Source organism: Lepeophtheirus salmonis, chromosome 9 (assembly GCF_016086655.4).
Source record: "Lepeophtheirus salmonis chromosome 9, UVic_Lsal_1.4, whole genome shotgun sequence".
NCBI lineage: Eukaryota > Metazoa > Arthropoda > Copepoda > Siphonostomatoida > Caligidae > Lepeophtheirus > Lepeophtheirus salmonis.
The window spans coordinates 14,866,257-15,009,076 of record NC_052139.2 but is presented as its reverse complement, the minus strand read 5'-3'; the positions used below and the strand labels follow the sequence as shown (position 1 = coordinate 15,009,076).

The following is a 142,820-nucleotide window of genomic DNA, read 5'->3' as shown; positions in this document are numbered from 1 at the left end:
TTATATAGGTTGATGATAATATTATTCATCGTACATCTTAATGTTGAGGCCAAACCCATCCCCGTGTTATGAAATAAAGAACAACACGCCATAGAAGGAGAATATATAGAATAAGTGTGTCTATTTTATATCAACCTTTCATTTTTTTGCTGAAAGAACATGTCTAAGGGAACCATAAATATGCCATTATCAAACGATCTGTATCGTTCATAATGGTGTACATAGACTGTACAAACATACATGAATAGGCACATATAAAAACAAAGTCTGATTGGATTCCTAAAATAATGCTTGAATTGAAGAATTTCAAGCCTTTCCTAACCTCAAATGTAGCATTTCTTCAAGTCGTTGCCTTTATTGTATCTCACAACCTTTCCTTCAAAAAGAAAGAGCAACAAATGCCCAAAATCAGTTGGTAGTTATTAGTGTTGGGGTTTGGTCTGAAAACCGGTCTGATAACATTATATATTTTGTACGACCAAAGAGGCATGACGGTTGTTTACTTATATTCGTTTGTAAACAAAGCGACAGAGAGTGGCACCACCTTGTGGCAAAATAATTCAACTCCCTCAATGATAAAATATTTTAATAAAAAATAACATAAGCATGTTACTCACATAGGGGACGCTATGAAAATTCCTCCGTATATGCGCCACATTTTTAATAACCTGCTACAGACTGTCACACCACCTTGTGGATTACATATATTTGTTTTAGTTTGCTCATGTCCTAGTCATCTTCCCAAATATTTAATTATATTTAATAACTGTTGAGAATTGTGCATAGTTTAACGACAAGAGCTCATTTGAATTGAACCAATCAACGTTATAAACACTGATAAAAGGGGAACCCCCCGAAAAAGCGACAGCTGAAAATCAAAGAAACTAATTTTCTTATGTAAGTGAAGTCACGACGTATGGTTGATTCGTAATTTCAAATAATGTTCTTGATTTCCAGACACTTTTAAACGAAGTGTAAATTTTGAAGTTACCATAGAAAATATGTATAAGCTTGCATATTCATAACAGTGATCAGTACAATATATTAAGCATTTATTAATTGTTAGTGATTCAATGATTGGTTATTATCTATCTATTCGTATATTGATGAGAACAAAGAAGTCATATCCACAATAAATTTAACCCAGTAATCACCTTTTTTTTTTCTCGTTTCTAACTTTTCCAATATCTTACACACCATTGGTTCATCAAGTTTCATTTTATTTTTTTTATTAAGTGAAATTACAATTTGATTGTGTAGCAATTAAGCAAATAGCTTTCAAAAGTGAGTGGGTAATAAAGGTCCAAATGCCAGTAAAAATATGGCAACCAAGAAAAACAAAATATCTACAGACAGAGATGTTTACTCGCCTGTTAATTCATTTGAATGGTCATTATAGGAAGGAATGATTAAATAATGAGAGAGCCATTCCAAGCCAAAATGACCACGGCAGTTAACAGTATATGTTTTTTTATGTAAAAACAAAAGCAAACTTTATCTCAAAAGTAAATTGATTATAATTGTAGTGGATTAAAGTAGATTTTTTGTAGATTATATTTGTGTTCCTTGACAAAATATCGTCAATTTCTATCAATAAATTTTTCTTATTACATCTTTGAAATTGCTGCATATTCCAAAACCAAACATGTCAATGAAATATTGGCGTATATGTATATATGAAGTAAAAAAATATATATTGGTATTTTCTACTTTTCCTGATTAGTGTTAAAGAATGTTTTTATGTTGATGTTGCGCATATATCAGAATTATCTAATTTTTTTACATGATGTTAATAATACTAGAGTAAGAAAAAACTAAAAGTTAGGAATACCCAATATATTTTCCTCAAGAAAAAAAAAAGGCACTCTATACTTTCACCTTCAATAAATCGCTCAACTTTTATTCAATTATTCTAGAAAAATCGGATATTAATTTATCAAAAAAATTAATTCTAAGATTATAAATTATATTACTGTAAAATGAATTACAGAAAATAAAACCCCTCAAACAATAGCTCGAATAAATTTTCAACACAAATATTGAAGAACAATTTAAGGCATGTGGCATGTGGCTCGTAAACTCGTATACTAAATTACACTTTTCTTAAAAAATCAGCTAGGGAATCTAACCAAAAGGCCACTTATTCAAGATTACGTTTAAATTATATTTTTATGTAACTCATCATATGTTGCAACAGTCCCCGCCTCAACATCTATAATTTTTTCTCACTGAGTGAGTTTTGAATTTTGAAAAAAAAATGTCAACTGATAGCAAAAGAATCAATAATTCAGATGATATCATTTCTTTCATTACAAAAATCATGTTTCTTCAAAAAAATTACGTCAACACAACATATATATATATATATGTATATATACGTTTGAACCATCGATAAATCAAAAAGGAGTTTAGAATATTAACAATATCATTTAATTTACATGGATAATTATTAATAACTAGTTTTTTATATTGCAAAATAAATTGAAATAAATAAATAATCATAATTAATATTACCAAGTTTTTTTCAAAATGAACTTCACTCAAGCCCCAAAATGAAATTCCCCACAGTTTGACCATGGCTTTGCCTATCTTGACACTTTCACTGCTTGTATCCATAGACGGACTTTATAAAATTAATTCTAAGGGGAGACAAGAGTTAAAGGTTTTTTAGTGGAGTGGGGGTCATTTTTATTTATTTACATACTAAGTCAATACTAATATATGTGTTCATTTAATAAATCTGATATCAAAATATCTTCCAATCCAATTTTTGAAACAATAATTTTTCTCCAGGGCATTAAAACTTGAATATGAATCAACTGGAACTAATAAGTCCTTTCCCAAGTGTTATATTTTATGAAACTGTTAATATTGAGCGATTTATGTTTAATGATAAATATGGCTTTTTTCAAAAGAAAATTATAAGCTAAATAAATCTAAATTCATTGTATTGCAAATGGAAGGGGGCCTCTGACCACCAATCTATGTCTAGTGTACACATTAATCATATTTTGTCAGGATAATACTGAGAAATGACTTTATGCTTAGTTACTTCAATCCAAAAATATACATTACGAATATTAAAAATATTCGTTATAATATTTCCATGCCTAGAAGTTTGATGCACTTCAGTAATATTTTGATTCCTTTTTCTTTAAAATATATTTGTGATTTATTCTCTTATTTCATACACAGTTTCCCTTATGATTGGTTGTTCAACTACGTGTACATTTGATTATGACACTCCTCATAACAGTAATTTTTATTATTTTACCCACTTGCAAAAAAAATCTAGGACTGAGTTCTGACACTTATTTGATTCGATTCAGAGTTCAGTACAGTATCCGATAGATAGTTCATTGGTTTGGCATCCTATTTTTATTTTTGTTCAACAATATATTACTAACATATGTCATTAGAAAAGTTGGCCTAAATTAAATTTGTTCATTTTCATCAATTAACACCCCTCCTTAGTGTTGATAAATGGGCATCAATGATTTTGTCACTAAGTCGATTTCTTGTCACAAAAAGGAAGAGATGGGAACTTGCGACTTGGCTTGGACTTTAGTCATATTTGGAAGACTTGCTTCTCGATTTCATCAAGTATCAAAGACATGCAACTTGACTTGGATTCGAAAGCTAAGATCCACAAGCTAAGACGAGACTTTATTGGATTTCAGGTAATTATTTAACAAATTTTCTCACAATCTTTTTAATTTTTTCTGAGAGCACCTGATTAAATTAGAATACTTAGAATATATCTTCCCATTATCTCATTTTCATTTCAATTTTTTATTGGACATTATTCCAGTGATATACACTTGGACAGAACCTGGTTTAAATTAAGTGAATTCTATCTCAAAAATTTGCTTTCTCCTCAACTATAAAATTAGAATTCTACACATACTTATGATTTATTATCAATAATTCATATTGAACCAAAAATAAGGTCTTAAAACTATGTATCCTTTCACGTCGTCACCTTTATTTTATCACGCAATCTTTCCTCCAAAATATCAGTTAGTATATAGCCAATTCTTCCTAACTATGGAATTGTTATTCAATCATTATTGGGTATTGTAGCTTAAAAGGAGATAATTCCAATTCAACCAATCAAGTTTTGAATACTGATATATAGAGAGGGGATAGGAAACATTGACAGCTAACAAGAAAATAATCTATACATTTGTATTAGCGAGGTAACGCCGTACTATATAATAATTATTGACTTGAAAGGAACACGAATGAAATCTAAAATAGATGAAAATACTCAAGGACTTAGATTTGCAGTATAAGGACCTTTTCCTAGCTCTTCAAAAAGACAGCATTTACTAAACAAAAACTGCTCGGTTCGGTTAATGTTGGTTAAAAGGACTTCAACCATCTAAACAATATACTTAGCTCCATAAAAACTTTTCCTGTTCCCTCAAAGATACCAATTTTTTTAACAGAATATTGTGATCTATTTTGTCATTTTTAAAGCGCATGTTTGTTGGTCAAGATGATTTGTTGTTTATGTCAAGTCATCTTCTAAGGTAAGAGTGTTTCCTAGTAGTACGTTTTATACCTGAATCATCTCATCTTTTTTAGTTGAAACTTTCAAAGATACTTCTGATTTCATGTAATATAAATTTTCGGCCGTTTGCATACTTTGTAACTTGTCTAACTTATCCTTTGATCATAATAGTTGAAAGTGTTATTCTATGCTATCTTTTAACTTAAATCCTAGGCGGTGTTATAAAATGAACTTACAAGCCCCATAGTATAATTTAAATAACCAAAATATTTTTGATGAGGAATAATCTGTAAAAAAATTTTTTTATATTAACTCGTTTTGGGGCTATGATACTAGACCTTAAATTTGACCTTGTAGATCAAATTTCATCTTTGTAAAATTGGATGTGTTTTAAGTTCTAAATATTGTATACACAAAATATGAAGATATCTAAAGGATAATTTTTAGTTTAGAAAATATTTCGATTTGAATAAGAAATTAAAGGCAGTCAATTAAATAAATATTAGACTTTTTTATAATATTATGATGAAATAAAGGTTTATAATTAGTGTAATTGGGCATTTATCTCATCGACTGCAAAATTTTAGATTTTACAAGGTCAAATTTTAGATCAAAGGTCAAAAATAACTCGTCAAAGACACAACACGAGCTAATATTAAAACTACTTTGGAATTTTAAAAAAATATTTTTATTTTAACCTTTCATAAATACTTTGCTTATACAAATTGAATTGCAGATTCAGAAGACATGAGAAGGTTGCATCAAACAACCATTGATTTGTTGGTTAGTCAATTCATCCCAACAATAAAACTATAATTCAATCATTTTTGTGTAGTGTTCACAGCTGAACAAGCGGTAATTCTAGTTCAACCAATCAACGTTCAGAACACTCATTAGAAGTAATAAGCTGATATCATATACAAATGTATAGATACCCTTTGTTATAATATTAATAAGTAATGTAATAATACAGTATCGAATAAAATACTAAGTAGGATTATAATATTATGAAATATATATATATATATGTTTTTCGTATTAAAAATTGTGGAGAAATAATATGACAATAATAGTCTGGGAGGACTTCAGATATAAATAACAGTTGCCATGATTGACTTATTTGGCTAACTACCAGATGATACAATAAAGATAACGATGTGACTGATGAAGATAATTAATTTATTGCTAAAACATAAGCTTCCGTCTTTTCCTATTTCCTTGACGTCTTCATAAAAATGAGAATTTTATTCGGATTTTGATATTGCCTTTGCAATTTACTTTTGATAGAATGATTTGGGACATTCATAACTACGTTTATGGACATAGATATTTGGTCGGATTGAACGAGAGATGAAAAAACTGCTTCAGTATTGCTATTGCAGGGTGAGTATTACAAAACATCTTTTATATTATTAAAGGCCCAAATTCCTTTGTATCTCTTTGAATAAGTGAATTATGATCACCGTGTCTCCATTTTTTTAAAGGAAAGTTTGCGCGATAAAATAAAGGAAACGATGTGTTATATTTGAAAGAGAATAAATCATGAAATAGCCAGGACCTATGAAGTAAGACGAGGAAATCGACAGCTGACATCAAAGTACAGAAGATATTTTTTGTTTACCTATTTATTACTACAAGAATTTGAATGTTTTGTTCAACTAAGATGGCATTTCTTTATTCTTCACATCATGAGTTTTCTATTTCTATGGACGGAACCAATTCATAAAATTGTAAAAATAAGGTCATATAGGAATGACACAAGAATCACGCAACTTTTCGTTGTTATTGTCCCTCTAAAAGTTAGGAGGCCAATAGGTTTTTACTCCCTTGTCTCGATGCCCATGCCAATGTCACATACAATTTCGGAGGAGTACATTTTGGAAAAGATATACATATGTATATTTGATATAGTTTCATAAATTTAGTTAATAAATATATAAGTAGGTATACATAAAATATGAAGGAAAATATTCCTAGTTCAGATGGAGTAATTGTAATACTATTTATTACCCATAATTAATCAATGCATTTCATATGACAAATTAAAGGAACATTAATATATATAGATGAGGCCTTTTAGAATTAGTTGTTAAATTACCTTTTTTAGGAAAGACATTTCTAATTTTTTCTTTTTTTGTTATTGACTTTTTTATACAAAAGCAATTTTCATATTTTCAAGTAGTGTGAGGCCTAACGTAAGTAATCCGAGTGTAAAGTATGGACTTACAAGGGGTTTCTTCCGGATTCTCGTTTTCGTGGGATTTCTCCTGGGAAATCCTGCATTTAATTATTTCACTGTATAAGTTTAATTTAATTTTCATACTGATATAATAATACACAAAGAATTAGCTATTGTTTTATGCTTCAAGACTTTTAAATTTTTATATATATAATATTTATTTATTTTTTGCTTATAATTTCATCACTGACTATTTAAGCTTTTATAGAGCTTTTTGTACGTGACGTCAATAAAGTGATGTTACCCATTTTGGGAGCCTAAACAACCAGGTTTTATAACATTGAAGCCCATTTTTTACTGAAAATTAAGAAAAATAGTGAGCAATTTGATGTAAAAATACGACAAACAAATAAAACACCTAAACCCTAATGTTGATAAATTTTTTATCCCTCAAATGGCTACTTTTAGGGATATCTTACCCTAAAATGTATTAAAAATATTTTCCCAACAAAGTCTTTTTTATTCTTAAAGCCATTTGATGAGGTTTAAACTGGATATATTGGAAATTTGTCCATTTTATGTATTAAAAATATCAACTTTGAGTACTCAAAATGGAGTCTACTTCAATCATAATGAAATTTATGACGTCTGTGAAAGTGCTCGATTTGGGGTAGGATTACGGAGTTAAAAAAACAACTCGTGGACTATTTGTGAGAAAATTATAAAATGAGAATTGAGAATATACTATATGTAGTAAAAATAAAATCATTTTTTTCATGTATTTTTATCTTAGTGGCAATCAAAAAAGTGACGGTGGGACTCGACGATTTCCATTATTTTATTTACATCTTTAACATCATATTTGACTTTGACTGCGAAACAGCATCCACAGAACAAAAAAATTGTTTGTAATCAGCTCTTCAGGATCAGGACCATAAACACTATTCTCATTTTTAGTAAGGAAAAACTGTACAATATGTTGTATTCTCCCTTTACTGGTGTCTATCTTTGGCACCCGCTCAAACAATACTGAGTCAAACAATCGCAACACAGGCTAAAAGGTTTTTTAATACAAAATATTATCTTTCTAACGCCCTCCAGTGTAAACTGATCGTACTTATACAACGCTAGATACATATTACTAAAGCCATCTATTGAAAAATATTGAATTTTTTACTAAGCCTATTATATGGGGATGACTTGCGAATAATTTATTATTTTTTCCTAAATCAAATCCTTAAATTTTACAGTATTTACTATTTACTAGTGGGATCACATTATTTCCCGGAATCCTGCTTCTAGACCGTTTCTGGGAAAACGAGAGACTCTACTAAATTTTATACCCTTATATTGTATAAAGATGCATACCTCTATGTAAATACGAAGGAAAGCGATGAGAGAAAGTTTGAATAACTTGATTTATCGAGTATTTTCCCTTTCCATTGAATATACATACATCATTACAGCCCACGCATTTTCTCAATTTGAGAATAAAAGTATATTTTCGCAAAAACAAATCGCTTTATGCATGAGTTGAGGCTATAAATAAATCAAATATATGGCACAGCTCAAAAAATATAATATTCTTCATGTTAATATGAAGAGAGAGAGTCGTATTTAAAATGCATTGGCTTTTTTTAGAATTGAATTATTCTTAAGGAACTTGATACTTTAATCAAATCTATGTAGAAATGCTTCTGATACTGGTCAGAACTCTTTCTTTGATTGAAATTATTTACTTAGGAGTATAAATTGTAAAACTATAAAGACTTAATAGTTAGGTCGGAAGATTACAGTAAATAATTAATGAATCCATCATTGAAACACCGTGTTATATATTTAGATTTAACTTTGATTAAATACCCTTTGATTTCAAAATGATACCTATTTAATGTTTAGTTGATCCTTATTTAGACCTGAAGACTACAGTCCCATCCAGTTTAGTACTGCAAAACTTATAAAGTTATGTCCTTGATGACATCATTCAACTTTATTTCTTCTTTATTTAATCAATTCTAGTACTGACAGTTCGAAGGACCGACGGTCTTAAGAATTGGTCCCAATGACTGATAGTACCGTTCCTAAGACTAGACTGAATTGCACCTAAGGAATAAATAAGATAACAAAAATTAATCTAATTTAAAAAAAAGAACAAGAATAAAAATTTCTTTCAAAGAATGGTCCCCTAGGACAAGAACATCTTAAAAGGGGACAGTGTAGATCTTCTTAGCATCCATACGAACTTAGGCCAAAGTACATTATTGTAAATTTGTTTTTGATTTTTATTAAGGTATTTATTTATTTTGCTCATACAGAATTAAAACAATATAAAATGTTGGTAAGAATTGCGTTACTAAAAAAACATACATAAGCATTATAACTTAAAATTAGAGCAGCTAACCAAGACTTAACAACAATACAAATAAGGACTAAATATTTAATAATAAAAAAGATAAAATAACGCAAAAAAACTGTGAAAAATTCCTCAATTTAAAACACTGATCTCTTCATAAAATGTCCATACCGTCGGACGATCCTCTTCAACGTGGAATAGTATCGGAGGGAATCAGAAATACGATACCGAATTACCTCAAGGGCGTAGACACAGGAGTTATCATCCAAGTTTGGGATTTTGAAATAAAAAGCAGATTATCTCGTGGAGGTAGATATAATTATTCATCATGCCTGCAAATATTTTCACACTTGGTTAGCTTTGATATGATGAGAGCCTTGGGACTCAACAAAGCAAAATGCATGGCTTGACTTTCGTGTAACGATTTCTGGATGAAAGACGGAATAAATTTAAAGCTTTAATTGTGGTTTGTCGTTTTCTATGTTCAAGGAATAAGAACTCTTCAAGTATTCCCAGAATTATGTTGTTTGATTGTGTTAGTTGAGAAATGTTTGGTTACCATCATAAATTATTATGTGTTACAAAATTAGGGGATAAACCCACTCTGGAGGATAAAGCAAGAATTTGGGTCCATTATTTTTCACCAATTTCTAAGGATCAACATTGATATTGTACGTAAGAAGACCAGGAAGTCTTTCTTCATCAATCAACATTTTCATTCTTCCACCGAATGGCCGATGGGAACCTATTTCAGAGTCATGACTAGAAAAAAGAATGCCACAAATTGAATTTTATTCCTTAACCTTTGCCCAGCCCGGTGTCAGACATTTCTTACTGCGTAGGTACTAGGCATGTCATAACACTCTCAAGGATAATATACGTAGTATGTAATAGTTATATCACTGAAGTTAGTCATTTTTTCTGGGAGACAGGCGATTTAATAGTTTGATATTAATATGTTTTTACAAGGCGGTCCGTTGAAATCTGAACACTTTCTAATTTATATAATATTAATTTTGTTGAAATTCTATTGTTCATTAATAAATTACATCTTGTGGAAGTTTAAACTTTAATGCGTTCATATTTTAAAGGACCACTTGGTACATAAATTCAATTGATACAGTGTCTGAATTCTTTGTTGGCTCCAAGTTGTAATGCAAATATTTATTCACTTGAAATTTGTCATTATATTTACTTTATACATGGATATGAAATTACAAGGACCAGGCAGCCAATATTAGTATATGAAACTGTTTAATTTAAAAGTAGGTTATATAGACTTATATGATTTACGAGTACTTTTAGTAAATTACTACGCTTTTGTATTTATTAGCCCTCTCCTTTTTTTTTTATATATATGCCTGAGTATATAAACTTAGACTTGCAGTCATTTGGGATTTGAATCGTCCCGGAATAGCTGCCATTGGGACACTGGATCTTATTATTGCTTTAGTTATAATTAATACAATTTTGGTCATGGGCAATATGGATTTTCCTCCTTTCAACTCCTTATCAATTTATAAGGGGATTTTCAAAATTGAGAACCAATGAATGCTGAAGAATATATTTGAATATAATTTGTATCAACAACTATTCCAAACTGGTTCCATAGTTGGTATTGGGTTAAAATAAATCTTTTTTTTAAAGGCTTACATATATTCAATAATTATAATTAAAAACATGTTTGGAGATGTAATATATGAGCTCAAAAAGACCAAATTAGAGATCAAATCGGGCATTTTTCAAAATGCCCAGGCAATCTATAACATTTCCAATAGAGTGGTTAATGGTCATTTTAACTTAATTTATATTGTCAAGAGAAACGATTGTGGGTGATTTGATTATTAAAGAATTCATGGATAAGTAATTTGATCATTAAGGATTTCATTAAAATACAATTTCATTACAATCAATTTGATAACCTAGTTTATTTTCATTGAAATTTATATTGTATTTACACAATCAAACAATTTCATGATAAGAAATGGTCACAACAGACTCCATTTTACTTTTCAAAATATAACTCGGCCAACAGGTTGTGTAGGTGGACAGCTGATCCTTAAGGTGGATCAAAATCTATCGCCACCACTATCCTGAATATTAAGGACCCCTTCAAATATATTTTAATACATCACGACACAAGTAAGCTGCTTGTCCACAAGGGGAATCAAAACCTATCGCCGCCGCTATTCTGAGTATCAAGGACCACTTCTAATATCCTATGATAAACCCCGCCCCATGGTTTGTGCAAGTGAACCACTGGTCGTAATGAATATAAAATGACCACTCTATTGTAAATTTTATAGATTGACCGGGCATTCCGCAAAATGCCCAATTTTCCACATTGCCCAAATATATGACTAAGACTTAATTAACTCAGAAATGTAAGACTTGATCTCGGACTCGAGTTATTCTTTATGAAATCAGCTTGGACTCGAATACGACCTTGCTAAATACAATGATTTTTCTATTATCACTCATTGAAAATACATTCATAAATCAAAAATCATTCAAACTCTCGGCCATGTTAATTCTTCCTTGTTTTTTTTATATTCAAAGCTTTCCTTCATCAATAAGTGCAGAAGAAAAGAAAGCTGTTACAATGAATGTTCATTCCGTTGTATTTCGGAAATAAAAATCATTATAAAAACATCCATATATAGTATTGACTCTTTGGAAATATTCCCAAATATCACATAATATATAATTCAATTTTAATTATACAAACTACCACAATCATATTCTTATGAACAAAAAGTTGAGAGTAGGTATGAAGTTTATCATGGATTAATTGGTTTGAATTAGCATATGTAAATAATACTCATAAATAAGAGCTTCTATAAAAATTTTCCTTCTATACCCATCTATGTACAATGACTAAGGCATACACATACAGTACAATAATAATAATAACATAATTGCCACTTATTTGAACTTAAATATATATATGAAAGGTTGGTTTGAAAAGTGTCCGACCTAAAAAAGATACAAAACATTTTTTTCTGAATTTTTTATTTTCTTTTTTTCAACATTCTTGTAACTCTACAAACTTGGCAGAGTGTCCAAATAGTACTCGGCGCTTTTCTCTTCAAAATAATTGTTCACGAAAGTGATTGCCTCGTCTAAAATGGTGAGTAACTGTCAACAGATGGTAGATACATGTGACTAGCCTTTATTTACGAGTGCTGTCATTTTACATGTTGATGTTGGAAACTTTTCAGACCTCCTTCGTGCAACTACAAATACAAAATAAATCTAGCGGAGACAATGAACAAATACAACACTTTTTGATTTTAGGCTCAATTACTGGGTGTTTTTTTCATGTTCCTTTAATTGGTCAGATAGCTAAGATTAAGTAGAAGTAAACATTATAGTAATAAAATTCCGCCACTTGACCTAGGAATTGTCTTTGAAGTCCAAATGTATCAAGTATGAATGTAAGTATTATCTATGAACGACCGAGTTTCAAACCTACGCACATTGAGTTCAAGAGAATAATTTCTCTCGAGCAACGTCATTCCATAGCTACTTTGACCAGTCTTCATTTCTTCTTGTTTCGTCACACTTCATTTTATTACATTTCGTCCCGTCTTATGCACATTTAAGCCTCATTTTTATTTGGTCATGAAAAAAGGGAACAGCCCCGGATAACTAACCCCTTCATTTCACTCTCTTAGCAATTTAGCCATCATCCTTTCATATCATCATTATTAAGAAGTGCAGCTATTAAATAATAAATAGCCAAAGTCATCAATGAATGTTATGGTTGTTCGTAGCGGTTGTTGGGCAATGTTACATTTGAGTTCGAATCAAAAGTCATTAATAGTTTAGACGACGATAAAATGATAAATATATATATTTCTATGTATAATGGCGAAATCCTTGGTCTCTGACTTACTTTTGTTATAGACACTCAGGCAAAATATTAAAAAAAACTTAATTAAGCAGTATTTTGTATAAACTTTAATAAAAAAGTGATCCTCCAACCATTGAGTTCTGAACGATCACTTTTCTGCTTAATTAAGTTATCAACAACAAAGATTTAGGGGACTAATCAAATATTCACTGTATCTTTACCTAAATCTTTGGGTAGCTCTCAGGATAGATTACACAAAGTATGATACAAATGCCTCCACAGAGACGAGCTTTTCTCTGCTCAAACAGATTTACAAGGGAAGAAGAACATATGGTATTAGGGATGTATCACTGATACATCCCTAATACCTACATCATTAAGTTAAATTAATAACTACGTTCGTATAGATGTTAAAAGATTTTATATTGGGTTTTAAGGTTGCTATTTATTGAAATAGGTGGTAGATGTAGATGGCTCTGAGAGTGAAATAAGAGCCCTAGAATCGGAAAAAAACAATATTTTAATGAAACAAAACAATAATAAAATATTTCATTTTCTCTTTGTCTCGTAATCGCGATGCACAAAACATATGTTGACGGATACAATTAGTCTAGTCATCTATACTAATCAACCAAAGTATGTATGAAGTATATATGTTAAAAGTAAGTCATTTTATATTCTGTCTGTCTTTCAATATGAACACATGAAAAAGAGTCACCGGGTGAGTTGTATATAATGTTTCATGATGTATACCAAACATATTTTGATTTAAAAAATATCAATGTACTCATATCAATGATAGACTGTAGGGGGGATGTGCACTCTGCATATAACATCCAACTGGGTGCGCTGTATGTGGTGCTCCCTGATGTAAATCATATAAATATTTTGATATAATAAATAATTATGTAGTCGTATTAATGAAATAACGCAGGCCTGTGCATTTACAAAAAGAGTACTCTTTTTTCTTCTTTTTTTTTTATGTTTATTGATCTCTTATGTGTATCGTAATGGTTCATACTTCATTAAGTATATCATGTTAAGATTTGAATTAGATATAAACAATGGAATGTTAAAATGAATTTTGTCTGTTTTTAGTTTTAAACACTCTAAAGACTTATTAGTCACTCCACTATATTATTTATTTTTCGCAAACTCTTATCATACTTTCATTGTTGAGGATTTCTTATCTATTATTTTATTAAAGCAAAAAACATCATCAATGACGTTACAAGGGATTGATTTATCTTATTTAAGGACTGATAAGTGGGGCTGTACTGAATGGAACTGAATCACGGTTCTAAATAAGGACTGACACAATACTAGTCACACCCTCCAGATCTCCAGAGCACATTTAAAAATATAACTTAAGAAAAATAATTTAGTATGTGATCCAAATTCTGCAGTTCTAATAAAATATTATTTTAATTATTTATTATTTATCTTTCAGTAGGAAGAAAGAAGCATCGTTATGGTGGACGGCCACAACTCTGTCAATACATCCCCCCGTAATTACGGCCCTGTGTATTACAAAAAAAAAAAAAAAAAATACCCCTTAAAAAGTAATTTTTTTCAATATTTGAAAGAAAAGTTGACAAAAATAAATTATTTTTTCACGTATTTGTCATCTTATTATATAATTTGGTGCCTATAACAGTTTTGAATAATTGAGAAAAGGACCCTCCTCCCTTTATGTTTTTAGAGAATTAAAATAATTTTTTAAACGTCAAATATGAACTTATTTTATATTTGATATTTATCTATGGAACCGACTTAAGAACATAATATTACCTTTGTCTATTAAAATTTGTTTTAATTGTCACAATGAATAGAATTGTAGGCGTGCAGAGAATCTCTGCATTAAAAATATTTCTCCATACTTATCATGAAATACACATTAGTATGTATTAAGTTAAAACTTATTACGATTGCATTCCAAAATAAAAAACCTACAAATTTGTTTGACTAAATGAATATACCTGGAAACTGCACTTCTTATTTACCTAGGTTTGTCTGATTGCTTCATTTCTTCATGATAATATATATTTTATGTAATCATGATCATGCTTGACATATTAAGGATAGCTTATTTTGGGATTTGAATAACAAAATAATCCTTTATTACTTCTGCCAAAGAAGTTGAAGGGAGGTTATGTTTTTGCTCCTAATCAAGAGAATTATGCTAAAAGTTACTCATCGATTATGATCAAACTGAATGCGAAGATTATTATGGTCAGAGTGAAAGACCATTAAATTTTGAGGGACCATGGTGAAAGTTCAAGGTAACACACAACGTAGAAAAATTTATAATCGACCATAATTTTTGAAAAAATTGATTGAGATACATAACTCAATTTGATTTTAGGTGGAGGTTTTGCGCTCTAGCGAGTACAGATTCTAGTTCAGAATGTTTTAACTAACTAAACTATACATAGTATGTAACTTGTAAAATGAGATTGTACATGTTACAATAATTTTAAATTATTATTATTTCAAACTATTCAATTCGATGTTGTTTATAAATTAATGGTGTATTTTTAAGAACTTTTGGGATGAACATTACCAAATGATAAGTACTTATTATGAAGTTCAAATGCCCATTAGTTATATAACTCGTACACGACTAATAAATAAGTAACTTTAATGGAAAAAGCATGGGTACGTGTCTACAAGGCCTTTGCTAAGATTTTTGTTTGGTAAGATGTTGAATTTTTTTCTAAATTTTACGAATGACATACCATTTTTTCAGACTCAAATGCAAAATGTCCTTTTTAAAAAGACATTTCCGGTCTTTTTCCTCTCATTACAGGCCTTTACTTGAACGCTTGTCCAACCGTCCATAACATGCAAATTATTCCGTTGCACATGTTAATACATTGTACATTATGATAATTGGATTTTGCTTTATTTGAGCAAATTTACATCGACAGCAATTATTACCTGCTTATAACTCAACATTGTAATTTATTTATAGTTCTTATCCTTCGACAAAAAATAAAATCAGTTAATTAAAGATTGGTAATTGCCATAACAATATTTTTATGAATTATAACTCCCTCTGAAGCACTTCGATCAAACTTTTCAAACTGTAGGACACGTTATAAAAATTCCTAACCTGCCCTGCAATACATAAATAATCAAATTTTTCCGACTCAAATAATTGGGGAGGGGGGTCACATCCGATGGCTCTGAGTGGATAGCCCTATGTAATTAAAATGGCTTATGTTATAATTCAATAAGGATTCTATGATGAAGATTGCAAAATTTAACAAATAAAAATTATGGAAAATCTCATTAATAATGAAATTATCTATTTATTTATGTAGAGGAGATCTGTTACAATATTTTTTATTGGCTTAATTATTCAGAGCTGGTTTGACATTGTTCCACTAAAATGTAACTTAACATAAGTCTTCTATTCTTGGAATCTTTCCAATGGTTCTCTTGGCACCATCAAATCCTTTCCAAGAGCCACAGACCATTTGATAAAATGAGTTTTCTCTTAATTTAGAGACTGTTAAATTGAACAAAGGTTAAGGGGCTATGTACAGAGTATGTACGCAAATTTTTGACCTTTTTTACAGCCCAATATTTGCATTTGGTACACTTTTCTATCCCTCTCTCCTGATAAAATACGTACTTTAACCGTTATAGCTAGTGTTCGCTAAATCAAAATCTCCCTTCCTAGACGTATACGTAATTTGAACATAGCCTCTAAGAATAAGTATATACGACCAGAGACTGCAGTCCCCAACTAGGAGTGTAATAAAATAACAATATGATTTTAATATTAAAAGCATATATTTATTTATCTTTTCATACAACGCATAGCTGAATAAATATATATTAATTTGGACACTAAATATAAAAACACGAGACATTTTATGATTAAGCAACAAAAAGATTCATTTTTATAATATAATGTCAATTACAACTTTTGTGAGCACACATCTTTTAATAGGCACATGATTTAGTTTCAAATATAAATATAGATTATTTTATTTCAGACAAATATTCAGCTGATCACAACAAGGACTAATAATTATCTAGTGCCAAAATATTATGGGAATTTATCACTTAAAAACAATAAATGCGCTAATCTTCGAATTATATTTTTAAAAGCAATTCTATTTTAAATAAATATATATATATATACGACAAAAAAACAATTAGGTTGATTTTTTAACCCATGGACACTACTTTATTAAACAATTTAAGTCCTAAGGCTAATAAGCAGATAATTTAAATTGGAGGAGGTCCATTCGACCACCTGATAACTGGTTCAAATGATCTCTCAAGATTATTTTGAAGAGTGCAGATGAGATCCTCCTGATTCAAAGGAACAATACTTGAGACCCCAAGGAGAAGGAGCATTATAGCTTGAATAGGCACAGCAGCCCTAACAACTCTTCCTAGGAAAGTATAACTCCTTCTGAGTACACCATTTTCACTATAAATAAAAGAGGGGAAAAATAGAATTACAGGTTTCTTATTCAGATTTTTAATGAACATGCATATAACGAATAGTGCCTGTTCTAAGTGCAAAAAAAAAAATATATATATAAAGAAATAGAAATTAACCTTGGTATTGCATCTCCTTCCTGACTCGAGATTATGGAAGATGAAGATGGTGGGGGCACATTGAAAGAAGATGATGTACTTGATAACAAACCTCTCTGAGTAGAACTTGAGTCTTTCAAATGCAGAAGCTATAAAAGATTTCATTAATTTTGCATTCGAGTTATCTTTAAGAAATTAAAAGGGATTAACTTAAAAAAATCAATTAAGTGCAGTGATAATTGAATGTATCTAATTTAAGGGAGGGGGAATATTTAAGGCTTCAACGCAACAAACCTCATCTGTCAAAGTTGGAACAACGACTAAGTCTTCACAAGAATCTCCCGTCTCATGACCAATTGCTCGAGATAACTTCTTCGAATATACATGACACACATTAATAAGGATACGAAATTTTTGAGAGAGGGTTCTCAGTTTTTCTTTAACACGAATACATATGGATTGTTGTTCTTCGTTTTTGTCTAATTGAATTTGAAGCATATCAGCAGTTTCTCTTAGTGACACGATCCTCGGTTCGCAGCGTTTTAAGTCGTGTAGTAAGTCGTCAAACATTTCTAGCTTAGTCTGCAGAATATCTGAAGGTAGATTTAAATTAATTGGTTCACAAGATTGGATTGAAATGGTTGTTTCATCCAACCACTTAGAAAGGTCATCCACAACTCGATGAAATTCAGCATTCTATAAAAAATTAAAAATACAAAATGAGAACATTCGAAACTTCCTATATATAAATCATCCAAACCTGTAAGAAAGACGTCTGAAGTCTGATTTGCCATAAGATAGCCGCCTCACAGGCTTCATCCCATTGAGCATTTATTACATTTAGGCGGTTTTGAAGCTCAGATGCCTTTTCTTGACTTTTATAATGTGAAATCAGATGTTTTCCTACGACATTGACGGACATCATTAAACTTTTATGAGAATCCATCTCCATTAAAAATTCTCTATGGTCTTGGAAAACATCTTCAAGGTCTTCTACAGAATCTGGTGGTGTTTTAAGGGATCCAAGTGTACTATGAGCCATTTCAATATATTTTTGTAAGCGCCATAAGTCTTGGTCAAGTTGTTTAACATTCCTCCTGGAATAAAATATGTTAAAAAATACATTATTTGATTTTTAAAAAACCGAATTGAGTAAGGACATTTTAAAAGCATAAATAGATTATTGAGCCCAACATCAGGATTAGTGAAAGAAATGACATGCGAGGTAAAAAAGTAAAGTAAAATGAATAGTAATTAAAAGTTAGAAATGAGACACAAAGCGGAGGTTGTTAGTGTGAAGCAATTAATAATAATATTATGATATTAAAAGTTCCAAGATTTCCAAAGCACACCAACAAAGGACTTCCAAGGAGAAGCAATTTCTGCATTTTAATATATGTACCTTCGACATAAAGAACATCTAGATCCAGGACTTGAATCACCAGAATTATTGTCCTGAGGGGACTTATCAATATCACTAGTAGTGTGAGATCGACTTTGATCTCCAGATTCAATTAAACTATAAACGAAAAGCAGCATAGAGCACAAATAATACTAATAATATACAAAATTATTGATCCTCTCTCTTCGTTGATAAATAAAACCTTTTGAAACAACTACATAAGGTGCAGAAAATCTAACAAGTATCTAAATCTCTTCTTATACCCGAAAAAAAGAATAAGAATTGTGATTTATGTAAAAAAAGACAGATAGAAATTGGTGCATTTGTCAAATGAATGAATAACATATTTCAAATGAGAATTCTAAAATTACCTTGCATTTAAAACACGTTTATGCTTCGAATGAGAAATTTCTTCCAATTCTTTCAGTTTCCCTTCCATCTCATTGATTTTTCCTTTCCTGGCGTATTCTTCATCTGTTCCATAATTATTCATAAGAATTTCACTGATATAATTAGAATTATCCAAATAGCCCCTTGACACCCGTAAAAGTCTCTCAGTTATATCATGAACAATGGAAATTTCCTCCGATTTGATGGGGGTAGGTGATTTAAGGTATTTGTATAATAGATCTAACTTTGCTTGAAAGGAAGATAATGATGATTCTAACTCTGACTTTAGCTTTTCTTTAGGAGTTGAAGAATTAAGCTTTTCTTTTACTGCGCTGATAGAGGCCAACTCATTTTCAATTTCTGATGGTGAAAACTCTGCTAAATTAACATTAGAGGAAGATGCAACAAGTAAAGGAGTCTCTAATTCCTGATATTGAGTAGCACCAACTGAAGATCTAGATTTTTGAGAAGCATATAGAGGAAGAATATTTATATCTAATAATTCATGAATCCTTTTCCATAGTTCTAACAGGATTTCACTATATTTCTCGTCCTCTTTTTCATCTTCATATCTCCTTCTCAAAGTTGTAAGGATTTTCTTTAGTTTCTTATTTTTTTCATCTTCAGGAATCTTTGAACTGAATTGTAATTCAGTAACTTGAGCATCTACTCCACGCAAAAAGTTGACTTCTCGGGCCCACTGTGGCTTATTCTCCAAACGAGATTTTTCAACCCAACCATTATTAATGTCCTGATATAGCTTTTTAATATCACCCTTTTTATCCAAACGGCCTTTCCTCGCCATATCACAAAACTTTGTATTGATCTCTCCTAATCTATTTCTATAACTCTCCCAGCCTTTTTGACTAGTTTCATTATCTAAAGTACTTAAGACTTCTTCAAGGCCCTGACAATTTTCCTTGAAATGTTTCCACTCTGCTTCAGTATCACAGATGAAGGGCTTTCGTTGCTCAGCATCAGAACAAAGTCTTGCCCATCTCATACTTAATAATTCTACTGATTCTCGTACAAGATCAACATTGACGTTGAGATCATGACAGCCACTTAATACAACTTCACTGTCATTAAGAATTTGGCTCAGCTCAGGACTCTTTTTCTTAATACTCTTTAAGAAAGTCTGTAAAAAAAATAATAACAATAAAATAAAAGCATCAGGACTATACAGTCTTAAAATACCTCATTTCCTGATAAAGCTTTACGGATTGATTCTTTAGATGAATCCACAAATGGAATACCAGAAACCATAACACGGTCTTGCGCATTAATCCAAACTAACATATCATCCGTTTCTTTCTCCAATTTAGAGATGGCTTCGTTAAGATCCTTCCATTTAGATAAACGTTGAGACCATTGAGCTTGTATTGATGACCACTTATTTGCAAGTTCTAGACTATGACTTTCAAGTCTAGCACGACTGTCTTCAGGTACTTTAGGTAATAATTTTGATGAAACACCTTTGAGCCACTCAACTTCTTTTTGCTTCAACATAAGCTCTTCATCTATTTCGTGTTGAAATCTTGGAACAAGATCAATAATATAAGTTTCTTTTATGGACTTGATACGATCCTCAAATTGAGAGGCCCAGACCATGAACTTTTCAAATTTCTTATTATACAGTTCTATCAATGCCAATTGCTCTTCTAATTTTTGGATCTTGATTGTTATATCATGATGAAGGTCTTCGTACTTTTGTTGATTTAACCATAGTTTTTGTGAAACACACTTAATGTCCTCTGGACTCGCGTATTCCTTGATAGCTGTCTCTATATCTTTCATTTCCTCCATAATTGTTTCGCCTTTCTCTAGATCCAATCTAAGGGTCTGTAAAAGAAATGAAGAGACTTGATAAATTATTTCCCTTCATAGTAACGCAACAAGTGAGTAAAGTATACACAACTACTTCGCTCTCCGTTTTTCCTGCAAACCCTATTCAAGAATGAATGGCATGGCCTGAGAGGAAAAAATATACCGGCGAGTATATGAAAAAGGGTGCGTATTTCCTTGCACCACCTCATCCCCCTGTCTGACAGACATGGGGTGTATTTAGATTTATTTTATATACATATGAGCAGAAATATCATTTTCTTTCTTAAGGTTAAACCTTAGAGTCTATTCGGAATATGGGGGATAAAATTAATATAACAAAAAAAATAAGAAGTAGGAATGTTCCTAATCCCTTATGCCGATTATTTCTTCTTTTTTTTTTTTTTTTTTTTTTTTTGACTCTGCTATTAAATGAGTCATGATTGAGTATTATTTGTATTTTCATGATAATTTTTTTTTTGCACAAATAGAGGGAATAAAAAAAGATCGATCCCCTTTGATCTTAAATAAATAAAACTTCTATTTACCTTGTATTTTTGAATGGCTTCTGGAATTAGATTTGGCGGAGCCAAGGATATTCCTGAGGTATTTTTTTTCAAAAATTGATTCATTTCTGTTGACTTGAGATCGAAATCATTGGACAACTTTTTCACCCGGAGTAAATGATCCTTCCATGTTCTTAGTCCAGCTTTGAGACTTGAAATCCGTTGACGAACTGAATGAAGCTCCGTTTTAAGACCTTTAGATATGTTTGTTTCATATTCCGTAGCTAAATCACCGGAGAGTCTCTTTTGTTGTCGCTCCACTAAGGATTCTCCATACGTTGTTTTCTCCAAAAGATACTAGAGTGGAGTGATATGTGAGTACTTGAATTCAGTATTTGTATAAATAAATAGATTCACAAATTATTACCTCAATTTTTTGAAGGATGTCATCAATTGAATGAATAGGAACATGTTTCAAGTGAAGTCTAGCCTTTTCTCTCTCCATTTGTTTGAGCCATAAGAACAATTCATCGTTTTCAGCTTTGTATTCCTCCCAAGATTTTAGCCTCTCAGAAATGAACTCTGCTCGATTATCAAGACTCTTAATAACATTCTCATGAAGAAGAGAGAGCGGAAGACTCTTTTCGCTTTCAATTTTACTTAAGGATTGATGATGATCCTCCAATAGAGTTTTGTGTACTCCATAGATTCGCTTTCTTTCAAGAAGAGAATCGTAGTTCTTGGGAAGATCTTGATCCAACTCCTTTTCTACTCGTCCAAGATATTTTTTCCACAAATCGAGAGCAGAGTCAATATCATGATTCTCCGAAAGAGCACAAGAGAGTTCTTGATAGCGAGCAAAAGTCTCTTGGAAAACAGATTGCCAAAGCTGAAAATATATATAATGGCAACATATTCTTGACTTTTGAAAAGCTTTTGTACCTTCAGAACTCCTTTGATATCCTCTCTTTCTCCATCAATTCCTGTTGAAACCTTAAGATTATTATTGGTTTCAGCTTCGATTCTTCCAAGTTCTAGAAGATGTTCCCTCAGAGATGCAATCTGTGGTTCAGTAGAGGACGAAGGCATGCTCTGACTCTTAATTTGTTTAGTCTAAGTAAGAAAGAGAATGTGAAATATGAATTTTGAGGGAAAATGTGAGGTTTGTTAGCTTCAAAATACAGACATAACAGTGAATAGAAACATTACCTCTTCCTGGACTTTTTGAATACGAGATTTGGCACTAGAAATAGTACCATTCAATTTTGATGCGTCAGTCACTTGTTGCGCTGCCTCGGTTTGAACAATGGAAAGAGCCGTTTTAAGGAATTCCAATCGATGTATTAGTGATTCGATATCCTTGTTGAAATGTTGCCGTCCAATACTTCCATCTTCCATACCAATCTATGGACATTATGAATATTTATTTATCCATTTTGGGCCGTAAGCCGGCACTTGGAAAACGAATAGTTATATACCTTTTTACAGACAATAGAAGCAAGATCTTTTAGATTCTCAACATGGTTGTTTGTCTCAATTATTTCACTTGATATAATCTATATAAAATTGAAGAAAAAAAAATTAAATATAAATACATATACGAGTGTACTATTTAAAGAATTAATATCCAAGCTCACAAGGGGTCTGTGTTTTGAAATAGTAAGGAGAGAGATAAAATATCATATAACTTCTATAATCCACAAACACGTACTAAAAAAACAAAAAACTACTGCGATGAAAATTTTCATTTTTGCAAAAAACACTCATAACCTAATAATATGTACAAACCCTCTTCTGGTTACAACTGCCATATTACATTATAGGAAATAGCACAGGACTACTCCAAACTAACATATGTATGAGAGCGAGTATAGAAAGAAAGAACAACGGTTTTAACGAAAGTTTATTGTATAATAATAAACAGATTATTATTACCTATGTATATATCTTGGGAGAGGGTTAAAAATAGAATTATGGGACAAACAAGAAGAAGAAAAAGAGGAGAAGACGGTGCATCCCAAAGGCAACAAGATAATATGTACATGAACATCATATGTAACATATATATATCAGAAGCTTCAGTAATGTTTATTTAGCTAGGAAGATAAGCCGGCGGCGACAACTGCTGAAATTTTAGAGGAAGGAAAAAACACAGAAAACGAGGAATAAGCTTTCTCTAATAACTCCTCCTTTGGCATGGACATGTGCGTAAGTAGATCATCAGTACATGTGATGATGAAAGGTTAAGAAGTAGCAAAGGAGATGTAACCAATCATGGTTGGAGCATTTGAAGACAGGAGCACAGAAAACAACTTAAATAGTACCACCATCAGAGAATGGACGTCACTCTTATTTTCCTCAAAATCTACGTCAAAGTCTGCTTTCAGCATGGGGTTGCAAAAAGTAACCCATGGATTTGATGTGTGTCTATAAATGTACTATATATATTTCACTATGTACCTTCTTCATAAATAGTATAATAATTAACAATATGTATAAATGAATCCTAGCGTCGTTGTCGTCTTATTTCCACGTCGGACATCTCTACTTTTTATTTTAGAAATTTCAACTGATCTACTAAATGGATAAGGGGAAATAGTCGGGGGAGAGAGAGACCGCTCATCGTTCTCCTTTTTTTCTATTTCTACAACATCCTAGTGCTGCTTCCCAAGAAAATTGGGTCTGCTTTGATGTAAAGGAAGAAGCAAAGCAGGAACTCTACACATTAATACACACAAAATAAATAATACATAGTAGGCACTTTTTGTCCGTGCTCCTATGAATTGAAAACCTACATACTACTACTCTTCTTTCATTGCATTTAATTCGCATTTGAGAAGAGAAATTGAGAGAGGGTTGGATAGTTAGTTAAGTCATACTTATTGGTCATCATTTTTTATATATATATAACATATTGTAAAAAACCAAGCTGTTCTCATTATAATTCCACTCTTTGCACACGTACATCCATAGCCGTATGACATTACACATATATTATGTACGTATGACGTACATAATATATGTATTGATAGAGATAAGAGAGGAGTATAAATATTAAACATATTATTAATAATAATATGCAAGTTACTAAACGTATGTATAGAAGAGAAACATTTGTTTGAGTCTACTTACATATTATTTGAAAAATCATATGAGCAATCACGACGTGTAGAGTTCCTACTACTACTACGTCGTCGTCGTCGTCATAAATACTCAAATTTTGTTCGTGCAGCAGAGGGTTATTATGATCACGAGACTAAATAACAACAAATAAAGTAAATCCACTTCAAAACCATAGAACCACTTACAGAGTGTTCAAAACTAACAGCATGGACTACCAATAGTTAGTGTTGTTGTGTCAGACTTATTCAGTCCAGTCCAGTCAATACTAGAACTGATTTTAAAAAAAATAAAAAAAAGTTGAGCCAAGGGCTGAACGGGACCAGTCCCCCCTGGTGTTGAAAAAAAATCCAAGAATTACATTTTTTGCCAAAGAAATTCAAAAGTTCACAGCTGTTCACAAAAAATTAATTTTTCTGCAAAAAAAATAATTCAAAAATCCACATAAAAATATATATTATGGAAAAAAATTTCAAATATTAAATTTTCTAGTAAAAAGCAAAACTCCTCAATTTGGGGAGGGGGAAGGGCTACAACCCGTTCAGACTACTCCTTACGGACATCCTTGCTTTGAAATAATGATGTCATGATGAAACTCCAACAGTTAAAATGACATAACTAGTAACTACGTCATTTCAGCTCTTGTAGTAACTATTAAAAGACCGATAAGGGTCGGTTCTAGGACTGCAGCCTATTTAGTTTTTTAGGCCCATCCAACAATAACTACCAATAATAATAAAAATATATGTATTTTAGTATTGAGACTCAGTCCGAGATATAACTATTTTCCGATTAAGAATCAATTGATATTTTCTTGAGCATTCTGAATTCTTTCTTTTAAAAAAAAAAAAAAAAACAGAATCAAGACCAATTTTTTCGTAGACCAAATTTTATAACGAGACCGGTTCAGGGCGAATTGGTTAAAATAATGACAATCTCAGTCCGGTATAAGATTATTTCCATACTGAAATCCAACATAAATGATTATTTATTCATTTTTCATACTTCCTTTACTTAAGTACATACATAAGTTAAGAAGGTTGAATTTTGTCCTATTATAATTGCATAAAGTAACTCAAAGCTCTCAAGTATCACGCATATCCACCCAATGTGGTATTTCTCACACATTTGCAACCTAATCCTAAATCAGGACAGAATAAAATGTGGATTTATAATCACTATGTTCCTAATGGTAGTAAACCAACCGGGCCCAATAATAAAGATGGACTCCGACGTATGCATATGTACATTTTTTTTAATGTTCCTTTAATTAGTTTAATTAAGTATAAGTAACATTGTAACATCTAACCTTGGAATCTTTTTGTGAAATCCATATATATACATAAAGTATTATACATTTCTTTCTCTAGGAATCACCTGGGATTGAACGCAGATTGAGTTCAAGAGAATAATATTTCCCGAGCGCGTTGTCACTGAGCTATGGGGATTCCATCATATGTGCAATAGCATACTTTACTCACGTAGTTAAGAAGAAAATAAGGTTGAGTGACTGAAATTAATTCATATTTCGATCTATTAAAGCATTCACAATTAGTTACAAAACAAAACAAACATAAGCTCTCTGGCGTACGTACAAGTCGAGAAAATGAGACTTGAGTGTGTTTTTCGAATGTCCATTAGCACACTCTTTGAGGGTGGAAAATCCATGACAGAAGTAACCAAGAAGTTGGGTGTCTCCAAAACCACTGTCTACGCCGTCAGCAAAACCGAAACGTATGAGAAGAAGAAGGGATATGTCAAAAAGGCCAAACTGGACCACACCAGTGTCCAGAGAGCTACTAAAAAAGTGGGTGGAAAGAAAGAGCCTTGTGATGAGAGTGGGGAGGCCACTTTTGACACTAGCAATCAAAGAACCCTATTTCCTCTTTTTGCAAAACTCTTAAAGTTATTTTGAACTCTTTTTTAACACTTGATGCCCTGATACCAACCACATTGAATACACCTTTTGGGTGCATGCCGAGGGGAATCCCTGCAGTGTTATTCATCCTAATACCAAGGCCCTAAAAGCCACTGTCAGCCAGCAATGGGACGCTATGACAGATGACTACATCCAGGCCTTCCGCCGCCACCTGTAAGCCATCATTGCTGCTAAGGGCGGCTAGATTAATGGTTAAGAGATCTCAGTCACACATCTATTTATAATTTATAGTATTCATTTTGTTGAAAATTTATCTTGTTGAAGCTTAATATTCAAAGTGTTCAGATTTTAATGGAGCACCCGGTATGTATATTAAATAGATTTTCATTACAGAGCCAAAAAAGAAAAACTAAAAAAGGAGTCGTGAGTACTATAGAAGATAAGGATTTATTTTCTAAGGTACCCACACTACTTCAATGGGCAAACCATAGAGGAGGAAGTTAGAAGTTACTCATAAATAAAATAATAAAGGTTGTTTGTCTCACAGACTAAGGAATTTTTAGAGGAAAAAACAAACAACAAACAAAAGGAGATATTTCAATTGTTTTTGCTGCATCATAAACAATTTTTTCTTACCTCACACCGTTTTAAGTGATCTGCATCAGAGAAAGGTGAAGACTTCTTCTTTCGTCCCCCTTCTTCCAGAGCCTCAAGTTCATTCTCCATGCTTCGAATTTTTCCTTCGGTGCACTTATATTTTTCCCCGTATGACTTTATCTCCATATAAAGGGATTCCCATTTGGTCATTTCAGACTTCAAATCATTTAATACACTACTCCATTCTTGTTGTAAAGAGGGTATTCCATTATTTTGAGAGATAAATGAGTCAGATGACGAAGATTCAAGTTCTTGAACTTCCTTAAGCTTCAAGTTGACAAAGTCTTGCAGTTTCTATTCAGAAGAAGATAAAATATATTGGGTTATTAAATTCAATTTAGTTATTTTCTTTTAATCACACTCAAACCTTAATTTCAGAAAGATGCCTTCTAATTGATCCGGGCGAGCGAGGAACTGAGTCCGGTCCTAATTTATCTGGAGATTGAATAAAATTTAACTTAATTTTTGCACCTTCGAAATCAGAATTCAAATTGCATATTTTTTCCATGGAATCATCAATCGTGGAATCACCATTTTTTTTACAATTTTTTAAGTCGTTGTTAAGAGACTTAACTTGGCTCTCATTGGAAATAATGTTTTTCCTCAACTTATCAATATTCAATTTGCCTGACGCATTCACAGAGTCAATTACATCGTTAAGCATTTTCAATTTCCGACTTTCCTCTGATAGTAAATTGGACAAATCCTATTGTTTAAAAAATGAATAAAATGATTTTGGTATAGAGCATGACTGTACATTAATGAGAATTTAGTAGTATTAACAACTATGTAAACATCTAATATTATTTATATAAATATAATAAGATGAGAAAGAAATACATTTAATTTGTGTGTTAATTAATTCAATTATTTAAAATACATTAAGACGGATGATTTTAAATGATGAAGAGTTAATGGAGTTTAATGGAATAGTGGTGTTAGCTTAGATGGTTCAACAAGACGAACTAAAATAATATTTTGATAATTACCTCAAATTTTAGGAGTCTTACATCCTTCTTCTTTATTTTTTTCAATTCTTGGATTTCTTGACTGTAAGTTCTCATCCGTTGCTCTATTCTCTCCATAGCGGAGCTTAATAACCACTCTTTATTCATCAATGAAAATAAACAATCAATATTCATTTCAGAATTCTTAAGCAAGAGTAACCAATAAGATGGATCTTCTTTTTCTAGTAGTAGCTCTTCAGAATCTTTTAAAATTGCTTCTGCACGCAATTTATTTGAGAATTCTAATTGTATTTTGTTGTAGATCTCTTTCGAGTCATCAATTGAAATTGGAAACTTAAGAGGTTTTGAAATTTTTGATTGAGTATCAATTTCAAGGTTTGAAACGGAGTTGATTTTTGACTCTACTTCAAACCACCTTTTCTCAAATGTTGCCCAAAGCTGCCTTTGCAAATCTTCATCTGAGAGGGAAATTAGAGAATATGCTTCGGAGAGTTTAGAACCAGCTTTAGGAATGAATGCATTATAGGTGCTGAACTGAGAAATCAACGATGGTGTTAATTTAGAACCCTTTGACAAGATTTCTTCGGCAGAGACCAACCAGGGTTGTACAATATTCATCATTTCCTCATAAGATTCCCATAATTGAATAAAGTCCAAGCATTTATGCAAATATATGTCATTCTTGGACTTCAGGGCAAGAGCATCGTCTCCGGTGTTTTGACTATTACTTTCTTTTTGTTTCCAAATACTCTTAATGTGTTGATCAATATCAATTGATAATCTTTGACTCTGTTTAGCAACCTCCCATAAATCTTTGGAAGAGGTGTGAGAAGAGGACAGTTGTGAAAAGGACTCCTTCAATTTTTCCAATTCTTGACCAGAATGATAATCTTTCAAGGATTGAATTGATTCATCAACCAAAAGAAGCTTTGATCTCGCAATTTCTGGAATTAGCAGGTTATTTAACAAATAAATACTTTCATTTCTTAAAACCACAACATCTTCGGATGATTGGAAAAATTCTAACTCCCGAATACCTTCTTCAATATTCTGTTGAATAATTTCAAGGACCAGTAAATCATCAAGAATTACATTGGACTTTTTATCATTCAATTTATCCTTACAATATTGATAATACATTTTATAGTTGTTAACAATATGTGTTTTTTCAACATCAGAACTAGCAGATTTGGACAGAACATCAGCATATGTAGCTTGTTTTGACATATCTAAGGAATCGATTATTTTATTATCTTCAGACCTCAAATCATGCAAAGGAAGTTGAAAGGAAGAAAATTGAGGACCTGTATTTTGAAATTGGTGCAAAATATATCTGATGAGCTCATCTAATTTAATAGAATTAATATTCTCATCAGGGACTTGGTCAGTTATGATTTTTTTTACATCATCATATCTAGAAGAAGGAGAGAGCAATGATAGATCAAATGATATCATAGACTTGATCCCAGACGGTCTTAATTTCACATTCATATCCAAATCGATGACATCATCAGTAAAAGATCGACTATTGGCATGTATACGTTCAGAAATATCTTCTAAATCATTATCATCAAAAACTGCCGATGGAGAAGATGATCTAATAATGTCCTTGATGACAGACATGTCAGCAGATTTCGGTATTCTAACAGAAATTCTTTCATATAGAGAAGGAGGATATCTGTCTTTCATTAAGAAATCATAAAAATTAGAATCTACCGGTGGCTTAGACTTAGACTTCTTACTGGAAGAACCTACATCATCCTTACGAATAAATGATTTCATTTTATCAAAGAAAGATTTTTTCTTATCATGCCTAAAAACGTGAGCATCAGATTCAGTAGAAAACAAAGCACCAGGATCATTTTGACTATTAAAAGAATCTTTATTCTCCAAACTTGATATACCAATCTTAGGCTGAGACAATACATCCACTTTGTCCTTCATGAACAAGTGTTTACTTTTCCTTTTCTTTTTCTGAGATTTCTTCTCGCTTGAATCAATCACTCGTTCCTCATCTTTAGGTATACTATGATCTTCAACTATCTTTTCTGGTTCATTCTCCTGAGAGACTTCACTCGTTACAAAAGATTTGATCTTATCCATGAAGGACCTCTTTTCCTCCGGCATATCAGAAGATGAAGTATAGGTTACCTCAGTTACTTTCTTATATTTCGGATCCATGCCTTCCAATAATTCCTCAACATTTGAGGCATCACTTGTGACTGTAGTAATAGTCTTAGAAGTTCTTCGTGTTGTACTGGGTTCCGACTTGAATAAGCTATCCCAGGATATTTTCATATTCTTAATTTCGTCAGGATTCTTTTTGGCTTTTTCATTAATGTCCTTAATCAATTCATCCAATCGCTCAGGATCATATTCCTCATTGGGATCTTGTTGACTTAAAACAAGTGCTTTAATATCATCAGGAGTTGATGTGGATGATATTGAAGTAAATGAAATTTCTCGAGTAGAGTATGGTCGTCGGGGATAGGAGTCTAGAGAGATCTTGTAATCTTTAAGACCTTCAGGACTTTCTTTCAGCTTTCGCAATATATCCTGAATAATCAAACTCAGTCTTGCAGTGTCAAATCCCTTGAACAAAGTGAATGTGAGAAGGTAGCGTCGGATATCTTCCTCACTGTAATTGGAAGGAATTGAGTTTATCAAAACCTCACTAGAATCAGATAAGGTTCTAGGAGATTCTAAATCACTTGTCTTAATATCTTCTGGAGAGACTTCTTTTGTTGAGATACTAGGTTGATCATTATCTTTTTCTGTAGGAAGAGGAACCTTGGATTTCTTTTTCTTCTTCGAAACTTTGCTTGACTCAGGTTCAGGTAATATCATTGTATCCTTTTCCTCTTCAACTGGAGTTGTAGAAGCACCTTCAGTGGTATCTTTCATGGGCTCAGAAATCAATTCCTTTGGAGCAGACAATGTTGAAGGAATAGTTTCCTCTGGTTTCTCTTCTGAAACAGGTGGAGATTTGTTCTTCTTTATCTGTTTTTGAGATTTCTTCTCACTTGAATCAATCACTGGTTCGTCGTCTGTAAGTATTTTGATATTTTCAACTAACTTTTCAGTTTCTTTTTCGTCAGAGCTGTCACTTGTAACAAAAGATTTGATCTTATCCATGAAGGACCTCTTTTCTTCAGGCATATCAGAAGATGAAGTATAGGTTACCTCAGTTACTTTCTTATATTTCGGATCCATGCCTTCCAATAATTCCTCAACATTTGAGGCATCACTTGTGACTGTAGTAATAGTCTTAGAAGTTCTTCGTGTTGTACTGGGTTCCGACTTGAATAAGCTAGCCCAGGATATTTTCATATTCTTAATTTCGTCAGGATTCTTTTTGGCTTTTTCATTAATGTCCTTAATCAATTCATCCAATCGCTCAGGATCATATTCCTCATTGGGATCTTGTTGACTTAAAACAAGTGCTTTAATATCATCAGGAGTTGATGTGGATGATATTGAAGTAAATGAAATTTCTCGAGTAGAGTATGGTCGTCGGGGATAGGAGTCTAGAGAGATCTTGTAATCTTTAAGACCTTCAGGACTTTCTTTCAGCTTTCGCAATATATCCTGAATAATCAAACTCAGTCTTGCAGTGTCCAAACCCTTCAACATAGTGAATGTGAGAAGGTAGCGTCGGATATCTTCCTCACTGTAATTGGAAGGAATGGAGTTTATCAAAACCTCATTAGAATCAGATAAGGTTCTAGGAGATTCCAAATCACTTGTCTTAATATCTTCTGGAGAGACTTCTTTTGTTGAGATACTAGGTTGATCATTATCTTTTTCTGTAGGAAGAGGAACCTTGGATTTCTTTTTCTTCTTCGAAACTTTGCTTGACTCAGGTTCAGGTAATTTCTTTATATCCTTTTCCTCTTCAACTGGAGTTGAAAGGAGCACCTTCAGTGGTATCTTTCATGGGCTCAGAAATCAATTCCTTTGGAGCAGACAATGTTGAAGGAATAGTTTCCTCTGGTTTCTCTTCTGAAACAGGTGGAGATTTGTTCTTCTTTATCTGTTTCTGAGATTTCTTCTCACTTGAATCAATCACTGGTTCGTCGTCTGTAAGTATTTTGATATTTTCAACTAACTTTTCAGTTTCTTTTTCGTCAGAGCTGTCACTTGTAACAAAAGATTTGATCTTATCCATGAAGGACCTCTTTTCTTCAGGCATATCAGAAGATGAAGTATAGGTTACCTCAGTTACTTTCTTATATTTCGGATCCATGCCTTCCAATAATTCCTCAACATTTGAGGCATCACTTGTGACTGTAGTAATAGTCTTAGAAGTTCTTCGTGTTGTACTGGGTTCCGACTTGAATAAGCTAGCCCAGGATATTTTCATATTCTTAATTTCGTCAGGATTCTTTTTGGCTTTTTCATTAATGTCCTTAATCAATTCATCCAATCGCTCAGGATCATATTCCTCATTGGGATCTTGTTGACTTAAAACAAGTGCTTTAATATCATCAGGAGTTGATGTGGATGATATTGAAGTAAATGAAATTTCTCGAGTAGAGTATGGTCGTCGGGGATAGGAGTCTAGAGAGATCTTGTAATCTTTAAGACCTTCAGGACTTTCTTTCAGCTTTCGCAATATATCCTGAATAATCAAACTCAGTCTTGCAGTGTCAAATCCCTTGAACATAGTGAATGTGAGAAGGTAGCGTCGGATATCTTCCTCACTGTAATTGGAAGGAATGGAGTTTATCAAAACCTCATTAGAATCAGATAAGGTTCTAGGAGATTCCAAATCACTTGTCTTAATATCTTCTGGAGAGACTTCTTTTGTTGAGATACTAGGTTGATCATTATCTTTTTCTGTAGGAAGAGGAACCTTGGATTTCTTTTTCTTCTTCGAAACTTTGCTTGACTCAGGTTCAGGTAATATCATTGTATCCTTTTCCTCTTCAACTGGAGTTGTAGAAGCACCTTCAGTGGTATCTTTCATGGGCTCAGAAATCAATTCCTTTGGAGCAGACAATGTTGAAGGAATAGTTTCCTCTGGTTTCTCTTCTGAAACAGGTGGAGATTTGTTCTTCTTTATCTGTTTTTGAGATTTCTTCTCACTTGAATCAATCACTGGTTCGTCCTCTTTAAGTGTTTTGATATTTTCAACTAACTTTTCAGTTTCTTTTTCGTCAGAGCTGTCACTTGTAACAAAAGATTTGATCTTATCCATGAAGGACCTCTTTTCTTCAGGCATATCAGAAGATGAAGTATAGGTTACCTCAGTTACTTTCTTATATTTCGGATCCATGCCTTCCAATAATTCCTCAACATTTGAGGCATCACTTGTGACTGTAGTAATAGTCTTAGAAGTTCTTCGTGTTGTACTGGGTTCCGACTTGAATAAGCTAGCCCAGGATATTTTCATATTCTTAATTTCGTCAGGATTCTTTTTGGCTTTTTCATTAATGTCCTTAATCAATTCATCCAATCGCTCAGGATCATATTCCTCATTGGGATCTTGTTGACTTAAAACAAGTGCTTTAATATCATCAGGAGTTGATGTGGATGATATTGAAGTAAATGAAATTTCTCGAGTAGAGTATGGTCGTCGGGGATAGGAGTCTAGAGAGATCTTGTAATCTTTAAGACCTTCAGGACTTTCTTTCAGCTTTCGCAATATATCCTGAATAATCAAACTCAGTCTTGCAGTGTCAAATCCCTTGAACATAGTGAATGTGAGAAGGTAGCGTCGGATATCTTCCTCACTGTAATTGGAAGGAATGGAGTTTATCAAAACCTCATTAGAATCAGATAAGGTTCTAGGAGATTCCAAATCACTTGTCTTAATATCTTCTGGAGAGACTTCTTTTGTTGAGATACTAGGTTGATCATTATCTTTTTCTGTAGGAAGAGGAACCTTGGATTTCTTTTTCTTCTTCGAAACTTTGCTTGACTCATGTTCAGGTAATTTCTTTATATCCTTTTCCTCTTCAACTGGAGTTGAAGGAGCACCTTCAGTGGTATCTTTCATGGGCTTAGAAATCAATTCCTTTGGAGCAGACAATGTTGAAGGAATAGTTTCCTCTGGTTTCTCTTCTGAAACAGGTGGAGATTTGTTCTTCTTTATCTGTTTTGAGATTTCTTCTCACTTGAATCAATCACTGGTTCGTCCTCTTTAAGTGTTTTGATATTTTCAACTAACTTTTCAGTTTCTTTTTCGTCAGAGCTGTCACTTGTAACAAAAGATTTGATCTTATCCATGAAGGACCTCTTTTCTTCAGGCATATCAGAAGATGAAGTATAGGTTACCTCAGTTACTTTCTTATATTTCGGATCCATGCCTTCCAATAATTCCTCAACATTTGAGGCATCACTTGTGACTGTAGTAATAGTCTTAGAAGTTCTTCGTGTTGTACTGGGTTCCGACTTGAATAAGCTAGCCCAGGATATTTTCATATTCTTAATTTCGTCAGGATTCTTTTTGGCTTTTTCATTAATGTCCTTAATCAATTCATCCAATCGCTCAGGATCATATTCCTCATTGGGATCTTGTTGACTTAAAACAAGTGCTTTAATATCATCAGGAGTTGATGTGGATGATATTGAAGTAAATGAAATTTCTCGAGTAGAGTATGGTCGTCGGGGATAGGAGTCTAGAGAGATCTTGTAATCTTTAAGACCTTCAGGACTTTCTTTCAGCTTTCGCAATATATCCTGAATAATCAAACTCAGTCTTGCAGTGTCAAATCCCTTGAACATAGTGAATGTGAGAAGGTAGCGTCGGATATCTTCCTCACTGTAATTGGAAGGAATGGAGTTTATCAAAACCTCATTAGAATCAGATAAGGTTCTAGGAGATTCCAAATCACTTGTCTTAATATCTTCTGGAGAGACTTCTTTTGTTGAGATACTAGGTTGATCATTATCTTTTTCTGTAGGAAGAGGAACCTTGGATTTCTTTTTCTTCTTCGAAACTTTGCTTGACTCAGGTTCAGGTAATTTCTTTATATCCTTTTCCTCTTCAACTGGAGTTGAAGGAGCACCTTCAGTGGTATCTTTCATGGGCTTAGAAATCAATTCCTTTGGAGCAGACAATGTTGAAGGAATAGTTTCCTCTGGTTTCTCTTCTGAAACAGGTGGAGATTTGTTCTTCTTTATCTGTTTCTGAGATTTCTTCTCACTTGAATCAATCACTGGTTCGTCCTCTTTAAGTGTTTTGATATTTTCAACTAACTTTTCAGTTTCTTTTTCGTCAAAGCTGTCACTTGTAACAAAAGATTTGATCTTATCCATGAAGGACCTCTTTTCTTCAGGCATATCAGAAGATGAAGTATAGGTTACCTCAGTTACTTTCTTATATTTCGGATCCATGCCTTCCAATAATTCCTCAACATTTGAGGCATCACTTGTGACTGTAGTAATAGTCTTAGAAGTTCTTCGTGTTGTACTGGGTTCCGACTTGAATAAGCTAGCCCAGGATATTTTCATATTCTTAATTTCGTCAGGATTCTTTTTGGCTTTTTCATTAATGTCCTTAATCAATTCATCCAATCGCTCAGGATCATATTCCTCATTGGGATCTTGTTGACTTAAAACAAGTGCTTTAATATCATCAGGAGTTGATGTGGATGATATTGAAGTAAATGAAATTTCTCGAGTAGAGTATGGTCGTCGGGGATAGGAGTCTAGAGAGATCTTGTAATCTTTAAGACCTTCAGGACTTTCTTTCAGCTTTCGCAATATATCCTGAATAATCAAACTCAGTCTTGCAGTGTCAAATCCCTTGAACATAGTGAATGTGAGAAGGTAGCGTCGGATATCTTCCTCACTGTAATTGGAAGGAATGGAGTTTATCAAAACCTCATTAGAATCAGATAAGGTTCTAGGAGATTCCAAATCACTTGTCTTAATATCTTCTGGAGAGACTTCTTTTGTTGAGATACTAGGTTGATCATTATCTTTTTCTGTAGGAAGAGGAACCTTGGATTTCTTTTTCTTCTTCGAAACTTTGCTTGACTCATGTTCAGGTAATTTCTTTATATCCTTTTCCTCTTCAACTGGAGTTGAAGGAGCACCTTCAGTGGTATCTTTCATGGGCTTAGAAATCAATTCCTTTGGAGCAGACAATGTTGAAGGAATAGTTTCCTCTGGTTTCTCTTCTGAAACAGGTGGAGATTTGTTCTTCTTTATCTGTTTCTGAGATTTCTTCTCACTTGAATCAATCACTGGTTCGTCCTCTTTAAGTGTTTTGATATTTTCAACTAACTTTTCAGTTTCTTTTTCGTCAGAGCTGTCACTTGTAACAAAAGATTTGATCTTATCCATGAAGGACCTCTTTTCTTCAGGCATATCAGAAGATGAAGTATAGGTTACCTCAGTTACTTTCTTATATTTCGGATCCATGCCTTCCAATAATTCCTCAACATTTGAGGCATCACTTGTGACTGTAGTAATAGTCTTAGAAGTTCTTCGTGTTGTACTGGGTTCCGACTTGAATAAGCTAGCCCAGGATATTTTCATATTCTTAATTTCGTCAGGATTCTTTTTGGCTTTTTCATTAATGTCCTTAATCAATTCATCCAATCGCTCAGGATCATATTCCTCATTGGGATCTTGTTGACTTAAAACAAGTGCTTTAATATCATCAGGAGTTGATGTGGATGATATTGAAGTAAATGAAATTTCTCGAGTAGAGTATGGTCGTCGGGGATAGGAGTCTAGAGAGATCTTGTAATCTTTAAGACCTTCAGGACTTTCTTTCAGCTTTCGCAATATATCCTGAATAATCAAACTCAGTCTTGCAGTGTCAAATCCCTTGAACATAGTGAATGTGAGAAGGTAGCGTCGGATATCTTCCTCACTGTAATTGGAAGGAATGGAGTTTATCAAAACCTCATTAGAATCAGATAAGGTTCTAGGAGATTCCAAATCACTTGTCTTAATATCTTCTGGAGAGACTTCTTTTGTTGAGATACTAGGTTGATCATTATCTTTTTCTGTAGGAAGAGGAACCTTGGATTTCTTTTTCTTCTTCGAAACTTTGCTTGACTCAGGTTCAGGTAATTTCTTTATATCCTTTTCCTCTTCAACTGGAGTTGAAGGAGCACCTTCAGTGGTATCTTTCATGGGCTTAGAAATCAATTCCTTTGGAGCAGACAATGTTGAAGGAATAGTTTCCTCTGGTTTCTCTTCTGAAACAGGTGGAGATTTGTTCTTCTTTTCTGTTTCTGAGATTTCTTCTCACTTGAATCAATCACTGGTTCGTCCTCTTTAAGTGTTTTGATATTTTCAACTAACTTTTCAGTTTCTTTTTCGTCAGAGCTGTCACTTGTAACAAAAGATTTGATTTTATCCATGAAGGACCTCTTTTCTTCAGGCATATCAGAAGATGAAGTATAGGTTACCTCAGTTACTTTCTTATATTTCGGATCCATGCCTTCCAATAATTCCTCAACATTTGAGGCATCACTTGTGACTGTAGTAATAGTCTTAGAAGTTCTTCGTGTTGTACTGGGTTCCGACTTGAATAAGCTAGCCCAGGATATTTTCATATTCTTAATTTCGTCAGGATTCTTTTTGGCTTTTTCATTAATGTCCTTAATCAATTCATCCAATCGCTCAGGATCATATTCCTCATTGGGATCTTGTTGACTTAAAACAAGTGCTTTAATATCATCAGGAGTTGATGTGGATGATATTGAAGTAAATGAAATTTCTCGAGTAGAGTATGGTCGTCGGGGATAGGAGTCTAGAGAGATCTTGTAATCTTTAAGACCTTCAGGACTTTCTTTCAGCTTTCGCAATATATCCTGAATAATCAAACTCAGTCTTGCAGTGTCAAATCCCTTGAACATAGTGAATGTGAGAAGGTAGCGTCGGATATCTTCCTCACTGTAATTGGAAGGAATGGAGTTTATCAAAACCTCATTAGAATCAGATAAGGTTCTAGGAGATTCCAAATCACTTGTCTTAATATCTTCTGGAGAGACTTCTTTTGTTGAGATACTAGGTTGATCATTATCTTTTTCTGTAGGAAGAGGAACCTTGGATTTCTTTTTCTTCTTCGAAACTTTGCTTGACTCAGGTTCAGGTAATTTCTTTATATCCTTTTCCTCTTCAACTGGAGTTGAAGGAGCACCTTCAGTGGTATCTTTCATGGGCTTAGAAATCAATTCCTTTGGAGCAGACAATGTTGAAGGAATAGTTTCCTCTGGTTTCTCTTCTGAAACAGGTGGAGATTTGTTCTTCTTTATCTCTTTTTCTGAGATTTCTTCTCACTTGAATCAATCACTGGTTCGTCCTCTTTAAGTGTTTTGATATTTTCAACTAACTTTTCAGTTTCTTTTTCGTCAGAGCTGTCACTTGTAACAAAAGCTTTGATTTTATCCATGAAGGACCTCTTTTCTTCAAGCATATCAGAAGATGAAGTATAGGTTACCTCAGTTACTTTCTTATATTTCGGATCCATGCCTTCCAATAATTCCTCAACATTTGAGGCATCACTTGTGACTGTAGTAATAGTCTTAGAAGTTCTTCGTGTTGTACTGGGTTCCGACTTGAATAAGCTAGCCCAGGATATTTTCATATTCTTAATTTCGTCAGGATTCTTTTTGGCTTTTTCATTAATGTCCTTAATCAATTCATCCAATCGCTCAGGATCATATTCCTCATTGGGATCTTGTTGACTTAAAACAAGTGCTTTAATATCATCAGGAGTTGATGTGGATGATATTGAAGTAAATGAAATTTCTCGAGTAGAGTATGGTCGTCGGGGATAGGAGTCTAGAGAGATCTTGTAATCTTTAAGACCTTCAGGACTTTCTTTCAGCTTTCGCAATATATCCTGAATAATCAAACTCAGTCTTGCAGTGTCAAATCCCTTGAACATAGTGAATGTGAGAAGGTAGCGTCGGATATCTTCCTCACTGTAATTGGAAGGAATGGAGTTTATCAAAACCTCATTAGAATCAGATAAGGTTCTAGGAGATTCCAAATCACTTGTCTTAATATCTTCTGGAGAGACTTCTTTTGTTGAGATACTAGGTTGATCATTATCTTTTTCTGTAGGAAGAGGAACCTTGGATTTCTTTTTCTTCTTCGAAACTTTGCTTGACTCAAGTTCAGGTAATTTCTTTATATCCTTTTCCTCTTCAACTGGAGTTGAAGGAGCACCTTCAGTGGTATCTTTCATGGGCTTAGAAATCAATTCCTTTGGAGCAGACAATGTTGAAGGAATAGTTTCCTCTGGTTTCTCTTCTGAAACAGGTGGAGATTTGTTCTTCTTTTTCTTTTTCTGAGATTTCTTCTCACTTGAATCAATCACTGGTTCGTCCTCTTTAAGTGTTTTGATATTTTCAACTAACTTTTCAGTTTCTTTTTCGTCAGAGCTGTCACTTGTAACAAAAGCTTTGATTTTATCCATGAAGGACCTCTTTTCTTCAAGCATATCAGAAGATGAAGTATAGGTTACCTCAGTTACTTTCTTATATTTCGGATCCATGCCTTCCAATAATTCCTCAACATTTGAGGCATCACTTGTGACTGTAGTAATAGTCTTAGAAGTTCTTCGTGTTGTACTGGGTTCCGACTTGAATAAGCTAGCCCAGGATATTTTCATATTCTTAATTTCGTCAGGATTCTTTTTGGCTTTTTCATTAATGTCCTTAATCAATTCATCCAATCGCTCAGGATCATATTCCTCATTGGGATCTTGTTGACTTAAAACAAGTGCTTTAATATCATCAGGAGTTGATGTGGATGATATTGAAGTAAATGAAATTTCTCGAGTAGAGTATGGTCGTCGGGGATAGGAGTCTAGAGAGATCTTGTAATCTTTAAGACCTTCAGGACTTTCTTTCAGCTTTCGCAATATATCCTGAATAATCAAACTCAGTCTTGCAGTGTCAAATCCCTTGAACATAGTGAATGTGAGAAGGTAGCGTCGGATATCTTCCTCACTGTAATTGGAAGGAATGGAGTTTATCAAAACCTCATTAGAATCAGATAAGGTTCTAGGAGATTCCAAATCACTTGTCTTAATATCTTCTGGAGAGACTTCTTTTGTTGAGATACTAGGTTGATCATTATCTTTTTCTGTAGGAAGAGGAACCTTGGATTTCTTTTTCTTCTTCGAAACTTTGCTTGACTCAAGTTCAGGTAATTTCTTTATATCCTTTTCCTCTTCAACTGGAGTTGAAGGAGCACCTTCAGTGGTATCTTTCATGGGCTTAGAAATCAATTCCTTTGGAGCAGACAATGTTGAAGGAATAGTTTCCTCTGGTTTCTCTTCTGAAACAGGTGGAGATTTGTTCTTCTTTTTCTTTTTCTGAGATTTCTTCTCACTTGAATCAATCACTGGTTCGTCCTCTTTAAGTGATTTGATATTTTCAACTAACTTTTCAGTTTCTTTTTCGTCAGAGCTGTCACTTGTAACAAAAGCTTTGATTTTATCCATGAAGGACCTCTTTTCTTCAAGCATATCAGAAGATGAAGTATAGGTTACCTCAGTTACTTTCTTATATTTCGGATCCATGCCTTCCAATAATTCCTCAACATTTGAGGCATCACTTGTGACTGTAGTAATAGTCTTAGAAGTTCTTCGTGTTGTACTGGGTTCCGACTTGAATAAGCTAGCCCAGGATATTTTCATATTCTTAATTTCGTCAGGATTCTTTTTGGCTTTTTCATTAATGTCCTTAATCAATTCATCCAATCGCTCAGGATCATATTCCTCATTGGGATCTTGTTGACTTAAAACAAGTGCTTTAATATCATCAGGAGTTGATGTGGATGATATTGAAGTAAATGAAATTTCTCGAGTAGAGTATGGTCGTCGGGGATAGGAGTCTAGAGAGATCTTGTAATCTTTAAGACCTTCAGGACTTTCTTTCAGCTTTCGCAATATATCCTGAATAATCAAACTCAGTCTTGCAGTGTCAAATCCCTTGAACATAGTGAATGTGAGAAGGTAGCGTCGGATATCTTCCTCACTGTAATTGGAAGGAATGGAGTTTATCAAAACCTCATTAGAATCAGATAAGGTTCTAGGAGATTCCAAATCACTTGTCTTAATATCTTCTGGAGAGACTTCTTTTGTTGAGATACTAGGTTGATCATTATCTTTTTCTGTAGGAAGAGGAACCTTGGATTTCTTTTTCTTCTTCGAAACTTTGCTTGACTCAAGTTCAGGTAATTTCTTTATATCCTTTTCCTCTTCAACTGGAGTTGAAGGAGCACCTTCAGTGGTATCTTTCATGGGCTTAGAAATCAATTCCTTTGGAGCAGACAATGTTGAAGGAATAGTTTCCTCTGGTTTCTCTTCTGAAACAGGTGGAGATTTGTTCTTCTTTTTCTTTTCTGAGATTTCTTCTCACTTGAATCAATCACTGGTTCGTCCTCTTTAAGTGTTTTGATATTTTCAACTAACTTTTCAGTTTCTTTTTCGTCAGAGCTGTCACTTGTAACAAAAGCTTTGATTTTATCCATGAAGGACCTCTTTTCTTCAAGCATATCAGAAGATGAAGTATAGGTTACCTCAGTTACTTTCTTATATTTCGGATCCATGCCTTCCAATAATTCCTCAACATTTGAGGCATCACTTGTGACTGTAGTAATAGTCTTAGAAGTTCTTCGTGTTGTACTGGGTTCCGACTTGAATAAGCTAGCCCAGGATATTTTCATATTCTTAATTTCGTCAGGATTCTTTTTGGCTTTTTCATTAATGTCCTTAATCAATTCATCCAATCGCTCAGGATCATATTCCTCATTGGGATCTTGTTGACTTAAAACAAGTGCTTTAATATCATCAGGAGTTGATGTGGATGATATTGAAGTAAATGAAATTTCTCGAGTAGAGTATGGTCGTCGGGGATAGGAGTCTAGAGAGATCTTGTAATCTTTAAGACCTTCAGGACTTTCTTTCAGCTTTCGCAATATATCCTGAATAATCAAACTCAGTCTTGCAGTGTCAAATCCCTTGAACATAGTGAATGTGAGAAGGTAGCGTCGGATATCTTCCTCACTGTAATTGGAAGGAATGGAGTTTATCAAAACCTCATTAGAATCAGATAAGGTTCTAGGAGATTCCAAATCACTTGTCTTAATATCTTCTGGAGAGACTTCTTTTGTTGAGATACTAGGTTGATCATTATCTTTTTCTGTAGGAAGAGGAACCTTGGATTTCTTTTTCTTCTTCGAAACTTTGCTTGACTCAAGTTCAGGTAATTTCTTTATATCCTTTTCCTCTTCAACTGGAGTTGAAGGAGCACCTTCAGTGGTATCTTTCATGGGCTTAGAAATCAATTCCTTTGGAGCAGACAATGTTGAAGGAATAGTTTCCTCTGGTTTCTCTTCTGAAACAGGTGGAGATTTGTTCTTCTTTTTCTTTTTCTGAGATTTCTTCTCACTTGAATCAATCACTGGTTCGTCCTCTTTAAGTGTTTTGATATTTTCAACTAACTTTTCAGTTTCTTTTTCGTCAGAGCTGTCACTTGTAACAAAAGCTTTGATTTTATCCATGAAGGACCTCTTTTCTTCAAGCATATCAGAAGATAAAGTATAGGTTACCTCAGTTACTTTCTTATATTTCGGATCCATGCCTTCCAATAATTCCTCAACATTTGAGGCATCACTTGTGACTGTAGTAATAGTCTTAGAAGTTCTTCGTGTTGTACTGGGTTCCGACTTGAATAAGCTAGCCCAGGATATTTTCATATTCTTAATTTCGTCAGGATTCTTTTTGGCTTTTTCATTAATGTCCTTAATCAATTCATCCAATCGCTCAGGATCATATTCCTCATTGGGATCTTGTTGACTTAAAACAAGTGCTTTAATATCATCAGGAGTTGATGTGGATGATATTGAAGTAAATGAAATTTCTCGAGTAGAGTATGGTCGTCGGGGATAGGAGTCTAGAGAGATCTTGTAATCTTTAAGACCTTCAGGACTTTCTTTCAGCTTTCGCAATATATCCTGAATAATCAAACTCAGTCTTGCAGTGTCAAATCCCTTGAACATAGTGAATGTGAGAAGGTAGCGTCGGATATCTTCCTCACTGTAATTGGAAGGAATGGAGTTTATCAAAACCTCATTAGAATCAGATAAGGTTCTAGGAGATTCCAAATCACTTGTCTTAATATCTTCTGGAGAGACTTCTTTTGTTGAGATACTAGGTTGATCATTATCTTTTTCTGTAGGAAGAGGAACCTTGGATTTCTTTTTCTTCTTCGAAACTTTGCTTGACTCAAGTTCAGGTAATTTCTTTATATCCTTTTCCTCTTCAACTGGAGTTGAAGGAGCACCTTCAGTGGTATCTTTCATGGGCTTAGAAATCAATTCCTTTGGAGCAGACAATGTTGAAGGAATAGTTTCCTCTGGTTTCTCTTCTGAAACAGGTGGAGATTTGTTCTTCTTTTTCTTTTTCTGAGATTTCTTCTCACTTGAATCAATCACTGGTTCGTCCTCTTTAAGTGATTTGATATTTTCAACTAACTTTTCAGTTTCTTTTTCGTCAGAGCTGTCACTTGTAACAAAAGCTTTGATTTTATCCATGAAGGACCTCTTTTCTTCAAGCATATCAGAAGATGAAGTATAGGTTACCTCAGTTACTTTCTTATATTTCGGATCCATGCCTTCCAATAATTCCTCAACATTTGAGGCATCACTTGTGACTGTAGTAATAGTCTTAGAAGTTCTTCGTGTTGTACTGGGTTCCGACTTGAATAAGCTAGCCCAGGATATTTTCATATTCTTAATTTCGTCAGGATTCTTTTTGGCTTTTTCATTAATGTCCTTAATCAATTCATCCAATCGCTCAGGATCATATTCCTCATTGGGATCTTGTTGACTTAAAACAAGTGCTTTAATATCATCAGGAGTTGATGTGGATGATATTGAAGTAAATGAAATTTCTCGAGTAGAGTATGGTCGTCGGGGATAGGAGTCTAGAGAGATCTTGTAATCTTTAAGACCTTCAGGACTTTCTTTCAGCTTTCGCAATATATCCTGAATAATCAAACTCAGTCTTGCAGTGTCAAATCCCTTGAACATAGTGAATGTGAGAAGGTAGCGTCGGATATCTTCCTCACTGTAATTGGAAGGAATGGAGTTTATCAAAACCTCATTAGAATCAGATAAGGTTCTAGGAGATTCCAAATCACTTGTCTTAATATCTTCTGGAGAGACTTCTTTTGTTGAGATACTAGGTTGATCATTATCTTTTTCTGTAGGAAGAGGAACCTTGGATTTCTTTTTCTTCTTCGAAACTTTGCTTGACTCAAGTTCAGGTAATTTCTTTATATCCTTTTCCTCTTCAACTGGAGTTGAAGGAGCACCTTCAGTGGTATCTTTCATGGGCTTAGAAATCAATTCCTTTGGAGCAGACAATGTTGAAGGAATAGTTTCCTCTGGTTTCTCTTCTGAAACAGGTGGAGATTTGTTCTTCTTTTTCTTTTCTGAGATTTCTTCTCACTTGAATCAATCACTGGTTCGTCCTCTTTAAGTGATTTGATATTTTCAACTAACTTTTCAGTTTCTTTTTCGTCAGAGCTGTCACTTGTAACAAAAGCTTTGATTTTATCCATGAAGGACCTCTTTTCTTCAAGCATATCAGAAGATGAAGTATAGGTTACCTCAGTTACTTTCTTATATTTCGGATCCATGCCTTCCAATAATTCCTCAACATTTGAGGCATCACTTGTGACTGTAGTAATAGTCTTAGAAGTTCTTCGTGTTGTACTGGGTTCCGACTTGAATAAGCTAGCCCAGGATATTTTCATATTCTTAATTTCGTCAGGATTCTTTTTGGCTTTTTCATTAATGTCCTTAATCAATTCATCCAATCGCTCAGGATCATATTCCTCATTGGGATCTTGTTGACTTAAAACAAGTGCTTTAATATCATCAGGAGTTGATGTGGATGATATTGAAGTAAATGAAATTTCTCGAGTAGAGTATGGTCGTCGGGGATAGGAGTCTAGAGAGATCTTGTAATCTTTAAGACCTTCAGGACTTTCTTTCAGCTTTCGCAATATATCCTGAATAATCAAACTCAGTCTTGCAGTGTCAAATCCCTTGAACATAGTGAATGTGAGAAGGTAGCGTCGGATATCTTCCTCACTGTAATTGGAAGGAATGGAGTTTATCAAAACCTCATTAGAATCAGATAAGGTTCTAGGAGATTCCAAATCACTTGTCTTAATATCTTCTGGAGAGACTTCTTTTGTTGAGATACTAGGTTGATCATTATCTTTTTCTGTAGGAAGAGGAACCTTGGATTTCTTTTTCTTCTTCGAAACTTTGCTTGACTCAAGTTCAGGTAATTTCTTTATATCCTTTTCCTCTTCAACTGGAGTTGAAGGAGCACCTTCAGTGGTATCTTTCATGGGCTTAGAAATCAATTCCTTTGGAGCAGACAATGTTGAAGGAATAGTTTCCTCTGGTTTCTCTTCTGAAACAGGTGGAGATTTGTTCTTCTTTTTCTTTTTCTGAGATTTCTTCTCACTTGAATCAATCACTGGTTCGTCCTCTTTAAGTGATTTGATATTTTCAACTAACTTTTCAGTTTCTTTTTCGTCAGAGCTGTCACTTGTAACAAAAGCTTTGATTTTATCCATGAAGGACCTCTTTTCTTCAAGCATATCAGAAGATGAAGTATAGGTTACCTCAGTTACTTTCTTATATTTCGGATCCATGCCTTCCAATAATTCCTCAACATTTGAGGCATCACTTGTGACTGTAGTAATAGTCTTAGAAGTTCTTCGTGTTGTACTGGGTTCCGACTTGAATAAGCTAGCCCAGGATATTTTCATATTCTTAATTTCGTCAGGATTCTTTTTGGCTTTTTCATTAATGTCCTTAATCAATTCATCCAATCGCTCAGGATCATATTCCTCATTGGGATCTTGTTGACTTAAAACAAGTGCTTTAATATCATCAGGAGTTGATGTGGATGATATTGAAGTAAATGAAATTTCTCGAGTAGAGTATGGTCGTCGGGGATAGGAGTCTAGAGAGATCTTGTAATCTTTAAGACCTTCAGGACTTTCTTTCAGCTTTCGCAATATATCCTGAATAATCAAACTCAGTCTTGCAGTGTCAAATCCCTTGAACATAGTGAATGTGAGAAGGTAGCGTCGGATATCTTCCTCACTGTAATTGGAAGGAATGGAGTTTATCAAAACCTCATTAGAATCAGATAAGGTTCTAGGAGATTCCAAATCACTTGTCTTAATATCTTCTGGAGAGACTTCTTTTGTTGAGATACTAGGTTGATCATTATCTTTTTCTGTAGGAAGAGGAACCTTGGATTTCTTTTTCTTCTTCGAAACTTTGCTTGACTCAAGTTCAGGTAATTTCTTTATATCCTTTTCCTCTTCAACTGGAGTTGAAGGAGCACCTTCAGTGGTATCTTTCATGGGCTTAGAAATCAATTCCTTTGGAGCAGACAATGTTGAAGGAATAGTTTCCTCTGGTTTCTCTTCTGAAACAGGTGGAGATTTGTTCTTCTTTTTCTTTTTCTGAGATTTCTTCTCACTTGAATCAATCACTGGTTCGTCCTCTTTAAGTGATTTGATATTTTCAACTAACTTTTCAGTTTCTTTTTCGTCAGAGCTGTCACTTGTAACAAAAGCTTTGATTTTATCCATGAAGGACCTCTTTTCTTCAAGCATATCAGAAGATGAAGTATAGGTTACCTCAGTTACTTTCTTATATTTCGGATCCATGCCTTCCAATAATTCCTCAACATTTGAGGCATCACTTGTGACTGTAGTAATAGTCTTAGAAGTTCTTCGTGTTGTACTGGGTTCCGACTTGAATAAGCTAGCCCAGGATATTTTCATATTCTTAATTTCGTCAGGATTCTTTTTGGCTTTTTCATTAATGTCCTTAATCAATTCATCCAATCGCTCAGGATCATATTCCTCATTGGGATCTTGTTGACTTAAAACAAGTGCTTTAATATCATCAGGAGTTGATGTGGATGATATTGAAGTAAATGAAATTTCTCGAGTAGAGTATGGTCGTCGGGGATAGGAGTCTAGAGAGATCTTGTAATCTTTAAGACCTTCAGGACTTTCTTTCAGCTTTCGCAATATATCCTGAATAATCAAACTCAGTCTTGCAGTGTCAAATCCCTTGAACATAGTGAATGTGAGAAGGTAGCGTCGGATATCTTCCTCACTGTAATTGGAAGGAATGGAGTTTATCAAAACCTCATTAGAATCAGATAAGGTTCTAGGAGATTCCAAATCACTTGTCTTAATATCTTCTGGAGAGACTTCTTTTGTTGAGATACTAGGTTGATCATTATCTTTTTCTGTAGGAAGAGGAACCTTGGATTTCTTTTTCTTCTTCGAAACTTTGCTTGACTCAAGTTCAGGTAATTTCTTTATATCCTTTTCCTCTTCAACTGGAGTTGAAGGAGCACCTTCAGTGGTATCTTTCATGGGCTTAGAAATCAATTCCTTTGGAGCAGACAATGTTGAAGGAATAGTTTCCTCTGGTTTCTCTTCTGAAACAGGTGGAGATTTGTTCTTCTTTTTCTTTTTCTGAGATTTCTTCTCACTTGAATCAATCACTGGTTCGTCCTCTTTAAGTGATTTGATATTTTCAACTAACTTTTCAGTTTCTTTTTCGTCAGAGCTGTCACTTGTAACAAAAGCTTTGATTTTATCCATGAAGGACCTCTTTTCTTCAAGCATATCAGAAGATGAAGTATAGGTTACCTCAGTTACTTTCTTATATTTCGGATCCATGCCTTCCAATAATTCCTCAACATTTGAGGCATCACTTGTGACTGTAGTAATAGTCTTAGAAGTTCTTCGTGTTGTACTGGGTTCCGACTTGAATAAGCTAGCCCAGGATATTTTCATATTCTTAATTTCGTCAGGATTCTTTTTGGCTTTTTCATTAATGTCCTTAATCAATTCATCCAATCGCTCAGGATCATATTCCTCATTGGGATCTTGTTGACTTAAAACAAGTGCTTTAATATCATCAGGAGTTGATGTGGATGATATTGAAGTAAATGAAATTTCTCGAGTAGAGTATGGTCGTCGGGGATAGGAGTCTAGAGAGATCTTGTAATCTTTAAGACCTTCAGGACTTTCTTTCAGCTTTCGCAATATATCCTGAATAATCAAACTCAGTCTTGCAGTGTCAAATCCCTTGAACATAGTGAATGTGAGAAGGTAGCGTCGGATATCTTCCTCACTGTAATTGGAAGGAATGGAGTTTATCAAAACCTCATTAGAATCAGATAAGGTTCTAGGAGATTCCAAATCACTTGTCTTAATATCTTCTGGAGAGACTTCTTTTGTTGAGATACTAGGTTGATCATTATCTTTTTCTGTAGGAAGAGGAACCTTGGATTTCTTTTTCTTCTTCGAAACTTTGCTTGACTCAAGTTCAGGTAATTTCTTTATATCCTTTTCCTCTTCAACTGGAGTTGAAGGAGCACCTTCAGTGGTATCTTTCATGGGCTTAGAAATCAATTCCTTTGGAGCAGACAATGTTGAAGGAATAGTTTCCTCTGGTTTCTCTTCTGAAACAGGTGGAGATTTGTTCTTCTTTTTCTTTTTCTGAGATTTCTTCTCACTTGAATCAATCACTGGTTCGTCCTCTTTAAGTGTTTTGATATTTTCAACTAACTTTTCAGTTTCTTTTTCGTCAAAGCTGTCACTTGTAACAAAAGATTTGATTTTATCCATGAAGGACCTCTTTTCTTCAGGCATATCAGAAGATGAAGTATAGGTTACCTCAGTTACTTTCTTATATTTCGGATCCATGCCTTCCAATAATTCCTCAACATTTGAGGCATCACTTGTGACTGTAGTAATAGTCTTAGAAGTTCTTCGTGTTGTACTGGGTTCCGACTTGAATAAGCTAGCCCAGGATATTTTCATATTCTTAATTTCGTCAGGATTCTTTTTGGCTTTTTCATTAATGTCCTTAATCAATTCATCCAATCGCTCAGGATCATATTCCTCATTGGGATCTTGTTGACTTAAAACAAGTGCTTTAATATCATCAGGAGTTGATGTGGATGATATTGAAGTAAATGAAATTTCTCGAGTAGAGTATGGTCGTCGGGGATAGGAGTCTAGAGAGATCTTGTAATCTTTAAGACCTTCAGGACTTTCTTTCAGCTTTCGCAATATATCCTGAATAATCAAACTCAGTCTTGCAGTGTCAAATCCCTTGAACATAGTGAATGTGAGAAGGTAGCGTCGGATATCTTCCTCACTGTAATTGGAAGGAATGGAGTTTATCAAAACCTCATTAGAATCAGATAAGGTTCTAGGAGATTCCAAATCACTTGTCTTAATATCTTCTGGAGAGACTTCTTTTGTTGAGATACTAGGTTGATCATTATCTTTTTCTGTAGGAAGAGGAACCTTGGATTTCTTTTTCTTCTTCGAAACTTTGCTTGACTCAAGTTCAGGTAATTTCTTTATATCCTTTTCCTCTTCAACTGGAGTTGAAGGAGCACCTTCAGTGGTATCTTTCATGGGCTTAGAAATCAATTCCTTTGGAGCAGACAATGTTGAAGGAATAGTTTCCTCTGGTTTCTCTTCTGAAACAGGTGGAGATTTGTTCTTCTTTTTCTTTTTCTGAGATTTCTTCTCACTTGAATCAATCACTGGTTCGTCCTCTTTAAGTGATTTGATATTTTCAACTAACTTTTCAGTTTCTTTTTCGTCAGAGCTGTCACTTGTAACAAAAGCTTTGATTTTATCCATGAAGGACCTCTTTTCTTCAAGCATATCAGAAGATGAAGTATAGGTTACCTCAGTTACTTTCTTATATTTCGGATCCATGCCTTCCAATAATTCCTCAACATTTGAGGCATCACTTGTGACTGTAGTAATAGTCTTAGAAGTTCTTCGTGTTGTACTGGGTTCCGACTTGAATAAGCTAGCCCAGGATATTTTCATATTCTTAATTTCGTCAGGATTCTTTTTGGCTTTTTCATTAATGTCCTTAATCAATTCATCCAATCGCTCAGGATCATATTCCTCATTGGGATCTTGTTGACTTAAAACAAGTGCTTTAATATCATCAGGAGTTGATGTGGATGATATTGAAGTAAATGAAATTTCTCGAGTAGAGTATGGTCGTCGGGGATAGGAGTCTAGAGAGATCTTGTAATCTTTAAGACCTTCAGGACTTTCTTTCAGCTTTCGCAATATATCCTGAATAATCAAACTCAGTCTTGCAGTGTCAAATCCCTTGAACATAGTGAATGTGAGAAGGTAGCGTCGGATATCTTCCTCACTGTAATTGGAAGGAATGGAGTTTATCAAAACCTCATTAGAATCAGATAAGGTTCTAGGAGATTCCAAATCACTTGTCTTAATATCTTCTGGAGAGACTTCTTTTGTTGAGATACTAGGTTGATCATTATCTTTTTCTGTAGGAAGAGGAACCTTGGATTTCTTTTTCTTCTTCGAAACTTTGCTTGACTCAAGTTCAGGTAATTTCTTTATATCCTTTTCCTCTTCAACTGGAGTTGAAGGAGCACCTTCAGTGGTATCTTTCATGGGCTTAGAAATCAATTCCTTTGGAGCAGACAATGTTGAAGGAATAGTTTCCTCTGGTTTCTCTTCTGAAACAGGTGGAGATTTGTTCTTCTTTTTCTTTTTCTGAGATTTCTTCTCACTTGAATCAATCACTGGTTCGTCCTCTTTAAGTGATTTGATATTTTCAACTAACTTTTCAGTTTCTTTTTCGTCAGAGCTGTCACTTGTAACAAAAGCTTTGATTTTATCCATGAAGGACCTCTTTTCTTCAAGCATATCAGAAGATGAAGTATAGGTTACCTCAGTTACTTTCTTATATTTCGGATCCATGCCTTCCAATAATTCCTCAACATTTGAGGCATCACTTGTGACTGTAGTAATAGTCTTAGAAGTTCTTCGTGTTGTACTGGGTTCCGACTTGAATAAGCTAGCCCAGGATATTTTCATATTCTTAATTTCGTCAGGATTCTTTTTGGCTTTTTCATTAATGTCCTTAATCAATTCATCCAATCGCTCAGGATCATATTCCTCATTGGGATCTTGTTGACTTAAAACAAGTGCTTTAATATCATCAGGAGTTGATGTGGATGATATTGAAGTAAATGAAATTTCTCGAGTAGAGTATGGTCGTCGGGGATAGGAGTCTAGAGAGATCTTGTAATCTTTAAGACCTTCAGGACTTTCTTTCAGCTTTCGCAATATATCCTGAATAATCAAACTCAGTCTTGCAGTGTCAAATCCCTTGAACATAGTGAATGTGAGAAGGTAGCGTCGGATATCTTCCTCACTGTAATTGGAAGGAATGGAGTTTATCAAAACCTCATTAGAATCAGATAAGGTTCTAGGAGATTCCAAATCACTTGTCTTAATATCTTCTGGAGAGACTTCTTTTGTTGAGATACTAGGTTGATCATTATCTTTTTCTGTAGGAAGAGGAACCTTGGATTTCTTTTTCTTCTTCGAAACTTTGCTTGACTCAAGTTCAGGTAATTTCTTTATATCCTTTTCCTCTTCAACTGGAGTTGAAGGAGCACCTTCAGTGGTATCTTTCATGGGCTTAGAAATCAATTCCTTTGGAGCAGACAATGTTGAAGGAATAGTTTCCTCTGGTTTCTCTTCTGAAACAGGTGGAGATTTGTTCTTCTTTTTCTTTTTCTGAGATTTCTTCTCACTTGAATCAATCACTGGTTCGTCCTCTTTAAGTGTTTTGATATTTTCAACTAACTTTTCATTGTTTTTCGTCAGAGCTGTCACTTGTAACAAAAGCTTTGATTTTATCCATGAAGGACCTCTTTTCTTCAAGCATATCAGAAGATGAAGTATAGGTTACCTCAGTTACTTTCTTATATTTCGGATCCATGCCTTCCAATAATTCCTCAACATTTGAGGCATCACTTGTGACTGTAGTAATAGTCTTAGAAGTTCTTCGTGTTGTACTGGGTTCCGACTTGAATAAGCTAGCCCAGGATATTTTCATATTCTTAATTTCGTCAGGATTCTTTTTGGCTTTTTCATTAATGTCCTTAATCAATTCATCCAATCGCTCAGGATCATATTCCTCATTGGGATCTTGTTGACTTAAAACAAGTGCTTTAATATCATCAGGAGTTGATGTGGATGATATTGAAGTAAATGAAATTTCTCGAGTAGAGTATGGTCGTCGGGGATAGGAGTCTAGAGAGATCTTGTAATCTTTAAGACCTTCAGGACTTTCTTTCAGCTTTCGCAATATATCCTGAATAATCAAACTCAGTCTTGCAGTGTCAAATCCCTTGAACATAGTGAATGTGAGAAGGTAGCGTCGGATATCTTCCTCACTGTAATTGGAAGGAATGGAGTTTATCAAAACCTCATTAGAATCAGATAAGGTTCTAGGAGATTCCAAATCACTTGTCTTAATATCTTCTGGAGAGACTTCTTTTGTTGAGATACTAGGTTGATCATTATCTTTTTCTGTAGGAAGAGGAACCTTGGATTTCTTTTTCTTCTTCGAAACTTTGCTTGACTCAAGTTCAGGTAATTTCTTTATATCCTTTTCCTCTTCAACTGGAGTTGAAGGAGCACCTTCAGTGGTATCTTTCATGGGCTTAGAAATCAATTCCTTTGGAGCAGACAATGTTGAAGGAATAGTTTCCTCTGGTTTCTCTTCTGAAACAGGTGGAGATTTGTTCTTCTTTTTCTTTTTCTGAGATTTCTTCTCACTTGAATCAATCACTGGTTCGTCCTCTTTAAGTGATTTGATATTTTCAACTAACTTTTCAGTTTCTTTTTCGTCAGAGCTGTCACTTGTAACAAAAGCTTTGATTTTATCCATGAAGGACCTCTTTTCTTCAAGCATATCAGAAGATGAAGTATAGGTTACCTCAGTTACTTTCTTATATTTCGGATCCATGCCTTCCAATAATTCCTCAACATTTGAGGCATCACTTGTGACTGTAGTAATAGTCTTAGAAGTTCTTCGTGTTGTACTGGGTTCCGACTTGAATAAGCTAGCCCAGGATATTTTCATATTCTTAATTTCGTCAGGATTCTTTTTGGCTTTTTCATTAATGTCCTTAATCAATTCATCCAATCGCTCAGGATCATATTCCTCATTGGGATCTTGTTGACTTAAAACAAGTGCTTTAATATCATCAGGAGTTGATGTGGATGATATTGAAGTAAATGAAATTTCTCGAGTAGAGTATGGTCGTCGGGGATAGGAGTCTAGAGAGATCTTGTAATCTTTAAGACCTTCAGGACTTTCTTTCAGCTTTCGCAATATATCCTGAATAATCAAACTCAGTCTTGCAGTGTCAAATCCCTTGAACATAGTGAATGTGAGAAGGTAGCGTCGGATATCTTCCTCACTGTAATTGGAAGGAATGGAGTTTATCAAAACCTCATTAGAATCAGATAAGGTTCTAGGAGATTCCAAATCACTTGTCTTAATATCTTCTGGAGAGACTTCTTTTGTTGAGATACTAGGTTGATCATTATCTTTTTCTGTAGGAAGAGGAACCTTGGATTTCTTTTTCTTCTTCGAAACTTTGCTTGACTCAAGTTCAGGTAATTTCTTTATATCCTTTTCCTCTTCAACTGGAGTTGAAGGAGCACCTTCAGTGGTATCTTTCATGGGCTTAGAAATCAATTCCTTTGGAGCAGACAATGTTGAAGGAATAGTTTCCTCTGGTTTCTCTTCTGAAACAGGTGGAGATTTGTTCTTCTTTTTCTTTTTCTGAGATTTCTTCTCACTTGAATCAATCACTGGTTCGTCCTCTTTAAGTGATTTGATATTTTCAACTAACTTTTCAGTTTCTTTTTCGTCAGAGCTGTCACTTGTAACAAAAGCTTTGATTTTATCCATGAAGGACCTCTTTTCTTCAAGCATATCAGAAGATGAAGTATAGGTTACCTCAGTTACTTTCTTATATTTCGGATCCATGCCTTCCAATAATTCCTCAACATTTGAGGCATCACTTGTGACTGTAGTAATAGTCTTAGAAGTTCTTCGTGTTGTACTGGGTTCCGACTTGAATAAGCTAGCCCAGGATATTTTCATATTCTTAATTTCGTCAGGATTCTTTTTGGCTTTTTCATTAATGTCCTTAATCAATTCATCCAATCGCTCAGGATCATATTCCTCATTGGGATCTTGTTGACTTAAAACAAGTGCTTTAATATCATCAGGAGTTGATGTGGATGATATTGAAGTAAATGAAATTTCTCGAGTAGAGTATGGTCGTCGGGGATAGGAGTCTAGAGAGATCTTGTAATCTTTAAGACCTTCAGGACTTTCTTTCAGCTTTCGCAATATATCCTGAATAATCAAACTCAGTCTTGCAGTGTCAAATCCCTTGAACATAGTGAATGTGAGAAGGTAGCGTCGGATATCTTCCTCACTGTAATTGGAAGGAATGGAGTTTATCAAAACCTCATTAGAATCAGATAAGGTTCTAGGAGATTCCAAATCACTTGTCTTAATATCTTCTGGAGAGACTTCTTTTGTTGAGATACTAGGTTGATCATTATCTTTTTCTGTAGGAAGAGGAACCTTGGATTTCTTTTTCTTCTTCGAAACTTTGCTTGACTCAAGTTCAGGTAATTTCTTTATATCCTTTTCCTCTTCAACTGGAGTTGAAGGAGCACCTTCAGTGGTATCTTTCATGGGCTTAGAAATCAATTCCTTTGGAGCAGACAATGTTGAAGGAATAGTTTCCTCTGGTTTCTCTTCTGAAACAGGTGGAGATTTGTTCTTCTTTTTCTTTTTCTGAGATTTCTTCTCACTTGAATCAATCACTGGTTCGTCCTCTTTAAGTGATTTGATATTTTCAACTAACTTTTCAGTTTCTTTTTCGTCAGAGCTGTCACTTGTAACAAAAGCTTTGATTTTATCCATGAAGGACCTCTTTTCTTCAAGCATATCAGAAGATGAAGTATAGGTTACCTCAGTTACTTTCTTATATTTCGGATCCATGCCTTCCAATAATTCCTCAACATTTGAGGCATCACTTGTGACTGTAGTAATAGTCTTAGAAGTTCTTCGTGTTGTACTGGGTTCCGACTTGAATAAGCTAGCCCAGGATATTTTCATATTCTTAATTTCGTCAGGATTCTTTTTGGCTTTTTCATTAATGTCCTTAATCAATTCATCCAATCGCTCAGGATCATATTCCTCATTGGGATCTTGTTGACTTAAAACAAGTGCTTTAATATCATCAGGAGTTGATGTGGATGATATTGAAGTAAATGAAATTTCTCGAGTAGAGTATGGTCGTCGGGGATAGGAGTCTAGAGAGATCTTGTAATCTTTAAGACCTTCAGGACTTTCTTTCAGCTTTCGCAATATATCCTGAATAATCAAACTCAGTCTTGCAGTGTCAAATCCCTTGAACATAGTGAATGTGAGAAGGTAGCGTCGGATATCTTCCTCACTGTAATTGGAAGGAATGGAGTTTATCAAAACCTCACTAGAATCAGATAAGGTTCTAGGAGATTCTAAATCACTTGTCTTAATATCTTCTGGAGAGACTTCTTTTGTTGAGATACTAGGTTGATCATTATCTTTTTCTGTAGGAAGAGGAACCTTGGATTTCTTTTTCTTCTTCGAAACTTTGCTTGACTCAAGTTCAGGTAATTTCTTTATATCCTTTTCCTCTTCAACTGGAGTTGTAGGAGCACCTTCAGTGGTATCTTTCATGGGCTTAGAAATCAATTCCTTTGGAGCAGACAATGTTGAAGGAATAGTTTCCTCTGGTTTCTCTTCTGAAACAGGTGGAGATTTGTTCTTCTTCTTCTTCAAATCACTTGTCTTAATATCTTCTGGAGAGACTTCTTTTGTTGAGATACTAGGTTGATCATTGCATTTCTTTTTCTTCTTCGAAACTTTGCTTGACTCAGGTTCAGGTAATTTCTTTATATCCTTTTCCTCTTCAACTGGAGTTGAAGGAGCACCTTCAGTGGTATCTTTCATGGGCTTAGAAATCAATTCCTTTGGAGCAGACAATGTTGAAGGAATAGTTTCCTCTGGTTTCTCTTCTGAAACAGGTGGAGATTTGTTCTTTTTTTTCTTTTTCTGAGATTTCTTCTCACTTGAATCAATCACTGGTTCGTCCTCTTTAAGTGTTTTGATATTTCCAACTAACTTTTCAGTTTCTTTTTCGTCAGAGCTGTCACTTGTTACAAAAGATTTGATCTTATCCATGAAGGACCTCTTTTCTTCAGGCATATCAGAAGATGAAGTATAGGTTACCTCAGTTACTTTCTTATATTTCGGATCCATGCCTTCCAATAATTCCTCAACATTTGAGGTATCACTTGTGACTGTAGTAATAGTCTTAGAAGTTCTTCGTGTTGTACTGGGTTCCGACTTGAATAAGCTAGCCCAGGATATTTTCATATTCTTAATTTCGTCAGGATTCTTTTTGGCTTTTTCATTAATGTCCTTAATCAATTCATCCAATCGCTCAGGATCATATTCCTCATTGGGATCTTGTTGACTTAAAACAAGTGCTTTAATATCATCAGGAGTTGATGTGGATGATATTGAAGTAAATGAAATTTCTCGAGTAGAGTATGGTCGTCGGGGATAGGAGTCTAGAGAGATCTTGTAATCTTTAAGACCTTCAGGACTTTCTTTCAGCTTTCGCAATATATCCTGAATAATCAAACTCAGTCTTGCAGTGTCAAATCCCTTGAACATAGTGAATGTGAGAAGGTAGCGTCGGATATCTTCCTCACTGTAATGGGAAGGAATGGAGTTTATCAAAACCTCATTAGAATCAGATAAGGTTCTAGGAGATTCCAAATCACTTGTCTTAATATCTTCTGGAGAGACTTCTTTTGTTGAGATGCTAGAATTATTATTATGTTTTTCCACTGGAATTGGGGCTTTAGATTTTTTTTTCTGTGTTTTTTTATACCGTGAATCAATTTCTTGCTTTTTATCTTGATTTTGCTTCAAATCTTTTACCAATGTTTCCGGTAAAGTTACTTGAGGCTCATCGAGATTAACGAATGATTTGATCTCATCAACGATGGACTTCCTTTTTTCATGTATATCAGAGGTTGAAGTATAGATTTCCTCGGCTACTTTCTTATATTTAGGATCCATGCCTTCCAATAATTCCTCAACATTTGAGGCATCACTTGTGACGGTCGTAATAGTCTTGGAAGTTCTTTGTGTTGTACTGGGTTCCGACTTGAATAAGCTATCCCAGGATATTTTCATATTCTTAATTTCGTCAGGATTCTTTTTGGCTTTTTCATTAATGTCCTTAATCAATTCATCCAATCGCTCAGGATCATATTCCTCATTGGGATCTTGTTGACTTAAAACAAGTGCTTTAATATCATCAGGAGTTGATGTGGATGATATTGAAGTAAATGAAATTTCTCGAGTAGAGTATGGTCGTCGGGGATAGGAGTCTAGAGAGATCTTGTAATCTTTAAGACCTTCAGGACTTTCTTTCAGCTTTCGCAATATATCCTGAATAATCAAACTCAGTCTTGCAGTGTCAAAACCCTTGAACATAGTGAACGTGAGAAGGTAGCGTCGGATATCTTCCTCACTGTAATTGGAAGGAATGGAGTTTATCAAAACCTCATTAGAATCAGATAAGGTTCTAGGAGATTCCAAATCACTTGGTTTAGTATGTTCTGGAGATATTTCTTTTGTTGTAATTCCAAATTTATCCTTACCTCTTTTGTTCGGAAGCGGTGCTTGTGATTTTTTGTTCTGTGATTTTTTATCGCGTGAATCAATCACTGGTTCGTCATCTTTTATTTTCTTGATATCTAGTTCATTCTCATGAGAAGAATCACTCGTAACAAAAGATTTAATATCTTTCATCAATGATATTTTTTCTCCTGTTATATCAGAGGATGACGTATAGGGTACCTCGGTGAACTTCTGATATCTTGAATCCATGCCTTCCAATAATTCATCAACATTTGAGCCATCACTTGTGACTGTCGTTATAGTACTGGAAGTATGTAGTGTGGTACTGGGATCTGACTTGAATAAGCTATCCCAGGATATTTTCATATTCTTAATTTCGTCAGGATTCTTTTTGGCTTTTTCATTAATGTCCTTAATCAATTCATCCAATTGCTTAGGATCATATTCCTCATTGGGATCTTGTTGACTTAAAACAAGTGCTTTAATATCATCAGGAGTTGATGTGGATGATAATGAAGTAAATGAAATTTCTCGAGTAGAGTCTTTTAGGATGGTATTGGAGTCAAGAGAGATTTTGTAATCTTTGATATCTTCAGAAGTTTCTTTAAGCTTTTCCAAGATATCCTGAATAACTGAATGCAACCTCATTTGATTCATTCCCTTTAATTCCTCGAAAGTTAGAAGGTAGTTTCGAATTTGATTTTCATTGAATTTTTTCGATATAGAAGTTATGTTAACCATTTCTTTAACTTTTAACATTGAAGTGGAGGCTGTCATTGATTTATTTCTTGGGAATATAGGACTTGCTGTTGAATCTTCAAACTTTTCAACAAGTTGAGATACTGACAGACTATCATCGGTTGAATCTTTTACTTCTTCGTCTTCCATGTTTGATGATACTGAGCTGATTGAAATATCAGATTGATCATTTCTTTTTGGTGATTTTTGAAGAATTTGGTCTCCACCAAATTTTTGAATTAAATTTGTCACTGAAAATCTGTTATTTATTTCTTGGTCTGTTATTTCTTGTGTCTCATTTGCTTTTTGGTTTTTAACTTTCTCTTCGTAAGAGGCTATTGATAGATTGAGGAGGTGTTTTTGTACAATATGTGTAGACTGTGTATTTATAGGACTTTTGTTTTTATCGTCGTGTTGTGATGTTTTTTCTGTGACAGTTTGTGAATTATTTTGTGTTTCTTGAATCATATTTGTTTGAGCTCCAATGCACTTTTGTTCAATTATTTTTTCTGGAGTCATCTTATCCAAAAAGTCCTGAGTTATAAAATTTTTATTTAGATTATCATCTTTGAAGACGCAAGATAATTCATTTTTCAATTGTTTTTGCCTCTCGCGCAGATTTTTAAGTTCATGTATGGGTAAGGAATAATGAGAATAATTAACTTCATTTATTGGCTTTTTTTTATTGATTATATATTCTCGTAGATCCTCTGGTAACAGATCCAATTTGTCTTGAGTTATATCTGAAATAATTTTGTTTTCTTTTTTTTGGAGTTCCAAAAGTTCAAAAATTATTTTATCTTTTGCATCCTTGTACTCAGATGGAGATGGGTGTGAGGGCATAGAGTATTTTTTGAAAAGGTCCAAATCAGGTAAATTGATCTTTGCACCTTTTAATTCGGTCTTTAGTTCCTCTGTTTGAGGCAACACCATCTTCGAAGCTTTTTCCTCAATATGAGGTACTTTTGGTGAATAATATGTTGAAGGTATAGGAATGTCTAATTGATTTGCTTTGGATCCAATTTCTTTTTGTATCAAGTAGAGAGTATCCTTATCTACCGAACATACTTTATTAAATGGGATTTCTTTTGCTAACATAAATTGTTCATTTATAATCTGCATTAGAGCAATACTGTTAAAATTAGGGATCTGGTTATCTTCTTCACCAAGTTTGTTTACATTAGACAACAAAAAGCCATTTCGGATATGATCCTGAGCTTCTCTCCATAAAGAATCGATAGATGACTCACTAACCATAGCATAAAGCTTATTTTGAAGGATTTGAAGTTGTACTAATCGACGAATAACACATTCATTATGTTTCTCAACTTCAGTATCGTAGGTTTTACTTGTAGATCCCTTAATTTCTTTTTCTGTGGAATCTTTGTATTCACATAATGTTTCTGTAACAATTTTTGAAACAGCATCAAAGAAGGCATTATTTACTGGAGCAGGCAAACCTTCATTTGAAGCTTTGATAATGGGTGTAGGAGCTGAAGTTATTCCTATTTCCTCAAAAATGTCCTCAGATATAGATGGCAAAGTATTTTTGGCTAAATAAATACGGATTGAATCAATCAGTTCCTCTGCATCCTCTTCTGACTGTACATAGGGTAACTTTCTTAATTCTTTACGTTGATCATTTATTAGTTCTTTGAGAGAACTTATTTCTTCCAATTGAGATGTAGCCTTAATATGACTATTTTGAATACCAGCCAAATTAATATTTTTATTCACATGGCTTACTTGCTTTGGAGTAAGATTATTTTCTATGGATTGAGAAGAAAGAGTTGATATTATTCTATTTTGAAGGATATGATAAACAAAAATCCGAAGAATAATCTTTTCTTCTTCGTTGGATTTGCTACTTATCCCACCATCAACTAAAACACCTTTTATTCGATTAAACTTTGAACAAAGCAAATTTTCTGGAGGTAAATTAGAAATCCGGAAAGGTTTCTCTGCAAAAATTTCAACAAGCAATGATGAATTTTCAACGCCCTCTTCAACTTTTTCCTTTATTTCGTTTTCAAAAGATTTAGCTTCTGTTTTATGACTGGCATATGTATTACTTATGTCTTGATTTTGAAATGGGAATCTCGCAACATTGTCCTTAATTGATTTTTGAATCAAGTTAATTATTTGATCTGATACTTTATTTTCCATGCTCAGAGGTAGCTCTTTTACAAGCATATTTTGTTCTTTCATTAATACAATTAGTTTTTCCAATTTTTCATCTTGAAATCCCCTAGATTCTTGATGAGATGATGGATCCTCTATGCTGACAGTTTTGGCAACATGTTTAACGCTATCTTTTAATAGTTTTCCAGTGTCTTTAGGAAGATGTTTTAGTAACTCATTTGGAACTTGTGCTGCTAAATTGTTTTGTTCCATTTGTAGATTAATGAGATTATCGATTGTATTTCCATACAGTTGATCAAAGTTGGAAGGAAGAGCATCATGATCCTTTCGTTCTGTTTTTGCAAATTTATCCTTTGTTTCAAATGCAACTCCTCTTTTAATAGATAAATAAATTTCCTTTGCTATGGGTTCTGGTAGATTCTCTGCTAAACTGAATAACTCTTCTTCCTCATCCTTGAAAGTGTTTGTTTCAGCAAGACGCGGACGAGTTGGATTATTTGCCTGATCTTCTGACGGTATATTCAAGTATATTAATGACAATAACAGGTCGGTTGTTTCGTCGTCCATTGTGACACCACGACGTAAAGGTAATTCTTTAATAAGCATAAACTGTTCATCAGTTATCTTCAGAAAGGTATCTAGATTACCATTCCCTTGAGTTAAGGGAACTTGACGAATATTCATGCACCTCAAGGCTAAATTCTTCTTTGATAAAGGAAGAGCATCAAATGTTTTATCCGGGATTTGTGAATATAATTGATTTCTTTGCCTTTGCAAAGTAATGACATTACGAATAATATCCCCGTATAATACTTCAAAATCAGTTTTGGAAGCAGGGTTGGCCTGGTCATTTGTGATATTTATAATGCACTTATAAATATCATTAATGGACTGAGGAGGAAATATTCTTTTTAACTTCCATAGTATTTTGTTTTCATTGCTTGGCTCAGATAGGCTAACATATTTAACCTTTTCATCACTTAAATGATCACATGCTTCAGAAAATGTTTTACTAACAAAAGAAGCAAATTCTGGGCTTAGATTCTTTAGAAGGTCATCGGGAACATATGAAGAAGGCTCCATATTTGACTTAGAGTCGTTGTCGTACAACACTGAAATCTTTATATTATCTTTTGATGTATCACTTTTGCTACTAACGCTGTTGCTATTCTGCTGTAGGGAAATTGAGAATTTGCTTACCTCCTCCTCTTTAAGAATACCATTGGAATCTTTCAACTTATTATCATCAGAGAAGTATCCAAAATTTCCTTTCTCAGAATGTATTAATGGACCTTCTTGATCTCCCTCACTTAAAATGCCCTAAAATATCAAATAAAACAAAAATTAATTATTATCCATGAAATACAAATTTTTCAAATAAATTATACTTGCTTATAAATTAATCAAATAGAAAAAGTGACAAAAAAAATCAAGGTCCAAGTTTACAACAGCCTCATTAACTCCTTTTGAACACGTAAAAAGTAATCTCTAATAGACAATAAATAAATATATATGTAAACACAACTGAATCACTGATTTATCAAAATGTCGCCTATGTACACACCTAGTCGAAAATTATGGCAAAGAGCCAGCACATCTGTATTAAAAAAATAAGAGTACCTTAGCGGATTGCGTACATAAGCCCTATTATTATTGTGATCACATGATAACCAAGTCAAAATGTTAAAAAAGTTAAATGAGTGATCATAAAATCGGGCGAAACAGTTATTATTATGTCGCAAGGCTGTTTCCCCTTTCATTTAATACCAAATAAAAAAAATATCGAGGTTTTTAAGAGATGGAACTTTTTTGCCAAAAACGTAGTTGTATCTAAATATAAAAAATTCTTTAAGTTATTTGATATTCCTACAACCCCAAACTCACTCACCCACCCCTCCCTCACACACACATTCTAATAAATCTATATAATCCAAGAATAACGATGTTCAATATACGAAAAGATGTTTATACATCTATTGAAGGAGTTAAATTTAGCGATGTCATAATTGTACGAGGATAAATAAACTTATTTATTTATAATCTTAAATATTGTAAGCATGTATTTATATTCATATAAGTAACTATAATTTATGTTGAGACGAAGGACACGTTTCTGGATGATCTCTTTTGTACCTTAAGAATATTTATCCGTTCAGGCAACATTGATGAAGTATGATCAACTATAGCCTTGAGATCCTTTAATCGTTTTATTAAGGTTTCTGACATTTTTTTAACATCTCCAAATTCTGAAAGAGCTTGAGCTTCATGAATGAGAGATGACAATTCTTGAGATTGTGAATTTAAATCATACTCCAAGACCTAATTTTAAAAAAAAGAAGTGAATTATTCATGGATAAAAATAAATTAATTATTGATTTACTTTAGCGGAGTTAAGACTCTTAGTATAATAATCTTTAGCCTGAGCAGGCTCAATTTTATTCGTCAATTGAATTCCATCACACCAACCCTCTAGATCCAAAAGGAGCGAATGGTACTTTCGAATTTCTTCTTTTCGACTCTGGCTATCTTTCATATAGTTTTGCATGGATATTTCAAGAGATTTAACTTTATTGTCAAATGACTTGATTTCTTTTTTGACATCAAATATTTCATTCGTCAACGAACTCACTTCTGAAGAGTTTAAACCAGACTCCTTAATGCGAAGCTCTAACTTATCTGCTTCTTTGTTAAACTCGTTTACAGACTTGAGAGCATACTATTAATCAAACCCATATAATTAGTAATTAGGAGTATGTATTTTTTAACTTAATAACAAACAAACAAACCTGAGTTGAGGCAATAGCCTCCGAAATATCATTTTCGTTGAGGCCTTTTAAAAGAATTCCAAGATCTGTAACATCTTCAGATAATTCACTTACAAGTACCTAATAAATAAAATAAGTTCAAAGAGGTGATACTAATGGATTGAATGTTGTAAACACACACACAAACACACATCAAAACGTAGGGGGAAATAGGTAATGAACTAAAATTGTTAAAAGAATCATCCAATGAGTACTAACAATAGCAGGAATTCAATAAACTTTGTACTAACCAGGCCGGCCTCAGATTACTGCGGTTGCAATGAGCTCGCACTTCCAATAGGTATCACGCTTAATTGGGAAAATACGATAATTTTATCAAAATTGCTATTAAAAAAAGGCCATTGAAAATATTTTTTTATAAAAAAAGAATTTGAGAAAAAGGGCCCTTATTTTTATTTAATAAAAAAGAAAAAATATATATGTTTTTAAACCAAACTTTCAATTTTCCTTATTCCTAACCAGATTGGGATTTATGCTTTTCGCAATCCGTTCCACATAGAATCCCACAATAACTAGGCCGACCCTGTAAACTAACAATGAAAACTCTTTCTTTTCTTTAGTTACGTTAAATTAAAATTTGAAAATAAGATGGTTTGGTTAGTGACTACAAAAAAATATATATATATATAATAACAATAGCTTGTTATGTCGTTAAACAATTATTAGAATGTCAATATGTATATTGCAGGAGAAAAACTCGAACCTGAAAATTACTCATTTTCATAACTCCCACTTCTTCGCTTTCAAGAGAATATTTTCCTATAGTTTTATCATCACAATTATTATTATCACTGTTATCTCTCAATGCCAATTCAGAGTAATTAGGAGTTGATAATGACTTTGACTCTATGGATATGTGGGATAATTCCTTACTTCTACAAATATTACTACTTGCTTTAGAACAACCATCATTTAGACTTTCGTTCAACGAACATTTTATATCATTTTTAGAGCAATTTTCCTTCATGAGTAATTGGGACATTTTTAATTCAGCATCAGTAAGACTTGACTGAAGCATAAAATGAGAAAAAATATCTAATTGTAAGTTCCTGATAAGTTCTGATTTCGATTTATAATCAATATTGATATTGGAAGTGTCTATGAGTTGCGGACCCCTTACCCTCAAATTAGAAACTGAAATTATTGCATCATCATGGGATGATATCCTCCTAGAAGCTTTTGATTCTTCATCCAAAACATTTTCCAGATTAAGAATATTTTTTGAGTTGAATTTATGAGAAGGAACGATATCAGGCAAAATTGATTTTTCTTTCACGTCCACCTTGAATAGTTTATCTTCCTGAGAACGTTCATCAGGATTATCTCGCAGAATATTAAAATGACCATCGTCTTTAGCAACATCTAATATCGATTTAATTGGAGCTGGTTTTAGCTGAGAAAGAGGAACGACGTTTTCATCAAGCTCTATTTGAGAGTTACGAGAATTTGTTCGAGTTCTACGAGACACGTGGATTTCGTAGCCGTCTTTATCAAATATTTTCTTATTCATCGGAGTGGTCAAATGTTCTTTCGTTCGTAGACAAAATTGTGTGTTTCGGCTTACAGAGCTACTAGAGTCTTTATTTTTTTCTTCAATAGGAATAGGGCTTGGAGGTCGAGGAGGAACTCTAGCTAAAGTAGACCACAATACTTTCTCCGACGAATTCATCATTAATTCTTCAAATTCTTCATCATCTGCTGAGATAGAAGTAAGACTTTGTTCTTCAGCCATAATTTTGTCCTCATCTTCTTCAATTAAGGAATCAGCTAAATCATTTAAATTTACATCTGCCAAGATTGGGGAAGAATCCTCATTATCATCAATTACTTCTTCTTTACATTCGGATTCACCTTTCATTTCATCGGAATCGGTTGTTGTACTCTCTATGTTATTATAACTTTTCGAAAGAATGTTACGTGGTCGTTTCCTCTTTTTGATAACTTTATCCTTCATTTGGTCGAAATGTTTCATTGTGGATTCATCCATAGATGAGAGCGATGAAACAGGTTGTTGCCGATCAAGGTTGGTGTCTTTTAAACAAGAAGACTTACTATCCATTTCTTTAATTTCACAAACATAAACATCCTCAGATGTTGAGGTCTTTGAACTTCCTACGTCGACGGAATGTTTCATTCTCTTCTTGGACTTCTTCTTCTTTCCAGATATATTTTCAAAATCAATTTCTGTAGAAGAATCTTTATCGGAAGTTATTTGAATTTGTTGAGACAAAATATCTGTTGAAACAAATGAGGATGAAAATTTAGCTTCTTCATTAGACATGTTATCCATGGTGAAAATGTGACCTTCAGCTTTGCTATCACGAGACTCGTAGTTGTTCCGAGACAAACTCTTACCACAGTCATCAACTTCCTCATTAAATAAGGATTCATTGAAATTTTTCATGGATATGCCGGAAATTTTCTTAACCATTTCGAATTTTGAACTCAAATGGATGACCTCAATTTCTGTGTCAACTTTATCAACAGACTTAACCAATTTTTCATTTATCTGAGAATCAGTATTCAAGGATGGACTTCCAACATTACCTTCTTCATTTGTATTTATTTTTGTTATATCATCAATATTATTATTCACACTCTCTGTACCAGAAGACCTTAAGTCCCTAATTCTTACATACTGTCTACTAGTAGTATTCATGGGAGACGCCCGTGAAGAAGAAAAACCACTAGAGAGATCCATACTATCACGTTTTTTGAAAGAATATCGTCTTGCACTATCAAATCGATCCTCTGAAAATGAGCTTCGACTCGAAGGCCTCGTGGAAGATGTAGATTTAGAAGCAATATTCCTAATAATGTCATTTGATTCATGATCTAAATTAATCATTGTGGCAGAAAATTCCGATTTTTCCTTTAGAGCATTATTAACAGAACTGGAGCTTAAAATTCTTCTTAACGGAACATATGATCCACTGTTGCTTGTAACAGAAGAACAGTTATCATCATTGGAATATTTATTTACAACTTTTTCTAGAGGGGGAATATTTGACTTTTCATGATTTATTTTTTCATTCTTATACGTGGATGATGATTCCTGATTACAAAGATTACCGGTATCAATTGATTGAACTAAAAATTCATTCAAACAATCACTTGCTTCTTGAGAGTTATTTTTCATAGGAATATGGGCAAGTTCAGTATGATCAAGAATTTGAGTCATTTCTTTCTTTAAAAAACTTGTATGCTCTTTTGTGAAGACGTTTTCATCGGTTGAGTCCACCACCTTTACAGTTTTTTCTTTAACTTCATTAATAGTATGATTGCTCTTTTCATCATTTTTCAATAACACATTCTCCATAATAGATGTGTTATTTGAAACATTATCAACAGGTACCCTGGTTAATTCATTCTGATATTCTTCTTTAACAGCAGATTCGTTCGGGTCTTTAGGCTCAAAAGGTCTAACGCAATCGATCTGATTATCATCTGTTTCAATTTTAGAAGGAATAATTTCATTTGTGCTGAATGTATTAACATCAGCAGGTTGTGGAAATGAACTACATCGAATATTCCTATCAATATCAGAGTTAATAATTTCTTCGATTTCTTTCAAACTATCTTCACACTCTGTAGCAGATAATCTTAATGAGTTAAGCTTCCTTCTCCTTTCTTTCTTCGTCAAGACGGTCTCATATCCTTCAGAATCTAATTCCTTTTCCAACTTTGGCTTATTGTCCTCGACAACAACTATTAAGGCTGGATAAGAAGAGTAATTACTAGTTACATTAATATCTGAATTTTCCATCTTAACTTCTGTTACTAAGTGAGAAGCAATACTAGAATAGGTTCTTTCCTTTTTCTGAGACTCAGTTTGCTTGTCTGGACTACAACGTATCAAGTCTTGCAAAACCGACTTACTATTTTTATTTTCATTCAAATAAGCTTCATTAGAATAAAATGTACCACCTATTCCAGCATTCATATTGTGGTCGCAAGAATCATCAACAAAATCATAAGACTTTTTCTCCTTGGACTTATCTGAGCTTTTATCTTCAGGCATCATCTTTGGCTCCTTAATTGAAAGAGTATCAGTCCTTCCTTTTACTTCTTCGTCCATTGAATCAGATATATTTCCTATTCCAGGATCCATCCCGTCGTCACAAGAATCACCAACGAAATCATAAGACTTTTTCTCCTTGGGCTTATCTGAGCTTTTCTCTTCAGGAATCGTATTCGCCTCCTTAACTGGAAGAGTATCAGTTTTTACTTTCATATCCTCGTCCATTGAATCTGATATATCTCCTATACCAGCATTCATCCAGTCATCACAAGAATCATCAACGAAATCATAAGACTTTTTTTCCTTGCACTTATCGGAGCTTTTATCTTCAGGCGTCATCTTTGGCTCCTTAACTGAAATTGTATCAGTTCTTCCTTTCACTTCCTCGCCCATTGCATCAGATATATCCCCTTTTCGAGTATCCATCCAGTCGTCACAAGAATCATCAACGAAATCATAAGACTTTTTCTCCTTGGGCTTATCTGAGCTTTTATCTTCAGGCATCATCTTTGGCTCTTTAACTGAAAGTGTATCAGTTTTTCCTTTCATATCCTCGTCCATTGAATCAGATATATCTCCTATACCAGCATTCATCCGGTCATCACAAGAATCATCAACGAAATCATAAGACTTTTTTTCCTTGCACTTATCGGAGCTTTTATCTTCAGGCGTCATCTTTGGCTCCTTAACTGAAATTGTATCAGTTCTTCCTTTCACTTCATCGCCCATTGTATCATATATATCACCTTTTCGAGCATCCATCCCGTCGTCACAAGAATCACCAACGAAATCATAAGACTTTTTCTCCTTGGACTTATCTGTTCCTTTATCTTCAGGTATCGTATTCGCCTCCTTAACTGAAAGAGTATCAGTTTTTACTTTAATTTCCTTGTCTATTGAGCCAGATGCATCACGTATTCCAGCATTCAAATGGTCGTCACAAGAATCATCAACTAAATCATAATCCTTTTTTTCCTTACACTTATCTGAGTTTTTATCTTCAGTAGTCGTATCCACTTGCTTAACTGAAAGAGGATCACTTTTTCCTTTCACTTTCTTAACCATTGAATCAGATTTTTTCACAGTATCTTTTTTGCCTTTCACATCTTTTCGAACATACTCTTTCATTTTCTCTTTTTTGCACAGGTTCAAGTCATCATTTGAATGATTTAATTGTTTGATATCATTTTCTTTACTCATTTCAAACCCATTTTTATCAGTTGGATTAAGTTTGCTCTCACGAGTCACAGTTTTAGTATCAACTGACGGTGCAACTGTGGTACTTGCACTTATTTTGCTAGAGTAACCATACGACTCATATTTTTTAATTTTTGAAGGATCATTTGATGAAGCTAATTGAGAACAAGTAGAATCTTTAGTAGATTCTGATTTTTCAACACTGATTCCTCCTTCAATATATTCTAAGCGTTTCATAATTTGTGACAAAGTTTCTTCTTTACTAACATTTTCATTCTCCATATTTTTTGATGGTAAATTTGTTTCATTTTCCATCTGTTTATTTTTTATTTTTTTGGACTGTCTTCTAGATAGAACAGTATTATTTTCATCTTTACGTTGAAGTGACTTAACTTGAAGACTTTTTTCAAGATTTTTAACGATTTCATCTACATCCTCTTCTTCGAACTTCATCTTAGACTTTTTTGAGGGACGTTTGGAAACTCCTTTTTCTTTGAAGGAATTACTACACTTTTTCGACTTTACAGAGGTATCAATAGAAGTTGAGTTAGACAATGAAGTGTCACTGGTTTCTTTTGGAGAACTACAATCTAAAATGTCATGACATGCGTCAGTCTTACGTGAATTAGTACTAGGATCTTTCTTCATACTCTTTTTAGAATTTGTTCCATCAGGGTGGGGGGTCTCATGTCTGCTATTTAATGTATCTTTATCTTTGTATGATCTGGATCCAGACGTTGTTGAATCCAAAAAAATTTCATTAGATTGGCTTTCATTTTGTATATGACTTGTTTTTGATTTTTTAGACTCATTGATAGATGATGATTCAGACCTTGTTTGACCACCTACTTCCGGAATATGAAACTCTTGAATGACAATCGCTTGGTTTGCTTTTTCAGAAATTTCCTCATGTTTGTTTTTGTGCCTTTTTCTTTTCTTTGAAGGTCTCCTACTAAGATCAGCTCTAAATAATAAACCTGGAATTGGTCTATGGCCGTCTTGACGAAATAAATCTGCTTCAACTTCTAGTACTGGTATAATAGGAACACAATCACTCTCTAAATTCACTTTTTTTGAATATAAAGATTCAGCATCAGGGATTGATTTAAGAGGATGAACATTTGAAATTCCTTTTGTCAATATACCTGCATATGAACTAGAGTCTTGAATAGACATAGAATCATATCCCAGTTTATTTTCTTTTAAGCAAGTTGATTCACAATAAGTTTGGGTAAGCTCAAGATTACGGACGGATGGATCTGGTATAGACTCTTTTTCTAAGGACAGCGTGAGACTTTGCAAATTACTACCATCAGAAACTTCCTTTCGATCAATATTAGTTTGAACTTGAACGACTTGTGAGGACCTTGATTCTATTACATTGAAGCATTCTTTCTTATGCAATAAAATATTTTTATCGTCATTCTTTTTTTCTGAGATTGTCGAAACAACGGCGGTTGTGGAATTAATTCGTGTAGTTCGATGCGAGTTTCTTCGAAGAATATCAGAAAAACTTGGTTTACCGTAATTCAATTGCGATTTGTTATTGCTGCGTGCTTCGGAGGATGGATTTGTAACTTGTTGAGTCAAAATATCTTTTTCAATTGAGGATGATTCATTGCTATCACATACTAAAGGTAAAGACTCCTTTTTTTCTTTTTGCAAGGAATGATTTTCTTCTTGAAATGGCGTTTGTTGTTGCGATCTACGATTTTTTTGCCGATACGATGGAGCATTCTCGGTTGTTGAAGGTTGAAGTGGTGTTCGTTGTTGATGCAATGTGCGATTTCTGTTACTATTTTGGTTCCTTAACTTTCCATTTGAATATCTGGGAAACGAATGAAACTTTGGATTATCTCGGGAAATGTTATTCGAAAAAGGGGAATTATTTGTGGCTATAGTCGCATTATTATGGACAGGCGATTCCTTTACGATATCATTTGGACCTTGAGAAGAAGGACTGGATGGATTATATGAGACTTTTCTTAATAATATCTGGGCATAAGAAACTTCTTGTGATGGCTCCTCCATGTTGTCAAGGAAGAAAATGTTGACGTTGTTCTTCTTCGATTATTCAAGCCACGCGAATATGCTGTAGTTAATAGAAAGTCTTGTGCAAAAACGAAAGGGTGGAAGAAAGATGAGAGAATGTTCCTTGCAAGGAAAAAGACTAGTGCTCCTCACGGTGTATTTAGAAGTATTGAAAAAGCTTTCATTAAAGCAAAATATATAGTAAAAAAATCAGGCACGCATATACACAGAGAGAAAGTGAGATTGCATGTATACAAAAAGCCTCTACGTTGTTGTTGTTGTTTTTGGCAATGAGTCAATATGCTAGAAGTCAGGTTGCATCATACTTTCTAAGGCAGTATATATGTATTCAATTATTAGTTATTTTTCTCTTCAATTTTGCAGCGTGGAGACACATGTATGTATATCAAAAGTAGAACCGGTATACTTGAGATGAATTGTGATAACTAGGAGGTAGGTAGTTAATGACTGAACGCACAATGAATACAGAAGATAAATTTTAAGTTCTAATAATATGTCTTCTCAAAATAAAAAACACCACACATGATGAAGGGAGTTTCTATTAGCTCTTCAATATGAAATACAAGGTTTAGACAGACAAATCAGGGGGAAATGAAGAGTGTGTACGCGTATGTATTTCCTTGCTAAATCTGATTCGTCAATGCTTATTACGCATTAAGGTGAATTATAAAATAGGTATTCATACACTATACTAATATATACATTCTTTATATAATATAGTATAGTAAGAATATTATACTACATTTCAGCGATTGTACATTTATGAAAAGACGCGTGATTCAACCAAGAGCTAGTAGCTAGGGAAGGGGAAAGGAAGGAAGAGAGGAAAGGAGGAGAAATTGGCAAAAATATCAAGTATAATATGAATGTTTTTCATATGATTATTTGCGAGTTGATAAAGAGGAGTATACGAGACATAGTAGAATAAAACTCACGAGTATACCTCATTTCCGCCTTTCCGTTTTAATTCCTACATACCACCTTGCACTGCTTTCAAGTGAAAGGCATGAACAAAAGGTAAAAGGAAAAGGAAGAAGGGAAAGAAAAATATGTACGTGCATACCGGGCGGTCCATTAAAATCTGAACACTTTGAATTTTAAACTTCAACAAGATATAATTTATGAATGAACTAAGGAATTTAAACAAAATTAATACACTAAATAGATGCGTGTCTGAGCTCTCTGAATAAATAATGTAGCCTTCCTTAACGGCAATGATGGCTTCCAGGCGGAAGGAGAAGGGCTAGCACCCACTCCAGATGTAGTCCTCTGTCATAGGATCACAAGGCTGGCTGACTGGCTATGAGGGACTCGGTGTTTGGATAACGGCCTTCCCCTCGAGATGCACCCGAAAGTCGGGGGGTTGGCATCATGGCTGTAGTAGGTGCCAAAAGTGATTAAAAAAGAGATCAAAAACACTGTTGCAACGGAGTAGATGGGGTTCTTTCATATCTGGTGTCAAAAGTATCCTAGCCGCTAACACAACGTACTTTCCACCCATTTTGTTGGTATCTCTCTGTACAGTCTGGTATGAAACATATTTTGCATGGACCCTCATAGACTGGGTTGTTTTATTTAACTCCTCTGGGACCATTTTGGCATTTTTGACAGATCCCTTCTTCCTCTCCAACGTTTCGGACTTGTTGATGGTGTAAACAGAGTTCCTGGAGACGCCTAACTGGTTTGAGTGAGTGTTCAAATTTCATTTTCTCGACTTGTTCATTAGCTAGAGAGCTAGAGAGTTTGTTGTGTTATGTAACTAATTGTTTATGCTTTAATATATCGAAATATGAATTAATTTCAATGTCTCAACCTTAATTAATTATAGAATTAGTAAGGTTTCAGATTTCAATGGACCACCCTCTATGAATTATATTGATGTATTAATATTAAATAATAAAAGTATAAACCTACATAGATCATATGTGTAAAATACACAAATTGCCGAAAGTAGACTACAAATTTATCATATATTGTATTGATTTATTTAAATAGTAGAATCTATATATTTTATAATTAATATATGAATGTAATATAAGATTATTAAGAATATATATTTGTATATATTATGCAAAATCACCAACCTAAACGAATATATAATATAATATGTATGTATGTAAGTAAGTAACAAAAAAAACATGGACTAATAAATGTAGAGATTATTTGATGCAATGTGATGGTAACAGATTGAATAGTCTTAAAAATGGGTTTCGAGGGGAAGATCGTATTTAAGAGGAGTAGAGTCAGGAGTAGCTCTTTGATTTATTAACTTAATTCGTTCATTAAATGCTGTTATTTTAGATTGGATATTTCTAACTTTTTCACGGGAACACTGAATACACCGGCATGGAGAGAATAATCAATAATAATAATAATAATAATAATAATTTGAGGAGAGAGAAAAATAAATATTATAGATTATTTTTAATCCCACATCAAGGACTGTAAACAGTTTATCCAAAAAGAAATTTATAAATAGATGTTGAATATTATCCCAACAGTAATACAAAATTTACTTAAGTACAATATAAATATAAAATGCAGGCGTCAGATACTTCATTCACGAGAAATTATGGCATGGTCCCTCAAATCCTACACAAGCCCAGCCTAATATGCCTAGCATTTAAAGTTATAAAGGCTACAATTGCTTTTAAGTATGTAGGAACATCATCTTTATCTTATTTTGAAATAGATCAGAACAATATTTACTTTAATTTTAGCCCTGCATTTGAATATGGGCTAACCTGAGAGATAAATTACATATGATAAATACTAAGGAAATCTCACTTACCGCTTGTTCCGTAAGAGCCTTTTCTTTATTTTTTACTACATAGGATGGACTCATGACTGAACGCAAGGCTTGCTCCTCCGTTAGAATATTTTGTCGCAATCGAGAAATATCCTATAATAAAAATAAACGAAATGATCAACAAATTCAATAAATAGGAAACAGCTCCTTGTATAGAGCAGTGATTAACAAACTATGGCACTGCGAAGGATTGTACAAATAATGAATAAAACATATTTGAAATGTTGTAGGATACTAAAGGGTTCCACAGCAGTGAGGAAAAGGTTGGGAATCACTGGACTATACAAAGACAATTAATTACAAGTAAGGAAATTACCAATTGATAATTCTCTAACTGAGATAAACAAGAGGCAAGAACATCATTCTCTTCCCTCATTTCAGAGTCTAAATTGTTGAGGGAATTATTTAATTTCGCGACACGTTCCACAACCTCATTATCAGATATGTTTTCATCTTGGAAATGAACTTTCAATTTTTCAACAGCCATGTTTATCTTTGTTCTAGCAATCGTAATATCACCAGAAGTCTTCTCTCTTAGAGCAAATTGCTCACGAATGGGGCGTTTTTTATTTTGTATGGAATTCAAGGATTTGCGTGAATCCTCCATCCAAACCTCAATTTCCTTGAGTTTCTTTTCGCATTGCTCCCACTCTTCTGTTAATTCCTGAATCATAGCAGACTAGAAAGAAGGAAGTATAAAAATATACATAAATAAGTTCACAGTTTTGATAACTAAATTACCTTCTCCGTAAGATGAGATTCAGTATCTGTTTTTAAATTCTCAGCTTCGTTAAGTTTGTCTCTTAGGTCCTCGGAATGGCAAATGTTATTTATTTTGTTTAACTCTTTGTTCATTTCTTGTAGGTTCTTGGACATATGCTTCACTGATTTATTGGCTGTTACAAATCCTTGTAGCTTATTTCTTGCTTGACTCAAATTGTTAAACTTTAAGGGCTCACTAATCAGGACTTTTTTCTCGGTAGACCATCCAATAATACTTTCATAGAGTTGAAAAAACTTAAACCAAGAGTCTATTGTTTCATTTACCTACGGGAATAATGATGACAAAACGACATTAATTAAAGTAGTTCTACTGCCTGCTAAGGTAACAGATGTCAAGTACATTACTACTATTTCAAAACAATAACAAAGGACAGTTGTTTACTATTTGTGTAATATGAAGGTATATTTGATAGTAGATATTACAGTAGAAAATCACTAATATGTCATGGTAAATTATAACTGTAATCATTATTAATTAAAATTTGCAACCAAATATATGATATGCGTTCAAAAAATATGCATACATACATATATACAATGAATGTAAGAGGTTGCGCTATTTAAAAAATTAAAAAATTCCTAAAATATTTATTCAATTAAAAAAATAATTATACTGCGGCATGGAGAGAATATAGAGAATTTACTCCATTATGATTAAAATTACAAATAAGTGGGCAGTTATTGCTATTATTTTTTCTTCTTCATTTATATAGTTTGAAAAGCTTATTGCCCTCAATCCCAACATGCATCTCAGCAATATATTTGAAACAAATTACAGAATGTATGTAAACTACATTTTTTAAATACCAAGAATATGATAAAGCATTATTACCGAAACTTTCTTTTCCTCTATTAAATGTCGAATTTGTAGCATTTGTTCGGTTAAATTATTAATAGTGGAGGTTAAAAGCTCCTTTTCAGGGGAGTTTTTCATTTTGTCAGAAAGAATGTTTCCATTTTTGTTGAAGGTTTCCATACGATTTGTCATCTCTGCAAGTTCACTACTAGTTTCCCCAATACGATCCTTAAGTGCTTGCGGTTCAGCTGATCTATCGTTGACCTTAGTTTCTGCCTGCTGAATCCAAAATTGAATAGCTTCAGCATCATCATAAAACTCTTTTCTAATCGCAAGAGCTCTTGTGAAGTCTCGTTGTTTCTCTTCAACATTACTCTTGAGGTTTTCATAGGATATTTCAAGTCCTGAAAGTTTTTCTGAAATATCCGCAGGAAGGGACTGTCCGAATTCTTGATATTTTTTTCTTAGAGAGGAATTCAAGTTTTGAGCTTGAGTAAAAGTTGAATTCACTTCATCTTTACATTCCTGGAGAGATAAAAATAAACGATTATAATTTTGCACACTTCCCATGAAATTAAAACATTTCCTACCAATAGCTTGGATTCACAAAGATCATTCTTGGACCAAATGTCTATATTATTAACTTCTCGCTTTAATTTGAAGAGTTTTTGACCAAGTTCTTCCGATTTTTTATCAGCATCTTCAATTGAAAGGATTTCTTCATTGACCATCTTGAGTTTATTATCCACATCCTCCATGAGTCTAGAAAGGGGGAAAAAAAGATCAAATGTATTTACGTACTTCTAAATAATGCGTGTATTTATCTATTATTTCTTTGAAATAATCAATCAAATATCTATGTTTTTTTGTAAAGTACTATTACAAAGCACTATCCAACATTTTAGCCAGGTTAGTAGTACATGGCAACATGTTTAATGAATAATAATTAATCGAAAAACAAAAATGAAGAATGTACAAATAAGAGCCGAGTATTTAATTACGGGGGGACAATGCACAATGATGAGAATTGATTACTGATTAAATCTAAATTAATCAAGTAATTTAGGAATCATTCCTCATTATAGACTAACTAACTGGTTGAGTAAGGATAGAGGAATAATCATAGCGGAGCATAAAGTGAGCCTCTTTAATTTTGTGTTCCTTTACTTTCTTATTCAGTTCTTACGGCAATTATTTAACTTTATTAGTTAAAGAGGTAAGGATTGATCATGTTACATGCAGGCGACATTGCTGCAGCTATGTAAGGCCTTACACACAAAAGATATATGAAAAAAAAAAAACCGAAAAAAAACGTATGATTATTATTATACAAATAAATTGTACTAGTAAAAATAACGAAGTAAGGCTAATAAAAAAAAATGGTGTTAATTCATCACTAATACTATGACTGCATCAGCTGCTACAAAATATTCATTTAATATAAGGGTACAAGAAATCATTTGTCCTCATATATAGATGTAAATAACCGTCATACCTATGCATTCTAAAAATTTCAAGAACACAATTAGCTCCCCTTCTCCACTACCTTAGCTGATGAAACATATATATTAGACTGTCCCATTTTTAGGATATATAAGGAGTGATCCATTAAAATATGAATACTTTGAATATTAAACTTCAATAAGATATAATTTATTCATTAAAAATAAAATTTCAACAAAATTATTACTATAAATAGATGTATAACTGAGTTCTCTTAATAATTAATATGGCTGCCCTGAGCGGTAATGATGGCTTCCAGGCGGAAGGACTGGAATCAGCTGCGGATGTAGTCCTCTGTCATGGCGTCCCAGTGCTGGCTGACAGTAGCTTTGAGGACCTCTGTGTTTGGATAACGAACACTGGAGGGATTCCCCTCGAGATGCACCCAAAAGGTGTAGTCAAGGGGGTTGGCATCATGGCTGTAGTGTCAAAAAAGAGTTCAAAGTTTTTGGATAGAAATAGGCTATTTTTAGTCCTCTTTTACCGTCACAAATTTAATGCTATGAGTTCAAAATTGTACAGTATATATTTTTGGGCATTTGGCTTATCAGTCAAAAATATTTTGTTTTTAATCATTTAAGGGGTACATGGCCTATGTACTCAATGATTTCCGGTTTCCCTGTTTGATCAAATATAATGTTCCTCTTTTTTTGTTCAACAACTATGACTGAGTAAATAACTAGTATTAACTAGGGCCAAATTTTACTGTGGTATCTATATTAATAAAGCAAGGTGTATTTATTTGTATGAATCCTTGAACCAAATGAAGGAATTTTTTTATCCAAGACATAACTATGTACTCAATTTAAAACTCGCAGTCGCTTAGAATGTAACTATGTCCATGTAGTACCGAGCGTGTATACAGGGTGTACTGTATATAGTTAGTGAGCGTTCAAGAGACTAAATTGATAATCATTAGGAATGTGAAAATTGTCCAAATTTTCGCGGTCATACATTTAAAAAAAATGTATGCTGTTAACCTGCAAGACATTTGTGTTCTTATTCATTATTTCTCACTATTTTGAAAATACAAACGTATTTAGACGTCCCATTTAGAAAAACAATGATTAAAACCTATTTATTTCAAAAATGGAGACAGATACAGACTTGAGACATATGGGGCTTCTTTTTTTTTTAACCGGTACGGAAAATTTCAATAAAAGTTGTTCAGTATTTTAGTTACGTATATAGAGCTATGTTTCATTCTGATCAGACCGTATTCCTGGAATCTGGAGGGAAAGTTTGCTTTTTCTCTAATGAGTTGATTTTTTCATAGAACAAGATTGATTCCCCGTATGGGGTGTCAATTCGAAAATATACCACAAAAAACACGAATTATTGTACAAAAAGAAAAAGGGAGAACGTATATTATACGAATTAGGTCAAAGAAACAAGTAGAGAATTAAAGAATAAATCTTCTACATTATGGTAAAAGAAAGAACAGGGTAAGTTTGCAACGGCAATGACAATAAATAAATCACAAGGTCAAACATTTGAAAAAATTGCTTTATATTTACCAAAATCAGTATTTTCACATATGTTACATTTTCAACAGTGTCAAAAGGGGTGCAGGTTTGATTGTATTTACTAGATTTTTGAACGATTAATCAGAATCGGAGAATCGGATGTTTTTTTCTGGAATCGGGATCAGCATGCTTGATTTGCCATTCTGATTCTTATGATTTATTCATGGTATCTAACTATTTATTACGTTTCTATGTTATGATCCCCCCTAAATTAAGCAATTTCTGCTTTTAACTAGAAAGTTTAATTTAATTCTACAAATTTTTCGCCAAAAAATTAAATATTTGATTTTTTTTTAAATTTTATATTAGAAATGTAATTTTACAAATTTTTTTGGAAAAAATGTATTTTTATGAGAACAAAAATATATATAATCCTGTGGACGCCCCTGATAGCAAAATGATATTTTTGAACTATTAATTAAAATATTTAAGAATCGGAATCAGCCTCAGGATTTTTACTAGAATCGTATTGGAATCAGGATCAGGATTTTTTTTCTTTGAATCGTCTCATCACTAATATTACTAATATTGACATCAAATGGACAGAAATACAACAAAAATAATTGTATACAATGAGGTTTTATAATAGAAATTTACCTATTAATTATACATGTATAGTTTATGGTCTATCGTTTTAATTTAGAATTTTAACATAAACAAGCTAAATATAATTTTTTTTTTTTTAATTTTTCATTGGGTATCTTTCAAATAGCGTGTTCGCGCTACTCATATTTAATTATTTTTCTCAAAGACTTATTATTTTTCATTCATTCATGAGGAGAGAACACATATTATGAATTGATATAAGTATTGAGTAGTTACGTATGAGTGTGCCCATAAAAAATAAAGAGTAGGACTGAAGATGTATTGGGGACTTTTTCTACTAAATTATTAATGAAAAATTTATATTTTACCCGATGTCAACTTACTCCACCAATGACCGGTACAACATTTAATAATAACAGAGAAACTAAAAATCATTGAGCACCTCTTAAGACACCTTCAATTACTAAAAACAAGATGTAAAATATTTTTTACGGATAAAACATTAAATCTATAAAGAATTTTTTTGATCTCATAGCATCATAGTTGGGAAGGTACAATAGGGCTACAAATGGGAAATTTTGAACCAAAAATCGCTGCTTTAAACATTGGCAAAGGCAGTTTATTTATTGCATCATGCAGAAAAGGTTTTTGTGTAGGGGAAGAAAAAAATATTTTCCCGAAAACGGGAATTTTTAATGGCATACGATCAAATATGAATTTTAAGCAGTACATACTGATGTTAACTAATAAATATTTCTTCTTTGGAGCTCAGATGTATATATTTTTACTTAACTACTATTCATTTTTCCTATCCCTGTATTTTTTTTCTACAATTAATGTCGTAACATTTACATTACGTAATATACTATTACTATAATATGTATAGTATATGATTCCAAACTCCGCTCTATGAGAAGCAAATCCATTTTCTTTTCAGCAAACACTTACTAATGTACTTCATTTGATTACGAAATATTAAAAAGTCCTGCCTAAAGTAATAATAGCATGATGAAGTGTAGTCATCAAAATGTGCCTCTAAATAAGTTAGTTCCTTCTCAAACAAAACTCTTAGGAAAGTAATAGAGTAAAAATATGCAGACATGGAATTAGCAGAAAACAAGTTTAGAGTAATTCAAGGGAATGACACTATAAAATATATTGGGACCATTCGTCAAAAGAAAAGTAGATGAAAAGTAAAAATGAGTTCTGGGCGTTGACAGTCTTCAGTTCAGTAATAATAATATGTTACTGTACATTGTACATATTACGAATCAAGATGCAAATAATATTTATCCACCTTTAGAAGTGTATATAATATATACGTTGAACAATTTATACGCATTTACTCAGATGGGCTTAAGAAATAATTCTCAACAAGGAATTCCAAGAATCAAAATGCTGAACGAATATACTTGTACATACGGCAGGTTATTTATAAATAATACAGGCAACATCTAATTTATTTGGAGATGGTCATAAGAGGGGGGAGTGTTTAAAAATAGAACATAATATTTGACATGTGTGTGAGATACTACTACAGATTATTACACCTGCAAAACTAACCAAAAAAATTTGATTCAGCATCTAAACATAACTGGAATTTGAGGGAGGCAGGCAGTGTGATGAAAAGGACTGGAATTTGAATGAAAAAGAGGAAGGTTGGTTACATTCACATACATAAGTAAGGAACCTCCTAAGAGGTAAAATGTTAATACTCATTTTGATAGATCATAGCGTACTACACATTTCAAGGTCGGACTTTTTCCATCAACATATATTCGTTTGTTTGTATATATGTACATTGTGCCTAATACTCAGAATAAGAGACTGAGCAATACATAGGTGAGGACACATTTCTTTGCAAGCAATTGCATACTTTTATGATCCTTCCTAAAAAAAAAATAATTGAGAATGCGGAAAGGGGAGGAATGTAATGAAACAGCAGAAAACAAAGCAAAAAAAAACCGCCATGAAGTATGCATATGTATAAATCTACTATAGGTATTATGTACATGAATGGGAAACACTAGAGGCCAATATAAAAAAAATAATTTTATTAATCATTGCATTTTGTCCCAGAAGGAAAAATAATTTCAAGGATGTTTATGTTTATAGGCTGGGGATTAAGTAGCCACAAATGGAAATTTGACACTAACTCGAATGATTTCAGAGGAACAAGACGGGAGGGAGATATTAGTAAGTGAAATCTACGAGAGATGAATAGCAGAGCATAGCAGCTTATTAATTAATTATTATTCAAAATTCATACTTAATTATAGGTAGGTGATAGAGTGTTCATTTTGTCTTGTTTCGTCATATTTAGTTTTGTATTTATTTCGTCAGGAAAATAAATGATTTTTATTAGACGAAGAAACAAAAAAATAATGTTTCGTTTCCTCTCGTAATCGTCATGTCAAAAACATTTGGGAAGTGAAACTGAAACTCTGTGTGGTTCATGACTACTTACATAGACTTAGAAGCTAAGGTACTTGTCAACTTGGAATGATAAGATTTTTAGTTAAGATAATCCTTGAGTCAAAAAATAGATTTTAGGACACACAACACAATGATCTCAGACACACACTACAACAAGAAGAAATAAGAATATTCACTGGTTTCCGCCACTCGAATTCACTTTGCAACCCCTACTGCAAAACATCTACAGGATTAATGATATATATACAATAATAAATATATAACGATTTTTGATCAAAGCAAGCAGTAATCACACTACTACTAAATAGACATACTAGTAGCGGTAGGAGCAGAAGACGTACATACTACATATGCCTTGTGAACGTGGTAGTGTGTTCCATCATAGTCCCATGCTAAAAATACCGAGCGCACGCAAGCCAAATGTACCTTTTACGAATGTGTACGTAACTTTGAATATTTGAAAAAAATATATATGTAAGCACTTCCCGAAAGAATCTTCTCTCATATTATTCCTTATATAACACAACAGGTCAAATGAGTCAAAAACCATCATCATCCATTTTGAAGTCATTTTGGAGAGCACTCCCTCCTCCTTCCCTCGATAAAAAAATATACGCTTATACAACGAAACAAACAACCCCCTTTAATCACTTAAGCAATGTACGAATCTAAAAATATGACAAGGCAGGTATTACATTTTTGCAAATATTTCTAGGAGGGGGAGGAAGAAGCCGGTTTTTTTATTATTTCTTAACAGACTGTTTATTATTGTTTCATTAATTTGTTGCTGAATTTTGTTTGTTTTTTCCTCAAAGGAATCCACCAAGCAACTGAGGAATAATGGATAGATAAAACCCTCAGCTCATTACCTATTAATATGTCCTCCTCATTTTCATACTTTAAATCGAAGAAATATATCTATTATGTGTTCTTCCATTCTTAATTATTAACCTTTAATGAAATATCAGAAGGGGGGGGGGAGACTCTGGACATAATGGTAGTAAACAGCAAGTATCATTCAGGAAGAATGAACATGAGCCTCAACTAGTCTTGTTTCACTTCAACTCACACATTCTTCATATAAATTATAATACTTATACTATAGGCTATTATAGTACCAAAGAAGGGGACGACTAACAGTAACAGCTCTACAGGAAACAAACTGAGTAAAGAGGGTGGTGAATGAGTGACGGACGGACAGATGAACAAACGATATCTTGCTCCTTTTTCAGTGAGTCACCAGTCCAGGTCTTGAGTGGAATGTGCAAAAAATACAATAGTTTAAGCATGTATCATTATTTTATAGCAAATAAATATAACTACATTCTACATATGTAGTATGAGCCCCCTTTAAAACATGTCAATTTAAGGTTCAATTGAATTTGTATATGTATGTTCATAAGAGCTGCATTAAGCTCTATGGTAGTAGCAATTGACATATATATATGTATGTTAAATTAGACAATTGTCAAAGTAATTCAATACTCAAGCATGATGAAAATGAACTCGCTACAGGATCGATCCATCAACTTTAAATAAATTGAAATTTAAGGATTTTTAATGATCAGTATTAAAATATTCATTGACTTAGTTTAATGCCCATGTCTTCAGAGGAAAAAGAAAAACTCTATGAAAAGGATTCATTCCCATTAATGCTAAAATCCTACACACATTCTTTAAAGTACATCTATGTATTTAAATCGAATGGATAAAACATTTGTGAGTGAAGTAATTCATTAGTACAAGAAAGTCCGAAATACCTTGTTATATGAAGTAAGACAATAAAATAATGATTTTAATAGACTATCATTCCTAAATTCATTAGTGCCGATGGCGTGTTTAAGCACCCCAGTATCCAAACTAGTTAAAACATTAGAACATATATACAATATATCGGATAACGACGTTCATGAAGATATATCGTTTTTTATTCTTCTTCTGGCATGAAGTACTTTAAAAGTTGATATTTGTAGATTTATTCAGGGGATTCATTTAAAAAATACGGGTAAAGATACTTTTTTTTTTTTTTTACTTACTACATTTTATGTCAGTAGTCAGGGAATATGTGTACAAAATTTGAGACTTAATCAATTTTTTATCCATAAAATCTCATTTCAATAGAAAGAGTTGTTATCAAACTTTATTTAACTTCGAAATTTATTATTTTCAAGCATGCTATCCCTTAACAAATTTTGCGACATATGTTTTTTTTTTTAAATTATCATTTCAATAAAAGGTGTTAATAATTTTTTATTATCAGCGCTAATGGGAAAATTCAAATATCAATGTGTTTCATTGGCATCAGCATGGACTTTTAGACCGATAACCAGGGGTGGCTGGAGGAGTTGTAGCCCCCCCTCTGGAGCGAAAGGGAGAAGTATTCATACTTCATTTATTTATAATCCGTTTATTAAGGTTCAAAATCCAAATAAAACTTAAATTTCAACTGAATAATTGGTATTTTGTAAAATAATTTCATGATACAAGTACCTCTACAACAAAATATACATCACATTCAGTTGTTACGACGTATATATTTGTAAGATTAAATTCTTCTATGAAATTATCCAGTTTGAAGTAAGTTTAAACTCGATTTTGAATTTTAATAATCGGTCAACAAATAATTGATGTATGTATACCGGAATATTTCGCTCCAAGACTCGCAACAACCCACGTGTTTTTTATATGTTTAAATAAAAATAGTTTTGTTAAATCGTTCCTCTGTGGAAATTAATATATGTAAACTACTGAATGAAAATTCAGTACTCTTATAACTTTTCATCTAGTTATCAATAATTGTGAAGAAAAAGAACCAGCAAATGTTTTTGCTAATTATTTTATTTGAACGATGTATTTTTGAAACAGTCAAGTATTATAGAGTTAGCGAATGATATACATATTCGATTACCTAAGTAAAATATATGCATACATATGTAAATTCCATGTATTAATTAATATCTCCGAACCTGATGTTTGCATTCCACTAGGCATTTTTGTACGAGCTTACAACCAAAAATAACTACGTATTTGATACAAATAACCAAATGATGATTTATTCATACGGTTAAAATAATTTTATTGTTTTACATCTAATGGTCATATAGATGAGATTTGTGTAACAACACAAGGAAAAGGCAGGAGCGAGGCATATGGTATTACTGAATTAATACCGTTGTTAATATCAGCTGTCCGTTAAATGATTTTAGGTGGAGCAATTGAATACCTACCATAAAAAGGATAATTTTCTACATGTAAAAAACTTAGGTTCAGTGAAAATATTGTAATTATATTCAAAGTTATATTTATTCCTTTTATATTACCTTTTTAAATCAATATATACCAAAAATAGGCGAGAATTCTTCTTTCAGAGGGAGATGTTAACACACCCACCCATGATTAAATAATCAACAAAAAAGAAAAAAGAGAAGAAGCGCCAATCGTTTTTATTTTTCTTATCACTAAACTGGGGGGTTTCTTTAAATTAATGGGTCCTTCGAATACAAATTTTCAAAATAAAACAGTGAGGGGCAATCACAGGATTGATTTTTTTTTTTTTTTTGGGGGGGAATATAATGTTTAATTTTTTATTCCAGGGCTGAATTTCCCAAATGACCTTTTTAGAAAAATAAATTTCCCCTTTCTTTAACCATTTTTATTTCCTACAAAATTATTACTTTTGGTGATATAGACAAAAACAATTGACTCAAATTTTATATGTGGTATTATTGATAGTAATGCTACAAAGAACTGAAATGTTGGAACTGTAACTCAATCTAATTCTTAGCTTTGAGGTCTTAAAGATGATAGAATTAATTGAAATTAATCTTTTATTTGTGATATATCTTTGAAAAGCATATTCATTATTTTCATTTTATTTTTGTTATGAAAAAAAGTTAATCATGTTTTAGTTTTTGATCTACAATATTTCAAGGTTAGAGGGTATTGATAAGTTTTTTCTTTTCTTTTGAAATTCTAACCATTTTAAGATGGAATACTTATAAATGTATTAGTTTCAATTCTAGAATGGTACATTGGTTCAGTCAAGCAATTAGCAGCTGTGTATTTTCAACCCACAGTTTCAACAAAATTCAATTGTATAGTAAGTATATATATTACCAGTATAGAATGGGTATCTTAAAAAAAGAAACCGAAAATCAACATGGTAACCCTGACAATTTGAAGAATGTTTTGGAGGACAGAAGGGATAATTTTCATAATGTTTCATTAGATCAATTACAATCAGCTGTGACAAGAGAGGAAGAAGAAAATAATATAAACAAGGTACTTTGATGGAATTACTCCGATGTCGACAACAAGTTATAACTCCGCAACAAATCCTCTGGGTTACGCTCCGTCTTTTATGAGCATACACGAACGTTCAAACAGGTTTGGAATATTATTGAATGCACTATAAAAGGAAGTTAACTACTCAGGAGTTAAATAACAATGACAACTGCACAGGAACATAAAATTACTTCTTTATACTACCAATTACAAATTAACGGGCCAGCTAAAAAACACCGGATTTTCATCACTGTATATTACTATTAGATCCATTAATTAAGTTTTTTAACCCTTTTGATGGAATATTTCTGACTAAAGAAAAATTTCAATATTCCAAGGTACTCAAGTCTCAATGCTGTAGACTAGAAACTCATGCAAATCCACCCTTTCTCATATTTCAATGTCATACATTGAACTTAGCAAAACAAAAGTTCACCTTGAAATTTATATACTTTTTACACACAATAATTGAAAGTAACGGTTAAAAGTGACGGGATTTGTTATATATATATATTTTCTTGGGGGTGGAATAGAAGGTTCCATTGAAAAAAATATTTAGAAGCTAATTTAACAGCTCACGCATTTCTAATCAATGTCATGTTCTTACACCAAACATTACATTTCTAACGTATTATCTATCAAAACAGTTCAAAATATCTTACTTAGAATTATAATATTTGAAATTGATGTCACCCAGGCTCGTCGTAAAGACCTCAAAACAAGCCAAAAGTGCAGTTGAATGCTTAATCTGAAATAAATGAATACTTTTGCTTGTATGCATTAATCATAACTTTTTTTACACCCTGAAGGGGCGGTTGAATGACTTCACGTAGTAATTTTCAAAATTTCACGCACGATTGATTTCAAAACATATTGCAAGAGTCCTGTTGTAATTTCATTATGAAATTATGTTATATGTTAAAATGAGAGTCAAAATGTTTATGGACAATTTTGTTAATTAACTTCAAAACTCCAATTAAATATATTAAACTAAAATGTATTCGATAAGAATGAAGGGCAAGGAATAATAAAGCATTATATGTCCACAGGATTTATTTTGGGGGAGGGGAGGCCTTAATCTTTAGGGGTCGGGCCTGAATTTGAACAAATTACTTTTTTTTTTTTTAGAAAAGGAATCTTGGAATTTTTTAACCCGTTTTTCTATTTTAAATGTTTCCGGTAATTTTTGGTTGACAATAAAAAAGGGGATTGAGGGGGCTCAATCCAACAAATCCCCTGTATATTTTATATTATTCAAATTAGATCAAATTTTAGATAATTCAAAAGATGTAAGACCCGGGTGCTCTAAAAAACATAGCCGTATCTCACTAATATGGATACAATATGTACTCCTGTATATACACATCTAGGGTAAACCGAGATCTATCCCTCTACTGAAACACGATGAATGATCAAGTAGTGTTTTGCTGATTTGAAATTTTCACAATTATTTGAATGCGGATAACTGCAGAATTAATTATGCTAGAGTACACTAATTGTTCCCATCTGATTCCCTGTTCTGAAATTGGGATTTTCCCCCCCATTATTTAAAAAAAAAAGTGCAACACAGAGGAAAATGGAAAGCTAGGCCGGATAATGCAAAAGCTTTTTATCCTTCAAAAGTCCTAGTAATGTTAAGACAATAATCAATATTATCAACTCTGGATCTGTTTATGAAAAATTAATATTTCTCTTTATGAGGTAAAATGGTTACTCCGTTTAATATGCTATTACTATCTTTGTTATTCAATAAAACCAAAAAAATAATAACAATGAATTTGTTCAGGATCTGGATGAGGTCAAAGTTTGTTCCACTTATAGTGCACGACCCTCTATAATAATTTTATTATTTTTTTGTCATTATTAAAAACAAACACTTTTTATTTATTATCACCGTTGTAAAGTAGTTTTCATTTTTCTCTCAAAATTGTAGGATCTGTTCATTTTTGTTTAAATAAATCAGTAATCTCATTTTTATACTATCTTTTTTATTTGAAAAAGTATCGGAACATCGATACCAAAATTATTTTCTTTTTTATTTATTTCCGATTAACATTTGATAACACAACAAATACTAATGGTAATCCCTTTTGTCTGTGTGCGACACACCCTAGTTTCTCCAAGCTATACACTAAAGTCTAACAAAAAGCGTCGAGTAATATTATTTATTTTATTAATCAATAGCTTAGTTATTACATTTTACTCCATGGAAAATAAATTAAGGTATCTATTATTTAGAATCAAGAATAATAATATTTCAATACCCCCTATAAGAGATATACAATACTATTTCAGTGGCGAGTTTCTTACATTGAATAATGAAAGGTGAATATTTGGAAATTAATATACAATCCTACCCTTCATAAATGGATCTCTACTAAATTTCCTGTATTAACATTTTATTAAATCATTAACTATTTTTGGTCCTGGATCCTCTGAATACGACTAGAAAATGTAGTTTTTTACTCATTCAATAATGAAAACAGGAGTTTCCAACTTTAAATCGTTGAATTTACAATCTTAACTTTGTATTCACTAGTACTTACAAAACTATTTATTCTCTGGTTTACAACAGACAGTTGTTAATATATTATTGTCATGTAGCTGGAACTTCCACAGTAGATGTACGTTAAATATTCTTAGCACTTATCTCTAACATAGAAATATTTGAAGTGAGATGCCTTTTTTGAAACCTGGAATTGACTCATATTACCCCAGGCTCAGCGTTGCATTAATATAAATGAAATTTAATCGTTTTTACTTGTCTACTAATTATGTAAATGTGTATATACAGAATTATATAATTGATAAAATGACTTGGATAGTCCACATAATGTGAGCAACAAGTGTTTGTTAGGGTTCGCTTTGCAAAGTTTGACAAATCTATGCCTAAACTCCAATTTGTACCAGATCTAGATACACCTGCTAAAAATTGAGGATTTGGAAGCCTCAATACATTATCAGAATAATCCACTTTGTGTCTTAAGTTTGGGGTAAAAAATCACCCTTCAAGTTGGCAAAGGAAATTTTTAAAAACATAAAAAGAAGCTTGATTTTTTTTTCTCATTGTTTAAAAAATATAAAAGTTGATCGACACTTATATATTTTTAAACAATGAATAAAAAATTTCATGCCCATGGCAAATATTACCCTAATTAGTGTGCCTTATATTACCCCCACAGAGCCATTTCATGTATTTTCTTATGTTATTAAAAAAATGATCATCATAGAAACTTATACACATAATTTTCCACATTGTATTCTATATTTACTATTTTATCTTTGTTTATTTATCTTCTAGAATGAACAGTTAAGTGTATATTAGGGTGTCTCATATTACACAAGTTACCCCTAATATTATTACAGTAATATATTACTAACTAAAGAGTTACTACTCAATACTGGTCACGACATTAAGTTTGTAAACCACTTCTCTCTGGATGGTTATGATCCATCTCTAGATAGATCATAACCATCCATTATACCAAATCTTTGAATCCCGCAACAAGTGAAAAGTCTTTGATTCAAATGGTAAAATTGGCTTAGTCAAAAATTAGTCCGGATATTTTAGATAAATTAAATGTAAGCCAGAGCCATTAAAAAGGTTTATAAAACACGAGGGTAGTTACATAGACAAATAAATTCCTGTGTTATTTTCAGTCTGTATTATGTTATTTACTCTTTCTTAAGGCATCATCAATTTCTTGACATACTGTATATGCTATGGATTAAAGTATTGAATATACCCTGTTTTACGAACATATATCATTCATTAGCCTTGAATTTAGAGCAAATTTATAGGATTAATATATGTTTCTTACTTTTTATATTTTTTGGATATGGATAATACATTTTCTTCAATTTCTGACTTGCAATTAGAGGTAGAGAACTTGTTGAGCTGTTGAATCACATTGGAGGAAAGGACTTTGACGTCTTTAAACTTATTTTCACTTCTTTGAATATCATCTTTTAGTTTCTAAAAAAATGATTAAAAATTCAAAGATTAATACTTATGCATATAAAACCAAATATCAGGAATCTTACATTCAATTCCGCTCTCATTTCTATCATTCGCTTTAAGGATCTAAACGTAACATCTCCACTTGTTAAAATATTATTAAACTTATTCAGGAGGGAATCAAAACTCTTGAATTTATTCTCAAAGTCGTCCCATTGGAGTGCTAAAGCAGAAGCATTTTCTTTCTGTTCCTTGAGATCCTTCAAATTCTTATTAAAGGAATTATCAATAAAGGAAACTTTTTCCTCTATGTATTGTCTGCTAACAACATCGGCGACGTTCTGAATCTTTTTAGACTTTTCTTTCATGGTATCAAGTTTAAGTTTTTTCTCCTCAATATTTGACATTGCTGGTTGAATTTTACTAATGTATTTCTTTAGAGAGGGGAGAGAAGTTACTTTGTCCAAGGAAGAGAGGCCCTCAAATGTCAAGTCCTTGTCTTCTAAAAGAGTTAGAAGGGACCTCCATTCACTAAAATTTTTTTCAATGGAACTTTGTTGTAAAACAGCAGAGTTAAATGTATTTTTAACCAATTTATTAAAGGATTCTCCTTCCTGTGATTGTTTTTCCTGACTCTCTTGTGTCAAAGAGGGCCAGATCTTATGAGCATTTTCATGTATCTGATTTAGTAAGTCTCTTAGTTTAGTTTCTTGATTAAAATATTTCTTAAATTCTTCCAGCTCTTTTTCTAGATTTAAAAAATCTACTCCTCCTTCGGACGGTCGAAGCTTCATTTGAGCTTCTTCAATCCAAGTATTTAATCGTTGCACAATACTATCATAAGTGAGGCGATAAATCTTATTTTCCTCGAGATATTTTTGTCTCTCTGCTAATTCATTAGGTACTGTAGATAAAACAGCTTGGGCAGAGCTTCTCAATGGAGCCAAAGCCTCTTCACTTAGAAGAAAATTTGATTTGCAATGCTGCTTTAATTTCTGAAGGTAAGAGTTAACTTCTGTTACAAGAAAATCATGTTCAGTAATTTTTTCTTCAACATCCGACACGGAGGTTGTTAATACAGGACGAGATTGAACAAATTGCTCCTTTGAACGCAGCATTTCAAGAATTTTCTCAATTTCTCGCACAAGTTTATTAGTTTCTGATGCGTTTTGAACATGTTCCTGTCTTTTTCTTTGTATGGCTGTCTTTAAACTATGGACTTGACTTTTTAGGCTTTGGAGCTGGTCCATTACTTTATTTCTATCTTTAGCTGTACATTCAGATGCTATCAAATGACCTTTATCATTAACTAAGGCTAATTGGGCTTCTGCATCAGTTATTCTAGCAATAGTTTCATCATATTTCTTCACTTTTTCGGAAGGATGAATATTTGATCGTTCCACCTCTTTGACAATTTCAGTATAGTTGATTATGAATTCAGTTAGGCCAGCGGCGATAGATGAATATTGTTGTCGAATAGTGATGAGATTTTTTGTTTTGGCCATGTAATTTTCAACTTCTAAGATATATTCCTCTTGTCTTTGTAGTAAAGTTCTTAGTTCCATGACATTAGCACCCGTAGAACGATTCAGTTCTTCTAATTCAGCTTTAAATCTGCGAAGATCATCAAGAATTTTTTGGAAAGATGTATATGAGTGCTCAGCATCTTCTACTCTAAAACCAATCGGTCTATTAAGAGATCTAATTTTATCATGAACTTCAGATAGCTTAGTAGCGCTTGCTTGAACTTTGGTGGCAGTGTCTTTAAATCGATCGATACTACTCATCATTTCTTCAACTTTTTTCTTTGATGAATCAACGACCAGATTCATTTTATCACAAATTTCATCCATCTTGCTTTGAAGGGTGAGCTTATCAGAATCTGAGAGTTTTGATAGAAGATCGTTTCCATAAGCCATGACTTTCGTAATGACTTGTCTATAAACATCCTCTTCACCCTTGACAGATTCAATTTTGCTTAATTGCTCTTGTAGAGTTGCTATATTAAGAGAACCTCGAATTTCAGATGAGATTGCTGTCTCAGATTTGTTAAGCCAATTAGTGCATTTCTCAATATCTCCTTCAAACTCTTTTCTTGGGTCTATAAACTTTTCTAACTCAGCAATTCTTCCCCTTATTTGTGTTTTAAATGATTTCACAGACTCATCAATTTCTTTAGTTAAACTATTTATATCTTCAGATTGTCTATTCTTAGACAATGATAAAGCAGATCTATTTAACTTTGATATTTTGTTCTCCTCAAGATCTTTGACCTCATTTTCTATTTTCTTTAGCTTTGAAATCCTTTTTTCTATTCCGTGAGATTTGAGAGGATCAAATTCTGTATACGGTTGAAATTCAGCAGATTTTGATTTGAGCCAAGTTTTTATGGATTCATAATCTGTATCAAATACCATGCGATCTTGTACGTCTGAAGATAATTTTTTTTGTTCATTTTGACACAAATATACGAGATTTTCTCGTTTTTGCTTCAAGGATTTGACTTTATCGCTTAAGCCATTAAACTCATCGGGTTCGAGATCAGCTTTAAGCGTATTAATCTTGTTCTCTAAATTGTCTATATATAATACTTTCGAGTCTGCTTCCTTATTTAGAGAGGTTATATTAGAAATGTAATCTTGAAGTTCAGTAACTTCAGATGGAAGGTTTCCTTGAGATTCAGTTACATATTCAATATTACTATCTATCCAATCATTGATGTTTTGAATATTAATCTTCGAATCCTTACAGCTGTCTAATGTCATAGAAATAATTTGTTTCTTGCGACTTATACGTTTTTGAAGTTCATTCATTCGTCTTTCTATAGAATTCGACTGTTCTTCAATGTGTTGACGATCCATATCTCCAACTTCCTATATGTATATAATTTGTTGAAATAAAACTAAATGAATACTATATATGGATTTAGATCCCGCATACTTTTAAAATTACAGACGCTTTCTCCTTTATTAACTTAGATGCATCTTTATTAGCTTCAAAGTCGTCTTCTATTTCCCGTATTTTTTTAAGTTTAGATTCCACTTCAACGCCTGAGCCAACTTCAAGACTTTCAATTGATTTTCCTATTCCTTCAAACCAAGCTTGAGCTTCAGATATTGCACTTCGATAATCATCCATTAACATGAATTGGTTATTTTTCTTATCCAATAACATGCTAATCTAAAAATGAATAAGTGACATGCATGTAATCAAATATAAGTACACATATATTGTCATAATTGAATTATTGATGTAAATAAAGTATGCTTACATGCTCATCTAATGTGTCCAAAGCAATTTTTAGATTATGATCTGGGGTATAATTTGATGAAGCAGATTGCTTTTGTTCAATTTCATCAAGAACATAATGTTTTTCATGAATGGTAGTTTTCATATTCGTAATAGAATTAATTTCAGTTTGAGCAGCATCGGATCGAAATTTAGCTGGTTTTTTGAAAAGCTCAGCAACATGATTTTCTTGAGATTGTATCCACGAATCCATCTTATCCTTCGTTTTTTGAATGTCGTTCATTTCTTGTACTTGTGAACCTAATGCAGACATATTTGATTGGACCTGTAATGATTTAATCCACGATATTATTTGTGTATGATGTATAAAATAAAGGAACACAAACAATGTACAAAATGCTAATAAAACGCTTTTGAGGAAAAACAAAACCATTATATTTAAAATTAAAATATCACTTCAAATAAAATTTGTTAAAATAAATGATCAAAAACTAAAACAACTCAATCAATCAGGTAACTTATAAGGACATATGGGATTTAAAATTCAGAATCAAATCAAATACTTAAGGGTGGTTGTAGTAGTAAGGAAGGATTCAAACGACAAAAGATAATTAATTTTCTTATTCTAAATAAGACTAGCTTCACTCTATCAAAATCTAAAAACGAGTATTAATAGAAGGTAGCAAATGAAGATCACAAAAGGATGATACACTCTAACCTGATCAATTAGATCTTCAAGTTTCGTCTTTACTAAAATTTCCTTCTCTGATATATGTGTATTGTCATTATCTGTCAATGGACTACCAGGGCGAGAGATAGAAGCAGATGCCGCTTCACAAATTTGAATTGCAGAAGAAAGACGTGCTTTTTCTGATTGTAAACGGTTGTGTAAACCCTAAGACAAAACCTTATTCATTAAGAAATTATACAACGATGAGTATTTTTTATTTATTTGAATTAATAAACAAATAAAAAAACAACTCATCTACACTTTGAAATTTACTCTGAGTTTTTCCAATTCATTGTCTGGTTCTGATGGATCTTCCATATTCACATTTTTAATCTGGGAGTCCCAATCGTTGATATTTTCCAAAATACTCCCAAGTGTTTCTTCATATTCTTTAAATTTAACCAAAGAGTCTTCAAGTCTACCATTAATTTGAACAGCTGTTTTTAAAAGGGAATTGTAACTTTCTTGTACATTGTCTTGCTGTTTTTCTATTTGGCCTCGAATGTCTGGATTATTTGAAACATATTTGGTGATTTGCCTGATGCCTTTATCTCTCACAGAATCAAGAGTTTGTTGATAGTTGATAATATTTTCCATGAGTTTAGAATGTTGATTAAGTTGCTCTTGTGTTTGGTCTTTATTAGTGATATACAAGGAATTATGAGCCATAAGTTGAAATGAAACTTGAAGAAGCCATTTTTCAGTGTCTTGCATGCTCTGATAATAATAAGTGTACTCTTGTATTTCGTCTTCAATATCCTTTTTAACACCTTGTATTTGAGATTCAATTGACTCAAAATCTTTTTTTAAGATTTCAATTTTATGTGAAACATTCGGATCCTTGGATAAGGAAGAACCTTCTCTAACTAAACATTGAAGTTCTTGTTTCTTCTCCGTTATTTCTTTTTCGAAAGCATGAACTCTCTCAAGTTGTGTTTTCATCTCTCCAAGCTCACCAGATAGATTTAAATCATCTTCCCAATAACTCAAACGACTTTTATGAACATCATCTATCCAAATTCTTATAGAAGAACAACTCTCATTAAAGTCAGTCCACCTTTGAATAGCAGAATTAATCTCCGATATATTCTTTGTTAAGTCGATGGATAGATCTTCATACTTTCTCCTTAAATCTTTCATTATATTTTTCATGGAGTCTTGCTTTTCTTGGGGTGCATTGATATCTTGTCTACTATAAGACTCAGAAACACAGTTTAAAAGATGCTGACCTTCAGTCATTCTAGATGTTACACTCTTGAGTGTATCTAATCTCTCTTTTAAAACCTCCTGACTACCTTCAATTGCAGCAGAGTCCTGTAAAGTTCCACATGCACGATCATACCAAACTTCAAACTCTTGTTGAGCCTTATAAAATTCGGAATCGTCCACCACAGATTTCTCTGCTTTGGAAAGCAATCCTTGAATTGAAGTATACAAGTTAGTGTAAGATGTTTGGATATCTACAGTTAAGTCACGAACACGAAGACATGCTGAGTATTCCATTAAGATCTCACATTTGTCGTTTAAGTCTTCCATTTCATACTTTTGCTTATTAGCCTCCTTCAACAACTCACGACGCCTTTCCAAGTCCTCAACGTCAAACTGATCGTCACAATTTCGCTCATTACTAAGTAATCCATTAAATTTGGATATCCATTTACTCATGTTTTCATATACACTTTCAAAGTCATTCCATGCGGTAACACATTTCTCCAAGTTTTTCTTACACTGTTTGGAATTATTTCTCACCTGGTCATAATCGTATTTCAGTTGATAATTATCTTGTTTTATTGTGTCTTTTCCTTCGTCATTCGTTGTCTCTAAAACTGGAGCACTTTTTTCTATTACATTTTTTACAAATTCATCCCCGTCTGTTAGACTATCAATTAGTAGTGATAATTTTTCATTCTTCAATATAGCATCATCTCTTTCGCCATGTGAATCTCCATATTGCTGGAGCTCCAATTTAACTTTTTTTGATCCAATCATATGCTTGATCAAATTGATTTTTGTAATCTTCATGAAATTTAATATGCTTTTCCAGCTTTTGCAAATGAGTTTTAAGTTTACTGATAAGAGCATCATACTTCTCGATAGTGTTAGCATAGTTTTCATTCTGGTTTTCACTTATTTTCTGTCTTATTTTTTGAGCTACAGGGGAATGTATTTCAACTTCTTGTAAAAGTCTTTTATTTTTTTCGTAAACAGCCCTTTTTTCTCCAAGATCTGAATATAGACGAGCTATATCATCATCAATTTTATTTTCGGTTTCATCAACCCATTCTGATAGCAAATTGTGTGATTTTTCAATGTCTCCAAGAAGTTCAAATTTTGAATTCAAAAGATTCCTAGTTTCTAATATCTCAGCAATTAATTTTTCAAAATCTTTTTTCAGTTCGTCAGTCTCACTTTCAATCTTTTTAGCACCATCAATTTCTGTATTATTTGTCACTTTGTCCTTTAATTCCAGAACGTATCTTAGTTTGTTTTGACCTTTATCTAACCCAGAACGAATTTCATTTATGATATTGAGTTTTTCATGAATATCCTCCTGTTTATTTTGAGCATTACGAGCTTCATTCATCTTTCTTCGAGTCTGATCGATAAAGTTTTGACAATCTTGAAACATGGCATTATGTTGATGATGTTCTTGAAAGTATCGTTCAAGACGTCGCATAACTTCCTTAGCTAATGATAATAATGCTTGGTATTTTGTTGTCAATTGAGTGATTGCATTTGAAACTCTTGAATCAGCACAATTCTCAAGAAGAATTTGCCCTTTCATATTCAAAGAATCCAAGGATTTTTGCCAATCAAAGACTTTTTGAAGTTGTATTTGGAAATCTTCTAGGATTTTGCGTTTTTGTTGTAGATCACTCTGTGGTTTATTAAAAGACTGTACAGAGTTTTGAGCATTATCTAAATAATCGAGAGCCTCCTTATACATTTCCTGATAGTCTGTCCATCTAACTATCCCACCTTCTAAATTACCTTTTACAATATGTAAAATTTCGACAAATTGATCAAATTCATCCTGGAGAAAAGCAACTTCTTCCTCAACTATTATTCGATCATCCTCTAATGCAATTTCGCAAGCAGAAGAAGCTGCTTGAAGGGCATTCTCAAGCATTTTCTCTCCTATGTCTTGCTCTGATTCAAGTACCTTAAGCTGAGAAATTTTGCCAGCCAACGACTCCTTGTCACCGGTTGGCTCTGAACATTTTGCAAGGTTTTCTTTGGCAATTCGCAACCAATTCATAAACTCGTTACCAGCATCCATAAACATTTCATGTCGATCAACCATTTCTTTTTCTGTATCATAGAGTTTTTGAGCCTTATCAGTTAGATCTTGATATTTCGAAGTTATTTCAGATACGGGAGCGACTTCAGTCGATGTGTTAGCTACTGTTTTTATCATAGGTTCAAACGCTCGTATATCTTGAAGAATTGAGTTTGTCTGTCTGAGAGTAGCTGTTCTTTCACTAACAGAGAGTGTAGTTATACCAAGTGTACTTCTTCTTGTGATCATGACATGTTTTTGTTGAGATACTTGAGCCAGGCGTGATTCACGATCATTGATCCATTCTTTAAGCTTAGACACTGATTGTTGAGCATCAGACCATTGAAGAAGATCAGTCTCTACAGACACTTTAGCAGTTGACATTTTTTTAGTTAACTTTTCCCAATCATTCTGGAGATCCTTAATGGATTGGTTGATTTTTTCCCTTCCATCTGAACGAGTATTTCTTATTGTTTTTTCTCCCCAATCTATGGCTGAATGAATCAGTTGCTGTCCCGTTTCTTGTTGTTGCATAAGGCTTTTAATAGCATCTAATTGACGGTGCAAGTCCTCTTTGGTCTTTCCATCTGAATTTGCATTAAGACGAATAGTGTTCCAAGCTTTATCCATCCAGTTTCTAGCCCCAGATGTATTTTTTTCATATTGATAATGTTGCTCATAAATTGATTCTATTTTTGTTAGAACGTTAGTAGCCATATTACAAGTTACTTGATATTTAGAATTCATTTCTTTTAATTGTGTATTCACATTAGCCTCTAAAGCTGATTTCTTCATTTTCCCGGCCATATCAGCATATTTCTTAATCTCTTTATGACCATAAGTCAGTTTGTCATTAAGCTCAGACATATTTTCAACGGCCTTTGCTTTGTCCTCAAGATTTAAAAGTAAACATGTTTTAGCTGCTTTAATATTAATATCGATTTGCTGCAACCAATCTGAAAGTCTCTCTGTTTCGTCTTTAAAATCTCTAAATACATTCATAATTAGATTCATCTGATCCCTTTGCTTTTTAATATCCTCGAACAAATCTGTAAAATTTGAAATAACATTGGAAGAGTCTTTCTTCACAAATTCGAGATCGCCATTATTAGTTATTAGAACTTCTACTGCCTGTTGAAGTTGTTCGGTCATGATTTGTCCTTGAGCTTCTTTATTTAACAAATGGTCGAGTGCTTGAGTAACAGCATCAACATAGTTTTTGTCATTAGGAGACCTTTGCTTCATAGTATGTATTTTATCTCTACATCTTTGAAGATACTGTGTCAAGGATTCCATAGCCAAATGGTATGCCTTAAATTCCTTTTGTTGACCTTCATATTCAACGAGTTTGTCTTTAATTGCAGAAAATAGCCTGTTATAATGTTTGAATACCTCGTCAGCATCCGAAGCAGTAGATCCATACTCGTTCATATCCTTTACCCCCGCTTTGAGATTTTCAATATCGAGGGTATTACACTTAAGTTTCTCTCCAAGAGTTTTGAGCTTATCAATTTTGGTTCTATAATGATCTGAAGAGGAAACAATGGGAGATGAAACAATTTCATCATAGTTACGCTGCATTGAATCAAACATCTTTCTCAATTCAGATATCTGATCAACAAATGCACTCCATTTCTGCACAGATTCATCAATAGAGAGTCTCATATCCGCCATATCACCAGTTACCTTACTCCAATTGGTTTGTATTTCATCCATTTCTTCTTTTATAGTTTGATGTCCATTTGGAGAAGTATTAGCTAAAACCGCTTGAGCAGCCTCTATTACAGATTGAAGTTTAACAAATCCTTCTTCTTTACATACAACTAAGTCATTCAAAGTAAGTATTTTACTCTCAATGTTGGTTTCTGATGACATTGACATGTCAGAAACTTTAATCAATTCATTATTGAGTCTAGCAATAAGTTCCCTAAAATCATTCAACTTATCATTATAGTCATTATGAGCATCTGAATACGAGTCCCATCGTACAATTAGATCCTTAACTTTCGTAGTAATGTTTTGATACTTGATACTCAGTTCAGTCAAATTGGAGCTCCTAATGTTATGAATGGATTTATATAATTCCTGAGCCTTGTCTGTTACAGCATCAATTTCAAGTTCCTTGGCAATAATTTGGCTTTGCAAATTTCTTAGTTGCTTTACTTGTGCACTTTTCTCAGAGAGAGTACATTTTAAGTCAAATGTATGTAAAAGAGTATCCGTATCTCGGAGCCAAACCAAGCAGCCCTCTTTCATTTTTTCAAAATCGACCCACTGACTTATTTTTGCTTCAAGAGATTCAATAATAGATTGAAGATGGGACTTTAATCCTTCCCATTCTTGAACCGTCATATCAATTTGAGATCGAATATTGACTTGGCCCATGTCCACAGTGCCAGGAATGACTTTTTCTCCTAGGGTTTTCACAAGGTTTGGTCTGTGTTCTTCATCAGGTAGAGTAAGTTGAATATTTTTTAATCGTTCAAGATTCGCATGAAGACTCAATCTTTCTAAACTACTATCTCCAAGCATTTCAAGTGTATTATTGGTTGCAGCAAGCCATTCACAATTATCAATCACTGCTTTGGTATATTGTTGATGATCCATGACGAAACCTTCATAATTTTCAACGTAGGATTTTACTCGACTAAACAGTTCATCATATTTTGATGTAGCATTTCTGATAAGCAGATTTACACCTTTGGTTTTATCAGGAAGAGAAGAAGATCTTTCAGTGAGATCGTCCAACTGGGGTTTTTGACTCTTTATATCTTGTAATAAATTACGATATATTTGAAGTTGGGCTTTTTTGTCATCAAGAGTGGCTTTTAATAAGATTTTAGATTGAATACTCTCTTCAAACTTTTGAAGCCATTTTATAAAAGCAGAGCTATTTTCTTCATAGCCAGTCCATTTTGACAGAGTTGCATTCAGAAACCTCTCTTCTGCCGACATTTTATCGTAGAGCTCTTCAATTTGCCTCTGCAAGTCATTCAATTGATTCCTCACGAACTCACGTCCCTCCGACGACGTCGATGCATAAACTTTTTCTCCCACTTCTATCGTAGTATTCAAGAAGGATGTAAGGGATGATTTGTTGTTAAGTATACTTTGAAGAGTTTCTAATTTCCTTAAAATCTCCTCCTTTTCATTTTGACAGACCCCATCCGAGTCAGTAACATCATTTAACCTTTTGTAACTGTCTAGTATCATTTGAGAGAATGAATTATATTTGTCAGTGAATAATTTGTGATCAGTAATACTTCTTTCACATTTTTTGATTATATCTTTGAGAGTATTAGACAAAGAATGATATCGAGATGTAATTTGTTGAACATTCATAGATACTCTCGATGAATCACCTACAACAACCTGAGAAGATAGTTCTGACATTGAGCCACCATACATATTGTATACATCAATATCGCTTTCACTTTGACTTACACCAAAAATTACAGACTGTTCTAACTGATCAGCAAGAGCAATAAATTCATTGATGGAAATCCCTTTGGAGTCGACGATTTTTTGAATATCCATATATGAATTCAATTGGTCAATTTTTTCTTGGAGTGATGCCTTATGAGAATAGCCCTTCATGGATGTTTCTGACTCATTTAACCAAGACAATAATTTTTCTAGTTGCCCTTCGTACTCTGTCCATTGGTTTAATCTATCGAGGAGGGCACATTCCACGTCTTTAATAGAACTTGTAAACTTTTGAAAATCAAATTGAATACTGGACAAATCTCTACTTAGCTCCTCTTTAACTTTGAGTCCTAACATATTTTGATTTTTTTCTAAATCCGATATCAGGTTAGTCATTTTAGACAAAACGTCATTACTTTCATCAATTCTTTGCTTCTCCATCTGTTTAATTTTTTTAACCCTCGAGTCTAACAAATTCTTATTACCGTTATAGTCAGTGCACAAAGACAAGGAATCCCACATGTTTTTTTGCCATTCCATATGAACTTTTTGCAAATCTTGATAAACCTGGATGGAGTCAATTGCATCTTCCATATTGCTGATTAAAGACTTGACAGTTTCCAATAGATCATCATACTTTTCATTCAACTTTTCAATTTCATGTTGAATTTCATCAACATCTGCATGAGGATTCGTTTCAACTACGGCAGCACCTTTCTCATTAACTATTTCTATAAGTCTTTTATGCGAAGATACATCTACTAGCATAGTTTTGACCTTAAGTAATTTGGAACGAGTCTCTTGTAGAGACATCCAGTTCACGGAATACAAAAAGTTCTTATCTCCAATTTCTGCCACGACAGAATCCAACCATGATTGGGCCTGCTCCAAAGACTCTCTATAATTAACCCAGGCTCTTAGCTGAACATCTTGCTTCTTTTGTAAATTATGAGCTCTTTCAACGATGATGTCCCAACGTGATCTTAAATCTTTTAAAATTTGTCTTATTTTATCCCTTCCCTGAGCACCAGTATCAGGATATAACCTTTCACCTATTGAAGATACAGCGTTTAATTTAGAAATTGCATTTTCATCTTCAACGAGAACGCTCGACAGTAATTTTGATTTGATTTCTATATTACTTTCTCTAAGGGCTGAATCAATCTTAGACTCAAGATTTTCTAGCCAAATACACACGTCATTACGTTTATGATCAAATAATTCATGTTCCTCAGCAAAAGCTTGCCATTTAGCAAGCACTTCCTTGCTCATTACATGCAACAATTGATATCTATTACTAACTTGTGTGACAGCAGGCTTAAGCCTTTCAGCTCCTGTGTTTTGAATTAAAGTATGAGATGAGTTCACGAAATCATCGATTACTTTTTCATAAAAAATAACATCATTTCTCTTTTTATCGAAGAATTTGAGCCGTTCCTCTTTTTCGATCAAATTATTCATGAGCGTTTGGTCCTTGAAGAAAGATTCATATTTTTTAAACCATTCTAAATGTTTATCAAGATCAGAATGGAACTGATCCCATTGTCCATTGGCTTTCTCAATATTTATCTCTAACTCATCAATCAGAGCTTCATGGGTATTCCAATTTTCCTTTATTTGGTTCAATTCTTCCTTCAGGTAGTCACAGCCCTTCAAAGCCGTGCTCTTACAAACAGTCAAACACGATTGGTCTAACTCTCCTAATAGTTTATCTCCGAGTACTTTATTTTCTTTTAATTCATTTAAAAGAGATGTTTTATGATCAAGTTCTACTTTTTCTCCCATGATATCTCCACATTGACTCACAAGATCAGATTGGTTTGCAAAAAATTCTATAAAATGTTTAAACTGAGTTATGTAGTTCTCATGATCCTCAACACAACCTTTCAATTTATCCATAAGATCCTTGGATTTTAATCCAATATTCTGGAATAACAACTTAATGGAATGTATATAAGCGTTGAGTGCCGTATCTTGAGTTTGATCGACAAGATCTTGAGCTTTTGTACACACTGAATCTACGAGACCATTATGTGAAGTAATTTCCTGGTGAACAATGGAATGGTTTTGTAATTGGCCTTTCTTTTCTGGTAATGAGGATTTTAACTCGGTATGTCCTTGCATGGCACGTTCTATATCTTTAAGCCATTTAGTCAACTTTTCTTGTAGTGTAGTAAAATCAGAGAATTGTTGAAGGCATTTCTCCAAGGATAGAGATGCACTTTGAAGATTTGAAGTCAATTCATCCCATTGACATCTTAAGTTTTTTAAGCTTCCTCTTATGACTTCTTTACCAGAGGCTGAAGTATGGGAGTATAGCTTTTCCCCAAGTTCAGAAATTGAATCATATTTGAGATTTTCACTATTTTTAATTTCTTCCAAAGCTTCAATATTCATTTTCCTCGTTTGCAAAACTTTCAAATCACCATTGAGCTCTCCAAATGAATTTAAATCCTCTTTGACCCCTCTCATCCATTCCATAAAGTTAGTGAAGTCCACGTCAAAAGATGAATGATCCTTAACAAACACTCCATAACGAATTATGAGATCTTTTATATTTTTCTTAAGATATTGATATCTATTATTTAGAGATGCAAGTTGTTGCTGGATATCATTGTCAGATTCCGAGATCTCAACACTCACATGCTTAAAATCATCTGCTTTCTTGGCTATTCTCTTTTGTAGATTTTCTAATTCTAATAAATGATTTTGCTTCTCTTTCGAATTATCTTTTAGAGAAGATGAATTTTTTAACTTCAGTTCCATTTCAACAACCCAATCCCCCAACTCATTAAGACTCTTTTTGGCCTTGGCTTTCTTGGAGGAACAGGCCGTTATTTTTTCCTTTAATTCTTTGGCAGATGATAAAGTATTTTTCCATTTTTGCTCTAAGTCACTCAGCTCTTTTTTCAGGATTTCTTTACCATCAGGCAAAGTGTGGTGATTGACAGCTTGAAGTTTGATCTTTGCGTCCTTCAGACCTGTGACCACAGAACCATCACACCCAATAATACTACTTAACATTTCTATTCTATCCTCTTCTTCAATCTCAGAAGCAGCTGTAGGTGCATCTACACAGAGAACAGTGTACTCTTTGTCGGAGTTATTGATAAAATCCGCCACCTTCTCAAGTTCTGTACGATAGTCTTCGTGTTCTGTTACATAACCTTTCCAAATATCAATTTGTTCACATACATTCGATTTTAATGTTTCATATTCATTTGAGCATGTCTTTAAGGCATCCATAGCCATACAATTGTTAAGCTCTTCTGATTTAAGCCTCATATTTTCAAGAATAGTATAATGAGAGTTAACATCTTGTTCTAGAGTTTTTAAATCCTGAAGAACAGATTTTTTAGATGATAAATCTGAACAATATTTACTAGCATTATTTAGTTTTTTGTTAGATGACTCGAGCCAGTTTTTGGCCTGTTCAAAACTCTCATCGAAAGAGGACCATTGCATTGCTAGGCCAGCAACGTTTTTCTGAATAACATTCATATAATCAATGAGATCTTCCCAACCATCCCTCATTTCACGAATTTGGCATCGAATAGTTTCTCTGTCATTCTTGGGAATATACGAAAAAAGATTTTCACCTTCAGAAATTGCCCTTTCTAGTAATTTATGACCAATATCCTTTCCACTAATGATTTCTTTTAATTTAGTCAACTTTTTAATTGTTAACTGCTTACTTTTAAGATCATCAATATTTTCAAACTCTTTGAGCTCATTTTTGCAATTTTTTAGCCACTTTTCATAAGCATCGATATAATTCTTTTGTGCACTCTGGTTTTTGATTAAATCCTTTATATTAGACAATTGTTCACTTATAGTTGCCTTAAGATGCTCGTATTTTGACTTAATATGATCTGCAGTGCCTCCAGCCCTTGAAGCTGGATGTTTTCTCAAAATTTCTTTGCTAAGCTCAACAAGCTCGGTGACGTTTGGCTCATAACTCAAAATGTTATTTTCAATTTGCTCACAATCACCTGAGATTTGTTTTGCAGATTCCAAATCAGCAATTAAATTTGTTTTGATTGACTCTTCAGTTTCTTTGATCCAATTACTAGCTTCTTCCATTTTTAAAGCATATTTATTAAATAAAGCAATGGCTGAATTGAGCAAATCATTTACAGAGATGAGCTCATTCTGTATTTCAGCAATTCCGTTATCCAAACAATAAATTGTTTCATTAATTTCCTTCACTTTATCTTCATCCACAAGTTTCAACAATATTTTTGAAAGAATTTTTAAATCTTCATTTGAATCTATCAATTGTTTTAAGGCGTCTCTGATCTCACTTAAGGTTTCTAACTTACTATTAAGTGCAAATTTGTCACTGTCTGGATCCGGAGAGCACCATGCAACTTTTTCCTTATTGAGACTGATGCATTTTAGAAGATCTTGTACTTTATCCGAGTAACGTTTCTCAAGTAAGCCGAAGAGCGTTGACATTATCTTAGATACCTGTGATGACAGAGCATCATATTTCTTTTCTAAATTTCCAAGATCTTTCATCAAGTTATTAACTTCTGAGCCCTCATATCGTTCATGGAGATTCTTAATATCTTGAGTAATGGGTATGAGCCTATCATCAAAATTTTCTAATCCAGTGTTAATTTCTCTAATGGAAATTAGTCTATTGTATAAATCTTCATCTGTTCCAGAGAGATCATCACATTTCAGAGCTTTATCACGTAGATTTATGAGCCAAGTTAAAGCATCAGACATGTTGGACTTCAAGACCTTTGAAGAGCTATCAACATCACGTAAACTAGCTTCTAGCTTTTTTGCAAGTTCTTCCGTAATATGAAGTTCTTTATTGCATTTATCTTTTTCATCACCGAAGATGTTTGTTTTTTCTTCATTAATCTCAATTATTTGATTCAATTTTGCAAATATTCCGGCATTACATTGATTAGAATAAAGAGGAAAATCATGATGAAACCTATCTAATTTGGATCTAACAGCCTCGACATCAGATACATTTATAAGTCCATCATTTAAAGAATTCTGGGTGTCTTTATTCCAAGAAAGAAACTCCTCCATATTTGCATTGATTTGCTTCCAAATCACGATCTGAGATTCAAATTTATTCAATTTTAATTTTAAATTCGTACCTAGGAAGCTAAACTTCTGTTGAACTGTTTGTATTTCCTTTTTTAGAGAAGAAACATCAAAAGATGGCACTGTTTGAAGCTCTTGAATTAATTGAGTTTGCCTTTTATAAAACATTTCGAAAGGATGTCTAGCTTTTTTCAATTTATCAATGGCTGTTTTGGCAAAATCAACCATTTCCGCTGTACTGTTTATGTCGCGTGAGTTTTTACAATTCAAAGCGTTGTAAGAATCTTGACATTGATCAAGTTGTTCTTTAAGATCAATTCCTTGTTGATTACATTGTTGCCACATTCCAATCAAGGCTTTGGATTTGGATTCTTGTTCATGAAGTAAATTATATACTTTTTCCCACTTTGACCCAGCTTCAGAAAGAGCATCTTGAAGTACATTAACCTGACTTGAATCTAGAGACATAAGCTCCTTACCAATATTGTAGTAATTATCTCTAAGGCTTTCCTGATCTTTACAATCTTGAATGAGACTTGAAACTTCTTTGGCCGCATCTTTCAACGAGTCAATACTGCTATCTGCAATTGATATTTTTTGTACTTTATGTAAAATAAGTTGAAGCCAATCTGCAAGATTCTTCTCTGCTAATTTAAATTCATCCCACTTATCATCCGTTTGATGTAATTGCTTCTCTTTTTCACCAAAAAAATTTTTAAGGTCAACAATCTTTTGAAGTATGTCAGCAACGAGAAGAAGTATACTCATTGGTTTTCCAGATTTTATGACATAAGTCTTACTTTTTACAGCAATTTCCTCATCATCAGAGCCTTCAGATTTCCTTGTTTGACATTGAACAGCTAAATTATCCAGCTCAGAGCCTGCAATCTCAAGCTCTTCGGATGAAAATGATTTATTAGTAGTATGTTGTAAATGTGAAAGAGATGATATGGATTCTGCGTGCCAAATCCAAAAGTTAGCCCATCTTTGAAGAGCAGATTTTTTAAGTGCCAGTAAATCTGAGAGTTCATTATATTTATTTTTGATCTTGTTGTATTTTTCATAGACACTACCCTCAGTAGAAGAATTATGCACATCCAGCTCCTTCTTTATTTTGTCCAAGTCGAACTTCTTGTCTTGATGTTGTTGTGATAAATCATGAGTAGTATCAAGAGCTGAGTTTATGTTTTCTGCAGGAATTTCATTAAGTTGACCAATACTGTTTTCTATACTTTTGAGCCACGCTTCGAACCCGTCAACTTTGAATTCAAAGTCCTGAATAAGAGCAAATGAGTCTGATATTTTCTCCATGACGCATCGATTTTCTTCGCTCAATTTAGACATCTTGGATTTTAAATCTGATAGCTTTTCTCTCATTCTAATAACTCCTTCATGATTTAAATTCAAACAAATTGAGTCACAATCTTGAGTTAGATTTAAGATAACGGATTGTCTTTGTGCAATGTTTATTGACATTTCCTTCAACTTTTGGATGATACCATTGATTTCCTGTGGATCTGATGCAGATGCATCAGACAAATGACTCAAATCTTTCTTAATAGTTTCTAACCAAGAGTTGAGCTTCTCAGAGTCTTCATTAAATTTATCCCATGATTTTTCTAGATTTTCCATTTTCTGATTCCATTGATCTAATGTAGACTTAACTGAATGCCATTTGGACTTAAGAGCGTCAACTTCATGATCGGCGGAAGTTTTAGAATGAATCTCATTCATTTTTTTAAATGCTATCTCCAGTTTATTCTGGATGGGATTGCACTCATCTTCAAAAGAGGCGATGTCGGTACGAGCCGTCTTCACATCGTTAAGGTTATGAGGACGAGTAAGTCCAACTGCAATTCTGAGTTCAGCCCGCTCAAGACAAGGTTTAATTTCTTCATTGACAAAGGCCTTGTATTCATTCCAGTTGTCCAAATCCAAACGAGCCATCTCGTTCTTTTCAACGATTTTAGTCTCCAGTTCATTAACATCTTTCCTTACACACTCCACATCACCCCTAATTTCGTTAATTTTGTCTACGTTATTGTCCACAGAACCGTTCAAAAGGCCTTCTATACCCCTTTCTAGGTCACAAACAATATCGGTTTTTGTAATTACTTCATTTTTCAATTCACATAAAAGTTTCATTCGGTCTTCAGGTGACATATCTGATTCTAATATTTGTTGTAACTGGCTCTTGGCCTTAACAATCCACTCTTTCAGATCACCCATTCCCTTATTAAAGGTATTCCATTTGACATCTAAATCTTTTAAGTAGTTCAGTTTTTGGTCGCATTCATCGAATAATTTTTGTAGATCTAACTCAATATCACTTATTTCCAAATCAAAACGGCATTTCGAATCCTCTGAAACAGTTTCTAATTCCTCAAGTATCATTTTCATTTTTCGAATTAAATCTCCAGTGTTACTTTTAATTTCGTTTCGTAAAGCAGACTTATTTTTAAGATCTTCAACAAGTAGTCCATGATCTGAAGTTGAAATTGGCTTTTTAAATTCTCCTTTTGTTTTTTCAATGATAGATATGATGTAATTTTTCTTTTCTAAATATTGAGACCAAACTATGGACCCGTCCTTGAACGTTTTGAGTCTATCAACTGTGAGAGAATACGCATCATTCCATTTGGATTCCAGATCTTTCACAACTTCTTTGAGGAAACTAGGACAATTTTTATGTTTTTGAAGATCCTTTCCTTGTTGAAGAAGTTTGAGAATAGGAGATCGATATTCTTCAAGCTTTTGAACAATATTCTCTTGTTCATTAATTAATTTCTGAATAAATGTATCATCCTCCTTGGAAAAAGCTTCAGAAATGGATGGTATAGAAGAACTCGTCAGATTTTCGAGCATATATTTAACCTATCATGGAAAAAATCTTTCTGAAGACTTTTAAAACTTAAAACTCATTTTTGCTATTAATTTATCACGAGCCTGAATGTGTTTACATACACTGTTTTAATACAAAAGTAAGAATATAAAACCAGAAAAATACATTTGTCAAATAAAAATAAAATACACATGGGATGTAAAATTGGGATATATCCAGTCCTAAAACTGAGACTCCTTCCTAATATATACCGTTCTTAATATAAGATGTGTTGATGAAATAATAATAAAATAATATACTTCAAAATTTGGAATCAAGAATTGCAAATAAGAAATAAGTAAATTTTCTTCTCTTTTAAAACTGATTGATGAGAAAGATCTAAATTAATACAAAAATCATCTCATTTCATAACTATGATGGCACAAAAGAAAATGTAATTTATATATTTGATACCAAATTCGTCTTTAAAAGAAATTAACTCCGTTAAAGAAAATTTAATGAGCGCCTTCTTCTTTGAAACAAACTTAACGTTTCTGGGATGTCAAATTTCTATATGAACTAGCATAGATGTAAAATGTGGTGCAGTACAGACAAAAAAAAAGGTAACATATATTAAAAAAGTAAAATACAATTACCCCATTATTTTCCAACTAAAGAATGAGATTGCATGCAATAGGATGGAATCATTAAATATAAATAACTTAATATTAAAAATTGCTCTTACCTCTACGACATCAGATTTGAATTGATAGCTCCGTGAATATACATCGATTTTCTGTTTAGTTTTATCAATCAACGGAATCATGCTTTTATATCTAGTCACAAGTTCCTCAAGGCGTGCTTGTTCTGCTAAACCTTCCTTATTGGGTCTATGAGACATCAATTGATTAAGGCTTTGGACAAGCCATTGCATATCCTCTCTTTTTGCGTCTATGTCTTCACAAAATGAATCAAATTTTGCTTTTTCGGATGAGAAATCTTCTGGTGTCGGTTCACCCTGAAACATTTTGTTGAGAGTCAATTCTACAGAGTTCATCCAATTTATCATTTCATGGAATTTATGTTCGTATTCATTCCATTGTTCTGGGACTTTTTCCAATTGAGCGAATAAATGTATACGTTTATCCATCAAATCACTCCATTCCTGAGATCTGAGTCCATAGGCGCGTACAAGACTATCGTCGTTGTCTTTGGATAACGACTTGTAAGCTTTTGAGAGAGCATCCAAATTGAGAAGAAGGCTTTGAGCATTTTTTACGGGCTCCCCTGACTCAAAATAAGTATTATGGTTTTGGATTAATGTCTCTATATTATGATGATCGTCTTTTTGAAAAGCGATTCCTTCTTCACTCATATGTTTATCAATTTCTTTGAGATACTTATCAAAAGATTCCTCATCGAGACGAAATTCAGCTTTGATTAAATGGAGAGGGAACATATCTCTTATGTTTTTCCACTTGGCTTCAATATTTTGAATAGTTAAACCAGTGTTATTTTTTTCTTCTTTGCTTTGAATATGTGGCCCCAGATCCCTTGCAACTTGTAAAAATTGATTCATTAGCGTATTACCCTCAGGGTTATCAAAGAATTCTTTATGAGAAACGACACTAGATCTAGACTCAAAACTTCTCACAGCCATTAAGCTTTCTGCTTTAACCATCCAAGAATTTATTTTGTTTTCAGACTCATGGAACTTATCCCAAGCGTCATTCCCTTTAAGCAACTCTACTTCAAGAGACTTAAGCTTATTAACAGTATCCGTAAATAAATAAGAAATGTGATTAATCCTTTCTTCAAGATGAAAAGTATCAAAGTCGTCTCTACCATGGATATTCTTCAAAATGGATAGATGAACATTTTTTAAGCTTGAATAAGTAGCTTGAACTGAAGGAACAGAAGACAAAGTTCTTTTAATATCCTCTACCTTCTCTTTAATCGGGGAATAAGTAATCAAAGCGTTAGTTTCATTGCACCAATCCAATATTATTTTTTCATTTTCATTTATAGCCTCAAGTTGAGTAAATAAATGATGATATAATTGAACTTTAGAAGGGATCATAGAACGGACAATAACAAAGTTCTCTTTTTCTTTTTTAAGCACAAGCATCATTTTTTCAATATCTTCTTGGCTTAATTCTTTGACAAGTAACTGGAAACATTTGGAGATTTTCTTAAACACTTCCTCCATCTTAGATATTTCTGAATGAAGATTCATTAGTACTTCTAGAGAATCTTTAATATCATTACTGGAATTCAAGCTTTGTTTTTGACATAAAAGGCCTTCAGCCTTACGTAGCCATCGATCTAAATTTTCTAGGCCTGATTCATAGTCACTTTTTGTTCGATTGATATTACTACCATGAATATATTCTTTGCCTGCATTCTGAAATAATTTCTCCCAATTTGTAGATATATTTTTGAATTCTGTTTGGAGTTCTTGTGATACTACAGGATCACAGGTTGCTACCAAAAATGCAACTGTCCTGTCTAAAATTTCAAATTTATCACTCCAAACACTAACATCTTGAAAAAACATTTCTTTCTCATCTTTACTGCCTTTTTCAACAATTTTGTTGCCTTTATTCAAATATTCATGAAACTCGGGGGAAAAAGAGTTCCAGCGCCTCCAAAATGTGATGACTTCATCAAGTAAAGATTGAACATAGCGAAGCTCAGTAGATGTTTCCTTCCAACGTTTAGCAATATTTAAGATGAAATTATCGATGTGAGCTGATTCACCAGACCCTGAAAATAAAGTTATCCATTTAATAATCATAAAATCAAGCACATAATTACTTTCAATTTTTCACTAACCTATACCTCCCCTCTTTTTATATTCATCACAGACTTGTTCGAAGTCATGATATGCCTTTTCAAATTCTTGGAAAATTTTACTTTGAGACACAAATGTGCGATATTGATCCATTATTTCTTGAACATTATCCTCTCTCCCGTATTTGACGGTCCAATTTTTTAACTTGGATTCAGTCAAGTATAAGAAGACTGCAATGCAACATTTGTGCTCCAGATATTTGAGCCTAACTTCTCGTATTTCAGATAAAGACTCAATGTTGTCTAAGCGTTGACTCATTGACCTTAATTGGCCTTCTTGAATTTCATGAACTAAGGGACTAGAAGAGACCGCATTCTGAAATTGCATACAAACTGAATGTAAATTTGAAAAGAAATCTTTGTGCTCCTCTAATTTTTGATTAACAATAGCAGCTGATTCCTCATTTAAACTTAATGGTATATCATCGGAATAAATAAGAGCTTCTGCTTTATTCAACCAATCGCCTATTTCACCAAACTCTCCAGGAAGTGTTGAATCCAACAACCATTGCCAATGACGAGCTTGTGCTTGAACTTTCTTCCAATTTGTATCAACTTCATTCCATATTTCTTCATTGATCCCTACAGTTTTATTCGAGTTCATGAGGTGGTTTAAGCGATCAAATACTTCTTTCTTTTGTAAAAATTCAGACTTGAAATTATCATAATCGGAATAACTTCTTAAATTAAACTTTGTGTTGCTTCCTTTGTGCATTTGTTCAAAAAAATCAACTGTAGTTGTTAGCCAAGTGCGTAGCTCATTGAATTGTTGTTCCGCCGATACAAATCTCCCTTGAAACTTAAATTGAAGCAATAAAATATATTAGAGTAGAAATTATAATGAATATCCGAGTCTTGATCAACGAAATACCTCAACTTCCTCTCCTTCTGGATAGCGATGTAAAAATTGAGCGACGTAGGTCATGATAGATTTTTCATCTGGACTATCAACATCGACATCTTCTGGATCTAATAAACGAGCAATGCCTAGTTTACATTCAGCAACATAAAATGCGGTTTCTAAACGAGTCTTGTTCTCTTCTTTGACCATTGCCTTCACATCAACCGAGCCTAGATAATAATTCAAATCCATTAATTTAAGAGTTCAATTTATCTGCTTTCAAATAAGGACAATAATGATCTAACTACGAAAGAAACACGTGCATAACACAATTTAAGAACACATTTTAAAAATAAACGAACCTCTATACAAGTGTGTTTGAATTTTCGTACCTACAAATGGAATAATTGGGAATGGATAAAAAGGAAATGTTAAGTTAGTTGAGTAAATGGTTCTAAGGATGGTATAATTAATGCTATAATTTGAGAAAAAAATATTTGCTACTATTTTTAATAATCAAAGTTAATCCATTTAGGGAAGAGAAATCGGAAATAAAGACAACAGGGTTGGTTGATGGTTTTATGATATATACACATGTCCATGATAAATACAAAACAATGACTATATAATACTAACCCGGTTTGATTCCATTTACCATTCCAATAAAAGCATTCCCATCCCTCCAACTTCTACCAAAATCATTTACAGGAACACCGCATTTTTTTGTTACATGAGACTGGCACCATTGGAGTAAAGCTCGTTTAGCACCAGCTTTCCACTTTTCGTTGACTTTTCTACTGGAACGATCATCAGATGAATCGTCAGTTGCATGACCCATCTGTGATCGAGATCTACCGTCCACGTGGGGACTACCATAACGGTGGCCTAATTTTTCTAAGACTCTTGTATTTTCTTCAATCTAAAAACAAACGAAAATCAAATAATTTATTTTTACATATATTAACATAACAGAAAAAGTGATTTCACATAATTAGCTAGTACATTTGATATTCTTAAAAGCACCATCTGAATGTATGCAATAATATTGTCAATCGAATAAGAAACAAAGCATCACGCATATAATAAACTATAAGCTAGAAAAATTTAAGATCTTAACTATCTTAAACGATATTAAGATTCAAATGTATGCTGAAAATATTTCAGGGATAGCTATGTATACGTGAAAAGGATTTCTTAAATAGAAATTCAACATTTGATTTATCTATTTGTATACAAATAAAAGCAGAAGAAATAATTTTGAGAAGTGAGCATGTACATACATTGTAAGAAAGACCGGGGATAGTTGTAACATGGGGAAGTTTTTTAGCCCAGAGGAGGGATTAGCATAGTTTTTTGATCCATTATAATGATCAGTGATCTATAATATAAATCATATTATATTTGAATCTACTATAATACAACATTGAAATTTAATAATTTGACATAATGAAAAGTCTAGTTAGTAATTGATCAAAATATTTAGTTAATTTTTTTAAATTTATAACTCAAATTTGATAGTTGCAACCGTCTTGAGCAACGGGCCCATTTCCAACATTTGAAGAGTCATATTTGAATGCAATTTATAGAAAAGCTATTGACTGATATAACTTTTAAATAGATTCAAACAATCGCAAACATATATAGTTATGTTTCTTTTTTTATTTGGCTAGTCCAAATTGAACGAGCCTGGAGTATTTGAGCCAAAAATATTAAGTATTTCAACTCTCCCCGGTCTTCTCCTACATAAGAAATGTCAAAGTAAGAAAAAACTCAATTAAATAATTCACATTCATGCAAAAACTAATTTAAGATAAAACTACCAAAAGTAAATCTCTTACCACAGGCAATTCCAAAAACTTAAGCTAATGAAATGCATTAGAGAAATAAAGTAGGGAATTAAAATGGATTACAAGATGTTATTAATAAATACAAATCGGATTAAAGGTACAAATTAAAATAATTGTATTACACTAATTCACATATTATGTATATTTACCTGGAAGTATAGAATAATAGTCCAAATGAGGCCCAAGACGACTGGAGGTCGTCCGTCGACAACATCACTAGCGTTGATATTAACTAATTTTATCTGAAATAAAATAACCAGCGATATAAGTAATATTATAGAGAGTAAGTTTTTATATTTTATTTAAAATGACGCGTACTTAATTTTAGAGTAAAAAATAGTAATTGTATAAGGAAATTCAAGATTTCGAATATGAAATCACGTCAAGGAATATCGTACTATAAAGAAACACTAAAGACTTACCCTCTTACTCTTTAAAAATTCCAAAGCAGTGTTGCAATTGCTCAAAAAATGAGGACGTTTGAGTACACGGCTCTTTTCCATAGGAAGATTTTCCCCCGATAGAACCTCGAGTAATGCCAAAAGTTTAGTACCATCTCTTAAGTCGGTGATCAAGTTATTTACTTTCATCGGGGGAGAGTGCTAAATTTAAGGAATAAATAAGCATTAAAATTCAATAGTTTTTATTAAATGAACACAATAAATGAGTACCTTGCATAAATATGAATTGATCCAATTCACGAAGGTTTTCTTTTGAACTCGTTCTTGTTCATCTGTAATATAAATATTATTAATGTTGAGAAATAAGGTTAGTCAACAATTAATATATTTTACACTTCCATACACCCTTAATACATATTTGAAAGAGTTTTAAAAGTCTATAAATTTTTGCTCAGAATGATTTGGCTCCATTTTGAAATTCTTGGGAGCTGTGTATTTGATATTTTAGCAAAAAATTAACTTTATAAAAGCAACATAAACTCAACAACAATAACAAAGACAATTAATCAAATGTAGCATAATCGATTGTATGTGGATAATCAGGAGCATCCAGACAACACCCCTGATAATTGCAATTCTTTTTTCGCATTACAAATATTCAGTACAAGTTGCAACTTCTACAGATAGATTTAAAAGTATTTCCATAAGAAGGATTGAAATTCAATTAGATTTTCTATACGTTAAAGGAGTAAGAAATGATTTTCTTGATTTAACTTGTTAACTAATGAATATTCCATGAGATGCTATATTTTTCATAATTCTATTATGTAATTAGATAAAATTAATTAATACAAAAAATGAAGTTTCAATTCAGAGCTTGCTATTGAAATAACTGATCTTATAAGATATAAAAAGTGCAACTTGTACTCTTGAATCGTGCCAAGGTGTCCAACACGTGGCCCACAACTCAATTCTCACTTCAAGTAGTATTTTTTGAAAATTTATCGCACTGGGGGGAAAAAATTATAAGAAGAGACGCAAAATATTTTTTAGGGATTTATTTTTCTAAAAAAGAAGATCATTCGATCAAATTATGAAACGGAGGAATTTTTTTAAATTTTTTCCAAAAAATAAAAATACATATATTGGCCTTTTTTAAGCAGTTAGGCTTTAAAAAATTAGATTTGGCAAAAATTTGAAATAAATATGTATTTAATAATTTTGTTTTATATAAAGCCATTTATCATAAAATTCAATTTAATATGTTATGCGGCCCATTATATTAAAAAGTTGGACATCCTTGGTCTAAACCAATGGTTTTCAAACTGTGGTACGAGGGGTTTAAGTAGGGAAGGGGAAGTCATTTAAACAATTGCATCTTTTTGAATGCATTTTTTTAAAGAAAAAAAGGCTCATTCAGAAATTAGCATAACATTCGGTCCAAAAATGATCATGTTTTAAATAAGGTTGGTACGCTATGTAAAAAGTTTGAGAACCACTAACGAACCTAAAATAAGTAATTACAGGCTACATAATATATAAATATAATTCACTCTTCATTCAATTCCCGTTTTAATTCTCTTAGAAAACAGATTGAAAGAGTATATTTCAAATATATACTTAGTCACATAATTTTTCTCCTTACCTCGAATATGAGACATACGACCATCTACAGAACTACTAGATCCCCCTGAAGGGTTTCCAAAAATAGAATCTCTGTTTGGGAAAGACTCATTAGTATAGGTATGATACCAAATTTGCCCCTGCGGTGACCCAATATTCCTTCCGAAGAAGGAATCACTAGAAGGGGCACGCTGACTAAGTCTAGGACTAGGTGTGGACGGAGTTCGAGGATGCATATGAAAATTTAATTCACTCTTTGTAGCTCTAGGATGGTGAAAATGTTGGGGAAGTAAACTGAAGCGATGTGATGGATCCGGTTTCCTCCTCCCTAAGGATCCATTCCCACTACTGACAACACTTGTTTTATCATAATCTGGATCAGGAGTTCGTTTACGTTGTTCCTCCACATCAACAAACGAGATCTCCTTATCAACTACTCCTTCCTCCTCTTCTTCTATAGAAATGTCCATTTTACCAATCAAAGATGAAGGGAACTCAGGACTTGAAGGAGAGTGCATCTCATCAACTAGATCATCTGATAGTCTTCTTTTACTTTTACGAGAAAAAACCCCCGAAAGAAGATGTGTCAATGAAGAACTGCGTTTCTTTTTACCTTCTTCTAAATGAACAACATGTACCTTCTTAGGGGATTGCGCAACAGCTCTTTCAATTGAAGAAATTGAAGAGCCGGAGCTTCTACGTTGACGTAGTTTGGACAAAAATCCCTCTTTCTGTTCGTCAGAGGAAAAAGTTTTCCAAGAGGATACGTCTTCTTGTGAAATCACAGAGGGAGGCCTTGGAGGAAGCTGAGGGCTTTTGCCAGGATTAAATCGAGGTAGAGGAGAACTTGAAGGCCCTGACCGAGATTCTGAGCGTTCCTTTGAACGTCTTTTAGTTTTACGTTTGGTTCCAGTTTTCTCTGGATCCATTTCTTCTGCACTTGGAGAAGTATCTCTGATCATAGGAGTGGGACTGGAGGCTAGGGAAGCTCGTGGAATGGAGTGCCTTCGGGGATCTTCTGAAGTTCTATCCGTAGCATCCGTTTTTTTACCAAAATATGCAGTTTCAATACGTATTCCAGGAGCAGATGGACTTGTTTTTTTCTTTCCCAGTAGTGATCCAAGGAAAGAGGAAGATCGAGAACCGCTTCGGCGGCCCTCTTGCTTTTTATCCTTATCCATTGTTAAATCCTCAAGACTTTGAAAAAATTAAATGATTCTTGAGCTCAAGTACACAGTTAACACATTTTTAATCTACAAAAACTAATAATAATACGGGAAACGGCTCTTGCGCGTTGTTATGATCTGAAAGGGTCACTAAGTTCAACTCTCGATATTCACGAGTATACTGAGATAGATAATGTAGGAGGAAACCACAAATCGCGCTCTCAGCACGAAGTATGTATTTTTTATCATTATTAATATCACGCCGTTTGGTATTAATGAACCTTAAGACATGGAATTCCTCAAGAAGGAATGCCCCCAAAAAAGCTAGTAAGCAAAACGGCAAGTATTAAAAAAAGGCATTAAAAATTGGAAATATATTCATATTTTTTTTTTTTTTAAACTAAGTGAGCATGAATGTTGTGAAGTTGTTTGTTCTCTACTAAAGTTTCTTTAAGTATGCACATTAATGCTCAAGGATAACTCATTCATTGAGATACACCACTTCATATGATAATATGGTGGTCCTCATGGTGATACTTAAAGTGAATCAATATTAGGAAATTATAAGAAAGGTTAAAAAACCTACAATGTAAAGCTGACTATATGCAAAAAAAAAAACACATTGGAGGTCCTTCTTAACCACTCCTACTTGAAAAGTGGAAAATAATTGCCAAGAAAAATACATATGGCAACCAAGTATGTTTTAACGGAATTGATCAAGTGTAATTAAGTGAAATACGCTAAGTTAAAAAAAAAAAGAACTTATGATCTATCAAAGTTGTGAGATTCGTAAACAAAAATGTAATTTGATTCCTTTGGATCAATTTCATCAAAATCAGTGCAAATCTAATGTTACTTTTTTCTTCTCTTGCAAATTTTACAAAAATACTCTCATGGGAAAAGTCTTTTATAACCTTGAAGGAGTGTAAGAAGGGTACAGAAGCTGTGCAAATAATTATTTATTTTTCATAGCCTTGCATGTTTGTACAATATACATACATAGAAAGGAGAAATACAATTTTGTTTCCTTCTTTAGCTCATGAAAACCAAATAACTACCTCAAGGAGAAAGCTTTTGCTTGATAAATGAAAGGTATTTCGTTCTTTTTACAATCGCAGAAACAAGGAAGTACTTTTAAGAAATCAAAGATAATATATTATTACATACTATGTAGAGAGGATTAATCATTAATACTACAATGAAAATATTATTTAAAACAAATAGAGGATCATAATGAACCTATTTACTTCGTACAATCCATAAATAAATCTCTCCCACGCACCTTGAGTATTGACTGAGAGGAACCATGTGTTTTTACTTAAGTATAATACTATTTGAGGCCTTATACAAAACTAATAATGCAGATAAATTGTATTTAGGAAGCATGATAACTAAAAAAACAACAACAGAAATTGCTCTAATAGGTATATATAGACTTTGGTACATACGCACAAAAAAAGAATGAAAGGAAAGTATAAATCTTACAAAATTTCAGAACATATAATTTTAAAAATCAATTTATGTTTTAAGATTAGAATCATATCCAACATGCATTCATTGTATCACATTTCAAAAAAAAAAAAATACAAAATTGTAAAATCAAATAAAAGTTATAAACCATAGGTAAAATTCTTAGCTATCTTAAATCCTCTCACAAATTTAAATAGGAAGGCTATAATTGATTCAATTATGTATATGAAAAAAATAAAAAGGATTTTGGCCTTAACTTGATTTTGGCTTAAGATTGTTGTTCTTGACACACTACAAATATAATATTCATTAAATTTATAGCAAACTTTAAAAATGCCCTTAAATAAGCTGGTTCCTTCAATTAGAGAATAGTTTAGATTTTATAAGATAATGAAAGATACTGATTTGTATGTAGATCGTTGAAACCATCTTTAAAGATGAAAAGGATTAGTACAAATAACGTTTGAGCTTATATTTTCTTTATTAATTCATAGTTATAATAGTATTTTTAACATACGTTCTCTATTCCGAGCAGTTCGTACAATAAAAGATAAGTGAGTAGATATTTGAGTTTTTAAATTGATAATTTACGATCAAATACCTATGAGAAGGGCCAATCTCAATATATGATACTTGTGTAATAATTACTTTCGTATAATGAAACATGCGTGATATTTGATCCAACTCTATGAGCTGATCAAAGAAAAGAAGCATATTTCTACTTCAATCCAATATACTTAATTTATATATATAAATTGTTAATGAGACTAAAATATTGTTTTGTATATATTATATGAGTGAGTAAAAATCGTTTGTACATAGATTGTGGAATTCAAAATCCGTACAACTTTCAAAAGAAAGCATAAGTAGAAAACTAAAATGCGAGAAATAGAATGACATTTAGTTTTGAATCTCTGCTTCATTTAATTATGGACGTAAGTATGTTGTGTCATGACAGACACATAAACTACCATCAATAAAGGAAGGGGACTAGATAGATAAAGGAACCTCGGTCCACTTCACATAGGTAAAGACTAAAGAGGAATGAGGTTTCCAAGATAGTAACCTCAGTTTATCCTTCATTAGTTTGTATTATTAAGAGACAGGCCACATCCAAATGAGAGGGAAATACGTACAAGCCAGACTTTTCTCTATTCCTTGTAATACATTGAACATGAATCCACAAGATCCAAATATCGATTTCTGTCTATGAATTCAATACCTGCTTAAGAGAAGAGGAGGTGTGAGGTGCTAAGGGCCCCCCGCTTTCTGTCCAAAGTTGTCAATTTCAATAGAATACATGTTCAAATGTACACAACTAATAAAGAAAGAGACTGAAAATTTCATTTTGAAATTTAAATATACCGCCAAAAATGTGTCTTTACTTTTTTCATCTTACTTACAAAGCTCTGAGTAAAATATCCTAAAATATGGCTCATCTAAGAACTACTCACTCCTATTTCTCCCCCTCCCTAACTAATTTCATCATAATAATGGCTGTTGAGGGATGATTGATCAAGAAAATCAAGCGCTCCACTTATTCTTGGAAAAACTGTTTTGAGGGAGAGCCTCCAAACATCAAATTATTAATTAATGGGACATCTTTTGAAATCTATCTCAATTGACAATTAATTACGAGCGTCTATGATATTGATATCTTGTAGAAATGGAGGGAAATATCAAATATGAAATACAGGACAAGTAGAGATGAGATGGATCAACAGTCCTACATTAATGATGGATGGAAGAAAGAGGAACATTGAGAATTAAAAATGGGGGTGAAAAAAGCGTTTCCCGTAATATTTGTAGGCGATTATAGTTTCTATTAAAAAGGAAAAAAAGAAATGAAAAATCCTACTGTATGATTAGAGTGGCTATTAAGAAGTACTAAACACAAACGGATCATCGAAACTTGGATTGTCACTGACGTGCGGCCACTTTGTTTTTCTGTTTAGAACTGACGTCAGAGTTCGTGGTCGTCGTTTTTTCCAACTATTTTTCTAAAATGCACGCCCGCCTTATCCTTGTTTCACTTTTTTTAAAAATCCACTTCTCACAAGGTAACCAGTAAGTAAAACAGTACATACACTCCTCCTTATTCCTTCAGCAACCATCTGGAATCATCCTTTCCTTTTTTGTACAAAATTCCTCCTTCGCTTTGTACAATAGGAATAAGAGGCTCCTTAATTCCATATTTATTTCTAAGTACGTGTGTATGTCCTCTATTTTTTTTGTTGCCAGTTGCTAGTTGCTAGGTTATATATATTTTAAAAAAAGGAAGAGATGTCGCTTTCTTGGTTAAAACAAAACGACCTCTATCAGCGGGAAAGAACATTATTATTATTCACTACTAAGAAAGGTACTTTTAGATCCCTTATGTACCTTATGATCCAACTTATTTCCAGTAAAGAGCTTAAGTTTTTTATTAATTTCTAGGAGTATATTAATTTTGAAATTATTGATAAATGTGTGGCGATAACATAAAAACAAGCTGGGATTTTTTTGATGTCACAGAGAAAAAGTTTTATAAGTTTTTTACTTCAATAAAAAACCGAAGAGGATTTTTTAATGAGTCAAATATAATATTTAACTACTGAAAAGCCGTCCAACAAACTACTAATATTATAGATATTTGTTTCAATTTTTACATGAACTTAATAATGTCTTCCTTCCCCTCCCAAACTAAATAAAAACAATGGCACAATGCTTGAAAAACTATTGTTTAAGAAGTAATATTCTCTTTATATTTAAACTTTAAATTTCGAACAGAAAATGTTAACGATAATCTCATTTACTTTGAGCTATAACACGTTTTCACCCATGCTACAGATTGCAAAATCAATTTAATGTGACTTTATTCTAAAGGCACATATTTCTTTAAAAATTTAAATGAACAAATTTCTATATAAAAAAATTATTATAAATAAAAATCTATAGAGGATTTTTACTTACGTCATAAATTACATTATAATTGAAGGAGAAATCATTTTTGGGGCTCAAAGTTATATTTTTATTATATAAATTGTACAAATTTCCAATATATCTTAATTAAACTCCATCAAATGGCTTTAAGAATAAAAAAAGGCATATAACTGAATTAAATAATACCTGATGTAACTTATAAACATTCATATTTGAATTAAATCAAAATAATATGTACTAAAAATTAATAGATTTGTACTATTTTTTAATTCGTTTAGGACGAGAAATTAGAGAAAAATTTCATATTATTTCCATTGTAATGGTTAATTTTTATCTACAAAATGAAAATAAGATTGTATAACGTTGTAATAACATATTTTAAATACATTTTAGAGTCAGATATTTAATAACACTAGGCAATAGAAGTGATACAATTTTGATAGGCTGCAAGGTTGAAGTCCTTTTATTTGTTAGTCCCATTTTGAGATTCAATAGTTCAGTAGCTTCCTTAATATAATATTAATAAAAAAGTATTTTCATTGTTTTAAAAATTGCTTTTTAGTCCCTCAAAATCGCTAACGTCACGGGAAAATACTCTAATAGAAAACAACTTGATACTAAAGAACATCAATGACACTTGAATAAAATAAAATAGATAAAATTCCTATAATAAACTCTATATTTTGACAATTAATTATGCTCTGGATAGTTTGACACTAGAAAAGTAGGAAAATTGGGGAAATGGATTACAAGTCGTACACAAAGTACGTAACAATTGAGGGTAGTGAGTTTGTCATTTCTGTGACAACTTCTTATATAAATGGCAGGTGTGGTTCTATTCAAAAACGTTCTCTCACTCTTAAAACATAATTTAGAAGATAATTTTATCATAGATACTAACTAATTAACTGGCTCCACTATGTAAGATATGTCAATTATCTTAACCCATTTGATATAAAATTACAAACAAAAACCAACTTACAATGAATTTGCATTGAAATATTGCATGCACAATGTACATTAATAAAATAGCTTTTTTCAAAATAACATATGAAAGATATACCTAATTTTTTTTAAATTACTCTTCTGGCAAATAGCGAAATTTTAATTGTTATTGTTTGTTTTTCAAGTGCTTCCATAGGATTAATTTTTTAGGGGGGTGCTTGGTTATTTTTTTTTTTTTTGCAAAAAATAAAAAAATCCTATTCACAAAAATTAAATTTTTTGGAAAAAATTTCAAAAATCTATAGTTATTCACGGATTTTTTTTTTTTTTTTAATTTAAAAAAATTAGTTTTCTGTGAATAACTATGGATTATAATAATAATTTAATCCTATGGAAGCACTTGAAAGACAAACAATAACACTTAGGATTTCTTAAGGAGTAATAAGTGTAAATCCTTGTTCGACTCTGAGTATAATCGAGGATTAACTAATGAGTAATTCCTGTCTATATCAATGTTCGATACGGAGTGGGATTGTGTTTATTTGCTGCTCCGAGCTAATTTAACGAACGTTATAAGAGCTATGCTACTTTTCTCTCTCATATTCTTCAAAATATGAGAGTTACCACCTTAATTTTTCGTTTCTTTCTTTTTGAACATAGCGAGTGGTCCATTAAAATCAAAACACTTTGAATTTTAAACTTCAATATTAATTAACAATAGAATTTAAACAAAATGAATACAATAGATGCTTGTCTCAACTCTTTTAATAATTTATGGAGCCACCCTTAGTGGCAATAATCGCTTCCAAGTGGCTACAGAAGGCCTGCCACCTATTGCTGATGTAGTCATCTTTCATGGCGTCACAGTACTGGATGACAATGACTTTGAGGGCATTGGTATTGGGATGAATGACACTGCAGGCCTTCCCCTTGACAATCATCTAAAATGTATAGTCGAGGGTGTTAGCATCAGGGCTGACGGGGGGGGGGGTCAAATATGTCAAAAAAGAGTTCAAAAGAATCTTGCAACAGAGGAAATAGGTCAAAAGTAGTCTCTCTACCCACTTTTTGGATAGCTCTCTAGACATTCCGGAGTGAACCCCCGAGATCTCTTGCATGGGCTCTCATGGAATTTAGCAGATTGGCCTAGGCTGTTTTCTTTTAGACAGAGCCCTTCTACCTTTCCAACGTTTCGGACATGCTGACGGTGTAGATGGTGGTCCTGGGGATCCCCAACTGCTTGTAGTCCGCGAATAGAAATTTGTTGATCACATTCAAGTGTCATTTTCTCAACTTGTACGTAAGCTAGAGATCAGCTCAGGTTTTTTTTTTTTTTTTTTGTTTTGTAACTGATTGTTTATGCTTTAATATATCGAAATATTAATTAATTTTAATCACTCAACTCTCATTAATTATTGAATTAATAAGTTTTCAGATTTCAATGGACCCCCTCGGTACCGGCGAATAATATTATTTTCATCAATGGGGGATTAAAAAAGTAAATGTACCTATAAGTATATATATTTTTTTTGATAATTTGCTTACAACTCTGCCGTTATTGAGTGAGCAAGAAGAAGATATTAACAACATTTTATAAAAATAAAAACATTGTTTCTTTTAGAAAATACCTTTAAGAGGGTGGTATCTACCACAATGATGATGTCACTGGGAAATACATAACATAATATTCTCTTTTTTGTGAAACCCCATTTTACAAGATTTCTTTGGAGTCAATTACTGCATGTTAAGGTCGGTTTTTCCTTTTATTTTTTCCTGGTCCTTTTACGTAATTGTTACAAAGAGACAATAGAAATAAGAACAACAAAAAATGAGCAGGAAATAACAAAAATCAGCTTTTTGCAATTTACCTTCCTTGTCTGAGTTACCAATCTACTCCAAAGACAAAGCACCTCATATATACTATACTCCTAGTCTGGTGTGTTTGAATTGTAATTATCACAGATGTTTTTGATGTTCTCACAGGATGTTAAATATGAGGGAGGGGGCGGGGGAGAACTCGAATACTTAGAGTAGGTTACTTAAAAGTCATTAACTTCTTTCTTATAGCCACTTATTCCCAAAGCATATCCCATTCTTTCTAAATTTAAAATAACATTTGGAATTCCGAACCCCACTCTGAAAACAAGGTCAAAATTTGTCTTTTCTATAAGACTATAACAAATTAAAAAGCTCAAAAAAGAAAAATGATGCATAGATAGGAATGTAAATCCATAGTACTTTTTAACATGCGAGTTTTGGTTGGGGTTGTTGGCAACCTGAATAGTGTTTTTATTTTCAAGAGCTCTGATATCATTTTTCTTGCGGAGATTATAAAGTGTGAGAGTAACAATGATTATTTTGTTAGGAGTTGCAAGTTTAAGTCCTTGTTGAACACGTAGTAGAATTGAAGATCGACATTGCATTAATTACTGACTATGACCTTGCTAGATACAGAAATGGATTCGTTTTATCTCTATCTTCCCATAGTTTCTGGATGTAGCTGGTTTATTGAAACCTCATGACAGCTAAGCTACTCTCCTCTAGAAATATTCATCAAATTGTCTCGTTTTTTTACGAGGGGTGGTCTGGAGGGGCTGGAGCTCGTCCCAATTAAGGAATTTTTGTCTTGAACTATGAAAATTATCACTCTGGATGAAAAAAAAAATAATGAGAAAAGAGGGGGATATTATTTGAAGGATTTATTTTCCAAAAAATAAAAAAAGTAATTCGATCAAATTATGAAGAAGAGCAACATTATCATTTTTGTATTTTTTCTCAAAAAAATCCAAGCCCTTCCCCTAGTATAATCCTCTGGACGCCCCTGTTTACATACCGAAAATGCCTATGATTTATAGCCTAGGCATATATTATGTTATGGTAATATATAATATACGGCAAGGGGGGAATCAAAAATTGTAATTCCCTTTGCCTATGATGACCAGGTAACTACTAAAGAAACATAATACGTTAGGAGTATAGTTTGCTTCACTCTGAAATTCATATACCTTTTGTGGCATACATATATGATGTAACTCAATTTAAACAGTTAGCCGTGGTGATATTGGATTGAACGTTTTGAGCTGATAATAACATCCTAAAATGTTTCATAGGTAATAGAAATAGTTAAAATCTTTACATACTTTGATTACAAATCCTTCTACGTTATAATAATTTATTATATAATCAGAGTTTTCAAGTCTTGGTTATTTTTATCCATCTAACCCTACCAATTAAAAAAAAAAATAAAGATATGAATTTCCTCCATAGTTAGTTATACTAAAAAATACCAAAACTAGAGTCAGTTTGGTATTTGCTCAACCTTGATGGTAATAATGGCTTATTTAAACATTATAAATATAATGTTTCATATGGGAGTCCCCCATCGATAGGGCAACATGACACCTCTTTAAAGTGCATTCATATAACAACGATGATCTATAAATAGTTATATAATGTATATCAGTACTACTAAAACAAAATTTGACCTAACCAAAAATATATAGCCATAGACAGAAGCACAATATCCATAGGGCCAAGAGACCATTGGCTCCCACTTTTGTGGAATTTTTATGGTTATCAGGATAAAAATAAATCTTCTTGACAAAAAAAAAATATATATAATTTTAGACAAAAAAAAAATAACATTAAGTAACTAAATATACTATTGTTCTGTACTATATAACGTTATCACACAAAGTTAATTTTATATAGGTTACTCTATAATAAATCATACAAACACCTTCCACATAAATTGATGAAGGTAAATTACAACTTTTTTTATATATCAAAACTAATCAAAATGAAATAAAATTACGATCACATCCTGTCATACGGATATGCTGATACTGCTGATACATAAACAGAAATATACATTCATAAATAGGTTTTAAATTATATATATATATATTTAGAGAGGTATAATATTGTATGAAAAATTTCCTATCTTACCTTGTAATCGTAAAATCTGTTCTTGAAATTCAGCTAATTGCTCATCTACATAATCTTGACTCTGTGAAGCAATGATATCCGCAGTTGCCTGACTTACAGAGCTTGTCAAATCAGTTGACTCATACTCGTATACGGAGCTAGAATAACGTTGCATGGAAATAGGTGAAAAAGGCACGGGGGACATGGCCTAAAATATAAATAAGTATAGATATAAACATCTTTGCATGATAATTATGGAAACACATTCATGCACAGCTTTTTCTCAAATAAAAATAAAGGTAAAATATTATTGTCAAAAATGATTGACCACCAATTCCCCCTATATGAAAATACGGAATTTGTCTATTTCAGGGGTCAGAAATAAGAGACCGTGTAATAAGTTATTTTTATTAAAACAATATAGGGATGTAAAAGTCCCAAAATTTAATGCGAATCGGACGTAAAAACCTTTTTATTCAATAAATTTTATTCGAGTTACAAATACATTAAATATTTAAAGTTTTAATAGACTAATTGGATGGGCATGAGTGTTGTTGCAAACGTCAGAGAGTTTCTTACAGCAAATTAATACAACTACCTGAATGAGAATATATTTAATATAGGTGCATGTTACTCAAATAGAAGGTGCTGGAAAAAAAATTTCAGTTATCTTTTTTTAACAATAAGCTACAGACGTTCACACCACCTGGCGGATAATATTTTTTTTAGTTTTCTCATACCCTATTGGTAAAATGTGTTACTTTACTTCAATAATATTAAGGGTAATGATGACTCCTTGAAGGCATTCGAAAATTTGATAAGTTTTTCAAAGACCGATACAATTAGTGTTCTGCCAGTCCTTATTTAGGATCGAGGACTGCGGTCCAGTACAGTCCGGTCCCGTCCAATCTATTCTCATTTTTCGGTCCATACTGAATTTAAAATCGATGAGGGTGTTTTTCCTTCTTTAATTATTCCGTTGGACAATAGAATAAATTAGATTATATTTAACAATATAATATGTTTGTATTATCTTGATTTTTTTTTTTTTTTTTCAATATATGTATAATAATCTTAATACATATTTAATATATCTTATTTGTCTTAATAAACTGTTGATATTTTTATGAAAAATTCCAAGGACCGACAAAGATTGGACTGGACTAGACCGAATAAATAAGGACCGATACAAGACAAGAAACAATCCTAACCCTTAAATTTATTAGGACCTAAATTTGCGGCTCCTTATATTTATATGGTTATGTAATTGTTTTTCTGTTTTTTATTTTTTTTTAATAAAGATGGTTTTTGAAATTAAAAATTCATTCGAAAAACAGTCCAATTTTTATAAATCAAGCACAAACTTGTAAATAAATATACATATCTGGTGGTTCAACCTAAAGACAGTCTTGAACAAAAAGAAGAAAATCACAATTTATAATCTTAATTCATATTGTATACATACAGCCCAATACTTCATAGACAATTTTGGAGTCAATTATAGGCTTTGTATAATAATTTGTGAGATGAGTTAAGGTACCCAAGAATTTGAACCATAGTTTGGAGTTTTGATTCAGGATAACGATAATAAATATATTGTTTAAAATTATTGTATTATATATATATTGATTATTATTTTTTAAAAAGATATAAATTTATGATATTTTTTATATCTAATTTTTATTGCATTCTATATAAACTAAATAACAATAAAAGATTGAATTCTTATAGACTTTGTGTCGTATTAAAACTTTGACAACGATGAATGTCAATTTTGCTATCACAGAATGTTGCACGACTAAATATCATTGCAGCCCTAATTTATTGTCCGTATTGACATATATATTATGATCTAAATCAGTGGTTCAAAGTGGGTTCCACAAAAAAAAAACCATTTCCGGAGCAATGTTATCTTATAAATGGTTAAAATTAGTATAATCTTAAGTAGAGGAAAGTGAGTCAATCAAAGAAGGTTCCACATCAAATAACGTTTGGGAAACACCTTTTTAAATTATGTTAAGTAATCCTTTTGTTTTATTGTAATTTAATTTGCTTAGGGGACATTTTAATGATGATTCTATATATTGAGAAGAAAATACTTCCATATTAGTAGATTTTAGACAAGAAGTAGGGGTGGGGTTCAGTGATTCATATTAAAGGATAAACTCTTTGTTACCATTTTTGGAAGGAATTTGAAGGATAAGAGAAAAATGTTAATGTAAATAGAAGCTTATTCTATTGACTGATACATGTTAAATCATAATTCCATCCAAGGAAGTAGTTCAATTAGCTATACCTTAATACTTTTCTTCTTTTATTTATTATTCAGTACCTTAATAGAATGAATGTTTCATCAACTTCTTCTTTTATAGATCATCATCGTATTTCACACATACAGGGGCGTCTGTTGATTTTTTTTAACAGTTGTAACTTTTAAGCAAAAAACAATAATTTTTTATCTTGATAAAGATTTCTCAATTTACGGACGCCATTAACACATGATTTATTTTTTCTTCTTAGAAAGAGGAATCAATATATATATATATTTATATAGGATAAATACTGAATTTAACGTTAACGGCTATCATAATACTGTCAATTAAAATGCTTCTAGCATATTGGTACATGACTACAATCTAAACAGATCTGTCGTTCTACTAAGAATCCCTCATGATTACTAAGGACTCAAGTCTACCTCACTTCCACGCAGAGCCGGTGCTACAAGTATGTGTGGTGATGAAAATATGATGTGCTTGTTAGCTTGCCCATTTTTTGGAATTGGTAAAGAAAAGAAGGGATTTTTTTTCCTCAGTTGTCTTCATTATTATTTAACTTCTGAAATGTGAACTTCCTTTTCGACTGCACGGAATTATATTCAAACCCTGATTGAACATTCGTGTGTGCAAATAAAAGAAGGAGTGTAACCTTGAGGATTTGTCGCAGGGTTATCAATCTAAATCCTTGTTAAAGTCGTAGCATAATTGAGGATCAAGATCGGAGTACTTCTTGCCAATGTCTTTGTTTATTTATTTCTTCCCCTCCTCCTTTGTCACAGCTAATTGTAGCTGATCTAATGAAACGTCCCGACAGATAAGCTGTTCTCCTCCAAAATATTCTTCAAATTGTCAGGGTTACCATGTGTATTTTCGGTTTCTTTTTTTTAACATGCCCATTGTACACAAGATTTTCATCACTGGTTATATATGTGTGGGGGGGGGGGGGAAAAATGGGTTGAGAGGAACGATTATTTAAAATAAATATTTTATTGTTTAACAATAAATCAATGTTTCGTGGCTTTTTATTGGCTTCAAAAGTGAAAAATATATATAATTAACTGTTAATAGTCAGGGTCGTGACTATGATTTTTCTTTGGATTGGTATGTTTTGACAATTTTTTTAAGTGCATCAAAAGAAATTTAGCCTTTGATGATATTTTTTATATATAAAAGACATAATTTTACAAGGCTGATGATGTATATTTTGGTTTCTTTAATTTAAATCAGATTTTAATTTTTAACATGTCTTTCATAATACTCTCAATCTTCATGTTATATTTATGAATGACTTTTATTCATTTTCTTTTTTTAAATTGAAGAAAATTAATTTCATTTATGCTATTTCAAAAAGAAAATGTATTCCAAGTTTTTAGACAATAAGTTTAATAATTACGGGGTGAGACCACAGTCTGAACCGAAATATTGGTCTAAACCGGTCTATAAACAAATCATTAAACCCCCCTCCCACCCAAAAAAAAAAAAAAAAAAAATCTATGCTAGACCGAGTCTCAACACTAGTCAGTAGTATTAAGTATTATAAGTGTGAGTTCCTGACTACAACAGATAAGGCTCAATTCTACTTTAAGTCGGAGTTATTTTTTACAGCTATATGTGTAATGTGTAACTTGTGAAGTATTTAGAAGATTCTTTCCGTATGAGTGAAAAGCCAACCCATGAATTACAGTAAAGTGCAGTAAAACTTTAAACATTGTTTTACTGTATGTAATACCTAAGTTCTACGACAGAGCAAATGCACAAGAATAGTTTTACATTATTCTTAATTTATGATTATTTAAAGTATTTATATTTCGGATAAGCATTGGATGTTTATATCTACAAGAAAGGTGAGGTCAATTAATGAGGAAGTCACTGCACGATATCTATGATGAATGATAATGTCATCAAACAAGGATGACTGTATACAGTGTTTCCCTTCATCGAGCAAAGTTTGTTCTATACAGAGCTGGGAGAGTAGGGATTCTTATTGGCCACCTCTGGAAATTTAATTATCAACTCTCTTTGAACTCTACCAAAATCTAATTCTAAGTTGATCATTCTTTCTACCAATTATCTATTTTACACATAATCGCAATATCGTTTTATTAAAAATGTATTATTGGAGATAACATTCATTTGTGTATCATAAATAAATTTTACAAAAAACAGAAACAAAAAAACAAGTAGAATATGTATATAAAATATAGTGAATTAAATAAAATTTTCATGTTGTAAACAGATATAAAACATACTCAAGACTCATATAAAGAGAAAAAAGTTTTATTATATATATGACCTTAAATAGGCCTGAAGTGAAGGCAAATTGGTGCAAGTAAAAAATCTGGAGCATATAAATAAAAAAGTGACAGTATTTTTAATAGAGATTAAGCAATGATCGAAATTCCATTTGATGTTCTATAGAGCATTTTCATGTGACGTCAATATTTCTCATGTCAACCATTTTAGACCCCTAATTAAACGAGCTGTATAACAATAAAAACCATTTTTTCATTAATATTAATGAAAAAATTGAGCTGTAGGAAGTCAAATTGGATCAACAAATAAAAGGACTTACACCTCAATGTCTATCAAAAATGTATCTCCTATTGTCTAGTTTTATTATATATTTGAGCCTAAAATGCATTAAAAGTATGTTTCGTTATACAATTATTCGTATTTTCATATTGTATAGAAAAATAAGATATTTTTTTGAATTAATTGTCCAACTTTTTTTCCACCTAATCAATCAACAACAGAATTATACCTATTTAAACATTTTACATGGATTTTCAGTTCAAATTACTTTGATTCAATTAAAATATAACTGTTGATCATTGGGATCAAGTAGTATTCAATGCAGGTATTTAGTATTGTTTTATTCTTAAAGCCATTTAAATAAACTTATTGGAAATTTTTACCTTTTTTGTAGTAAAGATATAAACATTGAGCCTCCCAGAAGACGGTTCCTTCAATTATGATGCAATTTATCACGTCAGTGAAAGCGATATATATCAGGGACATCTACTTTTTTTTTTTTTTTTGAGTAACCTTTGCATTTCTCATGACAATTACAATTTTTCGTGTATATTACAAAATTCAAGGGTCAACAGTCAACTCTTCCATCTCTCGTAAATACATTTATAATAAATAACAAAACTGTCGGAATTGGAGAGTAGGGAACATTCACCCCTTTAATAAAACATATATCCCCTATGTTTAAGATACAAAATTTAAATGCCTCTTCAAAAAAAATCAATTTACTCATTAGCCTTTATTTGAAAGTAGTTGAAATTAACTTCCGTTTGACATAAATAGTTTTCCAGTCATATCCAAACATCTAAAGGATTTGTAGAAAGTCTTCTGTTGGGAAAGTGTGAGGAAACTTTTTCAAGGGAAATTTGTATTCCTAAAAATAATCTACATACATGCATATGGCTCGAAGAATATGTAGCTACATACTCACATAAGTTAGCCGTAAAGGATTTTAACGTATTTCTAATAGTCATTATGCTCCTCTTCAAAGTTTTTGACCTTCCGACTCTCATGAATTAGGTATACCACAAGGTCAAAATGAATGAGCGTTTTTATATACATTGTATTAGGAATGTATCAGTCAAAAAAAAAAAAAAATCACTTCTCGTCCGGATCAGACGCAAAATCTATCCTTTGGAATACCTTCTGTACTTGAAAAAGATGTGATTATATATTGTCGACATTGCACGGGGAAATTACCCTGGAGAAATTTGCCAGAGTTGAAAATTCCCATTATTATCCACTGCCACCGCTTGGTTCAGCATTTCAACAATTCAAGTCTTACCCATAGCCTGAATCAACCCATGGGTCTGGTATTCATTTTAGATCATTTGGAAGGTTTTGCAAAGTGGCAGTGGTAGTTTTTAACCTACTTTTGTGTATTTGACGTAGCCACAATTAATCTATGGGTCAGGGGTTCATTTTGAAGTATTCGGAGGGGGTTCTATATGATTTGTGAAGCGTTAGTGATGGTTTTCTACCTGCTTGGTGAGCCTGGCATTGCATAAACCAAGTTTTGGGCCGAGGTATTGTGATTTTGTGTTAGTAAAAGACCGGAAATTTTCCCAATGTCTATTTTCCATAGTGATAGTTTACCCCAATGACAATTTTCCACTGGTAATTTTCTCCAAAGCAATGTTCCAAGAACTGTAGTCGATTTATACGTAAATAGTATGTACATTAAACTTATAATATTCATAGTTTTTCATAGCAGTGTTTTTTCCCTAGAACAAGGATGACCTGTTTTTTATTAATTTCTGCATATTCATATATTAATATTGCACTTATCTTGGGAGGTCAAAGGCGATATTTTCCGTAGTGTTGTGTGGGCCCTTATTTATTCGGTCTAGCCCAGGCCAGTCTTTGAATCAATCCTTGGGACTAGTCCTTAAGAATGTCGGTCCTTAAAACTATAATTACTAGACCTGATAAAAATAATAATGAGCTAAGTGGTGTGAAGTCATCACGAACCGAACTTTATAAGTTTCGGGGACTGATATGCAGGACTGAAATGGATCAGAATAAAATGGACGGTACTACAGTCTTCAATCCTAAATAAGGACCGAGACAACACTAATTTTTATTACATAAAATGTACAAATTTCCAAGAATCCTTAATTAAACTTCATCAAATGGCCTTAAGAATAAAAAATACTTCATATAATTACATTCATTAATATTAATGGAAAAGGGTTTTCATTCTTATACAACTTGGTTGTTTATCCCCCAAAATGGCTGACATCAACAATGCTTATGTCACATGGAAACTCTCTATAGAACATGGAATTGAATTTCAATAATTGCTTAATCTCCATCAAAAATACTGTATCTTTTTTTTATTTAAATACCCCAGATTATTTTGCTTCTATCATGTACACAGTCCCCCTTTTTCCTGATTCAACAATAACTAAAATATAGAATGACTACCTATTAGGCCATAGAGTTCTTTTTTAGTTAAATCCTTCATTACAATAATTAAGTATCCATTTATTAAATAATTAAAGTTTTTTCTCTTTCAACAAAACTATATTTTAAGTTTCAATTAAAAAAAAATTGTAGTTAGTTATTGAGGAATTATGAATGATCTTTGTTTGAAGTAGAAAATTTATTCTTAAATAGAGTTCGGGATGAAAAATGCATTTACTCCAAGTAATATAATTAAATTTCATGCTTATACATAAATATGTATTGTCTATGTATCTAATTTTCATTATTTTAAGTAAGTTTTATGGGTGATCTATTTAGATTTCATCAAAAATTTAGATCGTTAAAATCTACTAACACCATTTTACTTTAACAGACATTCCTACTTATTTGTAAGCTTAAGTGTACTTTTTTTAAAAAGTGAATTAGAAAATGGACTCAATACTATTTGAGTGTTTTTCTTGCTTTTTTTTCCACAGTTTATTTTTATATTTATTAAAGCAGATGTTTTTTTTCGTAAACATTCTTTGAAATGTACACTCGTAAACATAAATATTAGTTTTTTTCTTCTTCAGGTGTTGAGAGGGAGGATGCTGCTGATTTCAATTTTGTTCTTCATAATGTATGTGCTCAGTGCTCACACTAAAAATATACTTGCGAGCCAACTAAGAATGTCAACAGTGATGCATAAAATTTGTCCGGCCGGTATGTAATAATTAAAACAACCAAGAATGAACGCGGTAATCCTGACAATTTGAAGAATGTTTAAGAGGAGAGCAACATTTTATTAGATTAGCTGCAAGCACCCTTCAAACTATTTAGTTATCATTAACTACCTCCAGAATGTTTTATATTTACAGTACTGTACATATATAATAAATTTACGGTGTATAGAGTAAAATATTTTAAACAATACAATAGTAAATTAAAAATGAGTCAAATCTGACTGAACCGATTGGCAAAGTTTACTTATTAATTTTAAAGACTTATCTATGCAAAAAAAAAACAACAACTAGAAACTTCATTGGCATTCCTCTCAACTACTTATTACAAGAATAAACCTGGGGGGAGGGGTTCATATGTGTTGAAGAGGGAGCCAAACTGTTCCATATTAAGCCATCAGGGGCATTCGCAGGGGGTGGGCTGGAGTTACCTCCCAAATTATAAATTTTTTGCTTTTTTCTAGAAAGTTTAATATTTCAATTTAATTTTCCGTGAATAGGTATGCATTTTTGAAATTTTTCTCCCAAAAATTTTATATTTGAAATTTAATTTTGGAATTTTTTCTTCAAAAAATATATTTTTTTTCTCAACAGCTGCGGATTCTTGATTTTTTTTTCCTAAAAATTATAAATTTTTGGATTTTTTTTCGAAAAAAATTCATAAAACCAAGCCCCCCAAAAAAAAAAAAAACAAAAACAAACACAGAGTAAAATAGGGCCCAAATATATTCTGTTTAACATTTTTAAATTGTCAAACTACAAATTTCATCAAAAGATTGATTTTCCTCACATTTTTTATATTATACATTGTAATCTTAACAATATTAAATTTTTAACATTCAAAACTTTAAACAAACAACTCATTAAATATCACAGATATCGTTTAATATGTTTATTTGCAAAGAATTAATTTCAAAAAATGAATTTAAATGCTAATTAAGAAGTAACTGTAAGTGAATAAATTATTTATGAGAAGAAGAATCTATGACTCAAGTGGGGAAAAATAATAAAAACAATAGGAGGTCGAAAGGTTTTCATGTAATTAGAACTCCATGATCATGGAATAAAATCCAAGAAAAAACTCCGCGAGTAATATGCGAAGCGCTAACATAGCGTTAAGTAAAGGTCATCTAGGTCAAATGTTGTCATTTTATAAGTACATAACCTTAATATATATATATATTTTTTTTTTCTCTACTTAAAGCTTCCGACTGTATTGTTCAACTTTTTCAATCGGCTCAATGGAACCGTTTGTACATTGTACACGTGTATGTAAGAATAACGATACCGATTCGTATGGTAAATATGGAAAAAGAAGGAGTGATTAAAGTAAATGACTACATATTATAAGTATTTTTTGACCTCCAAGTGTTATTTTCTTACAAAGAAAATAAAAGAATACCCGCCACATGCAAGATTAGCTTATCTTCTATTATAATAATAATTATCGGTCCATAAACTAATGCTTCAATGTCCTATTTAATACTTTGTCAGATTGTCGATATTAAATGTAAGTACTACACTAATATGATGGATAATTTTATGTCAAAAGAATTATGTAAATATATTTAACTATTTTTTATTTTTTGAGCGGGATCATAGTCTTTTTTTCAATAGTAATATGATAACCATAAGTGTTGGAGATGGGCAAGTTTAAGAAATTAACTTGCTATATTCGAGCAATTGATTTCTTTTAATATTGTAACAAGTCAGGAATGAAAAGGAAGACATCATAAAATTGTCTTTTATAAGAAAAAACAATGAAGGAAATGTCTTTTGAAATAAATCAATTAGTTTTGAATTAATTACACAAGTCAAAAAATTTGACTTTTTCAAAAATCCTTCGACTTCCATATTCAATTCTAGTAGTATTTTACACACTAATTACAAGACTCTTACTAGTTTTTTCGTATCGAATCTTATTATAGAAAATTATGTTTGTTTTGAATTTTTTGAGTATTTCTACCCTTTATATAGGTTTGAGACAACTTTAGAGTACGAAAATAACAATAATATAAATAAAAGCTTATTTTTTTTTTTTTTAAGTGTAATGTTAATTTCAAATATGTACTTATCATTTATATGCGATCATCAAATTATGAGAAAATGCAATATAAAGGTTAAAAAATATGATAGCTCACGTATTTTGCTTGAAAATGAATAATACAGTTGTAAATGAAATCTTAGACTTTTTTAACTTCAAACCAATTATTTTACCGTAAAAACAATTGATAAATTGTAGAATTATTCATATTCTAACAAAACCCTTAATTATAAAGCTTTTTTAAACCTTTAAATTGCATTTTCTCAAGATTCGAGGATCGCATATCAAATATAAACTCTAAAAATTACAATGAATAAACTAATTTTCATGTAAATTACTGATTTTTTTCTAACTCAAAAGTTGGATCAAACCTTTAAAAAGGCTACAAATACTCAAAAAGTTCAAATGGAATTTTTTGAAAACCAGATTTGTTGCGTAAAAACTAATTAAAGATTCGTGATCCACGTGTCAAGTATTACTATTATTAAATATATAATTTAAAACATATTTTTTATTGACATATGTTATTCAGATTCGGGCAAAATTGAAGTTGTCCCCCAATCTTTTATATACTTCATACGCCTTTATCTACATTAAATAAATCTTTATTAATATTTTGGTATTCAAAATTTCATTGAATGAATTTCACAAAAAAAATTATATATACAAGGTGTCTGATAAATTGGTATAATCTTTAAAGGCTAGACGGGATAGAATCATAATTTTTTTATTTTTTGAAAGCTACATTTAATGTCATTCAATTATTAATAATGAGATTTGCCTGTCTTTATAACCTCGGACACATTGCTACGGAAGCATTGCCAGGCCCAGGCGACCTCGTGCAGATCCAGATTTACTATTGTACGGATAATGTACTTGTTCATGGCCTCCAAAGGTTTTCCCAATTTATCAGAACTACCCCGTAGTATGAAATCAGTAAATGACAGAGAACCCGTTATGTGTAAATAGATTGTAGATGCATATGTGATCCGTCAACACAAAAGTAAGATAAAAGTTTTTTTTTTCAAAATGGAGTGTTGTATTTTTAGCAAACTATCCTTCCTCAATTTCTATGAACAAATTATTTTTATTACCCCTTTGGGTGCGTTGCAAATTGCACTTAAAGTAAAGAAAAATGATTGTCTTAGTAAAAGAATTAAAAAAAAATCATGGACTAAATTTTAAAGACCATATTGGGGCGAATATAAGTTTCTTAAATCAAATAAATATTCTAAACAACACTTAAAGTACATTTTGTACATCTTATCTAATCTCATAAATTATAATACAGAGCCTACAATTGACTCAAATATGTCTATAACAAATTGGGTTGTATGTGCTACAAATATAATATGAGGTAAAAAAAAATATATTGAATATTTTTTTTTTTTTCATGAATATATTTTATTTGAAAGGGGGTCACATTGAGGCCAATATAAGTCCTTTCAATCAAATAAAGGATCAAAACCATATTTTAAAGTTTTGAGTATCTTAACTCATCGCACAAATTTGAATAATAATTATGTATTTGTCTCTAATAGGCCTATAAAATATTGGGGTCTATGTATTTATTAATTAAAAAAGGGATGAATTTGGATTTTCTCATTTTTTTAAATATTTTTGTTAAAAAAATTGTTTTTATGTTGACACACAACATATATCTGTTGTTATGAGTGCTTCAAATGTCCTTTTTTATAGGTTTGTATTAAAAAATACCCCCATTAGATAATTTGAATCTACCTATACTTGTAGAATAAGTTTGTTGAGGGAATTAAACATAATTGGTTCTACAGAATTCATTGAATGAACGCCCAATTCTTATTGTTCTTTACTCACGTGATAGTATCTAATGATTAGTTGGTAAAGTAATTTTGCACACGACTACAATAGTGACACTAAATAATATTACATCAATTCTATTTTTAAGTTATACACTTTTAATTTACAGATTACAGAGATATTTAATGTAAGATGTTAACTTTCGTTAAAAAGTGTTTTTCCATTTCAAATGTCCTGTGTATGTACCCTCAGTGTTTTCCTTATATGTACAGTGACTCAAATATAAATCACTTTTATTTGAGTCTATATATATTTTAGTGTTGGATTCGAGTCCATTTTATTGAAATCGTTCAAGTTTTTATATTCTGGGACAAGTTGAGTTTGTGTTAGAACAATAGTCTAATTTTTGACTCCCCTTTTTAGTGATTTTCCACTTGAGGTCTCTCCTTTTTAATACATCAGTTTTTTTCTCTACTTTTGAAAAAAAAGAAAGAAAAGAGAGTTAAAAGTTGGACTAATCATTACTCAAATGTTTCAATTTGTTTTGATTATTCAAAGTCAATTAAAGTCGCTCTTACCAAATAAATATTTCGAACCAGTTCGAGTAATTGTCAGGGTTAGTAACGACGAATTTTTTCGAGTTCGAGTAAAGCTCGAATCCAAATTGTTTGGGATGTTTGTACAAGTTGCAACTTGTATTAGCAAATTATACAAGTTTCAATTTCTTCGTTTTAAAATGAATTATTTTATTACAACATTGATCATTCTAATATCCAAATAGGTTTAGATACTATCATTTCATTTTGATCCTTTAATATTACATGGTTATTATGTATTTATGAGTAATATCACGGGGTCATTTGAACTTTAGAATGTGCTGCAGATAACTTATATTTTTAGTAACTTGTATTAATAAAGTCAAAAATAACAGGATCGATCATCCAACTTAATTTAATTATAACTATAAATCCTTCATTGAAAATTGTGAATCTCATTTTTTGGTTGCAACTTGTACAATTTGATTATACAAGTTACAACTTGTACACAATATATACACTGTACATTTTAGGTACTCTTTTGATTGCTTTTTTGAATACAAAATAAATAAAATCATTTCCTACCGGGGATTGATTAACTTTTGGAACGGTGATCGGAGAGAAGGCCCTTGGACTAGATGAATTGTAACCCGGAAGCGATACACCATGATGTTGAGGAATCGGACGGATTATACTTGGTGGTGGTGCTGTGGGTCCTCCAGGATGTGATGGTGGAGATGATAATGGCATGGTTCTATAAATACTACCAGGGCCAGGAGATGTTTTCCTGGTGCTTGATAAGCGGGGCTGCTGCTGTTGCCCCTCATAATGAACCGGAGATTCGGCTCCTCTTTTAATTGTAGTGCGTGAATTCCTTGGTGTAGACATGTTGTACAGCTTTTTAAATCATGGGAGAATTCTCTTTAAACTGTATCAAAAGAGAATCCACGAGTCTGAAAAGGATAATAAAATTTGATTTGATTATTAGCAGTGTTTGAAGAATAATAGTGTTTATGTATACTTTGAAGGTTGAATAACCCAGATAATTTTATAATAATAATAATCAAACTCTTCTTAATATTGATGACGTCAGGAAAATATCATAAGAAATCATTTAAATTGGCAAGCTTTCATTTTTTTTCTTTTTTTGAAAAAGAATATTTTCTTAGATCATAACTGTATTTTTAGATTTCTGTTAATGTGTATTTAAACAACTGACTTAAAACAAACTTAAACAAAAATATATAATTATTGAACTTATTTTTGAATAAACATATTACGTACCTGCTTTTTAATGTTATATACATCTAAACTTCGTAACTTATCTAGTCTATTTACGATTCTAACAACAATTATGGTGCATCAAAATAAAAACAATCTTGAACAAAAATCAATAAAAAGAAGAAAATCCCAATTTATCCTTTTTTACTTCACATGTACATACAGTCCTATATTTCATAGACATATGGGAGTTAATTAGTGGCATTGTTAATATACCCAAGAGTTTTAGTTATACAGGGTCTTGCTGATAAATTAGGACTGACTTCAACTGCATCCACATCAATAAAGAGAGCATGTATATATTATTCTAATCTACCAATTGAGAGGTTATATTATTATATTTTGATTGAGACCGTTTTGAATGTGATCAGACAATAAATAGCGATGGAACAACGAAGAAGGTCAACAATTGTCGAGCTCGCTAACGCGGGGTAACGACCCTCTTGCTATAATGAAGGCAACTGGCTACTCCAAGTCTACTATTTACCGAATGTACAAGGGCTGGAAGGAGGAGATGTAATCGAAAGATGACCACGATCAGTGTTCATTGATGCCCCCATTCTTCTTTAACTCGAAGGAACGGATAGGCCAGATATACACTTTGAGATTTTGAAGACTATTCGGTTTTCAGGAAGACTCGGCTCCTACCAAGAAGACTCAGGACCTTTTTCACAGGAATAAAATCCCTTTTTGGAGCCATAAAATCTGGCCCTCCAACACCCCTGATATGAACCTTCTAGGGGGAGTTAGCGAGACAGTTACCAGTCATAATAGCATCAAGGCCCTAAAGACCTCTATTACCAATTACTGGGCGGCTATTGATCGTGTGAAAGTTGTGAAAGTGTGCACGGCCTTCAGGCCAAGAATCGAGAGAATGGTTCCAAAAAATGAAGATCACATTGAATAACATTATTGGCAATAAAATAAAGAATAAATTAAATCATGACATTAATTTTCTACTTGCAACCTTTATTGATCTAGAAGCAGTTAGATTCAGACCCAATTTATCTGCAAGACCATGTAGTTTAGAACCTTTATTGGATTTCAGAGACTTATATTGGCTCCGATATAGCCATTTTTAAATAGAATCTATTAATTTCTTATTCTTTTTTTTTAATGGCCATCAATTTTTCTTACATCCAAAGAGTTAATAAGAAACAATGTAATCCACACTCAGTTTTGAGAAAAATCATTCTATCTTGCTTTTGTGTTTTTGTGTTAATACATCCAGAAAATGCAATTTAGATCCTTTACTTGATGTAATAGACATATAAATACCCCGATATGGCCTTTCAAATAAAATCCATCAATGTCTCATACTTTTATTGTGACGATCAATTTTGTAATAATTTGTTGATAATTTTACGCAAGAAATATAAATGTAATCAGCACTCAATTTTAAGAAGAATCATTCTAGTTTGCTTTTATGTTGACGTCCCTCAATTCACAGTTGATTATTTCATGCATCTCTAATTCTATCGTGACTTTGTTTGATTCAACACGCTTTGCAGGATTAATGACTCGAAATTAATGGGGGGTTTCGTAAATACATTTACATATTCATTTATTTATTTGCAAAAATCATTTTAAGGAGAAATATTTGCGTATGGAATACAGATGTATGTAAGACTTAGGTAGTACATGCATAATTATAAGAAATTAATCACAATATTATATTCTTGATAATTGACATAATAATATTATGTACCTTTATGTTTTAAGCGATCCCACTCTCTACATATTTATACATCTTCTAAGAATAATACACCATTTTAGTTCATCAATAGTTTTATATACTGGGTGATTCAGAATTAGTGGCCCATCAAAAAATGTTTACATTACTCTCAGATTATGGTTTGTAGTATTAGAATAGGTATTAATAATTTTTTTAGAGGCTTATCATTGTTCTACATTTGGCAAATATATAATTCAAGTAGATTACCCTTGTTCTAAACAACATGGCGAAGACACCAAATCATTGACTTGCAGCTAGTGTTAACACCATGTGGCCTTCGCGACAACCGTCAGAGAGTAATTGCTGAATCTAGAAACTGAATTGCCCTTCTCCTTGAAAATATCTACATTGCAAAGCCAAATAAGGTTATGATCAAGTGAAGATGGAGCGTGGGCTGGGCATCATCTTACTATTGCAATATTTCTAACAGGGGTAACAAAATCTCTACCCTCTAATTAGGGGTTTATTTTATTGAATCTCATTATAAATTCAAAATAAGTTTGCGTGATCAAGTGTAACTCTTTTCAAATCCTGTTCAGGGGCTTTTTATACATATAAATAAATGAAATGTCCGGTTTTATGGTAGGCATAAAGCACATATTAAAGATCAATTTAAATATAAAATAGATAAAAAACCAAAATACCTATTCTAAAAATAACAATTAAAATTATTGTATTCTTATTTATTTCAAAATATTAATATCTACATTGCCACTCGTTGGAAAACCGGCCTGATTTCATTTGATACAATACTTAATAATTAGGAATGTTAATCTTGGCTGAATTGGGCACGGCATTACCTCACTAACACAAAAATTCTTTGTATTCTCTTCCTAGCTATGGATGTTTCTGCTCCCCGGCTCTCAGTCAGTGTTCTGAAATTGGATTGGTTGAATTATAATTAGCTCACTTTAAGCAGTAAACAATTATTGAATAATAATTTTATAGTATAGGGGGGGGAAGGGGTAAAATTAAATTCCATTAAGCACTCTAGAAAAAATAATTTTTCAATTCCGACCAAACCAAAGTCTTAAAGTTATTTAGCGGAATTTGAGAACTTTCAATTTTAATATTAAGTTGTTGAATTTCAAAAGTGTCATTAAAGTTGCTTTTCTCAAGTGATATTTAAAAATATTAAAATCCTTATTTTTCATTTTGAAGAAAAATGAAAAAGTAGCCACACTATGAAGGATGTGTGTCCTTGAAAGAAGGTGAATATGAACGAGGGGTTTCTCGAGAGCAATAACCATAAGTCCTTGTTGGACTCAGGAGTAGAATTGAGGATCTATATTGAAATAATTGCAGCCTATATATCTTACGCATAATTAATTACGAATAACTTAATAATAATATTCATATTTTGCTCCTACCATAGATAATTATAGACGGCTTAAGGGACGTTAGTGTGTTGTAAGATCACGTCAACTGTTGTAAGCTTATTATTATAG

The 142,820-nt window shown here is 32.6% G+C and overlaps 2 protein-coding genes and 1 long non-coding RNA gene across 4 annotated transcripts; 1 reads left to right on the top strand and 2 right to left on the bottom strand.

Moving 5' to 3' along the window:
* The first annotated feature begins 14,147 nt into the window (after positions 1-14,147).
* LOC121124734 (uncharacterized) lies at positions 14,148-14,456 on the top strand. The gene is made up of 2 exons (XR_005866394.2): positions 14,148-14,288; positions 14,355-14,456. It is a non-coding gene; the product is annotated as an uncharacterized lncRNA (long non-coding RNA).
* Positions 14,457-16,686: 2,230 nt separating this feature from the next.
* Positions 16,687-34,221, bottom strand: LOC121124401 (uncharacterized). Of its 2 annotated transcripts, XM_071890946.1 has the most exons (15): positions 28,232-34,221; positions 27,610-27,948; positions 27,222-27,536; positions 23,065-23,142; positions 22,796-22,990; positions 22,529-22,699; positions 22,014-22,475; positions 21,629-21,943; positions 20,454-21,098; positions 19,238-20,394; positions 18,867-18,983; positions 18,225-18,561; positions 17,759-18,160; positions 17,486-17,613; positions 16,687-17,354 (listed from the first exon to the last, which is right to left on the bottom strand). In XM_071890946.1, the coding sequence occupies exons 1-15, from the start codon at positions 31,841-31,843 to the stop codon at positions 17,147-17,149; spliced, it is 8,481 nt and encodes a 2,826-aa protein (XP_071747047.1). In that variant the 5' UTR covers positions 31,844-34,221; the 3' UTR covers positions 16,687-17,146. The 2 variants fall into 2 exon arrangements, with proteins under 2 accessions (XP_071747047.1, XP_071747048.1); XM_071890947.1 differs by lacking the exon at positions 18,867-18,983.
* Positions 34,222-51,928: 17,707 nt separating this feature from the next.
* On the bottom strand, positions 51,929-120,407 carry Msp300 (Muscle-specific protein 300 kDa). Its single transcript, XM_071891172.1, is given in 28 exon segments — positions 51,929-62,059; positions 62,873-63,058; positions 63,120-63,455; positions 63,526-63,624; positions 73,626-73,736; positions 73,960-74,322; positions 74,385-74,690; positions 75,259-75,747; positions 75,813-75,984; positions 89,339-89,493; positions 89,562-92,348; positions 92,416-92,655; positions 92,747-93,049; positions 93,443-93,619; positions 93,728-95,425; positions 95,427-108,104; positions 108,708-108,722; positions 108,797-110,817; positions 110,887-111,703; positions 111,776-111,975; positions 112,108-112,137; positions 112,382-112,664; positions 113,584-113,607; positions 113,742-113,834; positions 114,015-114,194; positions 114,264-114,325; positions 115,639-116,813; positions 120,111-120,407. Coding segments are annotated over 27 exon segments (35,115 nt in total). The 5' UTR covers positions 116,798-116,813; positions 120,111-120,407.
* Between the last annotated feature and the right edge of the window lie 22,413 nt (positions 120,408-142,820).

Bases quoted from the DNA above. Each gene is read 5' to 3' on its own strand.
- LOC121124401 (XM_071890946.1), bottom strand. From the start codon at position 31,843: ATGTTGAAGGGTTTGGACACTGCAAGACTGAGTTTGATTATTCAGGAT. The intron at 18,161-18,224 runs GTTTGGATGATT...AATTTTTTATAG, and splicing joins TTCAGACGTCTTTCTTACAG to AATGCTGAATTTCATCGAGT. The intron at 17,355-17,485 runs GTTAATTTCTAT...TTTTATTTATAG, and splicing joins GAAGGAGATGCAATACCAAG to TGAAAATGGTGTACTCAGAA.